The following is a 144,179-nucleotide window of genomic DNA, read 5'->3' as shown; positions in this document are numbered from 1 at the left end:
ATTGCGGTTTTGAGTAATGAACCAGGCTGGGAGTTTTTAAAAGCCTCAGGAATCTTTTGCAGGTGTTTAGAGTTAATTAGTTGATTCAGATGATTAGGTTAATAGCTCGTTTAGAGAACCTTTTCATGATATGCTAATTTTTTGAGATTTTGAAAATTTTGGGTTTTCATGAGCTGTATGCCAAAATCATCAATATTAAAACAATAAAAGGCTTGAACTACTTCAGTTGTGTTGTAATGAATCTAAAATATATGAAAGTCTAATGTTTATCAGTACATTACAGAAAATAATGAACTTTATCACAATATGCTAATTTTTTGAGAAGGACCTGTATTTTGCTATTGTATTGTGGAGTGACATTTTCATAAACTTTTCTATGCTCCTCTGATTATATAATGGTAAATATTATAATATCATAGCACAACAACAGCGATCAGCAATAATGATAAGCCTTATACTCACAATAAAAATAATAAGGTCATATAGATCATAACACAGTCTCGGAGGTAAGACGTGGATTATCCTTCACCTGAAATTTCTTTTCATCCTGAAATGCGAGGCAAATGTTGGATCACAATAATTAGGAACCACAGTTTCCACAAATCCCTTCACTCGATTGGGATGTTCTCTTTTATTCTGGACGGCAAGGGCAGTGACTGTAACATAGAGCGTATTTTGCAGTGTTAAAAATGTATTTATACCGATTTTATCAGGCTCTGAAAATTCTTCAAAAAGAACACAAAGAATGGCCTTCTCAGCTGCCATAGTTGCAACTCTTGCATCATCAGAACAGGGTGTTCACCGCATCACCGTTTACGTTTAATAAACGTTTTGCACCGTTTCTTCGGGCTGAACGCAGCCCTGATCTCGTGCAGAGAGAGTGCGCGCACTTAAAACACGTCTCTCCTCCTGCTCAAGTGTGCGTTTGCACGCTCAAACTTTGTCTTGTGCACTCACACATCTCTCCGTGCTCTTGCGCTAGATATTCATTTTTTTCACACCTGGATTAAACGTCAAAAGTTATCAACCAATCAGATTTTTCTATGACTGACCCGATGAAAATACTAGGCCCACGTGAAGAGGGAACTGATCCTGGAATTTCTCTACAATTTAATAATATTTAGTCATATCAAATGTATATTAGAAATGGCTAGGAATCGGGTGCTTGAATGGAAAAAAAAAACCTTGTTTGTCTAATTGTTTGGTCAAACCCATCTGAGTGATTTATCTAAACAAACAAAAAAGTATATGATTCTTAAAGTTCATGTGGCCATACATGTATTGTGTACTTGGGATGAAATATATATATATATATAAAGATTAATTCTTTTCGCACCTGAATTAAACGTTGTCAAAAGTTATCATTATGCACGTTTAAAAAATATCTCGAAACAGATTTCTTCATTAGGGCCTTTCCTTGACTTTTTTTATTGTTGCATGTTTGTTTTAACACACTGGTTATTGTAGGCTACTTTGTTTTACTTTATATCTTTTATGTTTGTATTTTGTTCTTTTCTGTGAAATATTTTGACAATCAAAGAAGGATCTTTAATTTCTTTCCAGTTTAATAATATTTAGCAATGTTAATCAAATGTATTTTTGAAATGGCTAGAAATGAGGTGCTTGGATGATTTGTACATATAAATAACCTCTGTCCAACTATGGTTGGTCAAACCCCTCGATTTATCTAAAAACAGCCCATGGCTCTAAAGGCTTCATATAAAAGGTCAATGTTATGTCGTATTATGTCAGATATCTCAACTGAATTTAAAATCATTGCAATAAATTCTCAGTTGTTGGCAATGAGCAACATTTCCTATCAAACAACATCAAATGCAAAAATAGTTGTAAACGATGATATCATAACACACTAAATGCTCTGATAGATTCGCTGTTTGGACATTTATTGGGAGTTTTTTTATTTATTTTTTTAAATCCAATTTTTGTTTTCAGTTCTGATTTTAGTTAGATTTTCTTTTCATGAAAACTCACTTCATATTAGCAACACATTCAATGGCACTGTCCTATAAAACAGTGAATATACAGTTATATGACAGTTATAGGTAATGACACTGTATGCAAATGCATCAAACCCATATAATATAGTGTAGTGATGTTATCAGAAAAATTATAAATTCATTATAGTGTTATATTTGGTCACCACATCTTAAGTAGGCTATTTAGGGAATAGTGCATCTGACCCTAGTTCTGTCTTAAATCAGAAGAGATATATATATATATATATATATATATATATATATATTTATTTATTAAAACCCAAGTACACAATACATGTATGGCCACATGAATTTTAAGAATCATATACTTTTTTGTTTGTTTAGATAAATCGCTCAGAAGGGTTTGACCAAACGATTAGACAAACTAGTATTTCTTTTTTTTTTATAAATCATCCAAGCACCCGATTCCTAGCTATTTCTAATATACATTTGATATGACTAAATATTCTTAAATTGTAGAGAAATTCCAGGATCAGTTCCCTCCTCAACGTAGGCCTAGTATTTTAAGTATTAAGTATTACTTTTAAGTATTATTAGTATTTATTTTAAAATTATGTCATCATTTATTCATACACGTAATTTTTTATCATGTGTTATAATTTCTTTCTATAAAACACAAAATGAGATGGCAAAATGTTTAAGTGGCTCTGTTTTTATACAACAAAACAGAAGAAAGAAAAACTTGTTCCTTTCATTTCTCAATCTGTAGGTCTTACTGGTGGGTTTATTGGGACACCAGCGGACATGGTTAATGTCAGGTGAGTGACACTGATTTACACAAGAGAGTCTCATAAAACAGCAGCAGAGTTGTGAGTGTTTTTATGGTTAAGCAACTGTAGATCTGTTTGGGTATCACCACTCTCAGAAATAGAGGTACAAAAGTTGTCAGTACCTTTCCACCAGGTACACTTTTGTACTTTTTAATATGTTACACACCAAGGTACCACACCAGTGACAGCATTTGTACCTTTATTTCTGAGAGTGCCTGTGTTTAGTGTCAGTTTAATTGGTTCATATGGTTATTGGTTTGTTAATTGATCAGTCCCACCTGTTCCTTGTTTTCTGTCTTATTTAGCCCATGCATAAATTACTGTTTGGTTCAGCTCTTGGCACTGTTCTCATCACTATAATGTTGGCTTTTCTCCTCAGTTTGTTTTGTGCTCCCAAGTTCCGGAGTGGTTATTGTTTTTGTTTGTTAAATTTCCTGCTTTGCAAATAGATATATGCTTCAAATGAACAAACCCTTAAAATGGATCTAATAGCAGTACGAATTCTCCTCCTCATCCAGGGGATTGGTCCCTCAAGAATTTTAGAGTTTTAGAGTTTTAAGACCTGGCTCACATGGTACATTACCCAGATGAATCCCAAATTTTTCCACGCCGGACTAAATACACAAGATCTCATCTTCCTGGGGATGGTCCTTAAGGGGCACTCTGTGAGGTGCTCCAGAACAATAAATCCCCCTTCACAGTGGGTGAGGTGGAGAAGGATCTCACCCTCTTTGTGTCCTCACGAGCCCTGGATTTCCTTCCTGAGCCATCCAAGCCCCTCATCACACCAGTCACGGGCCCCGAGCCAATGCACATGCCCACCATGAGCCCCAAGGTGGTGCTTTAGCCTGCAACAGACCCCCAATCCAAGGAGCTGTCTGTCCCACCACCCTGTTCAACCTTGAGCCAGCGCCAGCTGCCCAGTCCGTCCTAGAGCCAGCTCTTATTGACCTTAAGTGTCCTGGAAGTAATTCCCACTCTTAGGCCCAAAACTCATCCTCCTTCACTCCTCCCATCCAGTGCCCTAGCTCTGCCTCTAGATATTCTGCCAGAATCCTTCTCAGCCCTGCAGCTCTACTGGTGCAGCCACGGTCTCATGGAAACCCAGGTCCACCCAACTTGCAACGTTCAACCCTCTGGTTTCCCCTTAGCCCTCTGAGGCCATGATTCCGCTTCGGCCTTGGCTTCACAATGGTTTGTCATCCCTCTGAATCCACCAGACTTCTCATCTCTCAGTCTCCAACTTGGTCTGTTGCCTTCCCTTGCTTCACTGGGGTCCATCTCTTTGGCTCCACCTTGGTTCTCCAAGCCTGTGACGTTGCCCTGGTCCACCAATCACTGGCTCCACTTAGGTTTTTACCTCCTCTTGCACCTCCTCAGTCTTCCAATCCACTGGCTCCACCATGGTCCGTTGTCCAGCCAACTCCTCCATTGGGGTCTCCAGCCCCACTGTGGTCTTTTCCTCTGCCGTGGTCATTTCTTTCATTGGCTCGGCCAGGGTTTGCTTTGCTCCTCCGTTTATCCTGTGCTCCTGAGTTGCAGGGTGTTTTGATTTTGTTTTTCATTTAATACATTTACTTTGCAATTATATCCATGCTTTAACTCCCTCTTTACCTGAACAACACCCTGAAACTGGTTCAAGTAAATTTTGTGCCTTTTCCTCTACCCTGTGTTGTATAACAGAATGCAGAATGATGTGAAGTTGCCACCTGATTTAAGAAGAAAGTGAGTCTCAAAAAATATGAAGTACACACCAAACTTAAACAAAATAATCTGTCATAACAACATATGGTGTTTTGCAGCTATGCACATGCTCTTGATGGATTGTTACGCGTCTGGAAAGAAGGTGAGAATAAGAAAATCTGTTTACAAAAAAAATTAGACACATTTTGGCTTAGGACTATAAGAAATCAGATGAACTGTCTGAAAAGATGTCACAGAATATAGTATAGAATAAATTGCAGCATTGTTGCTGAGGAGGTATGCATGCCGATGTCTGCACTTAAAGTCACAGATTTAAAACTTCCTACAGCAATCTGGAAATGTGTAATGACAGAATATGGGCCTGTGCTACTTACTCATCCATCAGGAAAGAGAGAACAGACAAGGGTTGGGGTTATTTGAATTATTCATAGAGCTCTGTTTGTAAGATCTCCTGCCTTAAGACCTGCTATTTTTTTTCTCACAGAGGGAATAAGGAAGCTGTTCTCTGGAGCCTCAATGGCAGCTAGTAGAGGGGCCATGGTCACTGTGGGGCAGGTAAAGGAAAAACTGTTTAGTTTTTATAGCCACACTTTTAGACAGTCGTTGAATGGGCTGTCATTTTCCTACGACCAGGATAGGCTCAGTTCCTCAATAGTCTTTCTGTGGTTCTTCTAGCTGTCCTGTTATGACCAGGCCAAGCAGCTGGTTCTTGGAACTGGTTTGATGACTGATAACATTTTCACTCACTTTGTTGCTAGCTTCATTGCGGTGAGTTGCCCTCCTCCTCAGAAATGCATTATAAACTAACCTTTACTTCTTTTAAGGTTATGTTTTTATTTTATTTTTCCCTAAGGTCCACTTATAATATTGGTCAAGTAGTAATTTAGTAGTTTGATTTTAACTTACATGACCATTTACACCTTCTCTCTCCCTAAACAAGCTGTTTTTGCTACTGTGGATTTAAGGCCATTCCTTTTTTGGCATGTCTTTTTAAAAATTAAAAAAGTGTTGTTGATGATTCCACTTAGTAGTTCAGCTTAGCTCACTTAGTAACATATTAATGTTTTCTTCACAGGGAGGTTGTGCAACTGTTCTCTGTCAGCCTATGGATGTGGTGAAAACCAGACTGATGAATTCAAAGGGGGAATACAGGGTAAGATTCTGCTTGGATTCGTCCATTTTTAAATATTTTTTATTACATCTTACATTGCATCTTGAATTTTTTTAATTAGCCATACATTATTGTTCAAAAGTTAGATTTTTTTAAATATGCTTTGATTCTGCAAGAACATATTTTATCAAAAGTGACAGTAAAGACATTTATTAAGTTACAAAAGATTCATATAATTTAGAAAAGATTTTTTGCTGAAATTTATATTCATCAAAGAATCCTGAAAACAAATGCATATTTCGACAGTTATATTAAGCAGCACAACTCTTGTCTGCATTGGTTATAATAAGAAATGTATCTTGAGCAGCAAATCAGCATATTAGAATATTTCTGAAGGATCATGTGACACTGAAGACTGGAGTAATGATGCTGAAAATACAGCTTTGCATCATAGTAAAACATTACATTTCATAATATATTAAAATGGAAAACAGTAATTAAAAATTTTAACAATATTTTACAGTATAATTGTTTTTACTGTATTTTGATCAAATAAATAAAGACTTGGTGAGCATAAGAGACTTCTTTCAAAAACATAAAAAAAATCTAAATATCTCAAAAAATAAATAAAATATTTGAAGGATAGTGTATATTCAGTTGTGACACTAGATCATTTCTGTGGTAGGGGGTGATTCATTGCCTGTCTGATACTGGAAAACTTGGACCTAAAGCTTTCTACAAGGTGAAAACTATTTTTTATGCCAATAAAGAGTGTTATACATTCTGAGGGTGTGTTAAACTCTGGTAGTAAATATGTGTTTTGTCTCCGCAGGGCCTTGTCCCAGCTGGAATCCGTCTGATTCCTCACACTGTACTTACTTTCATCTTTCTGGAGCAGCTCCGATTGTACTTTGGCATTAGAGTCGTCACTTCTACATGAACTCTGACCTAAAAGCTCCTGGTATTAACATCAGTTTCAGGTGATCCCTTCACAAGTAGACAGTAATAAAATCAGGTGTAAATGGGGTCCAAAACATTCTGTGATCGAATCACTGAAACCACATAAGGTGGACAGAAACACAATTCAAACCACGAAGAACCACCTACTCACCTGTCAGTCATACTGAAATATGCAGTTTTGAAGTTCAGTTCATAAATGAATATGCGCCAAAATGTCACATATATGGTGAGATTAAAATTCGAAGCTTATTTGGAAGCAACAGTGTTCTCAACCTTTTCTTGTGGGTGACCACTTGTGACTAAATGAACCAAGATGAATGTTAATACCAGGTGTAAACAGCTCCAAAATGTATATTACTCCTGCAGTGTCTCAAAAGACAATACAGAGCTTGTTGCTCTACACAATAAGATGTAGAGCAATGGGCTGTAGTTCCAGGGAAGCACTGGCCAAGGAACCTGATTCAGGAGGAGAAAAGTACTGTTGACACCAGTAGAACCTTTCTTTAGCTGTCTCTTTTTTACTAATATTCATTTTGCAGTGCCATTAATATTAACATTAAAGTTGCCTGCATGTGATAATATTTGCCATATATAGGCCTACTCAATTTGTCATTTATGTTCTGTTGAATGTGTGATATAGACCTTGGCATGTTTTCTTTGTGATAATTTAAAAAAAAAAAGCGTCTTTTTTAATTTACCTGAAATGATCTCAAACTGGAATTGACAGAAAAGATAAGTTCACAACCACATTATTTATATTGTACGACCTTTTGTGTGTGTTCTATTGATTAATTGTTTATTTAATGAGAACCCATCTTAAACCATAAAAACCTACTGGTGTCATTACTGTCATTACACTGAATAATGTAATACATGTAATGTCCTACAGGTGACAGTGCTGCATCGTTACTAACTCAATGGTGTGAGCGTAAACTCACGCTTTCATGGGGTGGGAAAGTGTCAGCATATAAAATATCTATGCCACTGAGACATGAGGACATAATTACAGTAATCAGCATTCATATCTGTATTCATTCTTTACTTATGATATAAGGTTAATGTGAAGATGTTTGGAAGTGGGTGATTTAAAGGAGTCAAACTGTACTCTGAAATAAAATCTCATTTGGATATAAGGAAATAATAATTGGTTTCTGATAGATATTGCATATAAAATCAATATTTCCTCTCTTTTTTATCCTCCAAGCCATCACCCGACCCATCCAGAACCAGGTCACAGCAGCACACTTTCCTCAGAATCTAGATTAGCATTTTGGCACTTTTGGTTTCATCGTCTTGAAGCCAATGGTTTTTCTGAATGTGTTTTTAGTTAATCATCTGAAATAAGGTCTGTGGTTTACACAAGTTTAAGACATTTTCATGTTTCATTGTACAACATAAAAAAAACGTTAACAAAATCCTGTATGTTTCATAAAAGAGTATTTGGGCTTCAAATTTCATAAAAGTTGTATTCATTTGTGAAGATTTTCATGATGGACAAAACGTGCAAGAATCATAAACGTTTGTTGGCCACAGAGCTTATTTTCTGCAATAATTCAATTAAAACAATTGTGGCTTGTATAGCTTAACTGAAATAATTATTCTGAAAAGACCAAGACATCAGTGGTTTACACAATATTGTCTCACTGAAAAGAACAATAGAGAATTTTTTTGAAACTATGGGCCATACAAATACATTCACGACTGGCCTCTTTCCAAACAGCAGTCAAGATAAACCCTCACTACTTCACTGACTGTAAAGCATGTGCTCCTATCCTATGTGGTGACATGACCCAAGAGCCCTGCTAATGTTTGCATTTTCCAATCCCAGATCTTTGCCAAAGTATGGGAATTCTATCGCTTCCCTTTAGAGCGCCTTCTGGTGGATCTTTCTCTGTTTCGGCATTTGAGGCAACTGTGGAACGCCGAGATCATGTAATGAGAGAGATGCTGTGAGAGATGTATGAGATACCGTGAAAGACGGGCTAATCTCCATTCCAATCTGGTGGGGCCTCATTTTTGTTAAGCTAATTATATTTGCTGTATTTGCTACCTGTACCACTACCTAACCCTTACATACACATTTTACCTTATATTTAAACATTCGTTTACTCACACGATGTTCCAATCTCACTTTTTATTATATTTTCAATGGTCATATCAAAAGCAGCGTCAGAGAAATACCTCCTATCTCTAAAGGCAAATCATACCCTGCCTATAATTACCATTTTTAGGAGCTTGTATTAAAAATAGTTCTCTCCTAACCTCTTTAACCTCCTCGCAAGAGTGCAGTAGTGGTTTGTTCAAGTCATGTCTGACACATCGTATTTACGAGCTGAATGCACATGAACGCCACCACAAAGTCGTTATTACAAGTGGGAAATTCGAAATTTTCTTTATGCCTCGAGTTTCTGAATTGGGGGCGTCAGTGAAAAAACGTGTCGGATGTAATTGATCAAAAGCCGCCTTTCCACTAGGCTTGTTCGCAAAGATCGGCTGCCGCCTGACAAAAGCAATGCATTCTGGTTAGAACATTTGTCCGACTTTGATCGGCGCTGCAGCCACCTTACAATCACATGTGCCCTCAAAGGACCACGAGAGCAAAACGAGACCAGCCACCGAGGTCAGGCGCTGCAGCTGCTCTAAATCTTCTGCGAAAGCTTTGATGAAGGCACACTCATTGGTCAGATTCTGTGATGACAAGCACGAGGTGTGTTGTGTGTTTATTCTAACAATTCAATTCCAATAATGCTCACAAATCTGAGTTTTTATAACAGTAAAAGCTTTTTTTAGTGTAGTCACACTGTTATCTTGAATCATTTTTTAACAAAAACACTGATAAAAGCATATATACCCACAATTCATTGATATTTAAATAGTTAATAATAATAATAATAATTCATTACATTTATATAGCGCTTTTCTGCTTTTCTAAGCACTCAAAGCGCTCTACATTGTGAGGGGTGGTGTCTCCTCGTCCACCACCAGTGTGCAGCATCCACCTGGATGATGCAACGGCAGCCATAGTGCGCCAGAACGCCCACCACACACCAGCTTACTGGTGGAGAGGAGACAGAGTGATGAAGCCAATCAGTGTAAGGGGATGATTAGGAGGCCATGATGGTCAGAGACCAATGGGGAAATTTGGCCAGGATGCCGAGGTCACACCTCTACTCTTTTCGAAAGACATCCTGGGATTTTTAATGACCACAGAGAGTCAGGACCTCGGTTTAACGTCTCATCCGAAAGACGGTGCTTTTTGACAGTATAGTGTCCCTGTCACTATACTGGGGCGTTAGGACCCACACAGACCGCAGGGTGAACACCCCCTGCTGGCCTCACTAACACCTCTTCCAACAGCAACCTAGGTTTCCCAGGAGGTCTCCCATCCAGGTACTGACCAGGCTCAACCCTGCTTAGCTTCAGTGGGCAACCAGTCTTGGGCTACAGGGTGATATGGCTATTGGCCTATATGTTTATGTTGAAGTTTATTCATGAACAGATGGCGCTGTATTAAGCAGTGTATAAAGTGTTTCTGTTGCTCATAAAAACGTTTCTGTGTATTTGAAAAATATTGCATTTAATTCACTTTATAAGAGTATGGAAACACTGTGCGACTCACTACCGGGAGCAGAAAGTGTCCAACTTGACGTCTCCACTTTTAATTCCGCCACGACTGCAAGCGGCTACTCTCTCCAGCCGGTGGCAGGCTAGTGTAGTTCATCTCGAACGAGCTTACTATCTCCGACCATAGACTGTAAAAAAAGATGGACGACGCGTCTCTGCTTCATTCCATTATAGAAAAGTGAAGCGAATACATCTAAGTATGGCCGCTGCCATTGCCCGAGTCTGCGCAGTAGAGATGCGTTTGGAGCCAGAGGCGTGTCGAGTCGTGAGGCGGAGCCGTGGAACCAGACTCCCACCCAAACTCCCACAGACCCAATCAACCATAATGACACGCCCCGTTTTTATAGCATCAAATTACTAGCTAAAATCAAACTTACCACAAAAACGAACAATTGAACATATATCAGCGTGATAACTACCTTAAATTACCAAAATCATATTTTGGAAAATTGTATTGGAACTGTAATTAATTTTTTTGTTATGGCTCTAGTCCCATTCGTTTACATGGAGAGGGCGGGGTTTATGACCTGTACTGCAGCCAGCCACCAGGGGGCGATCAAAGAGGCCGCAGCTTCAGTTTCCAGTATGAGTGAGACACACCCGTCTCCGACGAACGACAAGCGACAGACCGGAAGTCGAGTAGTGTGGGAGCTGCGTGGCGTTCCGATCATATGCGTACGTGGAAAATTTGGATCCGATTTGAGCTGCGGATGCGTTAAAATATTTGAACTTCTGCAGCTAGACCTTATGCGACTGTCCGACTGGATATGATGTATTCTATTAAAAACTATGAGCGTAAGGTTAGAATTACCAATATTTTGTTCACTTTAAAATTTTTCTTTAAATACTATTTCTTTAATATGGTGCTTTAGAATAATTATGGCAGAAATAATTATATTATAATTATTAAATCATTATTTACGTTGATTAGCCCCATAAAACCTACTATGTTTTTATTTTGGGGGTCATTTGTGACGATACATTCATACATTAATTATTCAAATCATTCATTTTACCATGGTGAATATGCTGAGAGGACAGTTGCTGCACGACCAGTTTGAAAGTTCTGTGCGACTAAAACTAGGGGGAGAAATGCGACAGTCGTGTCCGAATGTCGTGTGCAGTGGAAAGGCGACTAAAGATATGTAGCGTCAGTAAAGTTGTTGAAATTAATAAAATTATTATTTTTTGTAATGTACAGTAAAACTATGTTACATATACAAAATATGTTATTGTATAATTATAATACAATACATAATTATTCCGTTTACATCACCTTCATAAATTAAATAAAAACGGAAAAAAGAAAAAACACAATGCACATTCTTCATTCAATACTTTGTAGATGTAGAGTAAAAAAAAAACAATCATTGAATTTTATGTAGAATAGTTAAATCGCCATCTTTTTCCGACCAAAGTGACTTGAACGCACCCGCCGTAATAACGACTTGTCAACTCGGGACTTGAACGCAGCATAAGATATAAAATAGCCGCAGTCAGATTGTTTAGCCAATCAGAACACTTTTGAAGCACTTTCTACCAGCCAGTAATTTGGCGCGTTCACAGAGGGAAGTCTGTATTTGGGAAGCTGGAAGCTGAGAGCGCGGTAGAATGGGAAAGAATGGTACCATGTTGCCTCCAGGCAACACAACATATTTATTTAATTTGTATTTTTTTTTATAAAATGAGATACTCATTTAATTGATCAATGCTGTCTCAGGGAAGTAGAAGTCAAATACTATAAATGAACATACAAAAAAGTGGTCACATGACCCACAGGGGTCCATTTTGTTTCCACTTTCAGGACATGTGCACGTCACATGACTCCGTATTTTGTTCAATGAAATGTACATTTTTCATCAATTTCCATACATATAATTGCCTACAAAAAAAATCCTAGTCACCTTCATTGGGAAGTAAAGAAGTATTTTCAAAAACTTTACGTAAATTTTCATCAAATGTATCATAGGAAATTACAAAAAACTGCATGTTGCCTCAAGGCAACATTGTACCGTAATGGAATTGCATAAGGCCGTCCTAGGTTAGAATATGATATTTGTAAGGAAAAGAGTTAGAATTATCTAAATGTATTAGAATTTTTGCTTGATTTTGTAATACATTTGCAAGAATAGTAATTTTCATATTATATCTCCACATATTATGATTTTTCTGTAGAGTTTAATTGTTTCCTCAGCTTTCACAAGCAATGAGGTGTCATTAGTGAAGTAAGAGATTTTGCATGCATGTGCTTGTGTGTGTATGTGCATGCTTGTAAGGATAACGTGCATATTAGTATAAGGTCATGATGATTTTTTATTTTTACTTTGAAACAACATGGATTATAATGTTTTGGTATGATAACAGATATGATAATTTAGTTACACTTGTGATCCACGATGGTACAATGTTGCCTGAGAGCAACAGCTGGATAAGAAATGTTACTTTTTATTAAATATGAGATGTGCAATACATTAAAAACTAGATACATTTGTTTGTTCAAGTGTTTGGTTAAAGAATTTGACGTTTTCAATTTTTTCTGCATGAAAATGTCAAATGTTTAAATTTTTCCGTTGTGGTACAATGTTGCCTTGAGGTGACAAACTTTTAAAAAATAAATAACATAAATGTTTATTGATATTGTTATAGTGTCCAATTTTAAGTCGGAAAATATTTTTTTCCTCATTGATATCATATTCCGTACCGTAGAGGGTTAAAAGAGGAATTCAAATCTGCTGGCATGAATTCTATGACATTACAGAATGTGTTAAACAGTTCTCATAAAGGTTACAAAGCTCTTACAAATTTCCTGAAAAGAAAAAAAAAATTATATAACAAAATATAGGTAGAAGTTTTTTTTTATCCTTTTTGAAGTTTGAAAGCTCATGTTCATTGTAATTGCACTGAAAAAAGAAAATGGATATTAATCAATTTATTCTGTTGTGTTCCATGGAACAGAATTTATACGCTGAATTTTTTTAGCTCCTTTAAGCTGATGTCCTTGTGTCATCTGTTGGCTGCTCCTCTCATTGTTGGGGATTTCAGGTTTTATCCTTATTGGGACATTTAGTCACCAGAATGATAGCAAAACCTGACCCGCACACACAACACAAACAAACACCCAGCTATTTTCTTTATCATAGCTCGTTTACTTTATCATTCTATTTATAATTATGAAGAAACATAATTAACTCCCATATTTAGAAATCTCTGTTACTCTCAAGACTTCTTTCAGTAAACAGTATTTATCTTATCTGTCTCTTTCTGTCTTGCTTGGAGCTTTAAGCAGAAATTCTTGCAAAACTACAAAAACAGTCCTCGTCACAGTCGTTAGTACAAAGTACTGACGGATCTGGTCACCAGCATATGATGTGTTCTGGATTTTGGTTTTTCTTACAGGATTCTTAAAGGGGTCATATGATGTTGCTAAAAAGAACATTATTAGTTGGGGTGGGGTGGTGATGGCGCAGTGGATAAGACACATGCCTTTGGTGTGAGAGACCCGGGTTCGAATCCACTGTGAGACACCAATGTGTCCCTGAGCAAGACACTTAACCCCTAGTTGCTCCAGAGGCGTGCGACCTCTGACATATATAGCAATTGTAAGTCGCTTTGGATAAAAGCGTCAGCTAAATGAATAAATATATAATATAAATATTAGTTGTGATTGGCTGAATACCTCAAGCGTGTGACAGAAATGTTACGCCCCTTACCGTATTGGGTCCCACTTTATAGTGTCCCTAATACCTGTGTACTTACATAGTAAGTAGATGTGTATGTAGTATGTAACCACGGTGTGAGTACACATTGGTACATAGTATCTACAGCTGTAATATCTCTGTAACTACACACATGTAGCAACCCTCAAAATGGTATGTGTAAGTGCAAATGTGTAATAGGACATTGGTAACAACACTTTTCTCACTTCACTTAGTACTTGTGTAACAGGAATTATATAACTACATTTTGTAACAATAGTATGTATAAGAGTAATTGGAACAATTTTATCCAGGGAGGGGAAACGGGTCGGTTTAGGGATATGTAAAGTGGGAGTTGGATCTCGAGTTGGAGTTGGTGCACCACTGTAATGCCAGTGTACTTACATGGTAACTCCTCAGGAACTGTCCACTTAATATAAAGTAACATTCTGGACATCAACCACAATTTATATGTAAAGCCTAACTTACTGGCTACTGCTGTGTAACATCAAAGTAATCACATAGTAAATCCATAGGAATTGTCTACTTAATATAAAGTGTAACACTTTCTTTACCAAAAAGTGCTGTTAGTCCTGTTACACATTTGTACTTTCATTACCAAAAAGTGTTGTTACCAATGTCCTGTTACACATTTGCACTTACATACGTTCAGTGGGTTGTTACATATGTGTAGTTACATAAACATTAGAGCTGTAGATACTGTGTACCAATGTGTACTTACACTGTGGTTACATACTACATACACATCTAGTTATTATGTAAGTACACAGGTATTAGGGACACTTAATATAAGTGTCACACGGTATTGTGATGCCGTGTCCCGGCACGACAAGACTAAAACAATAAAACCCATTATAAACGAGGCATTTGTTGCATTTAGTGAGGACATAATTACTGATTATAATAACTTATACTGTCTTTTTATGCGTTGCATTGCACTGCGCCGCCTAAACATTACCATGTCTGCATTTGAGATCGGAGAAAGGACAAACAAGCACTTCTCTACACAGCTCAAAACTGGCGTTTGAATAGTCAGTAGAAAATTCTTTAAATATTGAAACGTGCTTACAGGCTGTGAGTCAGAAGCACCGGACTGTCCTTACGACGTTGGAATTGCCCCACTTTATAGTGTTCACAGCCATTCATAGTGTTCACATTGTAGGCTACTCTCTCTTAGGTTCAGGAAACAGTCCTCTGTAAAATGCGCTCCACACACTTGGATATTTGCGTTGTACTGTTCTGGAACAGTGTTGTAAAAATAACTTAACCATTGATTTCTATTTGTGTCCTCTTTTGGAAGCCCAAACAAAGTAGTTTCGCTTTCACAACGAAACACACAGCGTCTCCACGACATGGCGCCACCGGCAACAACAATATTACAGCCAGAATAAAAGTTACACCTTCTCTCATTGCCTATACATTTGGGCGGTGTTATGCAAATCTTTCCACACCGTGACTTAGACGTGGGGGTGTGTTTAAATGAGTCGTTTTAGGAGGGCGTGGACGAGTCTTAACTTTTATAAAGAATATCTCTTTGGGTTTGAGACTTTATTCTTTGCAGCTTTACAGATCTTATATCTATACACACACAGCTTGTAACACTCCAAAGACAAAGGAAAACATGAAATCTCATCATATGACCCCTTTAACCAGCAAAATGTCCTGCCAGCTATCTAAACTAGATACATCTGGTCCAGCAGGGTCAGGAGACTTAATTTTCAACTTTGGATTTTTCCTCCTAATTCCCTTGGACAAATAAAATGTATATAAAATAATTGTTGACATATAGTAGGTGTGTTGAGCTGTAAAGTGAATATGGCAAGTATAGCGCTCAGGCGAAATAACACCCGTGGCAGTTCTCTGTGTCTCTGGCTTCTGTGTGTTTAAGAGGAACCCTGGCAACACTTCACAGCTGGTGAAAGATGACTCTATAGCAGACATGGAAAACTCTTTGAGTCAAAGGAGCGAATAGAGGCCTGGATGTTGCTCTGCACTCATTTCTGCTTTGTCCCTGTCTGTCACTGACCCATTTCAGCAGGCCAAATGACCCTTACACCCCATCTGGTAAACCTGCCAGAGGAAACATGAAGAGCCTGTTAACTGTTAGGTCACTGGTGATAAGCACTCCTGTGAATTACCTTTGATTGGCCCGTTTAATCTGAGAGACAGTGTACTGTGGGGTCCAAAAGTCAGAGACCACTTTGGAAAAACCATTGCTCTATTTATACCTAGAAATAAATAGAAAATTTTAGGATAGTGAGAAATGTCGAACAAGTGGAATAATTAAGTGGAAATATTTAGGATTCACCACTGTTCAAATTATTCTGAAGAACATAATTTTTGAAGAAATCTTCTGAAGACCATCATGTTCTGAAGAATGTAATTTTGTGGAGTTCATTCATGCTGCATGCAGCGTTGCTGTCATTAAAGCAAAAGAGAGACCAACAAAGGCATTCTGACATTAATGATTTTTAACGTCAAATATTATGCTTACAATATAATTTGTAATGGAAAAAAAAGTCCACCCAGCAATCACAGATCTCTCTCACACACACAGTCTGAAGTTTTGAAGTGAAAAAAAAAAACTTAAATTTGGTGCTTCTTGATGTTTATTCATCTTCTTAGAAGTCGAAACAAAGCATTTCTTATATGGAAAAAATGTTTACCGTTCTTTGAAAAATAGATGGAAACTTTATGGATGATCAAGCAGCAAAACTCTACACATCAGCTGAATTCAGTGACTTGCATGTCTCCAAAGAAATATGGCTTTGAATGCTGCTACATCAGTCTTTGTTTATTTTTTTTTTATTTAAACCTTTATTTTTACAGGCAAGTCATTAAGAACAAGTTCTTATTTACAATGGCGGCTTGACAAGTGGAATAACCACTTAGGGAAAGGGAAAGAGGGCTAAAATAAATACATTAAATACATACAAGATACAGTTTAAAACACAACACAGTAGACAACAGACACTTATAACCAGCTAAGTGTACAGGTACATAGAAGTGATAGTGGGTGATAAAAAATAATAACTATGTAGAGAAGCAACTGCATATATCCGTGAACAAGGATGATATAATAGTTTTGAAGGATGCAATTGAAATAAATGTCTCCAGTTTGAGAATATTTTGCAAAGCGTTCCAATCGCGAGCGGCAGCAGATTGAAAAGATGCAAGACCAAAGGCAGAGTTGGTTTTGGGAACGCTTAATTGAAGATGAAGTGAGGACCGAGTATTATATGTAACAGACTTTGGCTGCAGCAGGTGACATAAGTAAGGAGGTGAACGGCCGAGAAGAATCTTATAAATGAAGGTGAACCAATTAATTTTTCGACGATTGTGAAGGGAGGGCCAGTTAACAGAAGAATATAGTGCGCAGTGGTGTGTATTGAAAGGAGCATTTGTAGCAAACCTGATAGCGGAATGGTAAAGAGTGTCAAGTTTTGATAAAGTGGACTTGCAAGCAACCCTATATATAGTGTCTCCATAGTCTAACATGGGTAGAATGGTCATTTGAATAAGAGTAAGTTTGGCAGAAGTAGTGAAAGAAGAGCGGTTTCTGTAAAGGAAACCAAGCTTGGCCTTGACCTTAGATTGCAGCTTTAATATGTGGATGGAGAAAGAAAGTGAAGTTTCCAACCAGATGCCCAAGTACTTATATGCAGTGACTTGTTCTAGAATAGTCCCATTGCAGGTGGTGATATTAAGGGCAGGAGGTGGCGTAGTACCCTTACGGTAAAACCACATGACTTTTGTTTTGGAGGTATTGAGAGTGAGTTTGAGTTGTTTAAACGACTGCTGTAGTTGGAAAAACCTCTCTTGCAAGGTAGCTTGAACAACATCTGGGGAGGAACCTGTTGCATAAAGGACTGTATCATCAGCATATAAGTGAATGAGGGAATTACCAACTCCCTGGGGAATGTTATTAATATAAATTGAGAAAAGTGTAGGGCCAAGGATGGAACCTTGGGGGACACCCCTGGTAACCGGGAGGGAGTGGGAGAAAAGGTTTTCAAATTTAACACGTTGAACCAGGTGAGAGAGATAATTTGAAAACCAAACCAGTGAGTGATCAGTGACACCAATGCTGCTAAGTCTGTGGATGAGTGTGTTATGGCCCACGGAGTCAAAAGCCTTTGCGAGATCAATAAATATAGCAGCGCAGTGTTGTTTGGTATCTAACGCGGATGTAATGTCATTAAGCACTTTAGTGGTAGCTGTAACACAACCATACCCTGATCGGCAGCCAGACTGTGCCCCAGAGATGATACCGTTCACATTAAGATGACTGATTAGTTGTTTATTAACAAGTTTTTCCAGGATTTTAGACACACACGGCAAGATGGAGACTGGCCACACAGGCTCTTCATCAGACAAATGAATAAAGGTCACATGACCTGACACAATACTATCATAATAATAAGTGTCAGGTCATGTGACCTTTGATCACCTCTATGGATGTATAAAAAGTGGCATATCAGTGTTGTTCATTTGTCTGAAGAGCCTGCGTGCTCGAAACGTCACACACTATGTGATAATTTTTTAATAATAAACATCTTTTGTTATTTTTTGGAGCTTTGGTGTTGCCGACTTTGCATTCCTAGTATGGAAGACAGTAAAATGGATGACAAATTGTACACACATTCTAACTTTCAAAAGCTTGTCTAATGTTTTTGACAGTTGAGTCTTACTGTAAGTTCACCTAGGCTGCATTTATTTGATCAAAAATACAGTAAAACAGTAATATTGTGAAGTATTGTTACAATTTACAATAACTGTCACATTATTCTTAAGAAATCATTCTAATATGCTGATTTGCTGCTCAAGACACATTTCTTATTAATTTTGAAAACAGTTGTGCTGTGTAATATTTTTTTTTATTGGAAATCATGAAACATTTTCCTCAGGATTCCTTGATGAATAGAAAGTTCTGCATTTATTTAAAATGGAACATTATCAGATCTTTTTCATTCACATTAATTTTGTCCACAAAATGTAAAAATCTAGTTATTTAAACTGCAGTCCTGTTTAATGAAAAGAATCAATGGAATATAAAATGTGTGCAGTTAGTAAAATTATGAAAGTTCTAATTGACTATGTTTAAATGCTATGACAAGTGCTAATCACAAATGTGACATTTTAAATATTCAGAATGTGAACTCTTGACCTGCCGTCATCCAACGTCCAAATTGACATTTCTGTTAATCGGATTAATTCCACACTTATTTGATTCTGCCTGTGATGAAAGTGTGATAGATAAACCGATCACTGGATCTCAATTAGAATGATAAGTGACCCACACAATTTCAAACACTTTACTAATACCACTTTAGGTACTTAAAAATGACCTCAAAAGACTTGACAACCCATTAAAATGTCTGAATAAATAAACCAGCAAGGCAAGCAGATGAGTTAGTGGCACTCTGTACCATCTATGACCCTTCAAAACATAGATGAGCCATGAATATAACAGATACTCACTGATCAGATCACAGAGACAGAACAAAAGCACCCAGACTCTGTTTGAATCATTCTTGGTCAGTTTGAATGTCTCACATTGGGATTTAGTCACATGGTCAAGGAAGGGATAAAAGAAGATTGTAACTGTTGCTCTGTCTCTTTTCTTTGCTAAAAGTTACAAATCTATAAATACTAGATACCCACATATTTAAGAAAATAAAGAAATTAAATAAAATTGACACATGCATATAACAACATTTCAATAATAAACATATAAATGAAAAAATAAAATAAAAAGCGATACTTCTATCCCTGCCTGTCCCTTCAAAAGTTATTACCTTTTGTAACTTAATATACAATTATATAAAAATTAAGTATATTAACTTAATATATAACTTGTTTTTATATACTAGTTCACTTTCTTTTAGTTTCAGCTTATTCAGATTATTATTATTATTATTATTATTATTATTATTATTATTATTATTTTTCCCCCAGTAATTTAAATATATAAAAACACACTGCCATTCAAAAGTTTGGGAATTAAAAAAAAAAAAAAAAAACTTTTTTTACTCTCAACAACCCTTTGTTAATTTGATCAAAAATACAGCAAAAGCAGCAATATTTTGAAATATTATTACCATTTAAAATAACTGTTTTCTATTTGAATATTTTAAAATGCTAATTATTCCTGTGATGGCAAAGCTGAATTTTCACCAGACATGTTTCTGTGATGCATTTTTATCAGGAATCTTTGATAAATAGTAATAATAAAAAAGTTGCAATTAATATTTGTAACATTAGAAATGTCTATTAACTGTCACTTTGCTTGATAAAAGTATTAATTGCTTAAAGAGGTAACACTTTATAATAACGTCCAGTTATAAGTCATTTATAAGTGATTAGTTAATGATTAACTAATCATTTACAAAACATTCATAAGCGATTAATAAGTGATATGCTAACAATTTGTGTATGTTTTGTTAATTCATTTAAAAGTCATTTACAAGTAATTAGCTAATGATGAACTAATCATTTACAAAACATGACTATGCATTCATAGATGATTAAGTAATATGCTAACGATTTATAAATCTGTCATAAGTTATCTTTATAAATAGCATCATGAAATAATTAAACACATCCTTAATGGTTAATAGTTGCTAGTTAATATATTATTAATCACTTATAGATCATTGAAATGTCAACATTGTACTATTATCTCAATAAACATTATAAATCATTTACAAAGCTTTCTGCATCCCCTAATCTAAAGTGTAAACTACTCATCAGTTGTAAATCATCTATGAATGCATAGTCATGTTTTGTAAATGATTAGTTCATCATTAGCTAATTACTTGTAAATGACTTTTAAATGAATTAACAAAACATACACAAATTGTTAGCATATCACTTATTAATTGCTTATGAATGTTTTGTAAACGATTAGTTAATCATTAACTAATCACTTATAAATTACTTATAACTGGACGTTATTATAAAGTGTTACCAACTATGGTAGTCCTATGCAATATGTCACAGCCATATTACCCTGCAGCCCAAGACCGGTTGCCCACTGAAGCTAAGCAGGGTCGAGCCTGGTTAGTACCTGGATGGGAGACCTCTGGTGAAAACTAGGATGCTGTTGGAAGAGGTGTTAGTGAGGCCAGCAGGGGGTGCTCACCTGTGTGGGTCCTAACGCCCCGGTATAGTGACGGGAACATTATGCTGTCAAAAAGAGCACCGTCTTTCGGATGAGATGTTAAACTGAGGTCCTGACTCTCTGTGGTCATTAAAAATCCCATGGCACTTCTCGTAAAGAGAAGGGGTATAACCCCGGTGTCCTGGACAAAATCCCTGGCCCTTGTCTATCATGGCCTCTTAATAATCCCCATCCACTTGATTGGCTCTATCTCTCTCTCCTCTCCATCTGTAGCTGGTGTGTGGTGAGCGCACTGGTGCCCGTTGTACTGTGGCTGCCGTTGCATCATCCAAGTGGATGCTGCACATTGGTGGTGGTTGAGGAGTGACCCCCCCTCATGATTGTAAAGCGCTTTGGGTGTACAGCAATACACAAAGTGCTATATAAAGTGCTATATAATGAATGAAAAATCAATAAAGAACCACCAATGTAATGTCCGCTTAAACCAGCAAAGCTCTGAATGGGCAAGGTCATCTAGCCATCCATTTCTTTTAAAAATCTCATTGCTATCTTCAACATGATGTCCTTACTGTTGTTACAGCTGTGGCAGAGCCCTCTGTCACTCTGTTGTCTCTCCAGAGCGCTGAGGTACGTGCCTGTTGAGTGACCTGTGTTTATTAATACATTCAACGACTGTGTGATGTTTGTATTCGGGCGCATTAGGGGGTCATTTCTTTCATATAGTTGGTTTCCTTTTTGTGTTCAGGGGCCATTTCCTGGTGCCACCTGGGAGGGGGAAATTAATATGTCGTATGGGCAGGAGAACATTGCATTCATATATGAATGCATAGGTTGGTTGACTGTAATAGCTGTGGGGACCGAACCATCCCCAGTAAAGTTTGTTGTGCCAAAACGGCCCTACTGGTTGCATTTGATTAGGTGGGGACAGAACAGCTCTGACGTCTGAAACCCTGTCATTATTTTCACAATATGTTCTCCCACGTTAGATGGCGGAAGGCGGTTGTTGTGCCGAAATTGTTTTCCACGTACTCTAGCCTCCACAAATATGGGCAATCATGGCTGCAGTTAGCATTAGTCATTGCCCGAATAGCAGCATGGGGACAGCTTGCCTCCTCATTACTATAAAGAACAGGTCAGGAGGTTACTTCCCTCTCCGAACTGAAACAGGGATGCACACATAATCACTTCCTATTTCACTTAAGCACTTAATTCATCTGCTCCACTCGGGAAAAGCGTCAAGAAGTCAATTAGCAATATCTAGCACAATTAGAGGCGTGTGTCCTGGGTAGGTTTTAAAACAACATGCTGGAGAGAATCACACTATGCTCAGTGTAGTAAGCTTCATTGCCTCAAATGACTTTTATCACTACCTGGCTTAAAGTCGGCGTCTGGATTTAAATAAGCAAATACTTAAGATTTTAGGATTGAATCATTGCAGCGATTAATATAATTCTGGCAGTTCTTTTAACCCTAACTGATGTAGTGCATAACTTTTTTATTTCTCATACAATAATGATGGAAGACTTTCTCATGTACATATTCCAGGATGACAATGTCAAGATTCATCAGCTGCAAATTGTGAAAGACTGGCCACCACTAAGTCCTGACCTTAACCACATTGAAAGTCTGTAGGATGTGCTGGCACTGCCTGGCCAAAAAAGTTGCACGCTCTAATATTTCTTTGGACCGGCTTTAGCTTTGATTATATTGTGCCTTCATTGTGGCATTGTTTCGACAACATTATGCAACATCACAACATTCATTTGTGAGTTGCATCAAGTTTTGGCCAAGATGTGTTGACAATATGAAAGTCAAACCACTCTGTAAAGTCGACTCCAGCACATCCTCAAGACTTTCAACAGGGTTAAGCTCAGGACTCTGTGGTGGCCAATTCTTACAAGAAAATAATTCATTATGTTCACTGAACCACCATTTCAAAATTAGGGTCCAATGAATCTCAACATTGTCATCCTGGAATATGTAAAGTGTTCTTTTTGGTGAATCAAACACAGCGCAATCAGTGTAGACCAATTCATGAACAAATGGAGTGTTTTTCTGTTTGTTCGTGAATTGGACAATTACTACTTCTCTAATTACTAGGTCTTCTGAGAAATTCAGTTCATCCAGATGCCTGGGATTGCTGTATTATTTTCCACAACACTTCTCCTTGTTTACTTTGACTTTTGTTTAGTCACACTTTTTCGGGCATACATTATTTTAAGGTCCAATTCTCACTATTAACAAACCGTTAACTATGACTTTTGCCTCAAACTCCTTGTTTGCTGCTTATTAATAGTTAGTAAGGTACTCATTGTTTTAATCATACGCTAGATTTAATTATATCGCATGGAATTGATCTTACCGATATAGATATCGTACCTCAAAGTGATGATGTTACTGATCATTTCCTTGTATCGTGCATGCAGCGTACTAATATTATTTATTATATGGCTCCGCGTTATCGTCCGGGCAGAACTATTGTTCCAGCCACCAAAGACAGATTCACAAATAACCTGCCTGATTTATCTCAACTGCTCTGTGTACCCATAAATACACATGAACTAGACAAAATGACTAGCAACATGGGCACTATCTTCTCTAATACATTAGAAGCTGTTGCCCCCCTCAAATTGAAAAGTACTGGTACAACAATTGGTACGCCATGGTACAACAGTTATACCCATTCTCTCAAGAAAGAAACTCGTAATCTTGAGCGCAAATGGAGAAAAACTAACTTGGAAGTTTTTAGAATTGCGTGGAAAAACAGTATGTCCAGCTATAGACAGGCTCTAAAAGCTGCCAGGGCAGAGCATATCCGCAAAATCATAGATAATAACCAAAACAATCCAAGGTTTTTATTTAGCACAGTGGCTAGATTAACATATAAACAGACGCCACCCGATCTAAATATTCCCTCACAGTTAATAGTAATGACTTTATGAATTTCTTTACTGATAAAATAGATAACATCAGAAATACAATAACAAATGTAGATTCTACTGTGTCTAGTATTTCAGCTTCATTCGTTGTACCCAAAGAAAAACTGCAGTGCTTTACAACTATAGGACAGGAAGAGCTAAATAAACTTATCAGTGCATCTAAACCAACAACATGTTTATTAGATCCTGTATCCACTAAACTACTGAAAGAGTTGTTACCTGTAGCAGAAGACCCACTTCTCAATATTATTAACTCATCGTTATCTTTAGGTCACGTCCCGAAACCTTTCAAGCTGGCGGTTATTAAGCCTCTTATTAAGAAACCACAACTAGATTCTAATGAACTGGCAAATTACAGACCCATTTCAAATCTTCCGTTTATATCTAAAATTTTTGAAAAAGTTGTGTCTGCTCAATTGTGCTCCTTCTTGCAAAAAAATGATCTCTATGAAGAATTTCAGTCAGATTTCAGGCCTCACCATAGTACAGAAACTGCACTTGTTAAAATTACAAATGACTTGCTTCAGACCAAGGCTGCATCTCATTGCTAGTATTACTTGATCTTAGTGCTGCGTTCGACACTATAGACCATGACACACTCATAGATTGATTACAAAACTATACTGGTATTCAAGGGCAGGCTTTAAGATGGTTTAGATCCTACCTGTCCGATCGCTATCACTTTGTTCATTTAAATGGGGAGTCATCTCAATTATCACCAGTAAAGTATGGAGTACCACAAGGATCTGTCCTAGGTCCTCTGCTATTTTCAATATACATGTTGTGCCTCTTGGTAATATTATTAGAAAATATGGGATTAGTTTTCATTGCTATGCTGATGAACTAACTAATAAACTAAGATAATAGATTGTGTAAAAAATGTAAAAGATTGGATGACCAATAATTTCCTCCTATTAAATTCAGATAAGACAGAGATATTACTTATTGGACCAAAAAACATTACACAGAATCTCTTGGATTACAATTTACAACTAGACGGATACACTGTTACGTCCTCGTAAGTAAAAAATCTGGGTGTTATATTAGACAGCAACTTGTCCTTTGAAAATCATATTTCCCATGTTACAAAAACAGCATTCTTCCATCTTAGAAACATTGCCAAGCTTTGAAACATGCTACCTGTTTCTGATGCAGAAAAGCTAGTTCATGCATTCATGACCTCTAGACTGGACTATTGTAATGCACTGCTAGGTGGTTGTCCTGCATCTTCAATAAACAAGCTACAGATAGTCCAAAATGCAGCGGCTAGAGTTCTTACCAGTTCAAGAAATTATGATCATATTACCCCAATTTTACAGTCTCTGCACTGGCTACCTATTAAGTTCCGTATCATTTACCAAATATTATTACTTGCATATAAGGCCCTAAATGGTTTAGCTCCTGCATACCTAACTTGTCTTCTACCACGCTACAATCCAACCCGCTCCATAAGGTCGCAAAACTCTGGACTTTTGGTAGTACCTAGGATAGCAAAGTCCACTAAAGGAGGTAGAGCTTTTTCACATTTGGCTCCCAAACTCTGGAATAGCCTTCCTGATAATGTTTGGGGTTCAGACACACTCTGTTTAAATCTTGATTAAAGACATCTCTTTAGCAAAGCATTCACATAATGCACCTTATCTTGTACTGCAGTTATATCTGATCAAATGTACATTATTATTATTCTTTAGCTTGGGTTGAACAAATAATTTTTGCTTAGATGGAACAGCAGCTACACTGTAAAAAAAAATCCGTAAAATTTACGGTAAAAAACTGGCAGCTGTGGTTACCAGAATTCTACCGTAAAAAATACGGTAGCAATGTTTTAGGTTTTACGGTTTTAACTTAAATTTACAGTTAAATACCGTAATTTCTTTAACTGATATAATCTTAATATACCAACCTATTAAAGTACTGAAATCTGTTTTGTTCCTTTGAAATACACTGATAACCACCAAATGCAGGTGATGATGACAATATCACATGATGAGTCAAAGCCCATCACAAGCTACTTTTAAACAATAGAATTTACAGAAGGTGCACAGTGTCATTCACACAAGCACTAAACACCATCATGGTGAGACTCATTAAACTGAAATATGCTATAAACATTAATTTAACAACATTAGATGTAACATACAACCCTAATAAACATAACTGATAAGAAACAACTAAGAAGAAACATAGTTATTTCAAAGAAAAAACGTCATATTCAAACAGAATTTGAAATGGAACGCAGGGAATTCTGGGAACGTCAGTTTACGGTTTTTCCCTGTAAATTTTACAGGAACTTTCCGTTAACCATGTAACAGGTTTTTACCGTAGCATTTTCACAGTTTTTTACCGTTATCATTTTTTACAGTGTACGCTAATTATGTCTCTATTTGTTTCTCTGTTTCTGCCACGGGATTAACATCCCATGGTAACTAGGAATTACAGAAGCTTCAGTCTGGATCCAACCCTTAAATGATCTGAGATGACCGAACACCTGAGAAAAGATAAAGCCAACCCCTCAGAGGACCTCAGAGGATGCCAACGCTCAGACAACATACAGAATTACCAAATTTTGCCATAAGTTAAATATATTAGGGTATATATAAATATATTGTGGAAACTTAATTTCCTGTAGAGCTGCTTTGAAACGATTTGTATAGTAAAAAGCGCTATACAAATAAACTTGAACTTGAGCATTAATGGCAAAACACTACTTGCATTTCGAAGCATGCACCAGTACTTACTATACAAGAGCTGTAATTCAATACATCCTGAAGTTTCCATGTCTATAAAACAGTAATTACTCTAATGGAGAAGGTTCAGGTCAGTATTTTCTAAAACAGAATGGGGATCATGATACTTCAGGACTTAATAATATCTAAGTTAGATAGAAGATGACACTGCTGAAGCAAATCCATTAGTTTTCCTGTCACATGGCAACGCAGATCCTCCAGTCCACCAATTCCAATTTTTTTGTAAAAAGCTTATTTTCTTCCTTGCTTAAAGTAAGAACAGCCGCTCTGATGTGAAACAGCGGTGTGGGTTTCCACTCAGCAGAACTTCATCATTCACTTTATCCTGGACATCAGAAAGTAGCGCGCCCACATACATACCAAACCCACATATCACCACTGATATTCAGACACTGAAGTCAAAGGCTTTTATCCAGCGACGGGAAACTACTTGTCCCATGTTACTAGAGCTTGATGGATATGTTCTCAAGTATGCTTAGCTTCTTCAACATGTGGTAGTTTGAGAGATAACTTGTGAATTGTGAGTGATGCTGCCTGTACACTCTTAAAAATAAAAGGTTCTTTATTGGAATCTATGGTTCCATGGAGAACCTTTTACATCCATGGAACCTTTAGATTGGACAAAAAGATAAATTTTAGTGGGAAAAAAGGTTCTTTAGATTATTAAAATGTTCTTCAAACTAAGAATTCTTTAAGTACTGTTCACTGAAAGGTTCTTTGAGGAACCAAATATGGTTCTTCTGTTGCTTTGCTGTGAAAACCCTATTTTGAAACCTTAAAAAAAATCATAAAAAGTTGCAAGTGTGCATAGTTTGTATGTTATGTACTATTGCAGAACAAGAATGATGAGATACAATGATTCATTTACATCCATTAATTGCTCTTCAGTTTGCCTCTTTTTTGCCATCTAGTGAAAAAAAAACAAAAAACAAATCTAAAATGGATGGTTTAATTTGGACTCTGTACACTTGAATGCACAAGTCGTGGCCTAATGGTTAGAGAGTCGGACTCGTAATTCAAAGGTTGCGGGTTCGAGTCTTGGGCCGGCAGGGATTGTAGGTGGGGGGAATGAATGTCCAGCGCTCTCTCCACCCTCAATACCACGACTGAGGTGCCCTTGAGCAAGGCACCGAACCCCCAACTGCTCCCCGGGCGCTGCAGTATAAATGGCTGCCCACTGCTCCGGGTGTATGTTCACTGCTGTGTGTGCGCACGTTGGATGGGTTAAATGCAGAGCACAAATTCCAAGTATGGGTCACCATACTTGGCAGTATGTCACTTCACTTCACATCATGTCATAATTGTGACTGTCAAATTAGTAGCTTTCCAGGAATCAGAAAAATCAAAGTCCAGTGGTTTATCTTCACATTTTGTGTATTCTCAAACATCCCTTTTTTTCTACGTAACATTACTCAACATACATTAACATATGAATACAAATAAGCATGTTGGTTAAACATTTTCTTATAGGTTCTGATTAATATCTAAAATTAATCATCCCTGTGCAGTTCAATTTCACCTTTCTCTGGTGCTGGGTAATTGCTTTCATTTCCCTGCAGTCCTGTATCTGGGTGAATATGTGCATTATGCACATCATGCTAATATGACCTATAGTATAATGAAATTTAACAAGTCAAAGGCTGAGAGAGAGAGGTAAAATCTTAGAGAACAAATACTCTGAAAGCAGAACACATAAAACACACAAGAGATGCGTTACTGTGATATTACCATGGTAAAATGAGTAAAATAGCTACATAGTGCTTTTCGGAAGAATCTGGAATGCAATTGTGACCTCATACATTCAGGGTTCATGATGTAGTACTAAAAGTATAATGTTTTTGTTTTTTTCCCCACAATGTCCTTAAGCTAGGTAAACTTATAACACTAGGCAAAATGGGTGAGAACAGAAAATATGTGCTTTTGCTTCTGGCTAAATTGACTTCTGAGAAAGCAACATTTATTTATTTGTATATGGTAAAGAAGTTCAGTCAGCAAGAGAAGAAAAAAAATTAACTGCTCACAAGTTTAATAATACTGAAAATTCATTGCAATTATGAATGGAGCAGTTAATTCTGGAATGTATTGCCTAGTTTAATAATTACTTTCGAATAATGACAAACATCATTTGTATTCTTCAAAATATTACAGTTATGGAATAGATTGTTGAACCCCTGCCTCGCTTTGCTGCATATTTACAATATTGTTTGTGTTCATTGTTTTTATTGTTTGGCATTCATCAAGATCCTGTCAGGGTGTGGGGATAGAGCGAGGACTCAAAGGGCTTTTATTAATAATAAATATAAACAAAAACAAACAAAAACTACCCCGTAGGGGAAAACAGACTGGCAAGGCAGGACAGGACAAGTCAAGGCAGGGCAGGGCAGGACACCAGGCACACACAACATACGACAACGAACTCACCTGGGACTGCAAACACAAGGAGATTATAAAGGGAGCAAATGAGGAGGGTAACGAGACAACACAGGTGGGGCAAATTAACCAATAATCAGGAAACAAGATGGGTGGGGTCAAGACAATTGACATGAGCACGACACCCAGAAAACTGAAACAAAAGTCATTTGCTCACACAAAACAAAAACACAAACACATGGCCAGCAAAACAAATCACCAGCCATGTGCTAAACAGGACACGAACATGCAGCTAATGAGAATACTCACAAGCCACTTGTTCACACAAAACATGACAAACATGAAAGCACGCAGCCGAAGAACGAGCTGCGTACAACAAAACAAGACAACGAAAAAGCATGCGGCCGAACCCGAACCGTGTGCCGAACAAAACACACACGGACAGAGGAGCGCACGGCCCGAGCGAACTCGAGACCGCACGCTCCCACAGCAAGACCAAACCTGGAGCGTGTGTGTTCACACCCCCCGACACAAAACCAGAACTGAGCCTGAACAAGACAGGAGTGCCGGAATCCAAACACCACGCTCCAACATGAAACAGAGCATAAAGACAAGAGAGCGCGCTCACCAGAAAACAAGACAAGAGGGGAGTGTCCTGACACTACCCCCTCCCCAAAGGGACGCCACCTGGAGTTTGGGTGGAGCCAGCATCAGGGCAAGGAGCTTGCACGGCGCCAGCTGGGCAAGGACCTTGGGTGGAGCTGGCATCGAGGTAAGGAGCTTGGGCAGCGCCGGCAGGGCAAGGAGCTTGGGAGGCTCAGGGATGGCCTCCTGGCCAGCAGAGGGCTCTGGAACGGCCTCCAGGACTTGAAGGGTGGAAGAAGCCTTCTTCCTGTTCCTCCTCCGTCTCCGAGAGCGGGATGCTGCAACTTCGTCAGCCACCACTGGGGCGCTGCAGCTTCGTCGGCCACCACCCGATGCACACCAGCCTCCTTAGCTGGGGAACAGGCCAGGAACTTCACAAATCCCCCAAACGTCAGGTGGCCCAGCCCCCTCATTCTCCACCAGTTGAGGGGCTCATCAAGGGCACTATTGAAGAGGTCCTTGAGGGCTGCATCATTGAACCCCAACCCCTCTGCTGCACCACTGAACTTCAGGGCAAACCTACTCACATCTGTCCCCCACTGATGGAGAGAGCTCAGGGCCTTGAATTGGAGGATGCGTTGGTAGAGGGGGCTGGAGAGAGTGGAGGGTGGCGGAAGGCGCAAGCCCTTCCTCCGCTGAGTCCTCATAATGGCGAGTTCATTCTGTCAGGTGTGGGCGAGTTCGTCGTTAAACGTTGTGTGTGCCTGGTGTCCTGTCCTGCCCTGCTTTGTCTAGCCTTGTCCTGCCTTGCCAGTTTGTTTTCCTCTACGGGGTAGTTTTTGTTTATATTTATTAATTAATAAAGCTCTAATTATTAATAAAGCTCTTTTTCCTCCTGCACTTGAGTTCTCGCTCTCCTCCCTTCACCCACACCTGACAGATCCTGTAACCGGAGGAAATTTAGGTGACTTAATTCAGTCTTTCTGCTGGAGTGGAGGGGGTGTAGTGAGTTAAATTTGTTTGTTTGTTTATTTATTTGCTATTTGAAATGACATTGGTTGCCTGTAAGTGCATGCTGCACAGTGTTTTTTTTCCCCGCTTTTCATTGTTTGTTGGACATCTTTTATCAAAATCACCATTTATTGCATTAAGACAGTTACACTGTAAAAAGTGATAGGTTAACTTAACTTAAATAAATTGAGGAAACCCGTAGCCTTCAAATTATTAAGTAAATAATAATTTAAAAAAATAAGTTAAGTGAATTGTCAAGTGATGCCCATTTTCCACATGTTGATATTATTCTTTAGGGCCTTAATGAAAAGTCTGTTACATAGTTTGGTTAAAATTTTTCATTGGTAGTGCAAAAACACCTTTATTACCCTGTCAAAACAGCTCTTTTCAGAGCAAGCCGTATTGTGTCATTCTCCTTTAAATGTTAATGAGCTCTGCTGACCCCGCCCTTCTCTTCCGAGCCGCTCTCTGAGGGATTGTTTACTTTAGCCGCATTCATCTTGAAACTTGCTAATTAGCACATTATTAGGAAAGGCAATTTGCAAAGATTCAATTAAAAACCTTGTACTCACTTCTTTTGTAGGTGAAGCTGGATCACGAATGATTCACGCGAACATAGATGCATTTCGGTAGATCGAGGGCGCATTCCCTTAAAAACCAAAAGTAATCCTCTTCAGCCGCCCAGATGACGGTAGTAAATGACTACTGCTATGTTCATTATTACATCCAACAACTAAACACCTCAGTCACTTAGGAGTCATTCTTGTCTACATATGCTCCGGCGGTGAATCAACCGATGACAGCTCACTCAGGGCGGGTCTGAGGTAAGACACCAGTGCAGTCTGTGCTAAAATGCTACTGTCAATCAAACTATCGTGGGAGGGGCCTCTGTCCGTGTGACATCACACAGACTGGTATCTGAGATCGGCTCGATTAGAGAAAGGGGTAAAGATTTTAGTAAATTAAATAAAAAAAAACACTGGGTGGATTTTTATCATTATAGGGTGGTTGTGTACACACACTGCCAACACATTTCAGTTCAAACAACTTGTAAAAGTGCATATAGCATTATATGACCCCTTTAATGCAACAGGTTTCCTAACTTTTTTTTAAGTTAAGTCAACTTATCACATAAAATAGCTCAAAATAAAATATTTAATATTGACAATATTAAATAATAAACAATATAGAATTTCTATACATTGTTTTATTGCCAATAAAAATACATTTTAAAGATAATTTAGAATGGGATGTGGGTGTGTGTACCATAACTTTGGCTTGCTATTTACATTTTACTAAATATAAATCTGAACCCGAAGGTGATATTTATCTGTGAGTGCCTAGATGTAATTAAATATACAGATGACAAATGTAAAATGGGAGAGAAAATGACATATGTAGGTTAGGGGTAGGCTATTAATTAACTTTCTTTAATATAAAAATATATTAAAGTTAAATCCAATGATCAAAGACATCTTAATTAAACAATTCCTGGGATGTTAGATGAAAACAACACAGCATGTGAAAAAAATAAGCAAAAAATTGCACATGGACAAACCTTACATGCTCTGTATAACTTTTAAATCTAAACATAACAACATATAGAAATACCTATTAGAAGGATGTTATTCAAATAAAAATTGTAATCAAAGTAAACCATGGCATCAACATTTACAATGAATTGCTTTTTGTGAGAAAAGCTTTCAAATGAAGATATTATAGCTTAAGATTACATTTTGGCAGAATAGTACTGAAAAGATGAAACATGTCTTCAAGTCAGTATATTGTTTGTTGTTTATCATCCTACAGTCCAGGGTGATTCATTTTAGAAATCAAGTTTTTAGTTGATCAGAGGCAGTATACTACAATACATTTCGTGAGTGCTGTTTTTAAGACTGTTTCTAAATGAAAGTCTTGAGACCCTTGCACGATATCTCATTGAGCTGCACTCCATGTAACTGTTTTTGAATGCAAGACCTTGTCCAGTGTGAATGACTCACTCATTCAGCGTGGTCTGCTCATGCGGTTTGGTGAAGCATGATGCCTGCAGAAGCAGCTGAACTGTACTGATTGTGCTCTTGAAGAGACATGAAGGTGCACCATGCTACTTCAAGCTTGAATTACTCTTGAAAATCTCTTATTGTATATACTGGTCAGAAAGCATGATTGATGTGTTTGTTCTTCATTTATCATCCCAAAAAGTCTAGATTATTATTTTAGTATCATTAATATACTTAATATAGTTTTTAGTAGTATGATTAGATTTTGTTTATATTTTGATTTCACTTTAATTTAAAAGTTTTGTAATTTTGTTGCGTTTTTGTCTTTTTTAGTTTTTATAATATCTATAGTATTTACTGCATCTTATTTAATAGATTTTTTTTTTCCTGAGATGACTGAAACTATTAAATAGCAATAACAAAATAATATAAATTTTCAAAATACATTGGCTAGAGACTTACAGAACATGAGTTTATTTTTACAGGAATGAAGTGCATTACCGTAGAGCTGTAAAAACAAGTGAAGTACGGCAGCTGGGAATTAGTTGTGTGATAATGGAAAAGGCAGGGAATGTGGGCATACGAGTATGTGTGAGAGAGGGCTCTTGTCAGTCTATTGTGTTGTGACAGATGACAGGAGACGTGCACTGGAGCCGTGGGTTATTTTTACTTCCAGGCATGTGGGCCAGGACCAAGACCTCAACCACTGGCCAAGATGGGATAGCATTGTCTCTCAGCTGTCTCTTAACATAAACACCTGCCCAGGCTCTCAAAATGATTATACACTACGCTGTTTGAGAGCTTCCTGTCAGAGAGAACACAAGTTCTTTTCCTCTATTACCACTGCAGATTTCAAAATGAAACTGGCCCTTTATCTGTACTGTAATCTTAAACATTAATAACGCTGTGTTGTTGGACAAACACTTTAACATTCCTGTGACCTTCAGCTCATGGAGGGTTTTGTTTGGTGCATGTTTATTTTAACTCCAATGTTACCATTGGCAGCATTCTGCAGGATAAGAATTGGGTAGTTTTAGCCTTCTCTCACCTGAATGCATTTGTTGAACGTTAAAAATGTTGTTTTCATGTTGGTGAGAATCACTGGGTCTCATTCAGTAATAATTGATTGAAAGATTTATACACACGTGAAATTCTTTTTTAAAAATGTATGTCTCATTCAGAAACATGCATACACATTTGAATATCTAATGTTAATGAATTAGGAATTTTCTGAATAAGCTTAGTAACTTGCATAAACATGCCAAAGCCATATAGTTATTTTTTTCTTTTTACTTTATTTTACAGCCTTTTGTCACTTTCAAATGATGCATATAATGCAAGTATAATGCAAGTGTGCTAAATTGCATTATATATATGGAGTGTCTATTTACACTAACTCTGCCCACCAACATGTGATTGCGATAGTCAACACTGAAAAAAGACGTTCATTTAACATCATTTTCAGTGGCGTAGATGGAAAGCCACATGCTTTTTGATGCGATCGACCCGAGTTAGGGTAGGTGTAGACTCAGCCTCAGACATCACGCCAATGGACTGTTGGCTAAACGTCTGATGCATATAGCACACTTAGCTGGAAACACTTCAGGAGTTTTGAAGTCGTCCTCTGATTTGTTGAATTTTACAGAATTTCCGGGAGACGTGTGTGTCGTGTTCTTTAACGCTCTGCCTGGAAACAAAAATGCCAAAAATCCCCTCACGAAAGAAGAAAGCCGTCATGTTTACAACTGTGACGACAAACCCTTATCAGGATCAACTAAACACTGGATTTTCAAAAGTGTGTGAAATAAAGTTTGCGGCATAGAATCTTTAAAATACGTCCAAGAGTTTTACACACCAGTCTGTTATTGTGGCCTTTATCAAACTCTGATAAATCAGCAGTTTTCCCATTCTGTCAGGTATCTGAACATTGTTGTGGACAAAGTGCACCCATTCATTGCAACTGTGTTCCTTGACGGTGATGGCCTTTACCAACAGGATAATGTGTCATGCTACACTGCCAGAATAATCAAGGAATGGTTTGAGGAAAATGATGGTTCACCCAAATTCACCCAGTTGAACATTTGTGGTTTGACTTAAATTGAAAAGCAGGTTTGTGCAACATCACCACCACCCCAGTGTACAAGAACTGGAGGACCTGCTGATGATATTATGGTACCAGATACCACAGAAGACCTGTCGCCACCTCATCGAATCAATGCCTCAGCGTATGTCCTCTGTTTTGTGGGCTAGATGTTAGAATTAACATTTTCCATGGCACAGTTTCATTGTGATATCTTCTATTTTATATAAACCCAACAAGCTGGTTGGTTTCTTTTTGTTTTAGTCTGACAAACTTTTTTTTTTTCGTCTGAGTGGCCGTTTCTTGATAAGATTAAGTATATATTAATATATATTTAATTTAAAAGTCATAATGAGGAGGGAGAAGAAAGCATGAAGAAACAGTAGAAGATAAAACGGGTCAGAAGACACATTTCCTAATTTCTATGTGTTTCCCTAAGCGTGATGAAAGACTGAAATAAATGTGGGTGTGAGTGACACACTGCATTGTACCCTATTGCATTATGATGCCATGGCGCGTGTGATGGATTTGTCTAGTTTGGTAAAAGAATGGTAGCTGTCTAGACTGAGTTCAGGAGCACAGAAGTGTGAATAACATGAGCGTTGAATCATTCATAGGAACTCTGGTGGTCTTATGCCATTACACAGGTTCTGATGGGCATGAAATTCATCAGCGGCTCACACTTTTTAAAAATAGATTACACAATAGGGCCTGAAACTCTTAAAATTAATATTTTTTTTAACAAAGGGTCAGTTCATGGAGGTGCTTATTATGAGTTTTAATTTTTCTTTTTCATTTTTCTATGTATTTTATGTGAGTTTTGAATGAAATAAAGGGAACAATGTAGTCAGCATGGGTACAAAGGTTGCAAGTAAGCCTAAATTAAGTTAAGGCTCATTAGATGCCCGTTTTACGCAAGTTGATATGATTCTTTAGGGTCTTAATAAAAAGTCTGTAACATAGTTTAGTTAAAATTTCTCAATTGTAGCGTAAAAAACACCTTTTTTACCCTGTCACAAACAAATCATTTTAGAGCAAGCCGTTTTGTAGCATTTTCCTTTAAATGCAAATGAGCTCTGCTGACCCCATCCCTCTCTTCCGAGCCGCTCTCTGAGGGATTGTTTACTTTAGCCGCATTCATAGTGAAACTTGCTAATTAGCATATTATAACAAAAGGCGATTTGCAAAGATTAATTTAATTAAAAACGTATACTCGCTTCTTCTGTTGGTGAAGCTGGATCATGAAGGATTTGTGCGAAGATAGACGCATTTAGGTAGATCGAGGGCGCATTCCCTTCAGAAACAAATGTAATCCACTGTGTCTTCAGTGGGTCAGATGTCGGGAGTAAATGATGACTGCTATGTTCATTATTACAGCCAACAACAAAACACCTCAATGGCTCAATGACATTCTTGTCTACATCTGCTCCAGTGGTGAAACAATGGCGGACTGATGACAGTCACAGATCACTCAGGGCGGGTCTAAGGTAAGACACCAGTCCAGTCTGTGCTGAAACGCTACTGTCAATCAAACAATCGTGGGAGGGGCCTGTCTGTGTGACATCACACAGACAGGCATCTGAGATCGGCTCGATTTGAGAAAGGGGAAATGATTTAACAAAAAAAAAAAAAAAAAAAAACTGAGTGTATCTTTATCATTATAGGGTGGTTGTGTACAGAGGCGGAATGGCCATCGGGAGCACCGGGAGAATTCCTGGTGGCCTGGCACCCAATTTGGCCCGCTACCCTACATATTTTTGTTGTTGTTGCCTGCCGAATGTACTGAAGTGATTATTTCCAAATTCGCCATTCAATAATAATAATAAAAAAACAATTAAAATAATAAATCATGAATCGGTTAGTCCTGACTGGCATCGCGCTTCACCTCGCGCACGCTCCGCACATCCGCACGTCCGCCAGAAGGAAAAACTGTGCTGTTCAGAACTTCAAGTGCTAACACTTTTTATTTACATATGTAAATAGACTATTGTCATTTTGTTGTATTGTAATTTTGTATTTGTTTACTTAGTTAAACATTAGCCTGCTAGCAAATGTTAGCAATAGCAGTCAATTAATTACTGCAAAATTGCCAAAAAGACATAATTACTATTGTAAAGACTAGGAATTCAGCAGACAAATATTCACATCGTTTTATAACAGGTTTAGAGGGAGCTAAGGCAGACAACAACACAATGAAAATTAACATGGTTACTATAGTTAAACCATAACTATAACCACAAACAATGGTTTTACACTACATAGTTCACCGTGGTATTTGTAGTAAAACTCTGGTTATACAATTGGTAATCAGTCTGCCAAAAAAAAAAAAAAAAAGAAAATATGGTTACTTTTACCATAGGCCTAATAATACCATGGTTAATTTCCTTATAGGACAAAACATGACCCATGATAATGCAAAAACATGTTCAGTGTTAAGATTTTTTTCTATAAAGATATATTCAGGATGTAGTTATTATTATACCAATTTTGACATTTATGTAAGATAAAACAATAACATATGGTCCTAATGTAATACTTTTTTTTTTTTCTAAAATAAAAGTATACTATGCACAAACAAATTATAATAAGGTGGTTGTTTTGCAACAAGGTGGAGATGTGTTGATGAAACAAAATAGTGAAAAAAGTAAACATACACATAAGGGACAGAGAGATGTCAGGGAAAATGAAGAGACTAAAAAGGAAAATGGAAGTTGAAGTGATAACCTTGAATTATTTTTGCATGGCCTCAGCCTAGGGATTTAAACTTTTTTCAAATTTTTTTGTGGGTTTATGGGATGGCCTGGATGAGTGTGAGATTTCCCGGCCTGAAATTTTGTCCCAGTCTGTCCCTGGTTGTGTACACACATTGCCAACACACATTTCAGTTCAAACAACTTGTAAAAGTGCATGTAGCATCCGATGACCCCTTTAAGTAACAAATATTGATATGTAGACTCATACAAATCTATATTTCTCATGAATTATAGAAAGAGATTAGCTGATATTTTAAGTAAGTGGGTAAAATGAATGAATGAGTTAGCTTGATGAATGTACAGCTGAATATTAGTTTATTTTTCACTTAAAATTAGTTTCTTAGTTTTTGCTATAATAAATTAGATATGAATTTACAGGTTTTTGTCAAAATTATGATAATGCATCACAAGGTGGGATAGGCTAAAATCATGATTTATACTGACATTTAGGAATACTGACATTTGATGTATTAGCTTTAATAATTGATAGTTATTATAATATAAATCTACCCTATCATGTTCTTATACTGCTGTAGTAAGAAGGCAGTGACACCACAGGGTGAATTATGATGAACTTAAACGTTTTAAGGGTATGAGGATTAAGTGCAACTGATTATTGCTCAATAGCACAACATTAATGGTGCCCTGATGAATCAATCTGGCATCGATCCGTTTAAAGTAGTCTGTGGATCTTTTTCAATAGTGACCTGCCTAGCTGTCTACTGCCTTCTTAAGGCACTTAACACCGGCAGTGATTTACAGTGACAAACATTGCGTTGTTCTTTTTCAACGAGAGTTGGTAATTTCTGTTGACTTTTGAGTTTTTAAGTTAATCAAGCAATAAGCATAAAAATACACAGCATACACAAACTTTGTGTGTGCTCATTCTTAAATCTCATAGATGGCAACAAATGGAAATTTTCTGTCTTCATAAACAACTAAATATCTTGGTTATGATTCTCCTCCCCATCATCCTCCCAAAAGATATGTGCCAAAAACCCACTGATCTAATAAATGAAACCATCCATCTAAAAACAGCTCTTTATGCTTCCTTGTACTGACTAATATTGCAGACCGCAAGGGGTCTGCATTATGAATATCAACATAATTAAACTCTTTAGTTTAATTAATTGTTCCCTTTAGATTGTGCAGCAGGTTGCATTGAGGCTTGCAGAGTATGCTGGAACTTAGAGGCAGAGAAATCACTTAGATTTTCAGTGCTGTGAAAACATGATAATTAGAGCAAAAAGCCCTGATGCCCCTCTACTAACCAAGCCATCCAGAACACTCAGTGTTTATCCCTCAAATTTAGAAATCATGTTGATACACGCTCATTTGCACCAACCGAGCCCATTTATGAATGCACATTATTCTGACATGACCTTAGTTCAGGATTCGTTTGGCCTGAGAAAAAAATAAAATAATAATAAAAATAAAAAAACCTTGCATTAATGTGTTTAATGTGCATTAATGTTTAAGTTTGTCAATTTAATAGCTGTGATTAGAGTTTTTAATGTAATTATGTAATTAATTACATCAGTATAGGTAAATTAGAAAACAAAAACATTTGACGTGCATTTGGAAAAATAAATAAATGGCAACAAAAACAATTTCATTGCATGTTTGGCTTCATTAAAAACCATCAAATATTCATAGATGTGCTCACTGTGCAAAGCTTTGGATTATTTTTTTTAATAATTCAGTAATCAAAATACTTCTGTTTTCATGGGACCTCTGCACTTTAAAGTACAGTCATGGTCAGAATTATTGGCACCCTTGGTAAATATGATCAAAGAAGACTGAAAATTAATCTGCATTGTTAATCCTTTTTATCTTTTATTTATAAAATTCACAAAAATCTAACCTTTAATTGGAGAATAAGAATTTAAAATGGGAGGAAATATCATTATGAAATAAATGTTTTTCTCTAATACACATTGGCCACAATTAACGGCACCCTTTTATTCAATACTTTTTGAAACCTCCATTTGCCAGTTTAACAGCTCTAAATGTTCTCCTATAATGCCTGATGAGGTTAGAGAACACATGACAAGAGATCAGAGACCATTCCTTCATCGAGAATCACTCCAGACCCTTTAGATTCCCAGCTCCATGACGGTGCTTCTTCTCTTCAGTTCACTTCTCTCATTTTCTACAGAGTTCAGGTCGGAGGACTGGAATGGGCATAGCAGAAGCTTGGTTTTGTGCTCAGTGACCCATTTTTGTGTTGTTTCTGAGGTTTGTGTTTGGATTATTGTCCGGTTGGAAGATCTAAACATGGCCCATTTTACGATCTGTTGGTATTTGATAGAATCCATGATGCCATGTGTCTAAACAAGATGTCCAGGGCCTCTAGCAGAAATATAGGCACAACATCAAAAATACAGCATTATATTTCATTGTACACATGGGGTACTTTTTGTCCCTGTGTTCACCAAACCCATCTTGAGTGTTGCTGCTGAAAAGCAATTTTTTTAGTTTCATCTGACCATAGAAGCTAGTCCCATTTGAAGTTCCATTCGTGTCTGATAACTGAATATGCTGGAGATTGTTTTTGGATGAGTGAGGATAATTTTTCTTGAAACCCTCCCGAAAAACATGTGGTGATGTTGGGGCTGTTTGACATTTATTTATTTTTTATTTATAGGTTTATAGGTTTTCTGACCCCGAAACCCAACCTTTCTCTACAATTCTCCAGCTGTGGTCCTTGGAGAGTCACTCAAATTCTCCTCCTCACCGTGCATTAGGACGATATAGACACACGTCCTCTTCCAGGCAGATTCATAACATTTTATGTTGATTGGAAATTCTTAATTATTGCCCTGATGGTGGAAAAGGGAATTTTCACTGCTCTAACTTTTTTTAAAGCCACTTCACTAATTTGTGAAGCTCAATTATCTTTTGCTGCACTTCAGAAATATATTCTTTGCTTTTTCTCATTGTGATGGATGATTTAGGGAATTTGGACTTTGTTTTCCTTCCTAATTATATTTCTGTGAAACAGGAAGCCATGGCTGGATAATTTCACATTCATAATCCCCCTAGAGTGCTCAAAATTGTAAATATGAATGAGAATATACTTCAGAGATATTTTACTCATAAGAATTTCTAGGGGTACCAATAATTGTGTTCAACATGTCTTTGAGAAAAACAATTATTTCATAATGAGATTTTCCCCCATTTTCAATTGTTTTAGTTCAATGAAAGGTTAGATTTTTTATTTTTTTAAAATAAAAGATCAAAAGGATTAATAATGCAGGTTTATTTTCAGAGCCTTCTTTGATCATATTTACCAAGGGTGCCAATAATTCTGACCACGACTGTATATAAGAAAGAGGACCCTCTCTCTTTCTTCTCTCTAATACAGTGTGTTAAGTTGAGCTCTGTTGTTGGCCTGCTCATCTGCCAATGCTTTAAATAAAAGACACATTCTTTGGCCAGGCTACAGAGTGGAGAATAATTATTTCCAGAGAACGTGCTGTGAGACAAATGTATTTGTAAATAATGTGTTACAATGTGGTAAAGTTTGTTTAGTAAATGCATTATTTGTCCTTTGATACAGATTCATTTTAATACTATCCTATTCTGTCAGTGCTCCTTTTTTATTAACTTTCAGTTGGCATTGATAAAACTATTCAGGCTTCCTTGAGGTATTAAAAACTGATGTCTAGCCAACACTTGGCTTTTGTGCTTTTCTCTTTATTGGCATTCTCAAGGCAACAAGACAAGAAAATGAATGCCTCCAGAGGCATATTTTTACTGCCTCCAAGTGTCAGCAGATAGAAACAGGACACAGAGCTAAGTGCAATACAATCAACAGGTTTATTGAGTAGCAGCATAGGGGCATGAGATGAGCAGAATGTCCAGGTAAGCAGGCGGGGAATGGGAATGTCTCTAGGGGCTTATCTGAGTGTGAATGTCCTTTTTCCTTTTCCAGGGGATCCGGAGGTAACAGTGGAGTGTGGAGACGGTGGAGAACAGGAGCAGTGGAGAACAGGGATAGGAACACTGGAGCAACTGGTAAGTAGACAAAAGGTAAGTGGATCAGGTTAGTTAACATGGAAAGTTTGAGACCAGACAGTGAGTGAACGGGAGGAGTGCAAGGATATAGTGCTGCTGATTAGTGCTGACAGTTGGCGGTGATCAGAAATCAGGGGATTGGGATCTGGGGAGTGTCGTTGGTGGAGACTGCAGTGACTGTGATGACTCTCTGACACCAAGGTGCTTTAAATTATTTATTTTTCCTAATGTAATCCCAACTACCAGACAGATCATTGAAATGCGTGTCCTAAAAACTTTATCCTGGACAGAAAAGGACAGTTTTCTGCCTGTCAGATTGGATGACATGTCATTGCAGTGAAGGGTTTTGAAGAGTGCGTTAAGAAAATGTCTGAAATCACTTTCAGCTTGCCTTCATTTTGTAACTCTTTGACCCAATGCACAAAAAAATGTGTCGTTTCCAAACAAAGAATAAATATTTTGTGTTTTTAGTGACTAGCTGTTCAAGACCTGCTTGGATGGCATTTGCATTGGCTGTGTACAGTAGCTCCCCCTGGCAGCACCTTTCAAAATTGCAGTTGAAGAACATAATGAAGAACAGTATATCTTGTAATCTTTTTCGCCACAGGAGGTGAATTTCTCAGGGGAACTTGGTGTATGTATTTATAAATACAACTCTAGAGTCATTGAGTTTCAGCACTTAGTCACTTTACAGAATTCACTTATTTTTTTATTCCTCTAGCGATCTCTTTTCTGTGTATTACCATCTGTTTGGACAATCTGAGCCACTAACACTTCCATTACAGTGCCAGAACTAAAAAGATAATTGTGACCATGCATCTTTCCAATTGAAATTTCCATACAGTTTTGAAATTCTGAAGGCTCTGTTGATTTGATGTTTCCAAACTAACTCCACGTGACACATGTGGTGTAACTTAAGAATAATGGGATGTGCTTCACCATCACAGGTAGTTTGTGATTTCTTTGCTGTGGAGGCAAATGAGGACAATGTTCTGTGGATTTTAGAAACTAAATAAAAAAAAAAAACAACAACAAAAAAAATCTGCCTATGGATGAGACTGCAGAATGTCAGAAAAACTGCAAATGACAGGAATCAAAGAGTAAATGTATGTATGGCAAATTCAATTTACTGCTTTGAACCTGCATTTAAACAGATTCAAATGAGCTTATCTCACACACCTCGGTCCTCTAATGCCTTTTACAGATGCTATTCATGCATTTGACATGATAACACTTTGTTTTTGACATGCAAACATTCTGGTATATCAAAAGCAAAATGGAAAAAGTTTACATCCACCCCATAACATTTGAAAAATATAAGTTATTTTTTGGCATTATTGAATAAATGAAGAACTTTTATCATCCATGGAATCTTTCCCTTCCACAAAAGTTTCTTTATAATGAAATGGTTCTATAAAATGTTCTTTACATTATGAAAGAATGGTTCTTTTAAGAACTGTTCGCTGTCCCTTGCGCAGTATTATCTCCAGATGCGATGAAAGCTTTCGACCAGCTAGAATGGAATTATTTATGGGCGGTTCTACAGCATCTGGGTCTAGGATCGAGTTTCATATATATGATAAAAGTTCTGTATGCCAATCCAGCAGCCACTGTTCTCACAGGTGCTGTTCGCTCTAACCCATTACATAGAGGTCTTTCTTTCCCTAATTTTAGACTATATGCTCAAGCCTTTTCCCTCCGCCCTTTAGCAGTTTGGTTTGATCCTGATGCTTCTGTGTCTTGGAGAGTAATTGAGGAATCTATTGTTTATCCGTATAAATTGATGCATCTTGTTTTTTCGGGAGTTCCGCTTAGGCAGTGTAAATTTCGGTTTGGTCCCATTGTAACCCACCTCCTCTCCACATGGAGGGATGTTGAAAGACGTTCACAACTAGGTACAAAATGGCATAGGCATTCGCCTATTTTCCACAATAATAACCTTTTGTCAGGCAGTCCTCCATTTCATTGTGCACAATGGACTCATATTTAAAGTAAACACTCTGGGAGATATTTATGATGATAGTGGTTTAAAATCCTTCCAGAATCTTAAAACTCAATATAATCAGCAAGGCACGTCCTTTTTTATGTATTTGCGCATTAGATCGGCCCAATGGGCATATTTGCGCAACCTAATCCTTCCTTCTGAGGAATCTCCCTCCTCTGCTTCAGTCATCTATCTCTCTCTTCTTGAGCATTCATACAAACCTTTATTTATTACAACTGTTTGGGCTAAGGATCTTAATGAGGATGTGCATTTTTTATTTTCCGATCAGGTATGGGGTATGTTTAAATTGCCTTCTAAAAACCCTAATCACCAAAAGATTCATTGGAAATTGCTGCATAGGGTTTACTTGACTCCAATGAAACATTTTTATATGAATCTGTTGTCTTCTCCTAAGTTTAATCTCTGTTCCCAAGGAGTTTTTGGCACGTTTTTGCATTTTTTGGGGGGAGTGCCCCTCTCTCTCACCTTTTTGAACTCAGCTTTCACAGGACCTATCATATTTGTTGGGTACTGAGATATGTTTGACTCCACGCCATTTTTTCTTGAATGACTTTTAGGACTTCATGTTGTCCGTCCAACAAATATCTTTTACTGTTTACTAACTTTATTTTTAGCTGCTCTAACAGCAGCAAAAAAAATGCTAGTCAACCGTTGGAATCCTCCTCACACAATGGACAGACGAACCTGGACTGTGTATTTGTTGGACATTATCTCGATGGAACTCTCTACTTCTCGTATACATGGATCCAACGTGAAAACTGTTAATTCATGGCACTCAGCTTTTAGTCTTGTGTCTTCTTTTCTAAAATCTTTGTAAAAAATATTTTATTGTTATTTGTTTATCTATTAATATTAATTAATGTGTTTATTATTATTATTATTATTATTATTATTTTTTTTTTTTTTATTTTAAGTCTACCAAGGGGTGGGTTTTAAATTTGTACAGCTGCTTTTTGTTTTGTGCTACTGTTCCACCACAAAATAAAACTCAATAAACAGTTGTTAACAAAAAAAAGAACTGTTCGCTGAAAGGTTCTATGGGGAACCCAAAATGGTTCTTCTAAAGAGTCATTGCGAAACCTCACATTTTTTTTAAGCTTTGTTTTTAATAGTGCAGCTTCATTTTTCATGTGGTACTTGAGCCTTGTACTACTGTACATGTCTTATGTGTACAACAAAGTTGGACACAAGAGCAGTGATAATGTCTTCATTAACAATGTCTCTGAAAATTGCATTTATATAATTAACCTGGCTGCTATTGCAACACACTTTCCTTAGAAACGAGAGAGCCCTTTTCAAAGAACATTGTAGATTAATCTGCCTATTCTAGGGAATGACTGAAAAGCCCTGAACAATTTGATACATCTCTGGAAGACTTTGGAAGGAGCGTTATCCAATTCAAAAAGCTTTTCTTTCAAAACTGAGCATAACATCCTTAATGGCTCAGACCTGATGATGGATTTTCAGAGAAAACTGGCATAGTTCTGGACTTTTAGCTCAGACTCTGGAACTACTCAGCGCCATTTATGAGGAATCTCATACTTTAACACCCGCTGTCAGTTTGAAGAACTCTGTAATCCTTTAAAAAAAACAGAAGACATTGATTTACTGACACCTCGATCCAAGAGTGGCTTGCCATTTGTAGTCAGTCAATGTCACGTTCAGTTTTACGGCTCCAGTAGCTTTTTATCAGGCCTGAGTGTAGTCACATTTTTTCACAGTTCACTGCTGGCTTTGGTGTGCATGGGAGTCTGGACAGTTGGACCTGCCAGAAAATACACCTCAGGGAATAGCCAGTTCCCACTCAACTACTGTTCACGTTGGCTGAAGTTCAGAGTTGATCCAAAATATTGGACGAGAGAGAAATATTGTTGACTTTTCTTAGAGAGTAATAGGTTCATTTGCCAGTAATAGTTTGCCTGCTTGATTAGCATAAGTGCCTTGTTAAAATTATCCTGTTCAATTTATGGTAAATAAAATCAGCAGCTGTGGTAGACAGAAATTCCGGTATTACAGGATGGCACATTGATGCCTGTATATATTTTCAACTTCTAACTCTATATTTAGGTATTTTATAATTCTAATCTACTTAAACTACCAAAATCTTTTTATTTTATATTATTATTATTTTTTTTTACCTTGAAATTTAATAACCACATGTGGTACAACAGAAAGCTACATGATGGATGTTCATACACACAAAGACAAAACACCACAAATGGCATGGTATCTTTGACATAAATACTTTCAGAAAATAAGGTACAAAGGCTGCCACTGGGGTGGTACCCTTCCGAACAATACTAATATGTACCATACTGTAGGTACATTTGAGATAATATTCACCCTTTAGGTACAAAGGTGTAACTAAAGAGTGCCTTATGTACATTAGGTAACACTCTAATGTGCATTACTGATAACAGAAATAAGAAGAAACAAAGCTATTTACAGTATATAAAATATAATCAAATGTGATGTCAGACGGAGACTTATGGGAATGTACTTTTACTCTTTTTCACTGTAAATTATATGTACATTCATAGTTTTTACTTGCTAAAACTATACATTTAAAAGTATTATACAGTCCAATTATGTGTAACGTGACGTTGGCAGCACTTTTTACAGTTCTCATGGGCATAATATGTATGTACTTATAGTAATTCAATGAGTGGGTAATAAGTACAGTAGCTACTTACCCTGAATCTAACCTAAACCCATGTTGTTGCCTTATATTACCCAGTACTTTCTTAGATAAGTAGTACACAGTGCACATACTATAAAAAAGTGCAAACACAATATTAAACCATTTACAGTTTTCACTATATATGGTACGGTTACTTTAGTGTTAACCAATTAGCAATTAGCATTCGTATATTGTTTACTGAGAAAAAAAGAAAAGAAAAAGAAAAGCTTTTACAGTCTGCCTAGTGCCAGTGTAATGTTTTTATTTGTGTTTGCATAAATTCAGCAATTTGTAGCATTGCATTATACTGGATTACTAGCCAAAATTATGAGATTGACACTAACTGTCATACTGTTTCTTGGGGTATGTATATTTTTGAAAACTTGACCACACCTGAATATAAAAAACTGCTGAACATTTCATTAAACACTTTGAACTCTTGTGACAACATACCCCTTCTGGGTATGAAACCAAATCCACAGCAAGTGAAAAACAAACATTTGTGTTATTGGACTTTTGAATCCAAAATTTTTAGCAGCCGAAATGTTGACAGCTTCCTAATATATAATATAACTGTGAGGGGAAATGAATTATAGATGGACAATTGACATTTTCTGGGTGGTCTAAACATTCTTGCTCTTTAAAGTTTGAACAAAACTGTCTTCATAGTTTCTTCTTAGGTTGAAACACTGAATGGATAAACAGTGACCTGTGTTGTTCAGAAAGAGTATTTTCCTCACTAATGCTTATCTTCAAAGTGGGGCAGTGAACTTTGTATTAGGACAGAGTTCACAGTGAACAGGAGCATGTAGTCATCCTGGGGAAGAAAAAATATGCCTTTTGAAGTTTTGCCGATCTTGTTTTTTTCAGTCTTTAGTGCATTCGAGTCACTGTGGTTTGAGAAGCCAGCCAATGTCACAGCAACGCAAAAGCATTAGCTCATGAATATTAATTAGGCTAAGTTGCATGGTAACTTTCCATTGTGAAGCAATATCAGAAAATTCATGCTCAAATATGACATAATTGAACAAGTTTGGATAAGCAGTCATGTGATGTTTTTGTTTTTTGTTATTGTTCTGAAGGTCAAGCTTTAGCAGAACATCAATGTCAACAAACAAAATGAAGCAAATTAATTGTAACACTAATTTCAATGACATCCAGAATTGCTGTTTATCGGCATAAAATATGCTTAAACAGTGAATTTTAAGCTGTTTAAGCATATTTTATGCTTTCTGTTTGATCAATTCAAGAGCTCAAACGTGTTTAATTTGATAACATCATACTTACATCTGTCTTAGTACTTTGTGGGTCAGTGGATAAATGCTTGGATCAAATGATCGAAAGAAAAATGGATGTGTGTGTCTGCGAGAGAACATTGCTGCTTTATAAAATCCGCTGCTGATGACAACAACAGCGAACACTCAGAAAAACAATTAAAAAACACAAATTTCAATACAAAAAAACCTGATGACTCTATTATCTACTGCATTTTCCCCTTTTAAGCAGAAAAAAACCTTCATAAAGTGCCACCATATGCTTCAACATAATCTCTGAACATATTAAAGAATATGAATATTTCAGCCTCTAAAGCTGCAGTCTTCCCCAAAAACCAAGACGTTAAATCATCTGTTTGAATTGAATCACTTGAACTGATACAGCCTCTCCTCTCAAATAAACATGCTTGCTTGCTAATTATTAATACTTCCCTAGTAGGCTAGTCACTCATCAGGGGGTCAATAACCCATGACAGCGGTATTTATTTATGCTTGGCATTTCAGTGGCACTCACTAACATGCATCCGTGGGCCTGATGACTCCCACGCAGAGACAATTACCACGGTGTCACTGTAAGCAGAGGATCATGATTCTACACGTGAGTGGATTGAAGCTGAAGGATGGCGTTAAGGTTGAGTGGAGTCTGGGGAGCGTTATGAAGAGGCTGTTAGTCAGGACAGTGGGGTTAAAGGAAGAACTGTTGGAGGGAAGTGTCCGGTCGAGTTCTTCCTCTACAATCATTCATACTTTAAAGTGATACGCCACCCAGAAATAAAACTTATGTCCTTATTTACTCATCCTTCTGTTGTTCCAGACCTGTGTGCTGATAGTTATCCATGGAAAGCAAAAGGAGAGCAGTTGAAGAATAATAAAGGGATAGTTCACCCAAAAATTATTTCATTAATTACTCACCCTCATGTTGTTCCAAACCCGTAAGACCTTTGTTCATTTTCGGAACACAAATTAAGATATTTTTGATTAAATGATTTTGATAAAATAACATTATTTAAAAATTATTCTCCTCCGCGTCACCATTGGGAGCCATTTTGAAGAGTACCACAATGCATGGCTGCACTTTCTTCTGAATGTAAACAAGGCGCAGCGCAGCGCATGCGTGTTCTACGTCAGCAGCATCACGTGCATTCATTGTTTACATGCAGGAAAAGGACTCGCATGTGTTGTGATGCTCTCCAAAATGGCACCCTAGGCTGAGGCGGAGGAGAAGAATTGTTGAATAGTTATTTTAGTTTTCTTTGCACGCAAAGTATTTTCGTAGCTTTATAAAATTACAGTTGAACCACTGATGTCACATGGACCATTTTAACGATGTTCTTACTACCTTTCTGAGCCTTAATTGTGGTAGTACCCCTGCTGTCTATGGAGGATCAGAGAGCTCTCGTATTTCATCAAAAATATAAGATGAACGAAGTTCTTACAGGTTTGGAACAACACGAGGGTAATTAATGACAGAATTTCCATTTTTGGGGGGGAACTAACCTTTTAACGAAGCTCTTTTTTCCATGTTGTGTAGTTTCTATGTAACTAGCACCGCCATATTTTTTTCTTTAATCTTTTTCCATCTGCCATTGGTCAAACAAACAGATAGCCCCACCCCTACCCCATGTCATTGGTTAAAATTGGTGCTGAGTCTCTACTTTTCTTTGTTTTTCTAGGGGGAAAATGTGAAATATGACTAAAAATTTATAAATATTGTGAACATTTAAAGTAAGTTTTTATTATTATTATATTTCCTATTATTTAAATATGTTTTAAATATAATTTATCCCTCTGATGCAAAGCTGAATTTTCTGCATCATTACTCCAGTCTTCCGTGTCACATGATCCTTCTGATCTGATATGTTGATTTGCTGCTCAAGAAACATTTCTTATCATTATCAATTCTGAAAACAGTTGTGCTGCTTAACAGTTTTGTGGAAACTGTGATACTTTTTTCAGGATGAAAAATATTTTAATATCATTGTTTTAATTAATAGTTTGAATTAGTTTTTTATTGTTATTTTCTGTTTTCATTTTGAGTTTAGTTCATTTGCTATGACTTTTTAATATGTCTATGTAGTTTTAATTATATTTATATTTTTTTGTTTTAGTTATATTACTAGGATACATCAAGTTAAACTTAAAGAAAATCCTTGCTGAATAGCATTTTGATATAGAAACCTTTTTATGAATGTCTTTGCTGTCAAATTTTCGTCTATGCTAAATAAAGGTATTCATTTCTTAACTTTTTTTTTTTTTTAAATACAGACCCCAAATTAATGTGTATACACACACACTCACACGTTTGTTTTTGTGAAAAGTGGGGACATCCCATAGGCGTAAAGGTTTTTATACTGTACAAACTGTATGTGCTATTGCCCTACACCTAAACTTAGCCCTCACAGGAAACTGTGCATTTCTACTTTCCCCCCAAAAAACTCACTCTGTATAATTTATAAGTGTTTTGTAAAGTGGGGACATCGGACAATGTCCTCATAAGTTACCTTCACCTTGTAATACCTATGTCATACACATGTCCTTAAACAAATTTATGTTCTCATTTGTCACAAAAACGTGCGCACACACACTTCTTTTGTGCAAAACAAAAATTGTCCTGTTGTGCTACTTGAACAGCCTTTGAAGAAACAATACTGCTAATGGTATTCAACATTTCATTGTGATTAAGCGTATATACATTGCAATTGCTCTGTGTGGGATGGACCTCCCAGAAATCCTTCACACACAAAAATAAATCACACAGCAGAGGGGAGCAGATTTCCACAGACGCAGCACAGCAGTGGATCTCATTCATGCCGTGTTTGTAGCATGATGACTTTGTGATGGTGCACATTTCCATATCCTAATCTTTTGGTTGAAGAACATGATGTTTACGTGCAGAAGTAGTTATAGGATTATGAAATGTTTCATCACACTGTATTTAGGTTACATCACTGCCTGCGTTTTCTTTAGGTTTTCTTCTTTAACAAAAAAGGTCTAGTATCTTTGTACTGATAACGCTGTTGGATAAACCCACACTGACATTTAAATAAGTCAGCTATACAATTTACAAACATTGAGTTGGTTGAACATTGAGAAAATGGTTTGATATTTTTGTTGGCTTTTACATTCATCCTCAACTGTAGGCTATTGTTTCAGAATTGTTTAATGTTGCTGAAAACCCCCGCTGTTTAATGGCAGGTTCCACTGTGACACTTATCCCATGTAATGTGACAACATGCACCATCACAAAACGTTCAGTGAACTGTATCTTTTCCTTGGGCAATAATGATGCAAATATTCAATATATTTTATGTTGCCAATTCGTGTGTTCCTGTATGTGAATTAACTTTAAAATTAACTTTAAAGTCTATCTTAAGAAATACTGACTGGAGTATTTTTTTTTAACATTAGCAACGTTGGTGAACTAGAGAAATCAGAGTAAAATAATCATGAGTAAAATACGTGACTCATTCTTCTCTATACAGCTTAAAATAAGCAGATGTTACAATGGACAGGATACTGGCCGAAGTAGGCTCATATAAATAAAAGTAAAGTCATTTTCAGTAAGTTTTTGCAGAGGTTTGGACGTTACTTTTACATAAAACTTGCATTAGTCTTAGGTTAGTCTCACTCTATTGACTGTAATTAACGCGGTCATTTAGTTAATTATAAAATGCGGTTAGCAGTGGTCACTGGGCTGAGTGTTGACGTCAGGCTGATGATGCAGAGCTCTTCATTGTGCTCGTGTCCCTCAGCACAGACCAGTCACGGCAAATCTGAAGCGCAGATTGATAGTCGCAGAAGGATTCATCTCGCATCAATCCATCTAGGATTGGATTACGTGTTAAATCCTCTGCACTGGGACTCAGTTTAGTTCCTCTGAAGATGCCCGCTTGTGGATCGCTGATTGGGGACTTTCGCGGAATAAAACGAGCAAAAGGTAAAACACTTTTGATTGATTTCTTTAGTGTAATCTTTGCGACAATTTAAGACACCCCCCCCCCCCCCCCCCCCCCTTGAGTAGTGAAACTAAACAATGTTGCATATTTTTTTCGTGTTTAAGTGCAAAAGGGAAGTTAACTGTAAAAGCGACATTTATTCTGAGGATCATCATAAAAGGTTATCCATACGGATTTTGACGTATTAACCACTATTTTGGTGGAGAAAATAAGTAAAGTAAATATTTCGGTTTATACAGGTTACTCTTGCGAAAGACAAACAAGTTGTTCGATTGCTTAACCTCAATCTTATCAATGCAGGAGTTTGTGAGGACAAAAAAGCACACAGTGTAAACATATAGGCTACTACAGAGAAAGCTATAAAATAATATTCCCTGAAACCTTTTTTTTTTTTTGTATGCGTCATGTGTATGCTTACAAAGGCTAATAGTAGCAAGTCTATTTTGTATCCTGCATTTAAATTTACGCCAAATGAAAGTAGTGACAATTTATTTTATAATTGTTAATAGAAAGAGCATAGTTTAAACACTACAATTATCTTGTAGTGATTTCCAGAGTTTAAACTGAGCCCTGTCAGTTCTGTTTTCTCTCCTCGCGCGTGTGGCATGAGAGCTGACAGGACTTATGACAGCCAGTTGTTGATATTTTTTGTATCCATAAATTGAGTCAGATAATAACATATATGCGTATTGTAACATTTAGGTAATAGTGTAATGTTTCTTTCATTGCCTTTTAACGCTGGGCAGTATTTTTTATGTATTATGTATTTATTTATATGAACTGTCTAAAACGTGTTTATCTTTCCTTCTGTCTGATTGCAACAAATTAGCCTCAATGATGCACCACTAGACTAAAATAGAGCCTATGGTTCTGAAGCAGGAAATCACATCTGAAGTGGTTACTTTTAGAAGACAATGAATCATTTACATTTAAGACGGTTTTGCCTGACATATAATTTTTTCTCGGTGAATGTAAAAAGTTCTAAAATAAGTCAAAGCCTCAAGCTTTGCGTGTTACCCATCAAATCACAAGACTCCACAAGCCTTCAGATTTTTAATTAGCTTTTTGGAGCATTATGAACTGTGTGAAATGGACTGAAGGACAGTTCAAATCTGACAATTCAAAACCTTTGTTTCCTGTTTACACACTGCCGCTCAGTGTCTGTTAGCAGTGTGCAACTACAGCTTTGGAAGCCTCCTCAAAAATTGTCTGGACCACAGTGCACCACTTTCATAATTTAAAATTTTTGCATTTGGGCTGTTGCAACATTTATTTTTTTGTTCTTGATTTTATTTGTTATTTAGCCTATTACACATCCATATAGAATGATGTGTTTTGTGTGCAACACCTGCACATTGCCCTACAAGTAATGCAGTCACTTTGGTCCAAAACAACTCTGAACCCACTTTCATTGTGCTTTTCATTGTACTCTATGAAGTCATACAAAGAAAAGATGGTAGCATCCAGTCTGAGTATGCGCCAACCAAGCAACTGCCATTGAGATGATTGGGAATGCTAATGGATAGCTCTCTCCAGGTATTATAGACTTTTTTTGATCGAAATCAGCTTAATTGAGCGGATAACCAGCCAAGCTGGCAACTCTCATTGCTACTACGTCAGAGATGTGTATCTGGACTCAACATCTGCTTTGTCCTTGTACCTGGTAAAAAAAAAAAAAAACACCAAAAAAAAAAAACTCTGAATTATCTATGAAGAGTGAACACATTTACTATGTTTGCAGTGCAAACATAAACCCATCCAGACTGTTTTAATGCTTGAGGAGACCTGAAGTGGCTGTCAACCATCTGACGCATTCAGACATTTACTTCTGTTGGCTACAGCATCACATAGAAGCTGTTACAAGACAAGATAGTATTTCATAACAAGCAATTAAGTACTAGAGAAACGGTCTTTCGGTTCAAAGGGTATAAACCTGAAGGCATACTATACTAGAATAATTTTAAGTAATTTACATCTTATTTAAATTCACATGCTGGGATAGTGATAGTCTGTGACACAATGATTTTGTGTTGTTTCACTTATTTTCCCATCTCATTGAAATCCAGACCTCAATATAGCCCTGAGGCGCACATGCCTCGTCTGTCATGGATTTTGCTTATTATAGACCTTCAAGACAAGTTATATCTTGCATTTGCATCACTTTTTGTCAGCTGAACATGAAGGCTGAGTCTCCTACGTGGTCTAATGATTGTAAATGTAACTGGGGCCATTCGGTTGTCCTTTATATGGTCATAAACTTCTCCACATGCCCTTATAGCACCTTCCTTTTACATGGGCATAGAAGCCATTTTTATTTTCTTGACTTTGCCTAATTTAGAGAACATTCATGTTTGGAGAGAACACGCACACAAAAATTAACAAATGTGTTTTATCGTATCACATCCAAACAAGTTCCAAAAGCCAAATGTAAACCAGGGCTTCAGATTAACACATGTGAGTGATGGCACTGGTGCAACCAAGTCCTACAGACAGTAGCAGGAGACAAAACACCAGTAAACAATCCCGCCATGCACATAATTTGTTCGGTGCTGTACTGTTATTGGTGTCCAACTTGAGAGTGTTTGACATAAGGCAACGCTAATCGTTGGGCACACAAATTTAGTTGCACCAACATGAAAATTGGTTACATTTTGTGCACTCAAATATTTAGGCCTAAATTTAAGAGTCATGTATTTGGATTGCATATTACATTTCCATCCATTTGGATTACACAGTTGTAACATAAATTAATAAACGTGTAGTGCATATTCTCAGTAGCCTAATACTTAAATTAAATGGGTAAGAAACAGATAAGATTTCTGCATTCAAAAAGGCCATGGCATTATTAACTATTTAAGATGAACTGTTTGATTTAAATGATCATCATTTCAAAATGCATTTATGCTGATTGCTTAGAATCAGCATTTTCATACAGTTGTTCAAACAGTTAAATTTATTCTCAGCTAAAACGTATGAACATAGTTAAATTATGGCTAGCTGTAGAACAAGCAATATAGTTAGTTAAAATATATGAGACTAAAAGAAATTATGATAATTATTTAAACCTGGTTATTGTGTATTGAAAATGTATTCAGCTTATTAATGCTATTACAGAAATCTTACCTATTTCGTTTATGTATGACTGACAAACTTGCATCATATTAAGTTTATAAGTTTGTTAAAAGTGTTTCATCTATTTGGATTACAATCAAATACTTTCAAATGTATAAATCTTAAATTTAGGCCTAAACATATTTATTTGTAATTATTTTAATATATTTTTAAATTATTGAATGATTTGAATGAATTAACTTTGTGTGTAATGGTCGTTTAGTAGCAGTTCAAGGTAATTGTGGCGTGAAGCTGCACTGTGGGGTTAAAAAAAAACAAAAAACTATTTTAGGTGTACAAAATCTCAACAGACTTTGCTTTGCTGTATTCAACCTTTATTCAGACTCTTAAATAGGGACTTAACAGTCTGCATGGATGTGAACAAAAATCATTTATTTATAAGATTTGTTCACAGTCTGAAGGAATGGATGCAAAGTGTGGAAAACGCACTGCTTGGGGGAACTATAAGAATAGTACATGCTTTAATCAATATCCGTGCCTCTCTTCCTGGAGTTTAGATGCCATGGGCTGATATATCACATTGTGAGGTGGGAAGCATCACATTAAGTCTGTAATGTGTGTGTTTTTAGCACAGTGATGTTTATTGTTGTTTTTCACCCTTGTGAAAGTAGTTTTCTCGTTGTTTCAGTCTTTGCCTTATATCAAGGATATATATAGCACAAGAGTTTACTCTGCTTCATGTGCTACTGTATGAAAAATGGAATAAGTTCTCACATTTAAGGCAGCAAAGAGGATGTTTTAAAAGGATCTTTCCCTGTCTGCTGAATCATTGGACCAAATCAGGTGACAGAGCAAAGGGTATGTGTAGAGGGGAAGATTGCATCCTCTGTACCATGCTTTTTGTCCAGACTCTGCACATTTTTCAATTACAGTATGTCAAACAGAAAGAGCATTTGAGGTAAAAAAAAAAAAAAAAGTCAGTTGTATTCACTGTGCTTTGTTCATGATACACCCAGTTCCGATTAGTTTTTTGAATCTGATCTTTTGGGATGACTGTCCAAAATAAAATCATATCTGTTTGTTCAGACTGTGCAGTCAGTATTTGTTTTATGCTGACTTGTACATCAGTACAACACCAAGAGACATGAGAGAGTAGCTGTCTGTGTGGAAAGAGAACAGAAAAGTCCATCACGAGATCTTGCTGTGGTGCTAAAGTGTATAAAATCATAAAATCATTTACTTTTCTGATCTGACATTTAGAATGAAATTCATTCTACACTCCAATTTGAATAAGATTTCAATCCACATACTAGTTTGGATTTGTTTATATATATATATATATATATATATATATATATATATACATATATACTGTATACAGTAAATGGATGTGAATATGAGTCAGATATGACACACTAATTAATTGTAACAAAAATGTAATTTTTTCTAAATAAAGACTAAATATAGAGACTGTACACATTTATACATGACTCAGTACTTAGTCTTGCATTGAAAACGTACATGTGTCAAGATTTCTGAAAATTGACATGTTGCTACTTGCACATTTCATAACACTTTAAAATAGAAAGCTGAAATGTGATTAAACTTCTGTTTGTACTTTTGTACAGTGCTGTTGACTTCACAAGCATAGAAAACACAAAAGAAACATCTGTTTGTGCATATCTTGTTAACCTGCTACCTAGTGCCTCGAAGAAAACTTTGATTAACTTTGACAATTCCATTGATTAGTTTAAGCACTCATTACAGTAACCATGACTCACGGAAGTTGCGTAAAGCCAGCCAATTAGATTACAGCTTGCCACATCGAAAAAAAAGTGCTTACCATTTTTACTTGCAGTATGTTTGTGGACTTGAGACAGCGTTACTAGCCAGGGTCGACCTCGCTGTTGTTAGACCTATTCAGTCACTCAGTTGGAATTGGGTGTAATGTGGCTTTGTGTGAGGTTGTTAGCACCAGCTGTCCTATGGGGTCTATGACGTGGGGTTATGCAGGGGTCCACGAGTTCACCGAGAGTTTCATTACACGTTGAGTTATCACACGTGCTGCGGTACACATACCCTGAGATAATTAGAGCCTCATGTATCCCAGCGTTCATGTGTGCTGTATGTGCACTTACAGGTGTTCAACAAGTACAAACAGTGCCTGAGAGCTGTAGGAAACAATAAGCCTTCACTTACTGAATTAGCATTGACTTCTCTGTTTTTAACCAGCTCAAATTTTATTGACGATAATTCCCGCTTTTCTTCTCGTGGTGTTTTAAATGGATCAGCTCCGAGTTTATTAAATCTGTCCAAGTACATGAAACACTGCGCATGAAGCTGGATGCTGGTCAGGGCTCATTGAATGAAACGTTCTCAAACACACATGCTCTTTATCTCCCTGTGAAATCACATTACTGCTGTCATTTGTCCTGTGGAGAGACAGACACTCATGACGTTAACACAATCTGCCTTTGTCATCTGTAGCTTAATCAGTCTCAACCAGGCGTGACGTGACAAGTGTCCAGCAACAAGTGATTTGTCTGTCCAAACCGAAAGTGAATATGCAGTGCGATGACACACAATCATAGCTAAAAAGAATATGTTATACGGTTATGAGGAGCTGGATTTTAAATGTAATGATAATGATATGCACATGCAGTACTTCTCCACTTGTCTGTTTCTATGTAGTTTTATACAGATATTCTATCTCTATGGATGTGCAGATTAAAAATGTATGCATGTATGGAAAAATCTAGAATAAATATAAGAAACAAAATCACTGTCTTAAAATTTTTACTCTTATTCACTCTTATTTCCTATAAATTACATTAAAAAAGCCCTTCCAAAAAAATAAAATGTAGAAATTTAAAATGAAAAAATAAATAAATAAATAATAATAAATAGAAATAGATAAATAAATACAATTTATTTAAATAAAAAATGATTTAGTTAATGAAAACACATAGCATTGGTGGATACTGGCAGTATAGACAGTCGCCTAAGGTGGCAGCACAGCTCCAGATGCGGACTCAAATATAGCTAATCATCATTTGCATCAATTTCAATAGATTATCCTGTTCTCTTTCATGCGGCAGCCTCTTATCTCTGTGAAAATTAATGCATGTTAATTAAGTCCTTAAGGTAAGTTAACTGTGTAATAGTAATCCAAAAAAAGGCCTGCTCCCAAAATATATCACAGGTATCATTCACAGTTGTTATTTACTTTTATTAGTGGGCTTGCTGTACATTGCAGGAAAATCCCTAAACAACGTGCAAACAAATTTGGTCCACTCTCATTTGATTCATGAGACTGTATCTTTAGAACCCAATTGACAATTCAAATGCTGTGTACTTTTTCCTTTTAGTTAAATGTAATATGACTGACATTGAAATTGATACAAGTTAATACCTCTGGCTTAATCACTGACATTAACTGTGATTATTGTAAAGCTAAACTAGTATAAGCATCCTTTTCATGCTAACATAAATAGGCATGATGAGACAAATTCTCGGGATCTAATGGCTTATATTCTCCGTTTTACAGAAAGCTCAAAGAAAGAATGACACAGTCGTACAGCATCAGATTTAGTAGACTCTTCGGGAGGACAGAAGTGGTGTGCTGGAGAATGTTACTCTCTCATCTGTCCTCAGGACACATATCATCTGTCATCATTACCGCTAACATTTTCCAACACATTTGTTGGTGCATCAGTAAATTAATGCCTCACGTTATATTCAAAGAGAGCTGCTTATGTAATCAAAGAGAGAAACTTTCCAGTCATTATTACAAAACAAACCCTGACCGTGCATCAGAGTAGTTTTTTTTTTTTTTTTCAAGCAATATCACAATATCACAGTCTTGTAATGAATCTCAGGATGACTGTGATTCGGCCACAGGTAATCACACTGGCATCCAGCACAACATCACCATTGCAAGTGTGATATTACTTTTATACATAGTAATCCTTTTATACATATTTTACTAACGCATATTTCAAAACTCGCCTTTTTATATTCATTTGTTTTTGTTTTTTTTCGCTAAAATTAATGTTCAATGGATGCGCAAGTGATACAATCCCACCATGGCTTGCAGGCTCATATACCAACGTCTGCTTTTCGGAAAATCTATGTAAACATCACATAACGTATATTCATGACCCAAGCTTTCCCTGAAAGGGTCTGTGAGGCACGGCACAGAAGACCCTTTTCTGGAAAGTCAGCACACTCTGTGACCATATTTTACAATGCTTCTGGGCAGCTAGCTCTTGTAGTGAGTGCATGTACTCTGATAGACATGGCAAAAAATGGCACTTTTTTTCCCGAAATGCCAAAATACTTGATAAATTGTATGCCATTGTTATTTTTTTATGGAATAATTGAAACCGTTATTCACAAACAGCTTGATGGATAACAGTCATCTTGTCTTTGGCTCAAATTAATTACTTCTGCATTCAATTGAGAGAACCTGTCAATGCACCGGAGCTCTTGCACAGACTGAAGTGCTTCTGTCACTGCGCGTGGCATTTATTCAGATGAATTGGACTTCCATGAGTGGCACTCTGCGAGAGGCTGAAAAATAAAATAGTGGCTTGCGTCATCAGAGTGGGCTCCTGATGTCCGTGTGTTTAGCGTGGCCTGTTTTTGTGTAAACAAACAGGAAGAGCTGACCTTGATCTGTGGCCTACGTGCTGACGGCTGAACCTTGATCTTCTGGGCACAAACACATTCTTTATGTGAAAAGACTTCTTCTGGCCTTTGATGGTTTATGTTAAGACATTTAAATGTGCCAAAGAACTGCAGTCCGACTGTAAAGGTGTTTTAAAAGGTGACAAGTTAGAGGAACTAGACCCTTTAATTATTCTCATTGTCATGTCAAGTGCTGTAAGTAGTCATGTGGAGATCCAGACGATGTTTTGCACTTGATTAGCAGTTTGCTTTTATCTTTATCTCTTTCTCGTTTTTAACCTCTTATGATTTGGTGATTACATTAGCAAGCCAGTCGCCTATATCAGCTCAAACATGTTTACATACAGTACTGACAATTAAGCAGAGGAGGAAAGAGTACGAAAATATTCTACTCAAGTAAAAGTACCATTACATTAATGAAATTTTACTTAAGTACAAGTAAAAGTACCAGTCTAAAAATATACTCAAGTAAAAGTAAAAAGTAGCTCATTTAAAATTTACTCAGAGTAAAAATTACTTAGTTACATTTTAACAGTGAGAGGGACGCAAAAATGTGATGTAAGAAACTCAGTTCCTGGAGGGCCACAGCCCTGCACAGTATCACGGCACAGTAAGGGATCACACCATGTAAACAGGGATCTGGGTTCAAACGCAGGTCTTTATTAACTTAAAAGCAATCAAAACGGAAACAAACACAGATATCAGAATCTGAAAACAGACTAAAAAAAGAAACAGTGATATGACACAAATACGGCAACTTGCTTGCATCAGTCCACATATAAACAACTAATAATTCAGCCCAGAGAGGAGTATATAGCCATCAGGATGGGCAACAGCTGTGTGTGTGTGTGTGTGAATAGGTGCACAGGTGTGTGGAGTTAAGGTAAAGGAGTCCGGGAGGATGGACGTTGGCGACCTCTGGTGGTGAGTACAGCTTTACAGAAACTCGCTGATATGATCACAAACACAGAACAACAACACCCAGACTCCGTTTTAATCATTCTCGGGGACTTTAATAAAGCAAATCTCTCCCGTGAACTGCCAAAATACAGACAGCACATCACATGTCCCACCAGAGACTGTAATATATTGGATCACTGTTACACAACAATAAAGGACGCAAATCACTCGGTTCCACGAGCAGCTTTAGGACTCTCTGATCACTGTTTGGCTCATCTTATTCCGACCTACAGGCAGAAACTTAAATCTGCAAAGCCTGTATTAAGATCTGTTAAAAGATGGACTAATGAAACAGAGCGGGATCTACAAGCCTGTTTCTTTCTCACTGATTGGATTGTTTTTGAAGCTGCTGGACGAGCTCACAGAGACTGTAACATCATATATCAGTTTCTGTGAGGATATGTGCATTCCTAACAGGACTCATCTATTCTACAACAACGACAAACCATGGTTCACTGCAAAACTCAGACAGCTCCGTCTGGCCAAAGAAGATGCTTGCAGAAAAGGGGATAAAGTCTTGTACAAACAGGCCAAATACACACTGGAAAAGGAGATCAGAGTGGCAGAGAGGAATTATTCTGACAAGCTCAGGAACAAATTCTCTTCCAGTGATCCTGCTTCAGTGTGGAAAGGAATGAAGGATATCACCAGTTACAAGTCACCATCCCCCAGCACTGTGGAGAATCAACACCTGGCAGACGACTTGAACGAGTTTTATTGTCATTTTGAAAAATCACCCCACACCCGCCCTGAACACCTCTCCACACAACCATTAACACCTCCAGCAACCCCCCTCTCCTCCACACCTACAATTCAAATCAGCGAAGAAGATGTGTGCCAGGTCTTCAGGAAGAACAAAAGAAGGAACGCACCAGGCCCAGACGGTGTGTCACCAGCCTGTCTGAAAATCTGTGCTGATCAGCTGGCCCCCATCTTCACACAGATCTTCAACAGATCACTGGAGCTGTGTGAAGTCCCCTCATGCTTCAAACGCTCCACCATCATCCCTGTCCCAAAGAAACCCAAAATTACTGGACTTAATGACTACAGACCTGTGGCCCTAACGTCTGTAGCCATGAAATCATTTGAAAGACTGGTTTTGGCTTATCTGAAGGACATCACTGGTCCCTTACTGGACCCCCTGCAGTTTGCCTACAGAGCAAACAGGTCTGTGGATGATGCAGTCAACATGGGACTGCACTTCATCCTGAAGCATCTGGACAGACCAGGGACTTATGTGAGGATCCTGTTTGTGGACTTCAGCTCCGCTTTTAACACCATCATCACGGAAACCCTTCAGAATAAACTGACTCAGCTCTCGGTCCCCACCTCTGTCTGTCAGTAGATCAACAGCTTCCTGACAGACAGACAGACAGCAGTTAGTAAAGCTTGGTAAATTCACATCCAGCACTCGTACCATCAGCACTGGAGCTCCTCAGGGCTGTGTATTCTCCCCACAGCTCTTCTCCCTCTACACCAACGACTGCACATCTAAAGACCCCTCTGCCAAGCTCCTGAAGTTTGCAGACGACACCACACTGATTGGCCTCATTCAGGATGGTGACGAGTCTGCTTACAGACAGGAGGTTAAGGAGCTGGCTGTCTGGTGCAGTCTTAACAACCTGGAGCTTAACATGCTCAAAACTGTGGAGATGATTGTGGACTTCAGGAGAAACCCCCCTGCTCTCCTCCCACTCACCATCATGAACAGCAATGTGACTGCAGTGGAGTCATTCAGATTCCTGGGCACCACCATCTCCCATGACCTGAAGTGGGATATTCACATAGACTCCATTGTCAGAAAGGCCCAGCAGAGGTTGTACTTTCTTCGCCAGCTGAGGAAGTTCAACCTGCCACAGGACTTACTGAAACAGTTCTACTCTGCCATCATTGAATCCATCCTCTGCACTTCAATAACTGTCTGGTTCAGCTCAGCTACCAAATCTGACCTCAGAAGACTACAGAGGGTAGTCCGGACTGCTGAGTGAATCATTGGTACAACCCTCCCCACTCTCCAAGAACTGTACTCATCCAGAGTGAGCAAAAGGGCTGGTAAAATCACTCTGGACCCCTCACATCCAGCACAATCCCTCCTTGAACTGTTACCGTCTGGTCGACGCTCTCAAGTACAGAGCCTGATTGATATATTCCTCCAGTGACTCCTCAGGGTGCCAATAAGGCATAAGAGACTTGATGGGCTCTGCTAAGCCTCCCCAGAAAAAGATCATGAGGCAGGTCTTTTCCGTAGCCGACTGGCGAGCCACTCCCACGAAGTCCCTGGCGTAATCCTCGATGTTCCGGTCTCCCTGTTGGATGTTGAGGAACTTCCCTGCTGGACCCATTTTTGGCTGGATTATTCTGTCATGGCACGGTAAGGGAACACACCGTGTAAACAGGGATCTGAGTTCAAACGCAGGTCTTTTTTAACTTAAAGGCAGACAAAGTAGAAACTACAACGGAAGCAAACACAGATATCAGAATCTGAAAACAGGCTCAAAACCGAAACAGGGATATGACACAAATACGGCAACTTGCTTGCATCAGTCCACATATAAACAACTAATAATCCAGCCCAGAGAGGCGTGGGGAAGGAGTATAAATAGCCATCAGGATGGGCAACAGCTGTGTGTGTGTGTGAGTAGGTGCACAGGTGTGTGGAGTTAAGGTAAAGGAGTCCGAGAGGATGGGCGATGGCGACCTCTGGTGGTGAGAGGGAGAAATACAGGGCCCGGACCCCTGACACACAGTTTAGATATAACCCTAATTAAACACATCGGATCCAGCTAATCTAATAATTTCGGTTTATTTGAAAACTACATGGTATATGTGTTGGAGCTAAAACCCTGTCTAAATCTAATCTACTAGACTTCACTGCACTCTGTTGGAGAGTTTTGTTTGGTTTTTGACAAAACACTGATAATGTCAAATCGCACATCTTTAAAACAACAATTACGATATTATCGCAGACAATATATATCGCATACCCTGCACTACTGTCGTTTTGGCTAATTTGTGCAAAACCTTTTGCTAAACTGTCAAGCTTCATTTTAACCACCAATGCAATGATGTAAGCATTTACCTTACCTCTACATGCTTGCGAAGGGGTGATGTCGAGATTTTATATGTTGTTAGTTTGGTCTCCCTAGGCAAACACAGCTTACACTGCATAATAGAACATAAATATGGCCAGGGGTTCACTTCATTTCCTTCGAGTTCAACTTCAGCCGAATACGACAGGGTTTCGTTTTCAGCTGGGTAGGCACCAAAAGGCCTGTCATGTCGGTCTCCATCTTTCTTGTGATTTTTAGCGCCAGTTTGTTCTCCTGCCCATTATTTACTGCAGTAGTTTCCAGGGAGTGATTTTTAATTTTTTTTTACTCAGTAATTAATGTTTTAAAATGTAGCGAAGTACAATACTTCAAACAAAATATACTCAAGTAAAATGACAGATTTTAGTACACAAAAAAAGCTACTCAATTATAGTAACGCGAGTAAATGTAATTTGTTACTTTCCACCTCTGCAATTAAGATGTTGATGGTTAATTAGGTTAAGATAATCACGTAGCAACAGCAATCAGTCAACAATGAAAGAATGTTACTACATGTGAAAAGCCATATGGAGCTGGTTATGAGATGCAAATGTAAAAATGTGTTAGTTTACAAAATAATGCACTGTGGTGAAAGTGTTTTGAGGTCATAAACTTTTTCACAAGGATATTTAAAAATAAATAAAAATAAAAATACAGCTTTTTACAGTTTTGAAAATTGTGTATCATTTTTGGGAAGCTTTGTGCCTCTTTTAAATTATACTTTTTTAGTAATGATGTTTAAAAGGTGTCAAATGTAAAATAAATCTCATTAGAACAAAGGTTTATTTAAGCATATTGAAATACAGCAACAACAATGAAAATAGTTTATTAATTATAATATCTTATAATTAAATAATAATTCTTACTATTAATATTTGAGAGTTAATCAATCAAATGGTATATTCCCTCCACTTTTCGAGTTCTTCATTCACATGCATTTTACAGTGTTGTGAGAAAGAGACAGGTTGGCACAGTTTTCTTGGTTGAATATGATTAAATAAACATTAGAATAATCCAACTAGGTGCAAATTTATCTTCTATTGAATTCGCTCCTGAATGTAAGCTTAAATCCTGTCAAAAAAAATATTTCATTCAGGAGCGAGTTTAATAAAGAGCTGCAGCACTTTAGTGTGTGATATTTCTTAGACATGCACTAAAGCTTTTTAACAATTTGTCAAACAACAAGCACAGTACAACAGCACAAAATATATTTAAGGCCAACTCACACCATAGACAATAACTATAATGATAGCTATTCTAATTGTTTGATAAATAGATAACTATAATAATAATGACACAGGAGATCAATATTGTTGGAATCACTTTCAAAACAATTTTTCCAGCTGATGAACGACTGAAAACCAATTTGAATGAACATGCAGCATTTCAGAAATCTTAGCATTGCATTAACATTTCATGACATAAAGTAAAATATTCAGTGAGTGCCACTAAAGGTTAATGCTTTATTGCATTTGAAAATAACACCAGCTATAATAAACCTAATCAGTAGTGTCCAAAAGCAAATGTGAGATAAAAAATGCATTTTTGATGCAACCATGACAATTTAGCTTGCTTCTACAAGTCTTTGAGCTGTTTATCATGACTAGTGTTACACAGGACTCGTGTAAATGCAGTGCTGTACCAGGTGAGCTACTGAGCAATGTCCTATGTACTATGTATTCCTTTACAAATTGTGCACTACAAATACTGTATATTAATATTAATGTATATATTAAGTGGTTCAGGTGATGACATGGTATTGTGCAGGGAGTCGTGCAAAGATATATATATTTTTATATTCATAATTAGTTTGAAAAGGATTAGAAGTTGGCGTTTTATTGACACTAATGTTCATTTCAACTGGAAACTGCAGTGAATTGTATGAATAGACACATTTTGCTAAAGTGTAGGTATGGAACTTTTTCCCCTATATGAGCCTGGGTGGAAAAGAATAATTTCAAACAGCTTTGTTTACTTAAAATAATGGGCTACATTTCCCATCTTTTCTCAGTTTACCACACATTTCTGAGATTCCTGCTTAAATTAGTGAATAATTTTGTTATGGTCCATTTAATTCACCTGTTCTTTCTGCCTTTTTGTTCTTAGCCTGTGTGTCTCCATCTGTCACATTCTTCCAGATATGCTCTGAAATATATCCCAGCTAATTAACATTAATGAACGCAGACGCCTTTCACTGTCACTCACACTAGTTTGCGCCCTTCACATTTCATGTCAGATGGGCATCATTGGTCTGTCACCCCTAGCGGGAAGCATGCTCATTCGTCCATGTGAAGGATGCAGCTCACCTTATCATGAGTTATGCCACCAGCAATCTTTCTTGTTGCAGTGAAATGCAATCACAGTTGTCTTTGAGAGAGCAACATCATCACAAGCAACATTTTTACATCTCTAAAGACAATAATCAAGTATTTGGCAAGTATGTTTATAAGTGTGAAACACGATGCATTAAGAGCCGGGGGTGAAAACTTTTTGAATTTGAAGATCAAGGTAAATTGTACTTCATTTGTCTTCCAGGAAACATGCAAGTATCTTCTGTCGCGTCAGAAGGGCAGTACTAAATGGAAAAATATGATATTTCAACAAAATAAGAAAAATTTGGACATCTTCATCCTGTTCAAAAGTTTTCACCCCCCGGCTCTTAATGCATCGTGTTTCCTTCAGGAACATCAGTGAATGTTTGAACCTTTTTTAATTCTTGTGTTTGAGTCCCTCAATCATCCTCAGTGTGAAAAGGTGGATCTCAAAATCATACAGTTACTGCTGGAAAGGGTTAAAATATGCAAAAGATGCAGCAAAACTGAAGAATCTGCAGGACCTGGAGGATTTTTCTGAAGAACAGTGCTCAGTTTAACTGTTCAGAACAAACAAGGGACTCATGAACAACCATCACAAAACAAAAAAACAGTCGTAGATCATCCAAGTAACCACACACAGTATTAAGAACCAAGGGTTCCCAAACTTTTGAATGTGGTTATTTTAATAATTTCAGCTATTTTTTTGTCTTGTGGACTATATGTAAACATCTTTTATGGAAAATATCTTACTCAGGACAGTACTAAATAAAAAATAACATGCATTTTGTATGATCTCTCTTATTTTAGTAAAATTATCCACATTTTCACAGATTCTGCAAGGGGTTCCCAAACTTTCGCATGCCACTGTAACCCTCAGTGTAAATAATCAAGCGAGACATTTACAATTAATAAACAATTAAAGGAAGATAAGCTGACCTGAAATCAGCTGATATAACCTTTTGTCCACTGTTTTATCAGATCCAAACTTCAAGCTTGAAGATATAGGTGCAGTGACTAAGAAATACTTGTGGGCTGTTGTGGTGGAGTGATGCCGCATAGTCCCAGTAAAGTACACCAGATTGCAATAGTCTGTCAAATCTTGCAAAAAATAGATGTGTCCCATAAATAATTGTACTTATAGATGCATCTTATTATTTGAATTTAGCATTGTTTTTCCTCGCTCTTCATAGCCCTATCAGAAAAAAACTTCCACACACACAGCCCCTTCAGAACCACTAGGTTAAAGGAGGATAAAAGTTGCTCTGCCTTAGTCTTTTACCTTTATTAAAGGAAAATTCCATTATGAATTGCTTTTAGCATTAGTTTGTGCTTAGGGGAAATAAATTATATGGTCGCTGGCAAGATAACGTTGCTTAGTATGTACAGCTGCATGGCTGCTTAACTTGATAAATCCATTATTTATATTCTGAGGCGCTTGCATGCCAGCTTCTGAAAACTTCATTGGAGAGACACGGCACAGTGTCACCCTAAACTATGCTTCTCTCCAAAACATTTGGGAACAAATGAGACCTTCTTCACTGCCCAAAATAAGAATGGAAGTTCAAGAGCCCTCAGGCAATTTGATGTGGTTTACATAAGTGTGTGAGAGCATCTGGCAGGGCATATGGGAGCATATCTCTAAAAAAGTGGAAGTGTGATTCAGGGAAACAAGAACAAGAAAGACACTGGGAGAGTAGAAAACCACTTGAAAAGGAAGACAAAATGAAATAAAAAGCAGAGAGATTGCACAGATGTGGAAGTGAGCGATTAACACAGGCAAAACATATGAAACTGGAATAATATAGTTATTCCAGCTGATGCTGCAGTAGCAAGGAGATTGTCAGTTAACTGCATGTTAAATTGCACTTAAATGAGTTCCACCAATGGCAAGTCAAGGTGATTTATTTTTTGGGGGAGAACTTTCTTGTCCCTTATACTCGCTGTCAACTTGATGTATTTCATCTTTGATTTTGGTCTGGCTTTGTTCCATAAATAATGTAGACTTATATGCAGTAATAGTAAAAGCTATTTCTTGTTCTCAACACACAGTATATTGCATAGTATAAATATAAAAGATGAAGATTTATTAATCGATCATTCCAACACTTTTGTTATAACACTGCATGTTTTTAATTACTGAAGTTAATGTATTAATAATATATGGATGGATCCCCTGGAAACATGCCTCTATGTGTGTGTATGTGTGTGTGTGTGTGTATATATATATATATATATATAATATACTTTTTTGGGTCATTCCACATTCAAGTACAAAAAAGCTGTACTATACCTGTCTACTGCCTTGATAGAAAATAGCTGCACAGGGAACTGACTTTCCTTAAAGGGACTTTGTTCATTCTCAACTCACAGTCTGGGCAGGTTGCTCGGTGTTTGATGAAGACCAGTATCATCAGGCTCTGGAACATGGGATTACTATGGTATTTTGTTTAAAACAAGCACTGCTTAAAAAATTATGTGTCATCTGACACAAACACAGGCTGCTGGCAACTCAGGAGCTTCGCTGTTAAATAACAGTGCGATTAGTGATGTTTTACTCTCTATGCAGACAGAGGAAATAAGCAAGAGCACGACACTATCAACACTAAGAGTTTGTTAAATACACTGTCGCTGCATCTGAATCTACCTACGAATCTGCCTACTTCCATACTACAACCCGAATTCTGGAAATGTTGGGACATTTTTTAAATTTGAATAAAATGAAAACTAAAAGACTTTCAGATCACATGAACCAAATATTTTATTCACAATAGAACATAGAGAACATAAATGTTTAAACTGAGAAATTTTACACTTGTATCCACTAAATGAGCTCATTTCAAATTTGATGCCTGCTACAGCTCTCAAAAAAGTTGGCACGGGGGCAACAAAGGACTGAAAATGCAAGAAATTTTGAAAAGATTAACATGATTAGCTATAAAAGAGATGTCTTAGAGAGGCAGAGTCTCTCAGAAGTAAAGATGGGCAGAGGCTCTCCAATCTGTGAAAGAGTGCATAAAAAGTTTAAAACAACTTTAAAACAACATTTCTCAACATCAAATTGCAAAGGCTTTGCAAATCTCATCATCTACAGTGCATAAAATCATCAAAAGATTCAGAGGAACTGGAGAAATCTCTGTGCGTAAGGGACAAGGCTGAGACCTTTGTTGGATGCCTGTGTTTTTCGGGCCCTCAGACGACACTGCATCACTCATCGGCATGATTCTGTCATTAACATTACTAAATGGGCCCAGGAATACTTCCAGAAACCACTGTCGGTAAACATAATCTGCCGTGCCATCTGCAGGTGCCAACTAAAGCTCTATCATGCAAAAAGGAAGCCATATATGAACATGGTCCAAAAGCGCCTTCATGTCCTGCGGGCCAAGGCTCATTTAAAATGGACTGTTTCAAAGTGTTCTGTGGTCAGACGGGTCCAAATTTGACATTCTTGTGTCCTCCGGGATTTAAAACCTTGACCTGAAACCATGAAAGTTTGTGAAAGCAGTACAGCAATTATACAGTGATTATGTATTATTGTAGACCTGTGGCTTTTGGATTATTGCAGAAAATAAGCTCTGTGTCTAACAAATGTTTATGATTCTTGCACGATTTGTTCATGATAATCTTTACAAATGAAAACAACTTTGGTGAAATTTGAGGCCTAAATACAATCGACAGATCTAATAGCTATACGCACATAGGCTATAAATGTCAATAATAATAATAAATAAATGTCACCAACATTAAACATCTGACAATTCTTACTCATTAAAAAGAAAAAAAAAATCCTATAATCAAATTACATGCTTGAATAAAAAAGACACTTCATCAGAACATCCTGCAAATTTCTGTCTTTATTTTAATATTCTTAAAACATTCAGGTCAGGATTCATTCTAAACAGCTCTCATATTAAACTTCTGCAGTTAATTCAACCACAATATTTTCTGGAATAAGCCAGCAAAGGAATAAAAAAAAAAAAAACCAAAATTTGAAAGTTTGAATTAGTGCATGGAAATGAACAAGAATGATTTGTTCAAAAACACTGATTCATTCACAATTAAAACGCCAACACAAAGTGGCTCTGATACAGCATAACATTTACACAGAACCAGTCCAAAACCAAAACTTACCTAGAGTACAACATTAACACTATGCATGCACTGGTACAGTATTTCCCTCATGTAATGCAAATCTAGTTTATCCTGCTGTTATTAGGAAAGAGCAAATGAGGCTAGATTAATTCAGAGTTACACTTTATCCTCACAAGCCCCAGACCTTTGAAATATACACATAATCTCAGCGGCTCCATGGTTCACCTTTAACACTGCAGCCAATCTGCTCTTTTAAGACCGTAAACTTGTGCAATATGTTTTGGTAGCTTCTCCTCTTGGTAACCCCACAGGGCATCTGAGTTCACCTTTATAATCCTCAACCTCGCAGATTTCTCTGCTGGATACAGAACAATCTAAAGCCGGCATGCTGTGTGCTTGATAATCTGTTATTTTTTGTCTCCACCGTGGTTCACTAAAAGGAAACACCCTTTATTGTCTTATTTCCTGTCAATATTGGCATAGCAAATGTCACAACATGCATTGAATGACAGAGTGACCTTACAGAAGAGATGCAGGTGTAAACAGGTGCATTCTGGATCAGTACGTTTCTTCTGTATATTAAACATTCTCAGAGCCAGCAGTCATTTGATGTTTTTGTGATGAGTAATTAGCAGGTGAAGAATAACTCCTCCTGTTTAGTGAAGAAACGAGAGCGCATGGGAGTCTGAGCTGAGCTCAAAAGGTCACGAGAGACAGCTGGGCTGCGGGTCGTTTTCCTTATGTTTTCATTACTAGATTAACTGCTGGAGGCCTTTCTGGCACTCTGTCCAGGGCACGACTGAATTAAAGTCACTAAGTCCAAAGCAGACCAGAGGTGAATGTATTTTGTGGACTTTACATAGTAAGGAGGTTATCTCCTCATCCACCACCAGTGTGCAGCATCCACCTGGATGATGCGACGGCAGCCATAGTGCGGCAGAACACCCACCACACACCTGCTTATTGGTGGAGAGGAGACAGAGTGATGAAGCCAATGAGTAGATATGGGGATTGTTAGGAGGCCATGATGATCACAGATCGTCAGGACCACGGTTTAACATCTCATCCGAAGGATGGTGCTTTTTACAGTATAGTCAAGCCAAGTCAAGTCTGCTTTATTGTCAATTCTTCCACATGTATGGCGCATACATACAGAGAATTGAAATTGCGTTACTCTCAGACCCTTGGTGCATACAGTTAACATTAAACACGTTCAAATACAGATAATACAGTGTAAACATATGTACATACAACTATACAGCTATACAAATGAGGACATTGTAGAAAAAAAAAAAAAGAGATAAAGTGGCATAAGGCACATGGCAGAATAGATAGAGTGCAAACCAGTTAAATAAAACAAAACTGTGCAGATATATGTGTAGTGCAAGAAGAGCTTGTCAGTAGGGAGAACAGTCCTTATATCATACTATCCGAAGAGGTAGTTTGCAGTCATTGCTGGATGAGGTAGTGATCAGTCCAATGTTGCACAAGTGACAGGTGCTGGTCACAGTTTTTAAGTTGGTGAGGGAGGGAGGGGGGGGCTCATAGTGTCAGAGTTCAGCGTTGCATGGGGTAAAAGTGTGGGAGTGTCCCCATGGGAGTGTCCCCATCACTATACTGGGGCAATAGGACCAGTGGTGGAAAGAGTACTGAAAATATATACTCAAGTAAACGTACCATTAACTTCCAAAAAATGTAGTGTGAGTAGAGTAAAAGTACTTGTCCAAAAAACTACTTGAGTAAGAGTAAAAGAGTAGCCTATTTAAAAGTACTCATGAGTATTGAGTACTGAGTACTGAGCTGTGGATTCTACCCCGTCATAATAAATGCTGTACACTGCAATTTATACATTTAAAAAACGTTGTACATTCTGTAATTCACATTATCTTGTTTGTCATAAAGAATGAAGAATATCTATCATCCAGCAAACTATTTATGTCTCTTAAACAAGACTTTAAGACAAGCCAGCATATTATTAGAGGTATTCTTTCAAATACACAGATGACTTTCCTGCCCAGTGAACACTCATGAGATCAATAACACTTAACAAAAAACTATTTTTAGGATTCAGGAATTATTTTTGCAGCTCAATGTCTATTACAGTATACAAAATAAATTAAATTACAGATAATAATAATAATTCAGCAATTAACTTTTGGGAACAGATCTACTGTAAAGTAATCCTGCAGTAGATTAAAAACACTAGAAAAGTTCAAATACCAAAGAATTGTATCTGAACTTGGTATGCACCACAATACAGTACAGTAAAAAATAAAATAAAAAAAGTAAATTCAGCATCCTCTGCACATTTGGTCAAATTTCATTACAGTATGTACTATAGCAGTTTCCTGGTCTCCTGACACAAGACTAGCTATATCTCTAGGCAGTTGTGCCACAATATATTGTAATACTAAAATGCAAATGTATAGTGGATAACGACAATATTGTGTACCAAAAATGAAAGCGTTTGGAATTTTAGTTTTACGTTAGGTCAAGTAAGATTTATTGTCATTCTGCTATATATGTTGAGACACAGTCTACAGTGGAGAGAAATGTTGTAGGCTACCTCTGCAGTAAAAGTTTAAACAAGTATAAAACTACACATGGACAACCTACTGAAAGGAGTAGGCTAAATACAAATAGGCTACTATAATCAAACTAGTTTAAGTTCAGGTGAGCTTTATTGTGATTCAGCTAAATAAATGTACCAAAATATAATCTAAACATTAAATGGTTAAACATGGTTTTTGTTAACCATGGTTAACAAAAAAATTAACCATGGTTTTACTAAATAAATCCCATGGTATTTGTAGTAAAGCTGCCTATATAGAAATGGTAACCTGCAAAAAAACATGGTTACCACAATTTTACTATAGTAAAACCAACTTTAATTTTCATAAGGGATATCATAGTTCCTTATCATATTTATGTTTATACTATATATAGCATAGTAATATACATGCCTTGTACAACATTTAAATCTAAAAGTGGCCTGTAAGGAGATATTCATATTTCATCTAGTGATCGACCGATATTGATTTTTTTTTTTTTATAACCGATACCGATACAAATTATTTTCATGTTTATGTGCCCGATAACCGATATGCAGAACCAAGATTTATTTACTGTTATAAAGTAAATAAATGACTGCGTGAAGTAAGTCCATACTTCACTTTGGTTTTTCCTCCTTTCAGTCATCTTAACAAAAAATTTTTTGAGAATTAGCAGTCTTTCATACAGGGCTCTAGACTCATTCTTCCTACTGATCTCACTTTTGCAACTAACTTTCTCAGTTGGTCGCACGAGCACATAATTTGGTTGCAATTTGTTTTTTGTTTTTGCACATTTGATTAATCAATGCATGCTGATGAACTTTTATCATAGTTTATAGTTATATGGTAACGAAAGTGTTCAACATTCAACTCGTTCTTATTCATCTGTATTATTTGTGATTTAAATTTTGTGAACAGGAATTCCTTTTTTCGTGCACTTTCACTTTCAAATTCGCGATCTTGGTGTCACATTTTACAAGAAAAGATCATTGTGTTTTGTTTATATCTATACACATTAAATTTTTTAAGACTAAAACAAAAGATGTATTCATTGTTATTCTTAATTAAAAAGCACAACAACAATAAAACAGTACGTTGACAATGACAAACTAGCTTACATAACATTTATTAACAAAAACGAATAAGACGAGGCATGGCACAGGACACATCACATGCTGCCTTATATACCGAGTATATTACAGAATGTTTAGCAAACTCTGAGGAAGCAAATAAATATGTATATATATTTTTTTTTAATTAAGGAAAGCCTCCATAGCATAACGTGAGGTAAACAGCAAAGATAACAAGCTTCTCAAAACAAAAACAAAAAGAAAAGTAAAACTAAACTGGCTGTCGCTGACAGGACTTGCATGTTTTTTCTACAAGAATACCACCATGTTCACCTTCTCTGGTTTAAGAAGCGGTCTTTTACTTTAGTTTGAAAACAAAATCCTCCGTTGCACTCCATCCGCGACGCGTACCTTCGTGCTCGTGCTTACGCGGCGAGTTAAACCAGGCTCTACCCATGAAGCGCTCGCGCTGAAAGCACCTCTCTTCACGTGATCAGTGAAATCTGACTCCTGCTATAATGTGCTGCGGCTGGCAGCGCGCGCTGTATGAAGCAGACGCAGCGCAGACCAGGCACTCGTACAAATGCGACCACATCAAATTTTAACTCGCAAAAAATTGCCATTTTGGTTGCAGTCTAGAGCCCTGTCATGTTAAATTTAATCTTCGTATTACAACAATAAAAAACATTTTATTTATAAAAAGCTTTAGCAGCAACACTAATATTAGCAGTAAGCAAAATAAATGTAGAATGTCTAATATTTTCAAATGGAGAAAGTAAATAAAGGACAGGAGTCATATCAACTTCATTTTTAACTACAGTTTTAGTAGGTTTATAAGCTGTTTGAAGAATAATTCACTGGATAATGTTAATTCACAGAATAATATTCTCTGGAATATTGGAATATAACAAGCATTGTATTTTATTGCATTTCTCAACTGGCATGCTCTAAATTATGTTGCTGACAGCGCGGTTTATCTATGCATTTACACAGAACTATAGGCTACTCAAACTACGATCGATTTCAGAGAGTTTCCATAGAGTTGTATTAATTTAGATGTTTATAAACGAAATAATGGTTATATAGTAAGTGTTAATACAATTTAGGGTGCTTCAAAAAAGTGAATCTTGTTAAAAGTTACATGCAGTGGCCGTACTGAGCATTTCTTGAGCATCAACCGCTGAGTGAACTGCAATATGAAAGCGGCTTCACGAGCCTAATGATGAGCATATAGACAACAGAGAGAGAATTAAATTCAATGCTTTTATTTCCAACATGCAGTCATTCATGGCTGTATTATTTAATTCATGCAAAGTTACGTCTTTATTGGGAGAGGACTTGACGGATTATCTACGTGACTCCGACTTCACGAGACGCTGCAATTGCGATCCTGCGCGCAATTCTCAAAACGTGTTTATCAATATTACAAAAACCGATATCCGATTATGGAAAAATGCTTAAATATCAGGAAAATATCGCTAAATCGATATATCGGTCAATCTCTAATTTCAACCATATACTGGCAGATTTTAGTCTGACAATAGCTTGTTTGGAAAATTCCAACTAAAATTATGTAGCTTTTTATATATGGCTGAGCAACATTTTAACTCATGAAGTTAAGAATAAAAGGCTACCGTCAGGAATTATATTAGTGGCTCTTTAAAATGCAAACGTTCGCCATCTGAGTCACTCCTAGAAGAGTCCTCGCTGTCCAGAATGTGTCTTCACCTGTGTAGCACGCTGTTTATTAAATCACTGTTTATTAAAATGCTGAATTTAGTATTATATCAGCGTGAACTGGATCCTTCTCCCCAATTCACTGGACAAGAGTGACACCATAAGAGAAATATTCATCATTTTGCTTAGCTAAAAAATACGTAATTATTTTAGACAAATGATACATCATTTAAAAAAAGTTTTAAATATTGTACTAAATAATGTGATTTGTTTTCATTTTTTTATTAATAATTAATGACCTCTTGGGTGATATTACTATATTTGATACTAAATTAAATTGTCTAAGCTTTCATTTTTGGTACACAATATTGTTGATATACATTATACATTTGCATTTTAGTATTACAATATATTATGACATGATATATTGGTATACTCCTGCATTGTTTTGTATGTTGAACAATTGTATCAATATATATGTATATTCTATATCCCACGATCCAACAGAGGATAAGAGGTACGGAGAATGGATCAGATTTTATAGGGAAAGACTAGGCAAAATAGTGTCGTAAAAAAGTAGGGTCGCTTTGTGAAAACATCTAAATGGTTAATTATAGAGATAGTAAGACAGAAATTCACCTGTTCCCCACTCATATTGGTCTGAAAAGGTAAAGAGGTGCTTCAGGTCTCGGGAGACTAGAGTAAATTGACCGACATCTGCTGTTTTGGAAAAGAAAGTTGCTCAGTTGCACGTGTGAGAAAATCTGCTCGCAGACTTTATGAGTTTCCTCATAAAAAGGCAAATGAGTCTCACAGTTGTAGCACAATACATATATTTGTCCATACCGCTGCATTTTCTCTCAAATAGAGTTTTGTATTTGCAAATCACTTTGCGTTTTTTTTGAATGTTGAGTTTTTCTTTGCAAAGCAGATTGTGTTTATTTGCAAAACACTGGATTTGTTTGATGAATATTGGCACAAAATTCGCTCCATAAGATCTGCCCCTGATGATAAAATACTCTCTATTTAACAAATGAATTACCATTAATACAATATACTTTCACTCTCTCACTCTTCCTATCTGTTCTCCTTGCTCTTCTTTAATGCACATTTTATGCATCCATGTTTTACTTGATTGTGCGCATAAATCACCAGAGTCTGTTAAATGAGGCTAATGGCAGCTATGTTAAATATTGATGGCTTGGGCTAAATAGAGCCATAAGCAAAGCCTCTGTGCGTTCGCCTGTAGGTAATGCAGTTGCATTGTTAAAAATATAGAAATATTGAATAATCAATGTTCTCTTTATCATATAGCATTCATTCAAGGCATTAGTAAACACATCAGCACTATTACCACACAGAACTATGACAGAACTACTTGTGTTTCTTAACAAGATGCTTTGATGGCTCAATAACTGTACCTGTGTATCCTCTGAAACAACAGTGAGTCACATTGATTTGTCATAATATTTAATAACATTCTGGCTGATTTTAAACTTAATGTCTATCCCTATTTTAAATGAAAAGATGAATCCATATTAACGCTTTAGAAAAACACAAGCCTAAAAAGCTCCAGATGTTCAGCTTATGGGCAGACAGAAATCCCAGAAAATCACTGCAAATGACTGTTAATGGATTCTTGCAGACGAATGACAGAGCTCCAAATCTTAAGAACCTACCTTCATTTTAAACCATTTAAAATGGTCGACTGCTACGCTGTCTGTCGTCAAGCCTTTTTTACTTTTCTTGACAAGTACAAACGTGGGGAAGTCGTGGCCTAATGGTTAGAGAGTCAGACTTGTAATCCAAAGGTTGCGGGTTCGAGTCTCGGGCCGGCAGGGATTGTAGGTGGGGGGCGTGAATGTCCAGCGCTCTCTCCACCCTCAATACCACGACTGAGGTGCCCTTGAGCAAGGCACCGAACCCCCAACTGCTCCCCGGGCGCCGCAGCATAAAATGGCTGCCCACTGCTCCGGGTGTGTGTGTGTTCACTGCTGTGTGTGTGTGCGCACGTTGGATGGGTTAAATGCAGAGCACGAATTCCGAGTATGGGTCACCATACTTGGCTGAATGCCACTTCACTTCACTTCACATCTTTGGTAGTTTGTATTGAAGCATTTTTCATGTTATAATTTATGAACATAAAGGAAGTTTTGTAAAAAGTTTTACCTGTTCCATACAATGAAAGTCAATGGGGTCCAAAACATCACATGGACAAAAACACTTGGAACAGTATCTGTGTGTGTGTGTGTGTGTGTGTGTGTGTGTGTTTGTGTGTGTGTTCCTCAGAAGAAAGTCAAGGCTAGTCAACTATATTAAGACAGTTCATATGCTTAGTTTTGATTTTCATGTTGTCTTTAATGAATGTGCTAACTGTTAATACTTAATACGTCTTACTTAATGCAGTCACATTTACTCTCAAGTGCTCAAGTATGAGGCATGAATAATTAGCATGGATCTGTGAATATGTGCTAGACTTTTTTTCTTTTTTCCTTTTATTTAAGACACAACCATAACTGCAGTCACTTATAATTATGGCAGTGTTCTAACTGTCGTTAATGATAAATGAGACACTGTTGTTGCGTAGTTGTTGAAGGGTGGCACATTGCAGAGGTGAATATCAGCCATTCAGCTGTCCTGGACGCCATCCAGCCACTCTTAATCACTAGAGTAAGGGTGTCTAAAAATGTGTCAGCTGTATCTGTGCTCTGGTTGGTTTGGGGGATCTGCTCTTGTTAATTAAAGGAATAGTTCACCCAAAAAATTTTAATTATTTAAAATGTACTCACCCTCAGGCCATCCAAGATGTAGATGAGTTTGTTTCATTGGAACATATTGGAGTTTTTTTTCCCACATTTTTTTTGGTTTGTTTCATTGGATCCAGTGGATCCTCTGCAGTGAATGGGTGCCGTCAGAATGAGAGTCCAAAAAACATCACAATAATACTCAAGTATCCACACAACTCAGTCCAGTCTAAAGACTAAGAAACAAATCCTGGATTTGTTTCTTAGTCTTTAGACTGGACTAATTTGCTATAAAATATAAATTTAACTTCAAATAACAGTATATATATACAGTCAAGGCGTATGTTAGTCAGCACATCAAAGTATACTTGACAAACAAGCATGACAAACAATTATTTAAAATGTACTTCAAAGTAAAACTTTAATATGACATTAAAGTGCACTTTAAAAAAAAAAACACTTTTTGTATTTAAGTCTGTTAAAAAAGTTGTGAAAGTGTACTCTGGTTGATTGCACTTTCACTTTTTTAAAGTTAGTTAGTGTGTAGTGGTGCAGTGTGAGCATAAACAATATCTGCAAAGTTGTAGAGCTGAAAGTTCAATGCAAACGGAGATATCCTGGCAGTTTAATGCCTGAAAAAACGGCTCGTATGGTCTACAATGAGTTACTTCCCGGGTTCGTTACGCCACGAACCCAGATAAAAAAAACACCATTTAACCATTTAACTTCAAACCATTGCTCCTGGATCCATAATATTTACACACTTTCAGTGTGTTTGTCTCCAGTGACAGCACTGCAGTGGAAAAAGACACTGTAACTAATTGGTTTCACAACGAGAACCATTTAACATAATGGTGGAAAAGCAGCTTCAGTTTGCATTATGTGTGTACACAGTATGTAAACTACAGAAATACTGATGAATCATGTCAGCACAGGAAAGCAGTTTCATGGGGTTTTTAATGGTGTTTCCTCTGCCCTCCAAAACCCATATTCATGTCATGCCTTCAGACTGTATTCAGACAATGTATGTTGTCAGTGAGTTGACAGTGCTGTCGATGTGGATTACAGTGTTGACAGAGCTATTTTAGGATATGCAAGAATTATGCCTTATAGGTCGGTGTTCTGAGGTTCAGGCCAACCAACCAGTCACAATAATCCTCCAGTCTGCTCATATCACTGCATCAAATACACACGTTTGTTTTTCTGTCATGGTGAGAACTTTACATTGACTTCTATTGTTTTATCCCATACTCCTAAAAGTAACCTTCAAAGTGGCTTTTTGCATTGTACATTTTCATTAAGATATTATTTGTATGTTAACTGTTGGCTGCTCTCAACCATATAGGTTATTTCATGTTTTACTAAGCCATTTTAGTCCTTCCAGTGTTGGCAAAACACAAGCCACATAAACACACACACAGAGATTGCTTGTATCTATAAGCAAGTTCACTCACCCGGTAAATTGGTTGTTGTTCAGGTGCAGTGATTGAAAACCTTAGGAAGATTTCTAAGTCTAAATCGCTGTTAATAGCTTTATAAAGTACCTGGGTCTGATCTTTGGTGAAAATTATGTTCTCTACAAAGTTCAGAGGCTTATAGTTCATCCCTCTAAACTTTTTGAATCAGCGCTGAAAAACATTTATTTTGAGATGCTAGTAAATGAAGCATTAACCAATACAAGGTTTATGAGAACTCACTTAAAAGGGTGGTTGACTGATTTTATTTTTTTTCTAGGCTTGATTGTGTTTATGGGGTGCAGTCTAACATGTGTTAATGCTTTGTTTTTTAAAAAAAAAAACACACTTAATTCCACACCGCTGTGTCCCTTCTCCTCTAAACGCGCTGATCATTTCCTGCTTTTATGAAGTCCATCTCTCAGAAATACGCGATTGGTTAGGTGCCCCAGTGTGTTGTGATTGGCTAAGCCGTCTCTAGTGCATGTCTAAGCATCCCGCCCCTCAGCTCAGCGGCATGTGCACCGCTTGTATTGTAAACAATGGCGTTGTCTATATTTCTTATCAATTTAAGCCCGATTGAGGCCCAGATAATATTAGTGAAGAGGATCGTGCAGAACCTGTGCAGGCACGACTCTCAATGGTATGTTTGTTTGTTGTTGTCTCATACTTTTAGATATGCTGTTATTTGTAAAATGCTACTGCATCTGTTAGCTTTTAATATACGGATACACTGAGCTGATGATCTGAATGAGAGAGAGAGAGAGAGAGAGAGAGATATGCACAGCAGAGCATGTGCAGAGCAGGGGATGCGAGGAACAGGATTGCGAACAAATGCTTTAGAACATTGATTTTGAAAGTTGTGTCTCCATTAGAATTGTTAGAAGACAGAATCGTGATTCAAATATAAATAGATTTTTACGTGCACCCCTAGTTTTCTTCCTCTTCTCTAAAGCAGTTCAGCATGGCCTCGCCCCCTTCGTTGGATGTTCCTGGGTGTGGGGTTTATCTCGATTTGTGACATAACGAACCCGGAAAGTAACTCGTTGTAGACCATACAAGACGTTTTTTCAGGCATTAAACTGCCAGGATATCTCCGTTTGCATTGAACTTTCAGCGCTACAACTTTGCAGATATTGTTTATGCTCACACTGCACCACTACACACTAACTAACTTTAAAAAAGTGAAAGTGCAATCAACCAGAGTACACTTTCACAACTTTTTTAACAGACTGAAATACAAAAAGTGTTTTTTTTTAAAGTGCACTTTAATGTCATATTAAAGTTTTACTTTGAAGTACATTTTAAATAATTGTTTGTCATGCTTGTTTGTCAAGTATACTTACTTTGATGTGCTGACTAACATACGCCTTGACTGTATATATATACTGTTATTTGAAGTTAAATTTATATTTTATAGCAAATTAGTCCAGTCTAAAGACTAAGAAACAAATCCAGGATTTGTTTCTTAGTCTTTAGACTGGACTGAGTTGTGTGGATTACTTGAGTATTATTGTGATGTTTTTTGGACTCTCATTCTGACGGCACCCATTCACTGCAGAGGATCCATTGGATCCAATGAAACAAACCAAAAAAAATGTGAGAAAAAAAACTCCAATATGTTCCAATGAAACAAACTCATCTACATCTTGGATGGCCTGAGGGTGAGTACATTTTAAATAATTGTTTGTCATGCTTGTTTGTCAAGTATACTTACTTTGATGTGCTGACTAACATGCGCCTTGACTGTATATATATACTGTTATTTGAAGTTAAATTTATATTTTATAGCAAAGTACAATATATTTATGGCAGCGGCTATTTACACTAAGTGCAAATAGCATATTTTCTTAGCGATAGATACTATTTACACCAAGTGCAAATAACTATAGATTCTATTTACACTATGTTAAAATAGCAATATTTTCTGCTATTTATACTACTTATTGCAAATTGTGGCAATTATCTGCACCTCAGTATTGTAGTACATTATAAAACAGTACACAAAAATATCGTATTGAGTGTAAATTATCATTTTACTTCAAATTATTAAATGGATGCCATCTTATAGAGACAATGAAGCCCTCCCTACGCCTACCCTTACCCCACCCGATACTTTTATTTTCAACTTTTTGATTATTTCCTTAATTTTTATTGTAATTAAATGCCTTTCCAATGCGATATGAGATTTGAAAAGGAAGAAAAAAAATCGGCAAAAGGCAGGCCTGAACTTAGGTCGATCATGTCAAAGAGTACATGCCTTACCATCTCTGCCACTGAAACTGATACAAAAATAAGTTTCTTTTTTTAGGTTTGACTAACCCAATCACGCGTTGGTGGGTGGAGTTATTGTAAATAGCCTTTGCCAACAAGGCGAGCTATTTGCACTTAGTGTAAATAAACACTCTGTATATTTATTTGCATGTCAGAAACATTACATTCAGTTCACAATTTTATTTCCATATGTTCTATTTTTAAACATATGCTAAAGTGTATCATTCAATCATTCCTGACTAATTATTTTCCTTTAGAGACCTGAGAGTACAAACTTTTTTTTTTTTTGAGGTTAATCATAGAGGAATAACTAGATTTTAATATTTTCTGCATGAGTAACATGAATGGTGTTTGCTTGTGGAAAAACTTGCTGCTCTAGTGCCAGGGTGAAGGATTTAGCATGTTGCTACAGTTTTCTTGGGCTTATTGACTAAGAAGTTCATCAAATCTCTATGATATTCATAGATTTTCAAAAATCATAAGTCAAGCCATTTATAAAAGTAACATCACCTCTTCTCAACAACCTGCATGATTTGAGGCATCATTCTTGGCACTAGTGGTTTTGAAAACCCCTTTATTTTTACAACAGAAATCGACATTGTAATCCGCCTCCACAACTGCTTTAGCCTGAGCTTTGTTTTCAAGTTAAAGCAGTTGTGTAGGCGTCTTACAGTGCTGACTTCTATTGTAAATATTTTTGCAAATGATGCTCAAGCTAACAAAAGCAATGAATCATATGACTATTCATTTCCATTTTTTGTGTTTTCTGGGCAAGGCATGCTTTTCATAGCTGAAGTTGTTTCAGCGTGAAGCAATCATGCGCCTGCTTGTCCACTACATAATCAGAGATCTGTAAAGACGCAGCATGACATACATTAGTAGAAGAAAGTGGATGAATGAAGATTATAAATCAATCTCTTTTCCAAAACCTATTGTGTTGCCTACATAAGAAGCATTTTAAGCACCATAACCGCACTCATGTAGCAAAAGGTTTTTCCAAAAGTCAAATACCTTCTTTTGTTCTTTTAGCTAAAACTTTGCATATAATGCCCTGTGAACAATCAGTTATGTTTTTGAAAAATTTAACTGAGGGCTAGTATAAATAAAGTAAATAAAAGTGGTTCCAGTATAGATCCTTGTGGGATGCCACTTTTAATATTTGCAGAGGATTATGTAAAACAGACTATTCTCAATGATAACGTTCTTTCATGTAAAACTGGGATAAACCATCTTAAAAATACACCATGAATACCACATTGATCAGTAAGAATGGCATGATCAGTTTTCTTGAAAGCTGCACTAAGATCCAATAAAATCAGACCTATGCAGCTACTAGAATCAACGTTAAACAAAATAGTCTTTGAAACATATTTATATTTATCATAAACTGTATCATATCAATTTATCCAATATTAGGGTTACCATACGTCCTCTTTTTCCTAGAAAAGGAGAGGGTGTATGGTCACCCCATCCAATATGGTGGATGAAGTAAAACTCATCCAATAACATCAATACAAATTGTTCAGTCCAATAAAAAATGTACTATTTTACCCAATATTTATGTGAAAGCAAGGGATACTTTTGTGACAAACAGAATTGCTAAAGAGCTTTCCAAATCAGTTACTTTATGTAGGATGTTGCCTTTGTAGACAGCAGACAGTAAGTCAGCTCAGTTGGTTTTGGAACAAAGCCATTCAGTCTCATCTATGGCATATCAGACTTGGCGTTGATAGAAATGGCATGGTAGAGTAAATTGAGTCAGAGTTAGTCCATGAATATCGTTGCTGACACAGGCAAAGATGCAGTGACATTAATCTGAACCTCGATGAAGTGACAGCATGTGGGGTGTGATGTGACAGCGGTGTGCGGCACTGGCACTCTCAGACATTTTGTACCATGTTCCTCACTGGCATACAGATGCTCCAACGTGCTGGTTCATGACATTGTATCTCTGAGCCCTCTGTGAGCTTCTAATCAGATCATAGGCCTCCAACTGTTACGTCTCAGTGGGAAAGAGGCACTCTAGGAACTGCACTTGTTCTCAACCCCCAGTTAAATTGGTAATAAGGGCGTAGTGGTACAGCTTTTTGGGGTCACACTGTCTGGCTGGCTGTTATTGTCTGCATGCTAATATCCTTATGGAACTACAATATTTTTTTATACATTTACAATGTTTTTTCAAAATGTTAAAGGCATTGCATCTGGATTTGTGTTGAAAAGTTCATACTTTTCTCCCCAAAAGTTACATCTAAAAAACTGACATCACAAATACCTCTTGCCTTTCTGGTAAAGTATGCATTACTTTTTTTTTACAATCTTAAGTAATTCCTGATAGATGTCCTGTCATTTTACTTAGAAATATATTACATTAACAATGTTCATGGCTTAAAAAAGTTTGTGTACAGGTTACTGTATGTAATATTTGGAAGCCCATTTCCATTAAAGAATTAAAAAAAAGTAAACAGCAGTTGCAATTTTTTATGTAATATTTTTATAGTTTACATCTCGCAATTTTTTTCCCCACTTAAAATAATTGCGACTTTTTACTTGTAATTATGAGTTTATAACTCACAATTCAGACATTTCTTCTACGTTGATATCTACCATTGCAATTCTGGGTTAAAAAAAAAAAGTAAGACTGTGATGAAAATGAAAAACATCAGTGTAGCAAATTTTAGCTCAAAATGGAATTGTATATAAATAATTACAATTAATTATGATTCATTACAATTATTTATATCGGCTGACAGTAATAACTGTATTAAAGTGCCATCAACTGATCTGTCCATCCAGCGAACATTCAGTGCAAGTTTATATCAACTCTAAGAAGGATATTTCCTTGGCCACAGAAAATACGTTCCTATTAATGCATTAGAACATGTAGCGAGGGTCAAAATCGTAAAGAGACATTTAATTTGCAAGGCAGAACCAGAAACTCATGTAATTTGTGCACACAACGTTTATTAACTAAACACTAACGCAAACTAGTCTAACAAACAAACAAACATACAATCACTCATACATGGGGAAAGGGCAAATGACAGTTGATGGATGAAACCATCAGGAAACCAGAGAATGAAGCTATGAAAAGAGTCAGTTAACCACCTAAATAAAACCATCAGCGCCATTTATAACGGGGTCTATAGCTTATACTAAACCTCTGTTTTGTTATATTAAATGTACGATACTTGCAATGCCTTTGGTCGTTGAACGAATGTCCGGATGCAGTCTCGGATGAAAGTTCTGATGGTTTGAAGGTTTGGTGGTGTTGTAGTTCTTCAAGTTCTTCCGGGTTTGAAGGGTGATGAACTCCAAAATATGTTATTCTGGCTCGGGAGTTTCTTCCCAGGTAGAAAGGGAAAAAGAGCTAAGAAAGAGATCTGCTGAGATCCGAGGATCCTTTGTTGAATGGAAAGTCAAAAACTTAAGGGTCCAGAAGAATTCTAGCTCACATCCTCCTCATCCTCATAGGATCTACAGAACCGCAGACTGTGAGGACGTCACTGATGTGAGAGCTTTATCTGCTGTAGAGGTCACACCTCTGGGGTGTCAAAGAGCCAATGGAGTCCTGAACTTTTGGAGGGAAGGTTTTACGACACTTTGTCTCTGAACATGGTAATTTGCATAGGTAATTCCCCTTGGTTAATGCACAAACTATTAGGACACTAATATGTTGCATAGGTATCAAATGTAATGTTCAAACTCAATTAGTTAATCCGAAGACAAATTTATAGAGACTAAACATGGTACAGTTAAAGTGATATTAACTAGTGATCTATCATAAGCATGCATAAAACAGTATACAATACACAAAAACATATACAAGAACAGTAATAATATACACAATGACCTGAAGATATGTGTGTTCATTCAAATAAAGGTTTTTCTATTAATTAATTAGAGAAGAGTCCATTTTTATGGCATAATGTCTCTTTCCTAAGGGGAAATGAAGTGAGTTTCTCTGCCCGCATTCCTTTGAGCAATAAAACAAGTGCTATCAGATGGGTTGCCATGGAACCAGAGGCCTGTTCTGCCTTTCTTAGGTGTTAGATGCATTTCGGGGGAAGGGTCCACAGACCCTCATAGTTGGCCCTTTGATTAGGTGAGGGGGCATAAGAGATTATTTGTTAAATATAACAAATAGTTGTGTGTCTGACTGGTCCAAATGTTACTTCAGCTAGAGAGATTCACAGGTTCACTGGCTGAGTGCCAGCCTCATTTCAATGGGAAAGAGGTATCAGTGCACATGTAAAACTTATTGCATATTTGTCCATGTATAAATGTCAGATCTCAGGCCGTTTGACTGCTGCTGTAGTATTAAATATTCCACTAATGAATTTGCTCAGGTTTGGGTCACTAAGCCCAGATCTCACCAAAATGGCATGGCTGTAATTAATACACGTGTGTCCATCCAATCTCACTGGGCTCTTCAGAGATGCATGAGAGCAGCCCGGTATTGTGTGCTTTAGTCAGAGAGGTTTGTTTTCTTTTTCATGACAGTCAGTGTTCCCATTTTGCAAAATGCCAGAATAAAAGCGAGCCTTTAAATACAAATAGTCAGTGGTTGGTTTGTGGCACTTATAAATTATGAGTGTATGCTCGATTCGTTGCCGGTTTTTCGCTTAAGAGACAATCACAGTCAACTCTGTAATTACATTCTCTATTTAAATTGTATTGAACAATGAAAACTGCTGGGAATAAAAATTGTCACTAACATGGCAATATTTAATGATTATTGGAGAACAGTTACTGCGACCACTTCATATTATTGTGTTCATGTTATACATGTTACTCACATCATTATTGCTACTACTTAAACATTAGCGACTATTATTATACTATTATACACTAACAGATGGTTTGAGTCAGTAATTGTTTTAAGGAATTAATACTTTTATTCAGAAAGGACACATTCAATTTATCATAATTGACAATAAAGACTTTTATTAAACTTGTAAAATGCTTGTTACTAAATTGTATTAATATTTCTTAACTAGCGTTACATTTCCTTGAATAGCTACTATTACAAAACAAATTAGCTTTTGTCATTCATGTTAACCAGTAAACTATAAATTAAATAAATTTAAATTAAAATGCTAACAACTTCAGAGCTTACAGAGACATGCATGCTGACAGATGTTATGTGAATCAACAGCTGAAGTGGAAATAAAGTCCTGTGGGCTGCTAGCATAAAGCTAACTGCGTGTTTTTTCTTTGTACAGTATCTCATTACATACAGCCTCTGAGCCACTAGTCATTATTTTGCAATTTTCACACCAAATTTTATGTGTGGCCTTTGGGTTAGTTTATAAAGCTAAAACTGCATCTGTGCCAGTTACTTCTTTTAGCCTTTGTTGGCAGAGATTGGTTTAAAGATGTGATTTGAGAGTTGGCTAAAGTTGCAGCTTTAGGTAGGCTCGAAGATATCCCTTTGTCAGTTTTTTCTTGTTAAACGTGGTTAGCCTAATAGGACTCAAGTGCTATTCCTGGGCAATATTCCCCAACTTCCTTCTAACAGCATTTCAGCATGTGCTTGAGGCGAGGTCTCAGGTGTTGAAACTGTCACACAGTGTTAGCGCTGTCTGAGGCAACAGTGGGGGGTGGGTGAAATTTTAAAGTGTCTCTGGTGCACATAAACTTTCCTGACCCACTGGCTGAATTTTAATTTGCTTAAAGATTTTTAAGAGTTCTTTAAGAGTTATTTTTTCCTCATGCACCAGTGCTTGAAGTGGGCAGTGCCGGCACTTCTATATTTTAGCCTTTAGAGGACCTGCACTTTTTTCTGCTTACTGGCACTTCTGACATGTTGCCGGTACTCAGAGTAAAATCGTCAGGGTCTGGGTGATTAGGCTATATGATCCCATATATGATTAGAAATTATATGGAAACTATGCAAATCACACTACCCAGCGGGATCACCTCTCATCTCGACCAATCTCATGAATGAACACAAGCAGAGTCGGTCTACTTCATTGTGTTGTTGCGCGAGAGCATGTCAGGGGAGGAGTAGTAGAATAATAATTAATTAATGATTACTAATTTGAATCAGTACCTTATAACGAAAATCATATCTTAAAATGAAAAGAAGCAGGCTTTTGCAATCACATCATTTTAAACCGTAAACTCCTGGAAAGTCCAAGGATCCAGTGAACAAATTCAAACAGTAAGCTCAAAACAGCACTAATGCAGAGAAAACACGGCCAATTTCATCAGCGATTACGGAGAGAATATAGTGACTTGCATCCAGATGTCAGTAAAATTATTCTTTTCAGTGTACTTGGCTTAAAAGCAAGAGTGTTTTTAAATGAACGCTGATTATGCGATGGTCAGAGATTTAGCGATTCTGAATGGATCCGTGTATTAAAGGCTGGCAATTTAGTGGTCTTTGGCGTCTCTCCCTGTGGTCCTGTTTGGTATTGCAGCTTGACTTGTGCTAATTTGTATTGAAAAAATGTATTTGATTATTGATTGATTGATTGATTGTGGCACTATACATACATTGTGAATTATAAAAAGTACTTATTTATTTAATATAAATAAGGGGGGGGGGGGCACTTCTTTTTTTCCACTTCAAGCCCTGTCCTGCACTACACCTCACTTAGTTAGGATTCAAGACCAGAAACCAGTTTCATTCTGACCCAGGCCTTTGCTCTTTGTTTCTGTAGTCATCATTAAAATAATAGCAATCAGATAAGAATTGTAATGGCAGAGGTCTGTCTAATTTTTTCTGACCTGTGCCATGTTGTGTAAACTCATTTCACTGATTGACCTTCCTGAGTGTCCAGCAGTGCATGGGGTAGTGGGTGAACTGCTTTTAGGCATCTCACCCTAATTCTTCTGTATCAGGGTATAAACTGTCGAAACTGATGTTACTTATAAACAGAGCATTTTGGTAACACTTTATTTCGATAGTCCACTTTAGACATTCCACTGAACTTTGCAACTGTCAACTAGCAGTCATTGGAGTATTAGTAGAATGTTTGCTTAATATCTGCTAACACTTTATGTTGATGGACCTCCAGCAGACACTCTACTGACTATACATAACTTTGCAAGGATCAGCTTAACCCTACCAAACTGTCTACTAATGAGAGACATGTATTTGCAAATTAATGAAAGTTAATTGACATGTAGTTGCAAAGTTAATGAATGTCTAAAGTGGACTACCAAAATAAAGTGTTTCCTCATTCTCTGCTTGCCTTGAAGTTAAACAATGATTGTGAATCTGGAGGCATGCAATGAGGGGGCGGGGGGTTTCAAAAGATTGTTCAAAAAAATTATTATTGGAGTATGAATTACAAAAAAATCAGTCTTTCTACTTTAAAATTTCATGTTCAATGTGTTACTTGCAATTACTTTGAATTATTTGTGAAATTTACTAGCCATTTCTAAGTGAGAATAGTTTCAAATCCATTTTTTTCTGTGAAATTGCTATGTAAAACATAAAATAGGTATTGTTTTATTTTAAACAATCATGAATGCACAACATTCTGAAACCTCTTATAAAGTCTGAAACCTCTGCAACAGTGTCAGTCATTAGATCACCATCCTGTAGGCCTACTCATCTGGCTTCAAGTCAAAATGAAACAGCATTTTACTTCCATAATGTTTAGAGATGAATTAAAAGAAATCTAAATAAAGGAAATTGTTGCAAAACATTCTGTGAGCAAAGGTTGTTTAAATTGTGTATTTCTATAGCAACTGCCACTGACATGAATGTGCATGTTAATGGTTACATTGTGATGAAAGATCACAAATTATTATTTTTAAAAACTGTCAAATTGTTCTAATTTTTTTAATTTAATTTGTTTCTGGAGCAACTGGATTGTTAGTCTTTTGTATTCACCACAACAAGCTGAATGAATTTGAAAGGTCGTTTAACTTGCCTGTCCCAGCCTGCCCAGAGACTGGAACAGAATGGAATTTGAAACGTTTTAGCCAAAAATGTTTCCATGGTAAAGGTGTTTTTTGCAGAAACGTTTCAAATTTCGTTCTGTTCTCCGACTACGGCTGAAGTAGGGGTGGGATGTGGATCGATATCCAGGTGAGTAACTGTTACTACACTTTGGGATGCCAACACATGGATGCCTGCTGAGCTTCCTTGCTGCTTACCTCAGACAGAAACCTACTAGAAACAGAATCATGTATGCAACGTATGCAACAACTTGGATCATGTGTTACCTTATAACCAATAACATTACAGCTTTGACTTAATTGAATTTGTGTTAAAGTTGTGCGATAATTATTTGCTAGTTGTGGTAGAAATGCCATAGAAATTAATGAGAAGTGTCATAAACTGAATCCCATCTGTCACAAAGTTGTCTGAGTTTTCTTATAAAACATCATGTTTTTCCTTTTCATTCAATCCAGAATGAATGTTTAATGGCAAACAGTTGTATGGTAGAATATTATTCTTGCTGCAATGCATTCTAGGATTACATCCTACAAGTTATTTGCATTAGAGGGTTAAAAAGGGAATTCTGTCATCATTTACTCACCCTCATGTCATTCCAAACCTGTATGACTTTCATTTTCTGTGGAACATAAAAGATATTTTGAGAACTGTCTGAGTGTTTTTTTTGTTTTTGTTTTTTATATCCATGGAAGTCAATGGTCATCAAAACTGTTTGGTTACCACCATTCTTCAGAATATCTTCTTTAATGTTCTGCAGAAGCAAAAATGTCATACAGGTTTTAAACAACATGAGGGTGAGTAAATGATGACAATAAGTTCATTTTTGGGAGGATTTAGGCTGTCCAAACTCAGTCCCGGAGGGCCAGTGTCCTGCAGAGTTTAGCTCCAACTTGCCTCAATACACCTGCATGGAAGCTTCTAGTTTGCCTAGGAAGAGCTTGATTAGCTGCTTCAGGTGTGTTTAATTAGAGTTGGAGCTAAATCTGCAGGACACGGCCCTCCAGGACTGAGTTTGGACACCCCTGATTTAGTCTGTATCTGTACTGTGATCGTATCTGTTACCGTCATATTCTGTTCTAACACCTCTCTCTAAACCATGTGAGTAATTGAGCTGGATGTGCTGTAAGGGTTAGTGTATCCTGTCCGCTGCTATCTGCTTCATCACACAAGCAAGAGCTCGGAGCAAAGACAGCAACATGGTCAACAGTCTGTGGCCTTCCTTTACCCAGAGGCTTCTGCAGAAAAGTGGGATAATGAGCGTGTTGTTTTTATACTGTAGATCAGTAGTCCAGGTCTTAATTGCACTGCAAACATTCTTTATTCTTGTATGCTATCCTGATTGCTCACATTCAGCAAACAGTGAAATGAGTTTAGGGAGCCAATGAGGCTCACACTGCTTGCATTATTACTCAACGTGATGTTTGTAGCTTTAATCAGTGGAAAAAAAACAACATCGGGGTGTTCCAGTTCTCGGTCTTGTTTAGGGAATGGGAAATGTGACCAAAATACAGTCATGTTACGAGGTATTTTAGATTGTTAACTGTATATATCCACTGCCTAAAATTCAGCCAAATATATAATGTAATGCCTGTTTTTAATAGTTCATCTTTGATTTTTCATATATATTTACTTTTTATATTTGTAACTTAAAGCAAATGTATGTAGTTTTGTGAATTTTGGGACTTTTGAGCCCCTACAGTAAAGTGAGTAGAACTGACTGTCGTAAATGTACCACTGTTGTGATTACAGAACAAAGACTTTAAAATAGCTTTTTATTTTCTTAAAGCTCAAAGTTGTGACATTACTTGGCAACCATAAACAACTGTATAAACCAATGTAGTAACAATACGTCAATATTAAATCGCTTTTATGAAGCTGTCTGCTGTTTTTTTTGAAAGAAGTTAATAGGAACATTTTAATTAATCTAGGACCAGTTAAAGGTGACGGTAAAAAATCAATAGTCTTCTTCTTCTTCTTTTTTCAAATAAATAGTGCTTGAAATTTCTTTCATCAAAGAAGAGGGGGTGGGGAAGAATGAAGCAGCAGCACATTTATTTTTTTTTTTTTACATTTTTAAGTTTTAAATTTTTATCATTAATAATAATAACAACAACAATAACATTAAATGTTTCTTGAGCAGCAACTTAGTACTGTACAATATGACTGTTTTTACTGTATTTATGTTCAAATAAATGCAGCTTCAGTGAGCATGAGAAACAAAAACATCAAACATCAAAAAAAATCTTAGGTAATGTGTCCTTGTTACAGTGTAATCATAAATTTAAGTACTCAGTAATATTAAGTAACTACATGTACTTTCTTTTCGGTTAGGATAGGATTAGGTTTTGATTAAAGGTTGCTTCCATGTAATTATACATAATTTATTGTTATTATAATAGTAAGTACATGTAATGTGTAAAAAGGACACAAAATAAAGTGTTACCAATCTTACTATGCCCAAACTTTTTTAATGGTAGTGTATGATTTAGTTTTCTGCTTTGTGAGATATTTTTAAAATAGCAACTGGAATATACAATGATATAAAATGACATTTCTACCATGTATATCACTGATTACATGATACATATTATCATAATGTTAAGCTTTATTTGAGGGTACACTGTGAATTTGCTGTTTGATAACTCGTTGAAATCTTTGTCTCTTTCCATCTTGCTTTAGGCTGTGTGGTGATAGCTGAAGCCTTCCTATGAGGTGAGCATATCAGTGTGGACCCCCGGCTCCCCTCCCAGCGCCAGCAGCAGCAGCAATAGGACTAAGGGATGTCACAAGTATTCCTCCTTCTGACCCTGCTCAGTTTCTCCTCCTGCATCCAGGTCTGAGTTTTTTTCCCCTTCCTCTCTTTTCTGTCACTCTCTCTTAAGGTGACCAGATGGCTGTGAAAAATCCGCACAGTTGCACATGTGCTCATTTTTGTTACTTACCTCTCAATATTCTGAAGAGGAAGCAGCGGTTGTACTTCTTTATTTGATACTTACTGTTACCAATATCAGTTTCAATCATTTATTTATAGCAATCAGACCAAAGCCAAAAATGAATTATCTGGACAAATGGCACTCTGTAACTCCATCAAGACGTGGGCCATGGCTCGTATAATCGGGACTGCCCTGATTTTATCCGGACATCTGCTCACCCTACTGTTTCCCTAACAGGGGCTTGATAGGCCCTGCTTTATGTACCTTACACTTTAGCATACTTTTAAGAAGATAAATTTTTACTTTTTACTTTTTATATACTTAAGTGTGAGTTAAATGTTATTTGCAATTAAATGAAAATGCATCATAGTTTATATTTATTTTAAATGTAATTTGTACTTTAGAGTGCTTTATTGGCTCACTTAAGCAAGACTGAAGTACATCTTAAAATTAATTTCATAATTACTTCTGTTGTCTTTAGAACATGGTTAAAGTGTGCTGACGAATGTACTCACTAGCATTTATGGTAAACATTGTCATTTATATTGGAACTTTTTTATCATCTATTTAAATATTTTGTTTGTATATCATCTATTTAAAGGTATAATAAAATTAGTACAAGCACTTTAAATGTTTAGTCAAATTAACATCAACACAAATAAACATCAACAAAATAAGTGTACTGCCTACTGGCATACTGATATACATATATGGTTATTATTATTTTATTTTTATTTTTTTATTCGTGCACTGCATACATTTCCTTTTAGATAAATAAGTTTGTGTTAACATCAAGCCAGATAAATATATAAATAAAGCTGAGATCAAATATAAATGCCACACACGCACCGCTCAGCTCCTTTTCGAGTTGGCTTAGAGTCGGAGCATTATGCAACTCACTGAAGATTAGATTAGCCATTAATTCAGCATATTTACGTGAGAAAAAAAAAGAAAGAAAAACAAGAACATCACAGAGGTTCATTAATAAAGCCCAGCTTGCAAAAGTTCTTCAATTGTTGTATTTTATGGTTAGATTTCAATACTCTTATCTACACCCAAGGTACGCAACACACCAGCTTTGTTGTTTGTAATGGGATGTTCACTAGAGTCCAGAACCCTATCTGAACTGTGTTTTCATACAGTCACTAACTGATGTCGTCCAGAGCTGTTTACTTTTTAATTTGAATGCTGCTTGCTCGGTGGTCTGCTGTTATGTGCTTATATAATATCTTTTAATCACTTTACTTTGGAAAGACCAGCCTTAACATTCTTCTAGCTAACTTATTTTGTATTTTACAGAAAAAATTGGAATTATAATACTTAATTCATGTAAACTTTTCATGCAGTCTTACTAATTGGCTTTTGCAGGTGTCATCTGCTGCATCCCTCAAAACTTTGATGGCAAGATGGATGATGTACCGAGATGAATGTTTTCGAAATATTAGCAGAGAATCACCGATGACAGGTGAGTTGATCAGCATCCTTCCACAAGTAATGGCTGGAGTCGCAGTCACAATCGTGTGTAAGTTCAGCAGGGGTCTTTCACAGACCCTGTCGACAGCCATGATGAAAGTGCACAGTGCTGTTAAGGGATGTATGTTGGAAATCACTGCTGAGACCTCTGATTAGGGGTCATGTCACATACGGATCCTGTCCAGCACTGCAAACAGAGCAGTGGAGACTTTAACATTAACGGTTGTTTTCCAGGTCTTGTGTGCAACAGAACATTTGATAAGTATGCCTGCTGGCCGGATGCACTGCCCAATACTACAGTGAGTGTGGCCTGTCCCTGGTACCTGCCCTGGCACAAGGAAGGTAAGACTGCTTGGAAATGCAAAATTCACATTGATAACATTTCTTGAAAGAAACATATTTTGGACTGTTAAGATTTTTTATTTTCAATTATTTTAATTGCGTTTTAAAGGTATAGTTCACCCAAAAATGAAAATTTGCTGAAAATACAAATAATATAGATGTCGATTTCATCACTTACTTACCAATGGCTGCTCTGCAGTGAATGGGTGCCCTCAAAATGAGAGTCAAAACAGCTGATTAAAAACATCACAATAATCCACACAACTGCAGTCTATCAGTGTCTTCTGAAGTGAAAAGCTGCATGTTTGTAAGAAGAAAAAAAAACTACATATGTGCATATTTCTCTCCTGATTCAGATAAGATGACTTTTTCACTGGAGAAAGTAATATTATGGATAGAGGTTAATATGTCTTGATGGATTTGTTTATTACAAACACACAGCTTTTCACTTTACAAGTTGTTAATTGATGATCTAGAGATGTGTGGATTATTGTGATGGTTTTAAAATGGTTGATGGTTGAGCTTTCCTGTAGCTCAAATAGTAGAGCATGGCGCTAGCAACGCCAAGGTCATGGGTTCGATTCCCAGGGAAAGCAAGAGCTGATCAAATGTAAAAAACTGTAACTTGAATGCAATGTAAGTCGCTTTGGATAAAAGCATCTGCTAAATGCATAAATGTAAATGTTAAAAGCAGTTTGAACTCTCATTGTGATGGCACCCATTCACTGCAGAGGATTCATTGGTAAGCAACTGATGTAATGCTCAATTTCACCAAATCTGTTCTAAAGAAGAAACAAACTCATCTACGTCTTGGATAACCTGAGGGTTATTCACATTTACAAGCCAGTCTGGGTCATTTTCCATTAAAAGTTTACTTTTTGTTTGTCAGGTTACAAAAACAAAAACAAAAATTAAACTTAAAATTTATTTACACTTGATTAAGCTTTAAATATGTTTGTAGCAGTTTCAACAGTCAAAAGACTCCAAACCCCTTCCTTTTTCTAATTCAGAAAATTATCAATTATTTGTGTTATTTAACAGCTATTTATGACTCTAACATTTAATGAATCATAGTTGTACACATTGCGACCATTATTCACATTGCATAAAGTAGGTTTCATTTTTTTAATGCAAAATAAAATTTAATATTCTTTTAATTTTATGATGAAATATTAGCCGGGCATGTATTGACAGATGGCACAATATTTATGAGAATGAGTAAATTCAGGTCCATAATTGTGTGAAAAAAAAAAAAAAAAGTATTATATGTGGTTGCACTTTAAATAATGCACTTCTTTTAGCTTAGCTAATTTAACACCAAAGTATTCTCTAATGCACATACATGACACTCTCTTATGCATCCTGTGTGACCACACAATCTGTGTATGTGTTCATGTGACAGTCCGACATGGGTTCGTGTATCTGGAGTGTGATGCAGACGGACAATATAGCAAACAGAAGAATGCCAGCGAATGTCTATTTCGTGATCCCACACAAATCAACATGGTATGTAAGAAACACCAAAGCCCTTTTGAAGCTAGATGAATAGGTGATTGTTATATTAGATATATGTTAACTCTTAAACGTGTTAAAGATGAATTATGTTCATTTCTGCTCCACTAAGAGTTAGAATACACTAAACGACTTTTAAAATCTGAAAAGAGATTCTCTTGAAAGTCAAAATATCAAACATGTTTGTTTTCTGTGAAATCTGCAGACTGGCTCTGATTTGTTGCAACTAGTGTCGATCTGCTAAAACTGCAAAAAGAGCTAAACCATCATGTAGTGTATTCCAGCCTTAATGCAGTTAATTTTTTTACACATTTTTTTTTCTTTTAAAATAATTTATTTTTAAATATAGTCCCCGTTTCATGGTGTGATATTTATTCGGATGTAATTTGACCAGCAAAAAAATAACACAGTAACAGACCATACTTTAACAAAATTTTCAAAAATATTTGAAAAAAGTTTTAATATTTGTTTAAATATTTATCAAACATACTGTAGAAAACATTTATCCATATACATTTTAACCTGTAAGATCCTAATATAATAGTATGCAATAAGTATGCTGAAATATTAATAGAATTACAGTGTGTTCAATGGATAGTACTATTGTTTAACGTCATACCGATTGTTCAGCTGACAAAACATCTTTCCGAAGACTTTCAGTGGACTGAATAAAACATTTTGAAAAGTAGTGAGTTTTAAAAAAAAGCCTTTATACAGTTCATGTCAATGTAAAGACTGAAAGTCTATCCCTCACAGTTTTATTTCCATCCACCCTAAATTCAGTATGGTGTTCACCTGTGCATTTGTGTCATTGTCTAAGCAGATATATATGTCTGTGTGCAGCAACAATACGGACGGATCCTCAGTCAGTTCCGGACCATGTACACTATTGGATATTCCCTGTCTCTTGCGGCGCTGGTGCTGGCGTTGGGCATCCTGGTGGCCTTTAGGTAACATTCAAGCCAACTGGGAATTTATTCCTTCTGCTTACATTTTAAATTGAAAACGTGTTTAACATCAGTTTTTGGATCTTTGGTTGTGTCTGTGGTTAAGGAGTTGGGCTTCCATGTATGAATGGTGTAGTGCTTTTTGACTTTTATTCATTGCACTCTGATCCCCGCAGGAAGCTGCACTGCATGAGAAACAACATCCACATGAACTTGTTTGCCTCCTTCATCCTGCGAGCCTCTTCCATTCTCATCAAAGATGCCATGTTGGAAAGGCCTGATGACTTCCATGTTGGTCAGGACATCACCACTGAACTGGAGGTGGAGTGGTTGGTTAAAAACGAGGTCCAATAACATGCTGTTTTTCTTTGTTATTAAAAGATAATATACTGTACAACCATTCAAAGGTTTGGGGGCAGTAAGATTAACTTGTTTTTGAAAGAAGTCTCTAATGCTCAACAAGACTGCATTTATTTTAAATAGAAAAAAACTGTAATACTTTGAAGTATTATTACAAAGTAATATAGCTGTTTTCTATTTGAATGTTAAAATGTATTCCATTTAATCTATGTCTGTGATGGTATAGCTGAATTTAAGTATCATTACTCCAGTCTTCAGGGTCACATGATTAATTTTTTATTGTCAGTGTTAAAAATTGTCAGTGTTACGTCCTGCAGATTTCAGTTCCAATCCTGCCGCAACACACCAGTCTTTAATTATCAAGTAGCCCTGAACACCTTGATTTGCTGGTTCAGGTGTGTTTGATTGGGGTTGGAGCTGAAATCTTCAGGATGGTAGCTCTCCAGGAGCAGGGTTGGAGACCCCTGCTTTAAATACTAAACACAATCATGGAGAAACAGAAACAGGTGTGGAGCTAATTAACTAATCAGGACAACTAAGGAAAACTAGGTCAAAGGAAGACTAAGGCAGGAGAACTAGAACACAAACAAAAGTCCATAACTGTAACATATCACCCCCTCCCGGAACAGAAGAGGGAGTGTGGGGGTTCAGGAGGTGGGCGTGGAGCAGATGAGGTGCAGGCAACATGGAAGGGGCAGAAACAAAAAGAGTCCAAAAAATAAGTCCAAAGTAGAGTGGAGGGTGGGAGAAACCAGGGAGGAACCCGAAGCAGGAGGAGCCAGGTGAAAAACCAGAGGCCTAAAAACCTTGCTCTAAAAACACACGCAGAAGGCTACGTAACCCTGCTAACCTGCGCCCTATCTCTACATCTTCCACTGTACCTCTTTCTTTCTCTGTGGGTCTTTGGAATTGTCAGTCAGCTGTCAACAAAGCCGACTTAATTTCTGCTTTTTCCTTACAATCCACACTCAGCATCCTGGGCTTGACTGGGACCTGGATTCGTCCAGAAGACTCAGCAACCCCAGCTGCTCTCTCTCACAATTTCTCTTTCTCTCACACCCCTAGGCAAGTTGGCCGGGGTGGAGGCACTGGTCTGCTCATTTCAAACAATTGGAAATACTCAACCCACTCTCCCCTAGGCAATCTCAACTCTTTTGAATCTCATGCCATTACGGTAACAGCTCCTATAAAACTCCAGATTGTGGTAATCTACCGTCCCCCTGGCCAAATTCTAGCAACCTTCCTAGATGAGCTGGACGGACTGCTGTCCTCTTTCATGGAGGATGGCACTCCATTCTTAGTCTTCGGCGATTCCAACATTCACCTAGACAGGCCTTATGGTACAGACTTCCATTCACTCCTAGCTTCATTTGATCTCAAACGCCTCACCACTACTAGCACGCACAAATCAGGCAACCAACTTGACTTAATTTACACACGCAATTGTACTACAGATAACATTCTGGTACAACCACTACATATCTCTGACCATTTCTTCATTATATTTACTTTACATTTTGCTACCCAGGTGCCACCAGCTCCCTTACCGGTTACTTTCCGACGCAACCTATGCTCCCTTTCCCCCTCCCTTCTTTCCTCTGTAGTATCCTCCTCTCTTCCCTCGCCTACCCATTTCTCATCTCTGGATGTGAATGCAGCTACTGACACTTTATTCTCTACGTTAACCTCTTGTCTAGACGACATCTGTCCTCTCTCCTCCAGGCCAGCATGGGCTGCCCCTTCTAACCCCTGGTTATCCGATGTTCTTCGTGAGAATCAGACCAAACTCAGAGTGGCAGAGAGAAAATGGTGCAAATCAAACGATCTGTCGGACCTGAGTAGGTATCAGTCTTTGCTTTCATCTTTCTCTACTGAAGTCCACACTGCCAAATCTTCACATTTCCACAACAAGATCAACAGCGCTCCAGACATGCGTAATCTCTTCAGAACATTTAATTCTCTCCTCTGTCCCCCTCCTCCACCTCCCACCACTTCGATAACCGCTGACGACTTTGCCTCTTTTTTCACTCTAGAACAATCAGTAACCAGTTCTCAACTCCACAGGACCTCCAATAAACCACATCCACTGCTCTAACTCTCATCTTCTCCTTCTGTCCCCTCACCGAGGCAGAAGTATCCAAACTTCTCCTCTCCAGCCATCCTACAACATGTCCTCTCGACCCAATCCCCTCACACCTTCTCCAAACAATCTCTCCCACACTCTTACCGGCACTCACACACATTATCAACACATCTCTCCTCACAGGCATCTTCCCCACAGCATTCAAGCAGGCTCGGGTAACGCCACTGCTCAAAAAACCTACATTAAACACTTCTCTTTTAGAAAACTCCAGACCTGTCTCTCTCCTTCCATTCGTAGGGAAAACACTTGAACGAGTTGTCTTCAACCAGCTCTCACGGTTTCTTTCACAGTACAACAAACTGGATGCTAAACAGTCAGGTTTCAGAAGTGGCCATTCCGATTCCAAATCATTAGTCCTCATTCTGCTGGATCTTTCTGCTGCTTTTGACATTGTCAATCATCAGATTCTCCTGTCTACCCTCTCATCATTGGGCATCACTGGGATTCCACTTCGCTGGTTTGAATCCTATCTCACCGGTAGATCACCGGTAAACCACATCAACTGGTCACTGGAGTTCCTCAGGGATCGGTTCTTGGACCCCTCCTCTTCTCCACATACACTACATCACTGGGTCCCATCATACATGCACATGGCTTCTCCTATCACTGCTACGCCGATGACACACAGCTCTATCTCTCTTTTCAACCAGATGACCCAACGGTAGCTGCACGGATCTCAGGCTGCCTGGCGGACATCTCGGCATGAATGAAAGAACATCACCTACAGCTCAACCTGGCAAAGACGGAGCTTCTTGTCTTCCCTGCCACTCCGACTCTACAGCATGACTTCATGATTCAGTTAGGCTCATCAATGATTACCCCATCAACTTCGGTCAGAAATCTTGGTGTAATCTTTGATGACCAGCTGACCTTCAAAGAGCACATTGCAAAGACTGCTCGATCATGCAGGTTTGCACTACACAACATCAGAAAGATCAGGCCCTTTCTGACAAAACATGCTGCACAACTTCTTGTCCAGGCCCTTGTCGTTTCTAGACTGGACTACTGCAATGCTCTTCTGGCTGGTCTGCCATCAAACACAATCAAACCTCTACAAATGATTCAGAATGCAGCAGCACAACTGATCTTCAACGAGCCCAAAAGAGCGCATGTTGCACCTCTCTTCATCTCCTTGCACTGGTTACCAGTGGCAGCTCGGATCAAGTTCAAGACACTGATGCTTGCATACAGAACGACCACAGGCTCAGCACCCTCCTACTTCCACTCACTTTTACGAACCTACATCCCCTCCAGAAGTCCGAGATCTGCTAGTGAGCGACGCCTTGTGGTACCATCACAGAGAGGCTCAAAATCACTCTCCAGAACATTCTCGTTCACCATTCCTGGCTGGTGGAATAATCTTCCCACCCCTATCCGAAATGCTGGATCCCTGTCAATCTTCAAGCAACAACTGAAAACTCATCTCTTTCGGCAGTACTTGACTTCATCCTAAAAAAAAAAACCTACTCTTTCCCTCTATCTTTCTCTCCCTCCCTTACTAGCTTGTACTTATTTGAACAATGACTGAGACTTGGTGTTACAAGCACTTCCTCTGTCTGATTGCCTCTTCAAGATGAATCGCTTTTTGTATTCCACAATTCTAAGTCGCTTTGGATAAAAGCGTCTGCCAAATGACTAAATGTAAATGTAAATGTAAGAGGCCACCCAGGATGGCGATCCATGGTGGAGTCGACGGCGGGAGGTGGAGACACCGGTGGAGTAGGAGCCCAGGTTGGAGCAGAGCAGCCGCAGAGCCTAGGTGACACCGAGGATCAGGAGGGCCTAGGCGGAGCCAGGGATCCGGAATGTCGCGGTGGAGCCGGAGTGACAGAGGATGAAGATGGAGCCGGAGGGAGGGAGGAGCCCGACGGAGCCAGAGGGACGAGGCGGAGTCCCGTGGAGTAGGCAGGGGGATGACTGACTAAGGCGGAGCTGGAGGGACGAGGGAGCCCGGTGGAATGACGGACCACGGTGGAGACGAGGGAGCCAGGAGCCAAGATGGAACTGATGGGTCGGAGGGCCGAGGTGGAGTCCAGATCTCGAAGGCTGGAGGCGGAGACTGGCAATCCTCCAACCCCGAGGTAGGAAGATAGGAAAGGAAGTCCAGTAGTCCGAGTCCAGTAACAGCTCACCCTCAGTGGTGGGAGTGTGGGCGGGGTTATACTCCATTACCTCAATCTCCACAATTATTCCCACGACTCACGGTGTTGCTGGCTCACACCTGGTCAGTCACGTTCTTGAGTCCTGGCTCCGGGGCGATGAGAGGCTCTGTCACTTTAAATTGTGTTAGCTCTTTAATCGTGGCCGGCTCGGGCTCTGCGGTGGGCTCTGGCGAACACTCCGTGCAGCGAGATGGTGAGGGCTGGCTGGGCTCTGGACTGGGAGTGGGGCAGGAGTTGTCCTCGACAGGGCCGATGGAGAAAAACAGTCCATTATTCTCCAGCACCCACTCCACACAAGCGGCGAAATTCTCATTGGGACCGTTCGCTGGTAGGCGTGCCTGGTACACCAGAAATATTGGAAATACTCAACCCACTCGCTCTGTATTTTCTACATCACCAGCCTGAGCGAGCGGTTCGGGAAGTGGGTAAGGCAAGCCAGATTGAGAAAGTCCCTGGTATGTTCCTCCAGCAAACAGTCCATCTGCTCCAGGCAAAGCAGCTAGACTGCGAGCAGATCCATTCCGGGAGAGGGAAAAAAAAGAAAAAAAAGAAAAGAAAAACGCAGCTAAACTTACTCACTTTGAGGGGCCGCTATTCTGTTACAGGTGCTATGCAGTAAAGGCACGCAACACAGGAGTTTTACAAATAATAGTCTTTTAATAATAATCCACAGAAGAAACAGATGAAATCCAGGAGCACGGGGTAGCATAACACATAACTCAAACAATGCATGTTGTTATTTTTGTTTTTCAATTAGGGGAATTTTTCAGTACCTTTTAAGGAAAAAAAAGTACAAAAAGCATCATTCTACTTTTAAAAGGTAGATTTAATGCCATTCGTAAGAATAAATGTCCTCCATATAATTGAAGATAATATATTAACTGCTTTTCGTGTGTACAACTTTTATTCATGTTAAAAATGAATTAGTATATATAAAAACAGATATTAACTAAGATCAATGTTGAAAAATTGTTAGTTTGTGAAAGCTGTTTTGGTAACCAATGTCAATGTAGTTTGTTTATTTGTGTAGTATATGATTTATTTAAATTTTCTCCCAATCATTTTTGCGCCTCCTATAAATGCATAAGCAACAAAGTTAGCCACAAAAATAACTGACCTTTTCATTGCTAATTTTTCTCTATGTGTCTGTAATAAACCCTGACAGTAGTTTAATGCCAAAAGAGGATTTGCACTGGTGAGAGCTGTTAGTAAATCAGGCCTTTAATACTACAAACATTTTTATGGAAGTTTTCATTAAAAGTTATTTAATAACAAAAATAATAACTTTTTTATGCTAATATGCTGCTCATAAACCTTACCGTATGTTGTAACTGACCAGGAATATTCCTTAAAATGCATGTTAGAATAGATGTGGGTTAAATATCTATTTACTGTGCAAATAAATCTGAATGGAGGTGTCAGGTTAAAATTTAGCGAAAGTTTTCAGTGACCCAAAAACGTGTGCATTTCAGACGGCGGTCGGCTGTAGGGTTGCAATGGTGATGATGCAGTACAGCATACTGGCCAACAACTACTGGCTGCTGGTGGAGGGCATCTACCTGCACAGCCTTCTGGTCGTCACAGTCTTGACAGAGAGGAATTACTTTGGCATCTACCAGTGTATCGGTTGGGGTGAGACGTTCAGAGCTTTTATGCCGTGAACTCATTAACAGGGTTTAAGAGCTTCCTCATACATAGCATGTCCAAACAGAGCGTGGCAGATGGTTTATACCTCGTATCACAAGGTCGCTCTCTTTCTCTTTCTCCCTCAGGTGCCCCTCTGATATTCGTGTTGCCGTGGGTGATTGTGAAGTACTTGTACGAGAATGAAGAGTAAGTTCTGGAGCCACGTGGGATGAGTGTTAGCGATGAAAGCCAGCGCTCGTCAAACAGTCAGTGTGTTTTTTGCGGGTGGAGAGTTGGCCGACATCAGTACTCTGTCACTGTAGCTTTTGTTTTATAATAAATAAAATACATAAATTGTGGACACAAGCTACCCAGATACTATGTCAAATGCTGTGATGCTAGGCAGGTTCTCAGTCTCTCTATGATAAATTAGTATTTAGCATTTTCATATATCTTCAACATCCACTCCAGTCTTTCGGCTTTGCTTGTAGCAGCCAAAATTTTGCATTGTGCGCGTAAAATCTCATAAATCTTTCATTCAGTTACTGTTATTGTTGGAAGGGCTTTCAAGATGTAAATTTATTGAGTGCTGAGGTTACATATTTAATAATATCTATTTCATCCATATTTCAAAACCTGACTGCTGCACACAATTCCCATAAGTTAGTCTTTTATACATCAGATGTATTGTAACTAGCACATTCGTAATAAATTGTGTGAAGAGAGAAAACTCACACTTGCACATTTCTTATGTGATGAAGCTAAATGATTGTTGAATCTGAATTTTGAATCATTTCAATGAAACAATGAATCAAACATGCTTATCAAAAAATTACAGTTGTAATGCTCTCAAACTTAGGTCACAAAACTAACAAAAAAAAAAAAACACTAATATAATATACACTCTATAGTTGGCTTGTTGAATTAAATATAACTTAAAACTATAATACATTTTCACTTAATTGCAATTGATATGCAATTGAGTGTCCTGAAAACATTACATTCAATTCACACTTTAAAGGGATAGTTTACCTAAAAATTACAAACCTGTATGAGTTTCTTTCTTCTGTTGAACACAATTTTTTATTATTTTGTTGGTAACCAAACGTTGGTATATGTTGGTAACCAAACAGCTAACGATATCCATTGACTTCCTTTTTTTTCATACTATGAAAGTCAGGGGCTACTGTTTGGTCACCAACAGTCTTCAATATATCGTTTTTTGTGTTCAAAAGAAGAAAGAAACACATACAGGGTTGGAACAACTTAAAGATTAGTAAATAATGACAATATTTAAATTTTGGGGTGAACCATCACATTAAGCTTAGCAGCAGGCGCAGACACTGACATAAATCATGTAGTTTGTATATCTGTGGCCACACTTTAATGTGTCATGGCCTACTAGGGGTTCATACTGTCCCACACTCATCATCCCGTCCATCCAGCTGAACTTACCTGTCTTGAGCAGATAAAAGAATCACTCCTTCCTGTTGATAAGCTGTGCATTATCCCCATTCAGATGTCATCTTTCATGTGTCTGTGAGGTTATTTGTTGCAGTGTCGCTTTTTTTCCACACTATCACTCCAGATACTGAGATAATGCAGCATGTTCAGTGTGCAGGTTCTCTGTACACTCTTAAAAGTAAAGGTGCTTCAAAAGGTTCTTCACAGCGATGCCATAGAAGAACCATTTTCGGTTCCACAAAGAACAATTCGTTTGAATCAAACGTTTTGAATGAATGAGTCAATGGATCACTCATTAAAACGGGGACTTGCTGCCACCTACTGGCTGCTTTAGTGTCATATTTATTTATTAGGGGTGTAACGATATCACAAACCGAACCAAAAGATCGCGATACACCACCCATGATACGAATCGCGGAACTCTCGTGGCGTACCGCGGTACTCTCACGCCCCCCTGCTGCCCATTGTTGAGGTTAATGGCACTTATCTCTAACTAACTATTAATTTAAACTAATTTTTCTTTGCTTACATTTGATTAAATTGTATTAGTAACGACTAATAAGAGCTTTTTAACTTTTGTTCTAAATATTATAAAGTTACTGTTTTCCAAGTGCATGTCATTTCATGTGACTTGGGAGTGAGCGTCACACTCGGTTGCTAGTATATGCAGGATGGCTGCTTCGCATAGTACTGAAATTGCAGATCCCCCGGACACATTTAAGTCTCCTGTGTGGGAACATTTTGGTTTTCCAGTGGAGTACAGGAATGGAATTTGTGTCATAGACAAAGCGCACACAATCTGTCGTAACCGAACCGGACCAAACCGTGGCTCCAAAACCGTGAACCGAACCGAACCGTGCCACTGGTGTATCGTTACACCCCTATTATTTATTCATGACAGCCTTAAACCAACCATCTCAAAAACACACTCGCAAAATATGGTAATTGTTAATAATATATATATATATTACATTGTGTCAATATTGCACACCCCTAAAATAACAGCATCATCTTTGAAAAAAGTTTTCCTAGATTTTTTTGTAAATTATATTGGAGTATGTATTTGTAATTGTGAGCAAACTAGGATTTAACAAAAGATAATTCGGCCCGCACAAGGGGACATTTTCTTCGATCCGGCCCTCAACCTAAAATGAGTTTGACACCCCTGATTTAGACAAAAAGGTTCTTCTATGGCATCGTGAAGTACCTTTATTTTTAGGAGTGCATGCATTGAAATACTACTATAGTTGTCAAAATGCTAAATGTGCAGTATGCAACAAAATGGCACACTGCAATGCACTTGATTTGACCTTCCATTTCTAGTGTGATGAATGCAATTTTATGATTGTGTTAAGTAACAGCTAGATAATCAATAACTAATGTATTCTGCCATACCTACTGAAGAACTAATTAATTATTGAATTAATTATCTACTAGTTAAGTTTAAGAAAAATAACTATGAAATAACTACTACTGAACAGTTATACGCAAATAGTCACTATAATAATCAGGTTGTGGCCCACAAATCAAGTACTTGAGTAAAAGTACAGATACCCCAATAAAATATTACTCCAGTAAAATTATAAGGCCTATCCATTTTCAAAATTACTTGAGTAAAATGAAGAGTACAGTCCACTACTACTATTTTTAGCCTATAATGGTAATGAAATATGCATTTTGTTTACTGCACACCAAAATATATCAAATTAAAGCTCTTGATGAGCTCTTTCTACTGGCAAAAGTATACTGTTATCCATGAGTGTACAAATTTCTATTATGAATGATTGAAATCAATGCACAAAGTCAGATCAACCTATGGTAAATTTTTGTTTTGGCCCTCCTGTAAAGTTGGTGAAATGTCACTTACGCCTTTTTGGTCCTCACCCTTTATGTTTTTGTCTGTATGGTAAATAATTGCTTTGTGCACATGTTCTGTAGGAAATCTACTTCGGAAAGGAACCCCAACTCCACTGTCTTGCCATAAGTATCCAACTTACGACAGATACAGTACACTCAGTAAAATGGTGGTTTGTTAAGTAATTAATTAATTTATTTATTTATTTACCGAAAAACTGGGATGAAGCTGTTGGGTCATATTTGTTGTTTTGTTTTTTTAGTCTTGGGTAGTTTTTGTGTTGTGTTAACGCCTAAGTTAACACAGGGTTAACTGCAGAATAACTGAGCCCATCTCCCGCACGAGTAATTCATTCTTTATTAATTACTAAAGGTTTCACTATATTTTCACTTTAGAATAGGCCTACTGTTTCAGGTTCGAAATAAGTCCTGCATAATTATTTGATAATTATTTATTAATTACTAATGGGTTGCCTATATTTTCACCTTAGAATACTGTTTCAGGTTCTAAGTAATTCCTGTGGAATTATCTGATAATTCTTTATTAATTGCTAAATGTTTCACTATATTTTCACTTTAGAATAGGCCTACTGTTTCAGATTCAAAATAAGTCCTGGAGAATTATTTGATAATTTTTTATTAATTTGTAACGTAACGTCACTCTGAGGGAACACAGGATTCAGGAATTCGACGAATAGAAGTTTTACTGAAGAGCAGAGAATAAATGTTTCCAATAACGTACATAACTTTTAGACTCGACGAAGGCTAGAACAAAACTGCTTATAAAGGAACATGAACAAAGGAGTAAACTAGATAATTAACATAAGACAGGTGAACAGAATGAATCATTAACTAAACAAGGACAGGAACTACCAAATAAGGGCAAATCAGAACTAAAAGGAAACCGACACGTGACAGATATCGCCCCCCCTCCCGGAAGGTGCGTCCCGCAACTTAACATGCACATAGGAGAGGGAGGGCGGGCGGATCAGGGGATTCCGGAAGCCATGGCGGGACAGGAGACTCGGGGAGTCATGGCGGGATTGGAGACTCGGGAGACCATGGTGGCACTGGAGACTCGTGAGACCATGAAGGAACTGGGAGCTTGGACGGCCATGGCGGATCTGGGAGCTTGGACGGCCATAGCGGATCTGGGGACTCGGGGAGCCATGGCCTTATTTTTTCGGGCGGCCAAGGGGTTCCGTGGCCTTGGCTCTAGGCCCGGCCACACAGGCAGATGGTATATGGCCCACCCTCCAAAATTTTCTTGGGGAAGTTCCCCTCTGGGAGCCATTGAGGAGGAGCGGGCTCTGTGGGGCGGTCTGGAGGAGCGGGCTCTGTAGGGCGCTCTGGAGGCGCGGAGCTGGACGGAACCAGCGGGGACACAGAAGAGCTGGACAGGACCAGCGGAGATACAGGAGAGCTGGACAGGACCAGCAGAGACGCAGGAGAGCTGGATGGGACCAGCGGAGACGCAGGAGGGCTGGACGGGACCAGCAGAGACGAAGGAGGGCACTTGCAAGGAGCAGGCACTGAAGGGCCCTTGCGAGGAGCAGGCACTGGAGGGCACTTGCGAGGAGTGAAGCTGGCCGACTTGGGGAACTCAGGAGACGAAGGGCTGGACGGGACCAGCTGAGGCGAAGGAGGGCTGGACGGGACCAATGGAGACGAAGGAGATTCTGGGGTTAGAGTGGGTGCAGCAAACTCTAAAGGTAGTGCCATGTCCAAGAGCGAAAGAACAAGTGTCGATGGGCCTGCCATACTCTTTGCCGGCAGGCTTGCCATACTCTTGGGCAGCGGGCTTGCCATACTCTTTGGTGGCGGGCTTGGTTTCTCCGAGGACGGCGGCGGCACAAACCTCACCGCGGACGGGATTCCAGCTCGGAATTGGAGACTCTCCAAACACCGGATGACTGTCTCCTGCCAGTTAAGGTTGGAGGTGTCTGGGAACTCTGTCCGCTGGTGGTATGTGATGCAGAGCCGGAACAGTATTTTAAGGGCATCTCCGTTGAGGGAGCTGGCGAGGACGAGCGACAAAAAAGCCCGGACAAAATCCAGAGGCTCCTTGGTGGCGTAAGCCATCAAAATGAACTGGGTATGTTCATCCATTTGTTCTGTGTTGGTCGAGTCTTCTGTAACGTAACGTCACTCTGAGGGAACACAGGACTCGGGAATTCAACGAATAGAAGTTTTACTGAAGAGCAGAGAATAAATGTTTCCAACAACGTACATAACTTTAAGACTCGACGAAGGCTAGAACAAAACTGCTTATAAAGGAACATGAACAAAGGAGTAAACGAGATAATTAACACAAGACAGGTGAACAGGATGTATCATTAACTAAACAAGGACAGGAACTACCAAATAAGAGCAAAACAGAACTAAAAGGTAACCGACACGTGACATAATTAATAATGGGTTCCCTATATTTTCACTTTAGAATGCTGTTTCAGGTCCTAAGTAATTCTTGCGGAATTATATAACTATTCTTTTTTTTAATTACTATTGGGTTTCAAATATTTTCACTTTAGAATAGGCCTACTGTTTCAGGTTCAAAATAAGTCCTGGAGAATTATTTGATAATTCTTTATTAATTACTAATTGGTTACCTGTATTTTCACTTTCCCTCAGTCCTTGCCTTACATACAGGAATTTAATTAATGATAATCTGGTATTTGCTGAGGAGACACACATACAGTACTCTATAAAATATAAAAACTAAGGTAAGTTATCGCATGGCACTGGAGTGGTGGTGGGGTTCCTATCGGAAGCTGATTTTTTACAAAACAATTCACTACATAGGCAAAACCTCTATAAAATATATTGCATTTATTAACATTGCATTTTCATACTGCTACTACTACTACTGCTAATGACATTTATATGAAAGGGTCACAACTCAAGGTAATTGTGTATGACTGTTCATTAGTAGTTACTTCATAGTTATTTTTCTTGAAAATTAACTAGTAGATAATTAATAGTAATTCTTCAGTAGGTATGACAGAATACATTAGTTATTGATTAGCTAGCTGTTACTTAACACAATCATAAAATTGTATTACATACTGATTAGTTAACACATCTTCCTTAGTAGTTAACAGTAGTGAGTAAAGTGTTAATGAATAATTACCTGTTAGTTCTTCAATAATTTATTAGTTATGCAGTAAGTAAGAAACAGTATTCTAAAGTGTTACCGACATTTTATACACAAAATTGGAGTTAAAAAATGTGTAACTGTTCTTAGATTAAGATGATGACTGGGTGTTCTTAATGATGTACTGAATTAAAACAAATATGCATTATGAAGTCATGTGACAACAAATTAGCTTAGCACTATACACAGTGTATGTAGAGTATTCAGTAAAAATGTAAGCTAGTATCCCTTTCTGAACATTATTCTGAGCAGTATTACGCTATTCTCCTAATTAATAATTTTCTTCAGTGGTGTTGAATGTGGTGTTATTCTGGCTATATACATGGTGTTTTACAAGTGTCCTTGTTACATGTTGCATGTACTTACTTTAGTGATAATAGTAAATTATGCCTAATTGCAAGCAACTAACCTTAAACCAAAATCTACTGATTAACCCTATAGTAATTACATGTTGTTATTTGATATTACTTAGAAATAAATTATTTAAAATTTTAAATGCATCTTAAATTTAAAGCATATTGGGACTATATTAACCCTGTAATAGTCAGAAAAATGTTACTTTTAGACAAAATATTGCAAAAATCTCAAATACAATTTGTATATGTGATTTGTTTTAAGTAACACATTTGATGCATCAGCAGGTTTTTATGGCCCATGTAGTATTATATAGATAGAATATGGAGCTAAAAACCTGAGGAGGAAGAAACACCTCAGTTTTATTCAGAGGCCCAAACTGAGAAAAAATAATTTACTGCAGTTGCTGATATTTATATGGTCAGAGAGTTAGATGAAATTCTGATTCTGATAATGAGATCTTTATAAGAGACTACTTGCAAAAAATAGTTTGTCACACTATATTTCACCTAGATTAATATGTCTAGTAAGATTAAATTTAAATGCTTTGTTTTATTATCAAAGCTCTGTATTTTATTATTGTTGGGGACAAAAAAATAAATCTATAAATAAAAAGTATAATGCAATGCAATTCAGTGATGAATGAGAGACATACAATTAAATGTTCCTCAAAAGACTGTTCTGTCATATTTGATACTCACATTTAACATTATTATTTTTTTCTATTAAAAAAAAAAACAAAAGTCAATATTATTTGTATAGCGCTTTTAACAATGCAAATTGTGTCAACGCAGTTTTACATCGGCTTGATATAAAGCTGGGTGTCTTTATATCAGCTTTACAGTATTTAGACGGGGAAATAGTTTGTCTAAATAGTGTCATTCTGCTCTGGCCAGGCAAAATCAGCAGTTTAAATCTAGGCTAAAGCAGAATCAGATAATGCAAAGGACTCACCTGGTTCCTGTGGTCTTGTCCCGATGGCCGTCTTGGAGATAATCAAGTAAACCTATGTTGCTTCAGTAAACTTAATTGTTTAACTACATTTTGTCTGTATTGAGTATTTTTAATGAACATATAGGCCATATATTTGCTCATTTACAGTGATGTATTTGATCTCTTGTTGTTGACCAGATGCTGGGTGCAGAATATTAACATGGAGTACTGGTGGATTATTCGTTCGCCAATCCTTCTGGCCGTGTTGGTGAGTGAGAGTCTCGATCCTCGATCCCTCATCAGCCACTCTCAGCTGTACTTATCTGCCCTAGTGCCCCATATTCAGAGCACTTCTAATGCCACTTATTATTCAACATGAATTCAAAATTGCTTTTTAGACTTGATTATCTAGGATACTGGTGATTGGACAGGAAAGCAGAAGGAAAGAGGGTGAATGGGTTCAGGAACCATAAACAGTATATCATATGCTGATATCACAATTTCCAATCAATCAATCAATCAATTCCCCATCAAACAAGGCCATCATATATATTGTTTTGTCATTGAATATTCTTTTTTACCTAGAAATGAATTGTATTATTGTAAACTCTAATGCTCTCATCCTTCATATGTCTCCACGGCTTCAGCGACCCAGTGTTTAAAAAGGAAAGGGCCGGGAGGTTGAGGTTCAGAAATAATGCAATTAAAAGAGTGTAGCACTAAAGTTTTATAGGTGTAATTAGCTGTAATTGCAGAGTGATTAACACACAATTAGAACACTATTAATTATGAAGAATGAATGTGGTACAACACAAAACACGATTCAGATTGTTTGTTGTTTGTTGTTTAGTGAGACTTGCTGACCAAACAGCACTGATTGAGAATTGAGGATCAAATATTTACTCAGTGTCCCTCCCTCATTAAAACCTCATAGGAAGAATTTTTGTATCAGTCAGTGAATTAATCTATATGATTTAAAAGATTGAGTCACTGGAATAACTGGAATAAGTGCTCAACATTAGTTGAATGGTTGCACATCATTCAGAACTGAATTAATATTCCATAAACCAGTAATGGTACACAATATTATCAGAAATAATATAGAAATTCGGACTACCCTTTATTTTAAAGTCCTCATGTTACAGTGTAAATATACAGTTAAGTACTAGATAATATTAAATAACAATTTACTAGATTTTTAATATTTAATATCAGAGGTTACACTTTATTTTAAGGTGTCCATGTTACAGTGTACTTATACATTTAAATACTGAGTAATATTATTGAAGTACATGTACTTATGGTTAGGGTCAGGATTAGGGTTTGTCTTAGGGTTACTTGCATGTAATTATGCATCATTTATTTTTATTATAATAATAAGTACATGTAACAAATGTAACAAGGACACCTTAAAGGTGGGTTAAGCAATTTCTGGAAACCAATGTTGATATTTGAAATCACCAAAACAAACACCCCCCTACCCCAAAAGGGTCTCGCCCCTATTTTGATAGCTCCGCCCCACACATACTACGCAACCCAGGCAACGATTAGTTCTGTGAAAGAAAGCAAAACCAATGTTACACCGTGTCTACACCAGATGCAAGCAGCACGCTAAAATACTCTAAAATCATTATAATCAGTGCTGCTGTCTACACTGGATGATGCATTCTATTTATGAGGTGCTGACACAAATTTCATATGATTTTCAACGGTCTCTTTATCCCGTCCAGTGTAGACAGACTTTAGCTGTTGCGGCGCACCGCGTCCGGTGTAGACACGGTGTGTTACTCACCTATCGAGAAGAACCAAAGCAACCTCGGCATCCGATCGCAGGCCTCCTTGAGTTCTCTCCAGCGCGGGAAAGCTGATCCGACATTTACACGGGTCCTACTTCTCTATCTTTCTGTCGCTCGACTCGGCTGTTCACTGAACGCTCTCTCTTCCACACCATGAGTAGACACGCCCCTTACTGCTGATTGGCTACAAATTTGTTTTGGTACTCAGCCCCAACTCAGTTTTCTAAAGCGTTTTTGGAAAATTACATACCCCACCTTTATAAATAAAGTGTTGCCATATCAGGTTATGGCTAGAATTAGGGTGTCACGAATCTGGTCCATGCTCTTCCGGACAATCACCACCAGATGTCACTCACTCACCACATTGACTCTCACACCACACTTCTCTGGACTGCAATACCCACAATCCATTGCACTGACGACACGCAGCTGATTACACTGATCACACAGCTGAATTCACTGATCACCCAATCACACACACTATTTAACCTGGGACTTGCTCTAGCTCAGGGCCGAGTATTGTTAGCGTATATCACTCCCCAAGCGATAGCAACTCTACAGAGCCATCATCCTAGTCTTGCCTTGTTTTCCTGCCGTGTCTGACCCTGCCCGTGTTTCCTGGATTAACCCTTCGCCTTGCCGTTTGGACTCTGTTTGCTCCCCGTTTGGATTATTGCTTCGACTCTGGATTATCTCTCTGCCTTGCCCCTTTGGATACTGTTCGCTCATCGTTGACCCACGCTTGCTCCACGGATTGCTCTGTCTTGCCCTTGCCATACCTGTTTGCTGATGTCTGACCCTGCCTGTTTCTGACCATGTTTTTTAATAAAGCCTTGCATATGGATCCGCATGTCTCACGTCTCGTCAGCCCCGTAACAGAATACTCGGCCACACAAGGATCCAGCGGCTTTTCAAAAGGACATTGGCCAGGTATGGATTGTGCACGACTATTATTAACCCTCGAGCAGGGCTCGCGACCGCTCGAGAATTATATTCAGGAGTACTTAGACCTCGCCTATTTTTCTGATCTGCCGGACTATGCACTTATTGACTTTTTTTGTGAGGGCATTAATCAGCCGCTCCGGTCAAGGTTAATCCGCGAGGGTCCCCGTTCATCTCTCAGTCAATTTATGGACTATGCTTTACTGTGTGTGGGCTCTCCGTTCACTGTGGGTGTCGCGGAGGAACACGGCACCGCACTCACTCACAAAATGGCGGCAGCAACAGCACCCCTTCACGTCATGGCTGTCAAGCCAGAGTCTGCTCACGTCGTCGCTGTCAAGCCAGAGTCTGCTCACGTCGTCGCTGTCAAGCCAGAGTCTGCTCACGTCGTCGCTGTCAAGCCAGAGTCTGCTCACGTCGTCGCTGTCAAGCCAGAGTCTGCTCACGTCGTCGCTGTCAAGCCAGAGTCTGCTCACGTCGTCGCTGTCAAGCCAGCGTCACACCACGTCTCCGCTGTCAAGCCAGCGTCACACCACGTCACAGTGCTCCAGCCAGAGTCTGTCACACCCAAGGATTTAAGGTCAGTCCTTCAAGTTCCCTGTCTGATATCCAGTGTGATGGACCCACCACTGATGTCAGTGCGAGTAGCTGGCATTCCCAGGGCCTCAACCCTGTCTGTTACAGAGACTGTTCCCCTGACCTCAGTACTTCCCGTTATGGCGGTTGCCATTTTGAGTGTGTGGGCTGCACACTGTGCTCCTGAGGCCTCTCCTGTCCACGAGTCTGCTCCTGAGGCCTCTTCAGTCCACGAGTCTGCCCCAGAACTTCCAGAGGAGGCGGCGTCCACTGCAGAACCACCAGAGGTGGCAGCTTCCGCTGCAGAACCTCCCGAGGTGGTGGCGCCCACTCATGAACTCACTGTTTGCCCTGTCACGGCCACGGAGGCCGTCCCTGAACTCGCTGTTTGCCCTGTCACGGCCACGGAGGCCGTTCCTGTACTCACTGTCTGCCTTGTCACGGCCACGGAGGCCGTTCCTGACCTCGTGGTCTGCCCTGTCATGGCCACGGAGGCCGTTCCTGACGTCACTGTCTACCCTGTCACGGCCACGGAGGCTGTTCCTGAACTCACGGTCTGCCTTGTCACGGCCACGGAGGCCGTTCCTGACCTCATGGTCTGCCCTGTCACGGCCATGGAGGCCGTTCCTGAACTCACTGTCTGCCCTGTCACGGCCATGGAGACCGTTTCTGAACTCACTGTCTGCCCTGTCACGGTCATGAAGGCCGCCCCTGAACTCACTGTCTGTCCTGTCACGGCCAAAGAGGCCGTCTGTGAGCTCACGCCCTGTTCTGTCACGGCCAAAGAGGCCGTCTGTGAGCTCTCGCCCTGTCCTGTCACGGCCAAAGAGGCCGTCTGTGAGCTCTCGCCCTGTCCTGTCAGGGCTAAAGAGGCCGTCTGTGAGCTCTCGCCCTGTCCTGTCACGGCTAAAGAGGCCGTCTGTGAGCTCTCGCCCTGTCCTGTCACGGCTAAAGATGCCGTCTGTGAGCTCACGCCTTGTCCTGTCACGGCTAAAAACGCAGTCTATGAATCCTCGTCCTGCCCTGCCACGCCCCCTGAGATCATGAATGCTCTCCCTGTATTATCTGTCTCTGCTCTCCCGGTGTTGTCTGTCTCCGTTTCCCCCAGATCTCAGACTCTGCCATGGTTTCCTGCCCAGTCTGCTTCCTGGCGAGGGTCTTCTGCTCAGGTCTGGTGGTCCTCTGCCCCGCCATGGTGGTCTTCTGCTCGGGTCTGGTGGTCGTCTGCTCCGCCGTGGTGGTCTTCTACTCCGGTCTGGTGGGCTCCTGGTCCATCTACTCCGCCCTGGTGGGCTCTTGCTCGGGTCTGGTGGTCGTCTGCCCCGCCATGGTGGTCTTCTGCTCGGGTCTGGTGGTCGTCTGCTCCGCCGTGGGGGTCTTCTGCTCGGGTCTGGTGGTCGTCTGCTCCGCCGTGGTGGTCTTCTACTCCGGTCTGGTGGTCATCTACTCCGCCCTGGTGGGCTCCTGGTCCGTCTGCTCCGCCCTGGTGGGCTCTTGCTCTGTCCTGGTCTCCGGTTCCGCCGGGGTGTCCTGCTCTGCCGGTTCTGCCTCAGTCCCCGGTCTTCCCACTTCCTCACGGACCTGGCCCTCCGTCCCTCCCCCTGTTCCGCCTCCGCTCCACCGCCCTCCTGGATTATTTGGAAGCGTCTGGAAGCCGCTCCTTGGGGGGGGGGCTATGTCACGAATCTGGTCCATGCTCTTCCGGACAATCACCACCAGATGTCACTCACTCACCACATTGACTCTCACACCACACTTCTCTGGACTGCAATACCCACAATCCATTGCACTGACGACACGCAGCTGATTACACTGATCACACAGCTGAATTCACTGATCACCCAATCACACACACTATTTAACCTGGGACTTGCTCTAGCTCAGGGCCGAGTATTGTTAGCGTATATCACTCCCCAAGCGATAGCAACTCTACAGAGCCATCATCCTAGTCTTGCCTTGTTTTCCTGCCGTGTCTGACCCTGCCCGTGTTTCCTGGATTAACCCTTCGCCTTGCCGTTTGGACTCTGTTTGCTCCCCGTTTGGATTATTGCTTCGACTCTGGATTATCTCTCTGCCTTGCCCCTTTGGATACTGTTCGCTCATCGTTGACCCACGCTTGCTCCACGGATTGCTCTGTCTTGCCCTTGCCATACCTGTTTGCTGATGTCTGACCCTGCCTGTTTCTGACCATGTTTTTTAATAAAGCCTTGCATATGGATCCGCATGTCTCACGTCTCGTCAGCCCCGTAACAGAGGGTTTGGTTTTGGGTTATTTGCTTGTACATTAATTATGCATAATGTTATTACTAGGGGAGAGCGGGGCACAAAGTAACACTTTTTGACTTTCTCAAATTGTGTAAATATATATTATAATTTTTTATCCACAGTAATTTCACACTTGTCTAGTACGTCGCTTTGTTTCATAATTACAGTGTATATGTTTTTCTTTATTTACCCTCAAAAATTGGAAGTGAAATGTGACAACATGCCCCGTAGGTGGGGTACATTGTAACATCTGAGGGGCACATTGTAACATGACCATATGACAGCCTAAAACGTTACCTGATCTTATGAAAAAAATATACAAGACAAACTAAAATATTTAGTTAATAAAATAAAGTAATTATTTATTTTAAATAATATAATGGCGTTTTTTAAGAATTAAAAATAATCTGATTTTTGAGTTTGACAACCATGCAACCATGCCTGGGACGGCCCATATAAACAAGCCAAAATGCTTTACATGTCTTGAAATAATAATTTCTGAACATTAAACATTGATTGTTAGTCTTTATTCATCTGTTTCTCGTCGTTTCTCATTAAAATGTATTAAAGTAAATACAGTCGTGGTCAGTAAGTACAGTCGTGGTCAGAATTATTGGCACCCTTGGTAAATATGAAGGATGTGAAAATTAACGTGCATTGTTAATCCTTTTGAACTTTTATTTAAAAATTTCACAAAAATCTAACCTTTCTTTGGAGAATAAGAATTTAAAATGGGAGGAAATATCATTATGAAATAAATGTTTTTTCTCTAATACACATTGGCCACAATTAACGGCACCCATTTATTCAATACTTTTTGAAACCTCCATTTGCCAGTTTAACAGCTCCAAATGTCACTGCTCTAGCTCTTTTCTTAAAGCCACTTCACTAATTTGTGAAGCTCAGTTATCTTTTGCTGCACATCAGAAATATATTCTTTGATTTTTCTCATTGTTATGGATGATTAAATGGGTCATTGGATGCCCATTTTACACAAGTTGATATGATTCTTTGGGTCTTAATGAAACGTATATAACATACTATGGTTAATATTTCTCAATGGTAGTGTAAAAAACACCTTCTTTACCTTGTCAAAATCAGCTCTGTTTTCAGCACGCTGATCTAGTCCATATGTCTTTAAATGCTAGTGAGCTCTGTTGACTCCACCCCTCTCTTCCGTGGAGTGATGAGCAGACCATAGATATGTGTAGATTCTCTATTCGACTGCTCCAGATACGTTGACGCGTCACCCATCTCACATTCACCATAATAATCAATGAATATTCAAAGATATAGAAGCGTATAACTTGCTGTTGTAGACGCACACAGTCAATGCTCTCAAAGATTCGCAGACCGTTGCAAAAATGGCGGATGGCTTATGTATCGCGGCCCATAGAAACAGTCGATAATGAGGAATCTAGGTTTATATATCTATGGAGCATACTACTAAACTTCAGCCGCGAAACTGGCTATCTAGCACATTATTAGGATTTGCAGATTCATAAGGTGATTTGCAGATTCATTAAAACCTGTACAGAACTAAGTCATTCTGACAGGAGTCTCAAAACAGCCTGATTTGAGAAAGGGGATTTTAGAAAAAAAACACTGGATGCATTTTTATCATTATAGGATGGATTTGTACACACACTTCCAACACACATTTTTGTTCAAACAACTTGTAAAGTGAATTATGCATCCGATGACCCCTTTAAGGGAATGCATATAAAATGAATATAATTACAAAACTAATGAAATTCAGTAATGAAATTTCCTGTTCTGCCATTCCAATTCAACAACCTGTGGCCATTTCAATTAAAATTCACATTCATGAAATGAAAAAAAAAATAGTCCAATTCTGCCTATTTTGCCCAATCTTTACACCCACACCACACACATTGTAAGAATTTTGATGATACTGATATTACTGTGACCCAGGCTATTTTCTGACATAATTGAAAGAATGTGAAGAACACAGTAAGGTTCCATGTTTTATGCTGTTTTATGCCCTGCAGTTTCCATCTATGCTCACACCATCAGACCCAATTGTATTGCATTTGGCTTAGCATTAAGCACAACATTCAAAATTGAAGTCATTTCCATTATGCACGAAGCACAGCGCCATATGATGTCGACTCTCAGTACATCAGGAAGCTACTACACAGAATATGTTTTAGGGTCTACTGCTATGATTTCAAAGAGTAACTTTCCCCTTCCTCCAGTGCCTTATTTCCACATGATTGCATTGAAAGGCACAATACTGAAAAAATTGACATGCATTCATAATGCTCACATTGGATACGAGGTGCAGTTGACCATTAAGCAATGCGCAGTGATGTTTCTGCGTATCTGTCAGCATCTCAAGTGTTCCCGTAGTGGGCAGGAATTCCTATGTTTGAATTCTCCCAGGGCTGGACGGTACGAATGCCATTCCCAGACTCCGCCAAGCATCGCTGACTTCCTTCCCCCTTCACTCCTAACTGCCCCAGTCCCTCATCTTGAGTCATTTGTTGTGCTGTGAGGAAACTGTTGTGTCAGTTTTGCGACATAATGGTCTTAACCAGGGCATTATAATGTTTTTTTCCTTCTCTGTCCAGATTAACTTTTTCATCTTCATACACATCATCAAGATCCTCGTGTCCAAACTGAGGGCGCACCAAATGAGATATTCTGACTACAAGTTCCGGTGGGTGTCCTACACACTGTAAAAAAAAAAAAAAGAAGTTGAGCAAACTTAAAAGTTTAAGGCAACCAGCTTAAGCAGATTTTGGAGTTTTCTCAATTTATTTTTTAGGAGATTTTGGAGTTTTCTCAACTTTTTGTGGTTGCCTTAAACTTTTTAAGTTTGCTCAATTTTTATTATTATTATTTATTTTACAGTGCTGTAAGAAATCATAAGTTGAGAGAACTTAAACGTTTAAGGCAACCAGCCTGTAAGTATAGAATTATATCATACCTAAACTACTCTAGAAAGAATGAAAATCATGCAAGTTTGACATAATTTTTCTGTAACACTTTACTTTGAGGTCCAGTTCCCACTATTAACTAGTTGCTTATTAGCATGCATATTACAAGCATATTGACTGCATATTAGTACTGATAAAGCCCGGTACACACCAAGCCGATGTGGCAGCGTTTGGGTCCAAATTTGCCCTGACACACCAAGCTGACGCTCGACACCCGACAGCCAAGTAGCACATCTGTTCTGCGCCTTTCTCGCGCACTGGTTCGCCAGCTGAACAGCCAATCAGAATGATCAGATGGCCCGACTGACCGACGAGCTCCAACGCCCGAGCTCCAACGGCTGAAAAAAAGCCGACGAGGACCAACTTCAGCTGACAGTGCGGAACACACTGAGAAAACTTAGTCAGCCGACAAACAAAAACTGCCCGTCGGCTTGGCTTAAATCACATATTATTGCCTTACTCTGTGTGACCATGTTTTAGATCCCTTAATTCTACCCCATACCTAAATGCAACAACTACCTTACTAACTATTAATAAGCAGCTAATTAGTAAAAGTAGTAGTTAATAGTGAGAATTGGTCTTGAACTTTGAGCATTTGCACAATGTTGTGCATTTGTTTCCAGATTAACTGTCTATCTTTGTGTTTTTCTCCCAATTTCAGGCTTGCTAAGTCAACCCTCACCCTGATTCCGTTACTGGGGATCCATTCAGTCCTTTTTTCATTTGTTACTGATGAGTCTACCTCACATGGTGCTCTATCCCTGCGCCTCACAAAGCTATTCATCGACCTCTTCTTCAACTCCTTCCAGGTCAGGAAATCTTAATAACCCATCGCTCTAACCAGGGTTGAGCAAAACTCTGAATTTTAGATTTGTTTTACTTTCAACTAGTGAAGTTTTAGTGGAATGATGGGACAAGGAAAGTACTGAATTTCAGTTCATTAGTCTAAAACATTTTCAGAAATTGCATTGGAATCTAAAAGGCATTCTCAAGTGAGTTCAATTTTGAATGCCGCACAACTCTGACCCTCGCTGACAGATGCATAACAAGCTCAAAATTGCTCAGAACAAGCTCAGGTATAATAACAAATTGAAAAATGTTATGTTCTTGATATGCCACTCAGTCATGGCTAAACTGAGAAATCATCTCACCCTGCTAAAATCTCCCTAAAAGCCCCATATGCTGCAAATTAACAATTAATTTTAAATGTCCCTTGATTGGGCAGCAGCTTTGAAAAAAATAAATTGACATTATGTAGCTTATTTTACAGTGTCAGGACTAATTGCTTTAAGAGAGCAGATGCTACAAATTGACTGACTCACCCTTTGACAAACTGGTAATGACACTTGAGTGGAGCGCAGCTGCAATGTGGCGAATTTGTATCATCTGCCTGGAGGAATTGCCCTGATGAGACTTTTCACATGCGTAAAGATTCAGAGTAAGGGAGAGAACAAGTGAGGCCATAAGGTTTGAATGTTATGTTTCCATCTGCCGACACTTCATCCTTATTGGCTTTTGAATATCTCACTGCAGATTGCACTAAATGAACTCATTCAAATTTGTCAAGTTTAGGTTATTCGCAAAATAGACTGATTATTACTTTTATTAGATTTTTATTTTTTGTTTTTATTTATGACTATGAACAACCTGAAAAAATACATATAGTTTAGCTGGGCTTTTAGCAGTAAAATCAACTTTTATGCAAAGGAACTTACAGGACAGTCATAATATAAATGTGTGCTCCCTGGGAATCAAACCCATGAACTAGACGAGCTACAGAAATTGTATGGTATTTCCTACTGAAAAGATCAGCTTGAATAGCAGATCCAGGCCAGAATATGATGGTTAGTGCTGGTTGAAGTTAAAAGTAGGGTCAGAGTTAGAACTTTTTGTTATTACTTTGTGATCAACAAAAGATTTTAACCAATGAACAAGACCTACTTGGGTAAATCACATTGTATAGTCTGACCTTCTGGTGAAGTTGATTGACCAAGAAAGTCTTGCCAGCAAAGCCAGTTAAAAAGTCTGGTTGAAAAACAAACATCCTATTGGGACCAGCATCCAAAACACAACATAAGCCAGTGATCATCTATACTGTGGTGTTTTTCTCAAAAGCATTGTTAGCCAGATATGATCAGTTTGATCACAAGTTCCACTGTTCCCAAAACTGTAGTTTTAATGAGCATTCACAAACAGCATTGCAAAGTTGTGTGGTTAGTTTGTTGTTAGCATGACATGGAAATAGATCATGCTCTTGAGCAAAATAAGTAGGATAACATGCATCTGTATTTGTTATTCCATATATGCCGTTCTACGTCTTTTTTTGTCAAGAGAATGAAGGCAGCATTTTGAAGAGTGTGCATATGCGTATGTAGTAAGTCAATGGTGTAAGAGGGAACCTGTCATTGAATCAATGCAAAACAATGGAGAACAAATATAGTAAAGTTATCCTCAGATGCTGTGTTCCTTATTTATGTCAATAATCTGACAGTAATTCCATCACAAACCAATTCATTAGCAGAAGTTATTACTCCATGACCTGTGTAATATTAATAATGACAGTCCTCTATTGTTGAACCAATGTGGTTCAAATTACTGATGTGCAACAAAATCAATACAGCTTTGGGAAACAGTCATGACTAGCTACATAATTTCTTCAACAATGTATCGTATCATGGTAGTTAAGCAACAAGTTGTATGTCATTGTAGGGGAAATGCATTCCTGGTCATTTCAGCAGCAACTTTTTTAATTGCTTATTCATGCTCTGACATGTTCACAGGGGCTGCTGGTAGCCATCTTATATTGCTTCGTCAACAAGGAGGTAAGTTTGATTCTCTTTTTTATTGTACACAATCTCACACAGATGGCTCTATCCTCACACGTCTGTATCCTAACCATTCTGTGCATCTTCATGATTGGTCAGGTTCAGTCTGAGATTCTGAAGAAATGGAGACGTTGGAAGCTTGGGAGGGACATAGAGGAGGAGTACCGTCACACCTACAGCCAGTCCCTTCAGATGAAGAGTGGCAGCATCATGGTCTCTCCTTCAAACCTCTCTCGGCTGCCTGATATCGCTACCACTACCTCCCGGCTCGGCAGTCCAGAAGAAAAGCAAATGCTTGTATCCAACAGCCAGAATGGTATGGGCACTGGATTGCAGTTCACCTCCACACCACAAGATAGTTCCACCTGCAGCTCGATAACAGAGGACATAGTGATGGTGGACAGAGGAAAGTGCTGTAGCGTTCAACAGGACAATGCCAAGAGCAACCTGTGAGCTCCAGATGTCTCACAGAAGAAGACCCTTATCCCAACCACCCTCGCTTCTTCTGGCTGAGGGTCCTGAAGCAAGGAGCAAGAGGCGTGTGAATGTGTGTGTGTTTGTGTGTGAGTTTGTGAGAGCACTGTCCTCTCTGATGGACGCATGATGGGCACATGGTTACATGGTGCTCAGTTGACACTGTCCCAGTCAGACAGGATCAGCGGTGAGCAGAAGGTGGGCATATGTTAAAGATTTGTACAAATGTACATGCTAACAAACTCAATGATGAAGAACAGAGTCTTACCTCTAGTCTTATATAGCTGAATGTGATGTTGAAGATTTAGTAGAGAAAACCCATTGGGACTGCAGGGTCCAAGAGGAACCATCACAAGCAAACATACAACCAGCACCTCTGGATGAATGGAAGATTAAGAAAGAGATACACTTAACTGAACTTGTCAAATAGTTAACTAAACCGGGTAATGCATTCCAGAGTCCATGAGCTCCATTTGAACTGAAGGAACCCCACATGCCCCTGTAGAAAAGACCAACTTGGACCTGAATTTCCATACAGGTTTATGCTAATATGGTGCCGATAGACCAGCAAAGCCAAAAATTGGTGAAGCTGATTGGTCAAGGACATTATGCTGGTTAAGTAAGTGAAGAAGCCTTGTGGTGAAACCAGCACACCAGCATTTTTGTTTGCATATATTTTGGAATCAATTGACACTTTTGGGTACATGTTACACATAAAGCTGTTTTTGTGTAGTTTAATTAAAACCATCTATGTCTTTGTTAGAAATTAATTGCCAAGCTAAGGTATAGATATAGACTGATCAAGTATTGACAGGTATTACCCGTGTGCCTTTTTCTGTAGGTCATAGACCCCAATATTAAAACAAAAACACAAAGATTCACCTTGCAGAGTAAGTGAAGTACAAATCAGTCACCCAATCTTCAGAGGTGAAAGTTGCTTAAAGCAGATTCTGTATAGTGAACATGACTTCAAGCACACATTAGATGAATGTGCCATTATTAATCACGATGATTTTTCAAGAAAATACGCTTGGTATACTCAAGCATGCAAAATACAGCCATATGTGAAATGCTTCAAAGGGTCAATGCCTTAATGGAGTAGCATGACAGATCCGATTCCCCTGTGTCAGTGGTCAGAGGAGAAGACTGTCCACCAGACATGTTGATATGTTCACGAGTCAGTATTAGTTAGCAAATGCTTCTTCTCTCGCATACTTCTCATCTCCCAATAGGCATTCAAATCCTTTGCCATAGAGCTTTGAAAGATGTTCAGGAAGTGTAGGAGGAACTGTGAGGATGAGAGCCAGAAAGCGAAGAGAAAATTTAGAACAAATTACAACCTCATCGATCAAAATGGTTCCTCACTCAAAGGATGTTTGTCATGCTCAGTTCAAGATATGATATGCTATAAAAAAATAAAATAAATACGCAACCACAAGACACTGATATGAGATTGCGACGAAGTGTAGAGGTGAAGTGTGTAATTTCTACGACATTAGCGCCACCAAATCTGTTTGTTTGAGTGGCCCAGCTGAGCCATAACAATAACAAAGAGTTTGGGGTGGGACTTTTTGTTTGAACCGTATAGGGTTAAGGTTTGTCTGGTTAATATTAGCAATTAATCCATGCTGGTAGATGCTGTGACTACACCATTATAGAGGCAAAAGTCATCTTTCCTCACTGATGACTAAACATGTAGATGTCAAGCAGCTACATTTAAGTTGAATGAGAATGCTAACAGAAGGGATTTCTCAGTTATTGATATGAACTTGGTCTGAACGATTGGAACATAGAGAGTCTGTTATGAAAATTCATTTTTCCAAGTAGTAGTGTAGTGTCAATAATAACGTATAAATGACACACTTCACCTTTAATGACAATGAGCAGCTGATGCCCCATATTGTGGCATTTGTGTGCATAATGATGCGCCTTTATATTTTCTTTAGATCATCAAACACATGATGATAATGCCGATGATTTTCGCTGATAACTATGTGGGGCAATTTGCACAATTTTAATTTATAATTGTTAAATATGTAGATATCGGTAAATGTCTGTTGAGATTTGTAATGACTTTGTTTTGTGGTGTCTGTTATTTGTGCACATGGTGTGTATTTTGTGCTTGTGTGTGCTTCGTGGAGAGTGAAAGAAACATTTAGGTCCTGGTTTAGTGTTCAGTTAACTAAAAAGAGAAATTACTGACATTTTTTTGACCAATTTTGCCTTTTGAGTGAAAGATAATTCAGTCTTTTTGTGGTAAAGGTGAGATAATAGTGGCTAATTTATAATAACTGCAGATGAAAGACTCTTTAGTGCTTATAAAGTGCTACATTTTGCTATATCCAGTTGGACTTTTTTCAAAAAGGGAAATACTTCATCACCACAAGGGATCAAAGACCATGAACTTATTTGTTTGAGGTTGTCGGCCAAAACAAAACATCCTGTTGAATATTCCAAAATTGGCATCATGTAATATTATCCAAGCATGACAGTAATCGTGGAAGTCGATAAATCATGCATACATGGGTCTGCCTTCTATTTCCATGTGAGTGTAAGGCCTCTGTTTCTTGCAGCCAAACTGAAGTGATGCCAAATTCTTCAGTGAGGGAGGCAAAGCGTCTGTTATGCTCATCTCTCTGCATTCAAACTTCAGAACCTCTTGGAATTTATTTAGGAATGAACTTGCCAAGAGTATCCCAGGAGAACCCGAGCCATGCTTTGGAAGTGCAACAGAACATGCATTTGATGAACTGAACCCATTATTTTTAAGTATATGAATTGTAATGATGTTGCAACAAAGAATACTATTTTGAAACAGTCAAAACTAATATTGATGTACGCTGGTGTGAAAAAGTGTTGGCCCCCTTCCTGATTTTTTATTTTATTGCATGTTTGTCACACTTTAATGTTTCAGATCATCAAACAAATTTAAATATGAATCAAAGATAACACAAGTAAACACAACATGCATTTTTTAAATGAAGTTTTTATTTTATAAAGGGAAAACAAAATCCAAACCGCATGGGCCTGTGTGAATGCCCCCCCCCCCCCCCCCCCATTAAACCATAACTGTGGTTTATCACACCTGAGTTCAGTTTCTCTAGCCACACCCAGGCCTGATTACTGCCACACCTGTTCGCAATCAAGAAATCATTAAAATAGGACCTGCCTGACAAAGTGAAGTAGACCAAAAGATCCTCAAAAGCTACACATCCTGTTGAGATCCAGAGAAATTCAGGAGCAAATGAGAAAGAAAGTAATTGAGATCTATCAGTCTGGAAAAGGTTACAAAGCCATTTCTAAAGCTTTGGGACTCCAGCGAACCACAGTGAGAGCCATTATCCACAAATGGCGAAAACATGGAACAGTGGTGAACCTTCCCACTGCTGCTGAGCAAAAAGAACATAAAGGCTCGTCTCAGTTTTGCCAGAAAACATCTTGATGATCCCCAAGACTTTTGGGAAAATACTCTGTGGACTGACAAGACAAAAGTTGAACTTTTTGGAAGGTGTGTGTCCCATTACATCTGGCGTAAAAGTAACACAGCATTTCAGAAAAAGAACATCATACCAGCAGCAAAATATGGTGGTGGTAGTGTGATGGCCTGGGGCTGTTTTGCTGCTTCAGGACCTGGAAGACTTGCTGTGATCAATGGAAGCATGAATTCAGCTGTCTACCAAAAAATCCGGAAGGACAATGTCCGGCCATCTGTTCGTGACCTCAAGCTGAAGCGAACTTGGGTTCTGCAGCAGGACAATGATCCAAAACACACCAGCAAATCCACCTCTGAATGGCTGAAGAAAAACAAAATGAAGACTTTGGAGTGGCCTAGTCAAAGTCCTGACCTGAATCCTATTGAGATGCTGTGGCATGACCTTAAAAAGGCGGTTCATGCTCGAAAACCCTCCAATGTGGCTGAATTACAACAATTTTGCCAAAAATTCCTCCACAGCGCTGTAACAGACTCATTGCAAGTTATCGCAAACACTTGATTGCAGTTGTTGATGCTAAGGGTGGGCCAACCAGTTATTAGGTTTAGGGGGCAAGAACTTTTTCACACAGTGCCATGTGGGTTTGGATTTTGTATTTCCTTCATAATAAAAAACTTCATTCAAAAACCGCATGTTGTGTTTACTTGTGTTATCTTTGATTAATATTTAAATTTGTTTGATGATCTGAAACATTAAAGTGTGACAAACATGCAAAAAAAAAAAAAATCAGGAAGGGGGCCAACACTTTTTCACACCACTGTATATATAGGAATAGATTACTCAAAAATTCTAAATTTGTCATTCATTTATAATGTTGTTTCATCCTTGTATTATTTCTCTATCAGCACAAAAGGACAAACAAAAAATGTAAGTTGTCGTGACAATCTTTCCTTTTGCTGTCGCTTTTAAATAAAAAAATTTCCATTTCCAAACAGGTTGTGTTGCATTTGGTCACATGACGCATGAAAATCAATGGTGTCAGATTCTCATAAAAATTAGTTTGAACTTTGGTTTGTTTCTCACCTAAAGCCATTTTTATGACTGCAGAAAACTTTTTTAAGTTTACAGTAGTTCAAACATCATATTGGCACATTTTTGGTACTTGGCAGTACAGATCATCCCATTTTCTTGTATAGATGTCTAATATCTCATTTGAAATTTCATAAAATTATTTGACAGAATTGACAGAATTTTCAATTTTGAGTGAACTGTTCCTTTAAAATCCATTTGTTGGCGAGAACTCAAAAACATGCTACTATTTCAAAAAATTTTCTTTGCAAAAATGTCATAAAAGATCCTGTTTGCCCCTAAAATATTTTTTTTTCTTTGACTGCAGTGTCTTTGGTTGAATGTATTGAATATTTCTTGGTAAGAATTCCCCACATTTTTATTATTATTATTATTATTATTTATTTTATTTTTTATCACAGTGTTGGTGTTTTATAGTAAACCTCAGCTACATTGCAAATGACTGATGCAAAATAATAAATCTAGAACACTCCCGTTATAATCAAAAACAATATCTACACTATAAATAAATGGTGTGGAAACTTGTAATGGGTGTGTTCTAATTTTTGTGTTGTGTAGTGCGCTTGCTGCTGCTGGTATGGTTGGCCAGACATGGAGCCAGATATGACAGAGAAGGCCTGCCATGCTGTAGATTAAAATATGTGCTTGTGTAATGTTTTTTTTTTTATTAATTATGATATCAAGATGGTGACTAAATAAATTCAAGTAAAAATCAATAAATACAGTGTGTGTGTATATATATATATATATATATATATATATATATATATATATATATATATATATATATATATATATATATAATGTGGTTTGTCTTTAACTATTGGTACTGTATGAATTTTATACAATGCCATTCATACAATTTCATACGATCTGTTTACACTTCAGTGATGGTTAAGTTTAGGGGTGGAACTGAGCGGACATGCATTGAGCGGACATGAATCCCTTCGGTGCATTAGCGCTTGAATTTCTAATCAGTTTTATTTAACTCAATCCTCTTTAAGGCTGTAGGCCAAGCTTCTGTCCTGCCTTTAACAAAACAAACCAGAGACTTCTCACCTCTGTGGCTTTAATACATTGTCCCCTCTGTTAAAGATTGTTTTGCAGGAGAAAGAAGCACAGTGTGGAAAAACAGATGTGTAGAGGTGTTGATGCTCTGGGAAACTGCTGTTGTGCTTGTGTGAGACTGATGCTGGAATAAGACCTGATAAGGGCATTGTTATCACATGCTGCTTTAAATGCTAGCATTAATCATTTTTCAAACCACACTGTTTGTTTGCTTCTATCCTGGCAACTGCACTGCTATTGCCAGGATAGAAGCACTGTAATCCAAATGAGGTGGTCCATTATCAACCCTACATCATTTCCACACCATTCATCATGCTCTACTAGAGTTTGTAGGCAGATGGCACTTGGAACAGAATTGCAGTCGCTTATGTGAACTGTATGCTTAGATGAATGCTTTGGTACGTCGCTTCACAAATGTGTTCAAATGTCATTACATTCATAACAGACTAATCACACCACTGTAAAAAAAAAAAAAAAAAAGAGAGGAAAGCATTGTGTATGGTATGGAAGAACATGAATAGGGGTCATGACATGGATTTTTTTAGCATGCATATTACTATCATACTATATCTGCTTTTTATTAGTATTTATAAAGACACAAAAACATGTAGGCTCGCTGGAAAAATGTGCCTCTCTCCACATTTCTGCAAAACTCAAAAAATAAATAAATAACCTATATATACAATTCACTGTAGTTTTCAAATGAAATTAATACTAGACAGTAAAACACCAACTACTTTTATTCCTTTTTACGCAAATAATGATTACGGGTGTAGATTATCAATTAACAAAGACTTATTTTATCATGGTTGCTTGCACAATACTATGACTGCAAAACACCTTTACTATATTGCATGATTTGTAAATTAAAACATTTAGACTTTTGCATCACATAACCAGCTCCGTATGTATTGCTTTTCTAGCATAGTAAACTTGCTCACCTGGTACAGCATTGCACTGGGTATGAATTGTGAAACAAGGTTCAAGATAGAAGAGCTCAAATCTTACAAGTTTGTTAGTTATCTTATAATCCATTACAGTGTACAAAACAATCGTTAAAACAAGAGAGAGCAAGTCGGCAATACCAGGATGACACAATTACATTTTTGTACACATAATATTGATCCAATTTTTAATATTTTTTTAGCTGACCAAAAACGCAAAACTTGTTCCTAGCAAGCATATAACACTGACTTCAGTTGCCTGGATGAGCCTGTGTTATCAGCTTTTACCAGTTGTTATCGAGGAATAGCATATTTTAGAATGTTGCGACTGACCAGTCGGAATCAAGAATTCCACCAGGCAGTGTAATAATTAGATTTAATTCACAACCTCGGTTGTGCATTGCTTTCTAATATTTCAACGGCCTGTCGTCAATTATTCTTTCCTTAGGTAATTCTTACATGAATAAGTATTACAAAATTTCAAGGGAATTTTAAAACTGGATAAATGAACTTGGAATTTGTGATGTTCGCACATTATGCACTTAAGTAATTTGTGCTGATTAAACTCAGTGATCAGTGCCTTGATGAACTAGGCTTTGAATGAACACTTAGAGCTTTTGTTTACATCTGTACCTGCTGGTAAAAACAACACACATACGACCAGCCGTGCCCTCCATCAAATAATACTGGAAATGGCAGTGTGAAGTGCAATTTCCGTCCCTTTATTTCTTTATGCTCATGACGTACAGACATAATTGTCAAAAGTCATAACGACAATGATAGAGGGGCAATTTTGTATCTGCTATAAATATTGCTCATAATGGGACCATTGCTTCCTCTCAGGTTGTTATCAGTTCCATTAGAGCTTAATGGACTCATTCATGATGTGATTAAGGGGCACTTCTTACACATGAAGCTCTTAAACCTCTTTCTCTGAGTTAAACTGGCTTACCTTGACTCATGTTGACAAAGTAAGTGGGCTGAGTTTGTTCTGTTGTGTTGGTTTATCATTAATTGTAAATTGGTGTGATATTCGGTCTCTGGAGAAATGTCAGTGCTGTCAGTGTAAGGTAAAACCCATGTTTTACCTTACACTGTTTAAGAAATTGTTGTGTTTAAGAAATTGTTGTGCTGAACCTTATAATTCCTTGCACAGAAACAGATGAAGTCTTGAATGTTTGGAAAGTTTCTAGAATCTTATAAGTTTGTAATGTGTTAGAAATGGTTCAATTTATTCCTATAATTATTAGTGTTTCTGTGTTGTAGGATGGTGCACTCCTTAAACTCATTTGTAAATATTTATTTATCGCTCTGAACTTAGTGTTCTTCAGATTTTTAAAGAGTATTTTTAAAACTGTACTTGCAGATATAATATTAATTAAATAAAAGGCCACTTAAGAAAGCTTTTAATTTTGTAATCATTTAAAGTGAAGCTTTCAAGTGACCTTCTGTCATGCTTTAAACAAGTACACTTTTTTGATGCTATGATCACTTATTTTTAATGTTTGATGTTAAACACTCCTAATTTATTGACGATATAAAGGATATAAGTGGTAAAATGAGTAAATGATGACAACATTTCTATAAATATCAGTAGAGGCTCACCGGACAGTGATTTTTATCTGAAGTCTCACCCATTTGTCTGGTGCACATTTCAGTGACAGAACATGAAACACAGGAGACAAGCATAATGTTACAAGACTATTAGACTCGCTGCTCAGCTGCATAGATGCTATGCAACTGTCATACTAACACTGTTTTCCATCATAAATCCACTGGGCCTGCATTCTTACATGCAAGTCTGTCTTAAAAAACCTTCTCTACCTTAGAATTGGTTCTCTCAACCCGGGAGCATTGATTAATGGGTAGTTATGTCATTGTGCTGTGGGGTGTTACCTCTGCTTGACCCAGAACAGCTACTTCCCATTCAGCGGTTTTAAAAGCTTGGAAAGGGGTGAGGTTTGCTTGAGGGAATTTTGTGCATACTCGGCCCACGGGAGGAAGTGGTTCCAGCTGTGCTGGTTGTCATAACAGTAAGCCCGGAAACATCTCCCAATCTCCTGAATCTTCCGCTCAGTCTGGCCGTTAGTCTGGGGGTGATACCCTGAAGAGAGACTGACGGTGACATCGAGGAGTTTGAAGAATGCCTTCCAGACACAGGAGACAAACTGTGGCCCATGGTCGGAGACGACATCTTCCGGGATGCCGAAGGTGCGGAGGAGATTATGGAAGAGGACCTCTACTGTTTTGAGGGCTGTGGGTAAACCCCGGAGAGGAATTAACTTGCAGGCTTTGGAGAATCGGTCAACTGCAACGAGTATGCAAGTATAACCTTCTGACCTGGGGAGATTTGTGACGAAGTCGACTCCGACGTGGGATCAGGTGTGGAGGGTTCGTCGGGGGCATGCATACGTGAGAGGGAATCTGCCTTGACATTCTTATCTCCGGGTCGATACATGATGGAAAACTGGAACCGGGTGAAGAAAAGGGCCCAGCGAGCCTGCCGGGGGTTCAACCTCTTAGCACTTCGGAGATATTCCAGGTTTTTGTGATCAGTAATGACCGTAAAGGGGTGTTGAGCTCCCTCCAGCCAATGTCTCCATTCCTCCAGTGCCAGTTTAATGGCGAGCAGCTCCCGATTTCCAATATCATAGTTCCGCTCCACTGGAGAAAGCTTCCTGGAGAATAAGCGCAAGGGTGGAGTCAGGGAGGCTCTCCATAGTATTGAGACAGCACTGCTCCCACGCCGGTGGTGGAGGCATCCACTTCCACTATGAATGGTTCGGGATGTGAGAGGACGGGAGCAGTGCAGAAGGCCTCCTGGAACTTCTTGTAGGCGGCTGAAGATTTGGAGTTCCAGGACAGAGACTTGGGTTTCTGACGGAGCGTGGAAGTAACCCCCTGAGAGGAGACTGAAGTTCAGAATGAACTTCTGGTAGAAATTTGCGAAGCTGAGGAATCGTTGAAGTTCCTTTACTGATTGAGCCTGGGGCCAGTCCCGGATGGCTTGGACCTTCCCCTGGTCCATCTGGATCCCATCCGCACCGAGGATGTAGCCGAGGAACTGGACCGTGGGGCGGTGGAACTCACACTTCTCGAGCTTCAGGTAGAGGTGGTGTTTCCTGAGTTGGCGTAGGACCTGCGTCACATGATGGCAATGTTCAGACAGGTTCCGGGAGTAGATCAGGATATCGTCTATGTACACGATGACAAACCGGTGGAGGAACTCCCTGAACACCTCGTTCATAAACCCCTGGAAGATGGACGGAGAGCTGGGAAGGCAATACAGCATGACTCAATATTCATAGTGGCCTGAGGGGGTAATGAACGCCGTCTTCCACTCATCGCCTTCCCAGATACAAACGAGGTTATAGGCGCTCCGCAGGTCCAGCTTCGAGAAGATGTGGGCCACACGGAGGGGAAGAGGATAAGGGAACTTGACAGTATGATCATTGAGGGTCCGGTAGTCGATGCAGGGCCGCAAGCCTCCGTTCTTCTTGCCCACGAAGAAGAAGCTCGAGTCCGCCGGAGAGGTGGAAGGGCGAATGAACTGTTGTTGGAGAGCCTCCTTGATGTAATCCTCCATCGCCTTGCGCTCCGGGATGGACAGGGGGTATACGCGACCCTTGGGGAGTATAGATCCAGGCAGCAGGTCGATGGCACAATCCCATGGCCGGTGCGGTGGTAACTTCGTGGCTGCTTGTTTGTCAAACACATCCTGGAATGCCAGGTAGTCAGATGGGATCTTCGGAACCTCACGAGGTTCGGGGCTCTCCACTAGGGTGGAATGAACTTGGAGCTTCAGGTTACTAACCAGGGGTACAGGGACGTTGAAGAGACAGTTTTGGATGCAGGTTTTACTCCATCGGAGGATCTCGCTGGTATCCCATCTGACTTCGGGGGAATGTTGAGATAGCCAGGGACATCCCAGGATGATATCGATGGTGGGTCCCTCCAGTACCAGAAAGGAAATCCTCTCCTGATGAAGACAGCCTACTTGCAGAGTGATCGGCGGAGACCGAAACTTAATGTGCCCATGCCCGAGCAGTTTTCTCTGTATGATCTTGATCTTCAGCTCGGCCTGTCTGGCGGGGTAAATCAAGTTGTTTTAGGAGGGCTTGTGAGATGAAATTGCCTGAGGATCCCGAGTCCACGAGGGCGGGTACTGAAATGAAATGACGTGGGGTGAGCAGTTGTAACGTTAGCAGTGGTAGGGTAGAGATAGCAGGTTCCAATTGGAGGGTACTCACCGCTGGGCGTGGGGGGCGAGAGGGGCACACCCGAATGAAGTGCCCCGGAACTCCGCAGTAGAGGCACAGCCCTGTGGCGAGACATCGAGCACGCTCTGTGCGTGAGAGGCAATTATTATCCCTTTGCATAGGTTCTGGTAACGGAGAACAGGCAGCTGGTGAGGACGGAGAATGAGCGGTTATGTCTGGCTGACAAGCCGTGAGACGTTGGGAGATCTTCTGGCCTTCTGCATAAAGCTCTCCAGACTGACGGTGTCATCATAGATTGCCATCTGGGCTCTGATCTGTGGATCCAAGCCCTGACGGTAACCCTGATTAGCGCTGCCTCGTTCCACCATACAAGGCCGCCAGAGTCCAGAACAGCAGAGTATAGTCACTGGCCGAAGAATCTCCCTGACGGAGGCGTATGAGTTGGTCGGCAATGGAGAGTGAGCCGGTGGATAGGCCGAAGAACTCCTTGAAGTGGGAAGAGAAGGCATCGAACGAGTTAATTATAGTGGTCTGTGAGTTCCAGATGGCTCGTGCCCAGAGCAATGTCCATCCGTTTAGCTGGGAAATCAGGAAGGCAACTTTAGCCCATTCGCTGGAAAATTTATGGGATTGCATCTCTTTGTAGAGTGAAACTTGGAGTAAAAAAACGCTACATTCAACCGCCTCACCCGAATAGTTTGCAGGGATGGCCATAGGACTGACAGGGGCAGACTGAGGGTGTATGACCGGAGAGATAGCTGTTCGAAGAACGCTAACCAGCTCTCAACAGGTTTATTGAGTAGTAGCAGAGGGGAATGAGATGAGCAGAATGTCTAGGTAAGCAGGCGGGGAATGGGAATATCTCTAGGGGCTTATCTGAGTGTGAATGTCCTTTTTACTTTTCCAGGGGATCCGGAGGTAACAGTGGAGTGTGGAGACAGTGGAGAACTGGAGCGGTGGAGCAACTGGTAAGTAGACAAAAGGTAAGTGGGTCAGATAAGTCAACATGGAAAGTTTGAGACCAGACAGTGAGTGAACGGGAAGAGTGCAGGGACATAGTGCTGCTGATTAGAGCTGACAGTTGGCGGTGAGTGTCGTTGGTGGAGACTGTGGTGACTCTCTGACAATAGTTACCTTAGCCTATCCATGTATGATATTTTCCCAAAAAACTCTATGAAAATACTTTTTTTCTGTATATACTGCATAAGAAGAAGTAGAAGGGTTGTAAAAACCAACTCCTATTATGGCCTGTGTAAATGTATAATACTTTTCAAACATGGATAAAAGCTCACTTAAAATTAAATGTCATTATACTGTGTAGCCAATAACATTTGAATTATTTTACATTTGTTTTTACATTGTAATTATATTTTAAATACTTACATGCAATTAATTTCTTGAGGCTACGACTATCCCCTTAAACCTAACCTGTCCCATCTCAAAAGCAACAAACGTGTTTTGCAACATAAACACATTAAGTACACTGTACCAAACAATAACTTTTTTGACATACATATAAATACACCTAATATGAAGTGGGATCAAATTTGCATATACTAACAAGTCTGCCCTTAAACAAATCAGGTAATGTATGTTAATTAAAACATCCTCTTCAATACCATCTGTTATAAAATATACTGGACCCCACATGCAGCCTTTGTTGTGAACTTCTTGCATTCTGTTTCATTATTCAGACCGGCTGTGGGAGCAATGACAAAGTTATCTACTTTGACAAAATGCATGAATATGTTTTTCCTATGCAAACAATTTGTTTATTTAATGGCACACTCAGAGGCAAATACACTAAACAGCTGTGCCACATTGGCATGAGGTATTTCAGTGCAAAAACCTCCAGGAGCTGAATGTGCCAAAACAGCGTTGTGCTGTGAATTTATAAATTAAGTCATTGTTGTCCTTTAAAACACTCCTCCTTTCTATACAAAATGGGCCTTTCACAAAACAAAGTGCTATTTGCCAGATGAATTTAACACTGCACTATTACTGGCTACAAGAAAGCAGGGCATAAACGGAGAATTATTTTAAATTGTGCGTGTAAGTAAAGTATGTCAGTTCACAGAAGTTCAACCAATGCAGGCAACATGTGCAAGCTCATACTGGTTAATGTCAAGGTATGTTGTGGTACTACTCACTGTTGACAAACATTATCTGTGAGCTGGTTTTGAAGAAGGATAAGTTAAATGGAAAGCACACCAGGGTCCACACATCAGCTTTTGAAATAACTTTCCCTGAAAATGCGTTTATTATCTCTCTTTGTACTCCATCTGTCACTGAAGACAAGTCTACATAGTTGCATTGTGATGCATTTTGTCATCTGGACAGCGCAGCTCCTTCAGCTGGGTGCATGCATTGAGCCTGAGGGGAGAAAAACAGAGGCTCAAGAGTTACTCAACAGCTGGAGAAAAAGAGTGTGACAGACAAATAGATACAAAACACAACACAGAGTGAGAATAAGAGACAGCAGGGACAGCAGTGTGCCTCGCATCTACCTGACATGCTCAAAGGGATAGTTCAGACTAAAATGAAAATTCTGTCATCATTTGTTCACCTTCATGTTGTCCAAACGTAATTTCTTTTGTGGAACACAAAAGGAGTTGTTTTAGCAGAATGTCCCATCTGCTCCTTTTCACTTCCTTCGGACGTCAAGATCTTCAAGATAACATTCGGTCTGTTCTTCACAAAGCAGTTACATAACTTCAGATGACTTGAAATATAATGCATGAGTAGTCATTTGGACCCCTTTTATTATTTTTTGGAGATTTTTGTTCTTACATATCACATTTGGTGTTTTTTGAGCCTCACACCTCTTACTTACCGTCTACTTTCATGTAAGAGAGCAGCATGAATATTCTTCAAAACACTTTTTCTGTTTCACTCTGACCATGTCAATTCAAAATGGCATGCAGCCACTTTAAAGGAAGTAAAAAAAAAAACTGTAAACAAATCTTTCTGAAAAATGTTCAAGCCGTCTTTATCTGTAAGCCTTTATAATTTTAAATATTATCAAAAGTACTACACTGAAAAAACGAAATAAAAGTTGAATCAGAAACTATTTGTCTCTCAGAAATTGCTAGTAAATTTCACAATTACAAAGAAACAGCAAGACATTGAATTAAATGTGACATTTTTAAGTAGAAAAACTGACATAGTATTTTCTTGTAAAAAATATTCCAGTAATCATAATTTTATTTACACCTTTAAAAAAAAAATGAAAAAAGACATTTACAGTGTGCCTTTTCAAGTTAATTTGGTGCATCTTTAAATTGGAAAATAAATTATCAGTGACATCCTGCATTATTGTGCCCTGCACCATATCTTAAATTGCACTTTATGTGTTCCTTCAGTCTTGCAGTCTTCACTCAGAATCATGTAAATCCATGAGACTGTAGAGTTTCCTATTTGTCATTTTATGATTCAGAAGAATACTGTACCTATGATGAGCCACTGCTTCAGTAATACACCCTCCATGTGCCTTTTTGCTGAACCTGCACTGGTTCAGACTACACTGCAGATGAATACCCATCTATGCAGTATTACGTCACCAAAGTGTGTACTTGAAGAGGCTTGAAGCGGCTGTTGGGCAGATCTTAGGGTGAATAAAAGTTCAGACATTTCTCTCTGGTTGTTAACACTAACACTCTCCTATTTGGTTATTAGTGCACTGCATTACAACTGTCCGGTTTTGGTTTTCAAGAACTGCTATGATGTGATCATTGAACCAGTGATTTCAGCAGATCTGTTTGATCATGAACGAAACAGTCTTGTGAACCCAATCAACTGATTAATTAATCTGACCAGTTTGTTCATAAATCAGACACCACTACTTCTCATGAACACACAAGGAGAACTGGATGTAAAGATTTTTGGTGAATAGTGACTAAAGTTTTTTGTCTGTTTATTCCAAAAAGCCAATGTATGGCTTTAAAAGACTAAGAATATAGTATATAGAATATAGTAGTTATAGAATATAGTAGTTCCCAAGAATATAGAATATAGTAGTTCCCAAGTGTGTGTGTGGTTTTACAACCAAGCATGAAAGCCCTAGTCAGTTATTATAATTATATGAACAAAAGTGACCAGTTGCATTAACTGTTGAGACTTACACATTAGTCATTGATTTTTTTTTTTCCTGGTCACTTTTTCAAGTTAATTGCATAAAAAGGTATATCAGTTTAATTTGAACCCGATTCCCCCTCCCCCACTTAGTTTGTATGAAGATGTTCATGCATTTGGCTCCAAGACATTATTCAAAATTTCTTCTTTTGACTTCCACAGTAGAAAAAAAAAAGCCATACAGATTTGAAACAACATTGGGGTGAGGAAATGAGAATTTTCAATTTTGGGTGTTCCTTTAATATGGGCGAGTCTTACGACTGCAATGAGAAACAGGCTTTACAATGGTCCACTATAAAAAAAGATGACAAATGGATTCATGAACAAAGCTAGAATGCAGATAGGATTCCCAGGCATTCATTTGTGCTCTCAGCACTTCCTTCCTTCCTCACCGTTTTGCTTGTTTCAGCCCAGGGCCTGTTGCCCTTTCACAGCCCTCAGGGTGGGGAGGACTTGCAAACCCCATCATGCCCTCCAATGGCATCTCTCCAACACTCCACTACATATCAATAGCTGCCATAGATACAAATATAACAGCGTAAACACAATCCATCTGTTCCACTACACTTATCGCTTCCGCTCGTTTCTCACATACACAGCATAAACCCTAGTTTCCAATTTTATGGCACAGTGAGTTTAGCAGTGCTGTATAATCCTTAAAGACATGATATGACATGCTCTTACCCCCTAAAATTGCTTCCTATTCAGTTTGACAGCTGAATCAATTCAAAATGGATTACCTGACCACCATCATAAACTATATGATGTGTTTGTGAAAAATTGGCTCACTGGGTGATGTAACACAAAAATATGTTTTAATAGTTAAGACACCTTGCAATTTGCATCTTGCTTACAACAATTGTAATAATAAGATGCTACTTTTGAATTTTTTTTTCTGCCAGATGCTGTAGTTATGACACTGACAAAGAGGGGCTATGCTAATCAGCCAAACCATGATGCTGTTTTGGGATAGGATATATCCTAAAAGTACCTAGTGTAGGTCCATAGTAGGGATGTAACGATTCACTCAATTCACGATTCGATTCGATTCACGATTTTGATTTCACGATTTGATTTACAAAATGAGATTTAAGACAAATTAAATGTGTCCTTTTATTATTGCTTGGACAAAATGCTGCACGTTTCTTTGTGAAATTGAAATATAACACTATAATATATTATTACTCTTTTGTTGGTTTTGATTGCTTCTATTGTCGTCATTTGTAAGTCGCTTTGGATAAAAGTGTCTGCTAAATAACAAAATGTAAATGTAAATAACAAAACTAAATTGAAATTTTAAAACAAACCCCAAATCAAATAAATAAGTAACAAATAAAATAAATCTCTTCATATAAACAAAATAAGGCTTTGTCTGCATGTGCTCTTTCCATTTCAAATTAGAGGCAACCACTACATTTTAATCATGATCCAAACAAAGATGCTGCATGCAAGCAACATGAGCAGTTTTTAATCTAAATTAGATTTGTATAATTTCGAAATCTGAAGCAAAAACAGAATGGTCTGACTTCGGTTTTGTGAAACTATACATAAAAAAATATCTGCATAAAGTAGAAACAGCAAACGAATGAGACGCATATTCACTTTCTGCCAGCAGGTGGCGCTTTAAGCGTTTGCAATCCTTAGTTTCCGCTGTAAACAAAGCAGCGCTGCACTTATGAACTTTATTATGCTTTATACAGAGGCAAGATGAAAACAAAAAATACCATCTAAACTTTTCTAAAGACAGTAAATTCCCCTCAGACATACAGGTACATCTAAAAAAAATTGAAAAACTTCCTTTTTTTGTAGCATTTCAAAAAGTGAAACTTTCATATATATTTTACATTCATAACATGTAAAGTAAGACATTTCAAAAGTTTTTTTGCTTTAATTTTGATGATTAGAGCTTACAGCTCATGAAAGTCAAAATCCAGTATCTCAATATATTGATATAGAATATTTATATTTGAGTTTCATTAAACGGCCATCTCTACAGTATAATTTCAGGGTATCTCTTGTTATTTGAAACCACAATAATGGGGAAGACTGCTGACTTGGCAATGGTCCAGAAGACAATCATTGACACCCTCCACAAAGAGGGTAAGTCACAGAGGGTCATTACTGAAAGGTGTGGCTGTTCACAGAGTGCTGTATCAAAGCATATTAAATGCAAAGTTGACTGGAAGGAAGAATTTGGGTAGGAAAAGGTGCACAAGCAACAGGGATGACCACAAGCTTGAGAATACTGCCAAGCAAAGCTGATTCGAACACTTGGGAGAGCTTCTCAAGGAGTGGATTGAAGCTGGAGTCAGTGTATCAAGAGTCACCACGCTCAGACGTCTTCAGGAAAAGGGCTACCAAGCCACTGCTGAACCAGAAACATCGTCAGAAGCATCTTACCTGGGCTAAAGAGAAAAAGAACTGGACTGTTGCTCAGTGGTCCAAAGTCCTCTTTTCAGATAAATTTACATTTTGCATTTCATTTGGAAATCAATATCTGGAGTCTGGAGGAAGAGTGGAGAGGCACAGAATCCAAGCTGCTTGAAGTCCAGTGTAAAGTTTCCGAGGTCAGTGATGATTTGGGGTGCTGTGACGTCTGCTGGTGTTGGTACATTGTGTTTTATCAAGTCCAGAATCAATGCAGCCGTCTACCAGGAGATTTTGGAGCACTTTATGCTTCCATCTGCTGACAAGCTTTATGGAGATGCTGATTTGCTTTTCCAGCAGGACTTTAGCACCTGCCCACAGTGCCAAAACCACTTCCAAGTGGTTTGCTGACCATGGTATTACTGTGATTGATTGGCCAGCCAACATGCCTGACCTGAACCCCATATGGAATCTATGGGATATTTTCAAGAGAAAGATGACAAACAGTCGATCCAACAATACAGACGAGCTGAAGGCTCAATAGTGCCTCAGCAGAGCTACAGGCTGATCGCTTCCATGCCATTCCTCACTGATGCTGGAGTTTGTGCTAAACGAGCCCCGACCAAGTATTGAGTGCATAAATGAACATACTTTAAAGAACTTGAACTTTTCTACTTTGCAAATCCTTTTTTTGATTGATCTTAGGAAATATTCTAATATTTTGAGATACTGGATTTTGACTTTCATGAGCTGTAAGCTCTAATCATCAAAATTAAAACTAAAAAACATTTGAAATGTCTTACTTTACATGTAATGAAAGTTTCACTTTTTGAAATAAGTTACAAAAAAAGCAGTTTTTCACGATATTCAATTTTTTTTAGATGTACCTGTACATTCATATAAACTCCTAATGCTAACTGAATCGTGATTTGTTTAGCATCTCAACCGATTTGAATAGTCACATATTTGAATCGATTTTCAACCGGCTCACGGTTAATCGTTACACCCCTAGTCCATAGCAAAATTTCTTTATTTTTACTCATTAGAATCAGAATGCTTAACCAGACCAGTAGCTATAGTATCACAGATCAGTGATTCTCAGGACTCATATTTTACCAATAAACGACGTGACGACCTAATAAAGTATCATCAATGTTTATTGTACAAAAGTAGCAAAAATGTTCTTAAAATCATTCAAATTCACTATTAAAACAGGTTTCAAACACGATGGTGAGTCACAAATCTGTCCAACTTGATAGATCAATTTGATGAGTTTGACTGGTCACACAATCACAACAAAAGACATGGGAATCATTTTGTCCTCCATTTATTTTATTGTCCTATGCTTTATTCTATGGTTGCAAGACTTGCTGTCCACAACTCTGAACAAACCTGCAACCCATTGTCATAAAACCACAGTAACTGACATTATCACAGAAAAGTTCTAAACCAAAGTGTCCTAATTGTAAGATCTGTTGTTTGCGTTTTGTTAATGAACATCATAATGAGTGACAGCTCTGTCTCTGACTGAGCAGCAAATCTGAACAGCTGGAAAGTGAGACTGAAGGCGATGACTTATTCATCTGTGCTTGCTGAGCGCTCATAACATTCCAGATCAGAATTAGAGCCTGACTGTGACAGCCTTGTGAGGGGGTAATGAATCAGAATTTCAGGCAAGAGCACTCCGAGCCTGAGGGAAAGATCTAATATTCACGCTCTATGACTCCATCTCTATTTTTTTTTCCAAACCCATTCAAAAGGCATTATGGTCCAGAGATGAGCACTGGCAAAAATATATGCACATACACAAGCAAACAATCACACTCATACAACCACAAGCTCAGTATGAAAATGTACAGGCCTACCAATCAAACTGTCTTCACACAATCCGGTGTGTGTGTGTGTGCGCGCATGTATTTAATCATAATTAATGTTGCAAGTTTTATATCAGACCAGTTTTTTGTTTGTTTCATTGTTGAGTTGATACAATTGACCTATCGTTAAGCCCCTGCCCTCGAACGCAGACTAGCCAATGGCAGACGAGCATCAGTTGCACGGGGAGCAGAACTCGGACATCTGTAGGTTTCAGTGCCATACAGAAACATTGGAAGATCCGAAGCTCGCATCGGTTTAATGGGGTTCAAAAATGGAAAAACGATGTGCCTAGGGTACTTGTAACACTGATTCCAGGTATCCTGAGACAATGGTTAATATAATTTATTTTATTACATTTCCTGAATCCAAAGAAAACAGAGCAAAATGTCCCTAAGTATTCAACCCCAATACAAATGAAGACAAAAACGTTCATTTTCTGGTTGTCAAACACTCATTTTCATCTGCTCAAGCAGAACTTTAATGTTATCTTGTGCTTCAGCAAGGTATCTCTGGCTAAAACTAAGTTAATGTTAAAGTTAGTGAGTCCATGTTAAAGTACAAACGTAAATAGCGGACCGTTCTGGCGTCTTGTAGTGTAGGTCAAAAACACATAAATGAAGGTCTACATTTCAGTGCCTCTCCATATTAAAATAGTTAAATGTACATTAGTTTAATCGTACCCTGCGATACATGAACAGTGTTGATCCTGCATGTTGTCATATTTACACTAAGTGCAAATAGCATATTTTCTTAACGATATATATATTTACACTAAGTGCAAATAGCAATGGATTCTATTTACACTAAGTCAAAATAGCAGTATTTTTTTAACGATATATGCATAGGCTTGCTGCAATAGACGGTGTTGGCGGTGATACCAGTTACGTCACTTGCCCACCGCCGCACCGTCCCTCACCGTCATTTAGATTTTTTTAATAGTAATAAAAATAATTTAGTTCAGTTAGAGAACAGACATTACAATTAAAACTGAACGCGGCTGCTCAATGCAGCACATCGAAGGAACAAGTCGCGCATCACAAATCAGATTTCATTTATCACTGTGATGAGCTGGCTGACAAGAAGAGTGAGGTGAGACAGACAATACGATGGCAGGAGAGTTTCAAAACGAAATGTAAAAGTGCCTTTTAAAAATATTTTGGATTTTGAAAAGCCTGTTGACCTGCCATTTATTATTAAGGGGATATTGGAAGGTCTTTTTTTTTTACATTAGTTTCTCATTTATTTGGTTCCACAGTATTTGAGGATTTTTATTTTATTTAAACTGTGATTTTTTTTTCCCCATTATTTTACATCAAGGTGTATGCAGTCCGTGCCTCCAAACTTTTTTAATCGTTTTGCTAATAAACGTTCTACGTTTTATAATCATTTGTTCCTCAGTCTTTTTTGTATACAGCTCCTCAATAGGCTACCTTTTTAAAATTTGTAAGTTATTTGTTATTTTACATTTGGCATATAGCATGGTGTATTTTTATTCGTTTTGCTAATAAAAGTTATATGTTGTATTTTGTTGTTGCTTGAATTGAATTCAAGCATTTGATGCCGAATTGCCGCTAATGTGAAAGTGAAAGTAAAATGCTCACTGAGCTTAATCTATTTAAAACCGAAGCAAAGTGAGGAAAAGAGGGAAAACGCCCCCCCCCCCCCCCCCCCCCCCCAAACACCACGGTGATACCAGTATTACCGGTGTTGTCACAAGTCACAACCCTATGATATGCTATTTACACTAAGTGCAAATAGCTATAGTTTATATTTACGCTGTTAAAATAGCTAGATGTTCTGCTATTTATACTACTTATTGCAAATAGTGGCAATTATCTGCACCTCAGTATTGTAGTACATTATAAAACAGTATGCAATAATAACGTATTGAGTGTAAATTATAGTTTTAATTCGAATTAGGCTATTAAATGGATGCCTTATTGGGACAATAAAGCCCTCCCTACACCTACCTTAACCCTATTCCTTATTTTTTATTGAAAATAAATGCCTTTCTGATGCGATATGAGATCTGAAAAGGGAGAAAAAAAGTTCGGCAGAAGGCAGGTTCAAAAAGCATGCGCCTTACCATCTACCCACTGCACTGTAAAAAAAAAAAAAAAGTTGAGCCAACTTAAAATTTTAAGGCAAACAGCTTCAGCAGATTTTTTAGTTTTCTCAACTTGTTGTTTTAAGTTTATACAACAAAAAGTTGAGAATCTCCTACAAAAATAAGTTGAGAGAACTCAAAAATCTGCTGAAGCTGGTTGCCTTAATTTGAAGTTGGCCCAACTTTTTTTACAGTGTGAAACCGATGTTGATTTAGCGTCTTTTTGCAGTGTTGACTAATGGAATCACACATAAGCGGGCGGAGTTGGTGCAAATAGCCTTTGCCAACAAGGTGGGCAATTTGCACAGTGTAAATAGACACTCCTTTTAAGTTTTCCCTGTGAGTGATGTCACTCCTAATCTGTTTTCTCAGCTCGCCCTGAGACTGGAAAGAGGAAGGTATGTTAAGCAATGCTGATTCAGGAAGGCAGGAAGACGAGGGATTCAGAATAATCAGGTTCTTTAATGGTGTAAAATATTCAACCACAGGCTAAACAGCAG

At 38.2% G+C, this 144,179-nt stretch overlaps 2 protein-coding genes across 4 annotated transcripts in view; both read left to right on the top strand.

The window, feature by feature from the left end:
* Positions 1–8,019, top strand: part of LOC306860395 (mitochondrial dicarboxylate carrier-like) — a 13,360-nt gene extending 5,341 nt beyond the window's left edge. The window contains exons 4-11 of the mRNA XM_079402069.1: positions 2,728–2,776; positions 4,472–4,513; positions 4,591–4,634; positions 4,977–5,047; positions 5,168–5,260; positions 5,568–5,645; positions 6,289–6,345; positions 6,436–8,019. Coding sequence (XP_079258195.1) covers positions 2,728–2,776; positions 4,472–4,513; positions 4,591–4,634; positions 4,977–5,047; positions 5,168–5,260; positions 5,568–5,645; positions 6,289–6,345; positions 6,436–6,543 — 542 coding nt within the window. The 3' untranslated portion in view covers positions 6,544–8,019. The remainder of the gene's footprint in view (positions 1–2,727; positions 2,777–4,471; positions 4,514–4,590; positions 4,635–4,976; positions 5,048–5,167; positions 5,261–5,567; positions 5,646–6,288; positions 6,346–6,435) is intronic.
* A 43,224-nt stretch (positions 8,020–51,243) lies between these two features.
* On the top strand, positions 51,244–125,587 carry LOC306868877 (glucagon receptor-like). 3 transcript variants are annotated; one of them, XM_079415324.1, is made up of 14 exons: positions 51,244–51,427; positions 92,029–92,183; positions 93,651–93,747; positions 93,990–94,097; positions 95,500–95,603; positions 96,453–96,559; positions 96,733–96,877; positions 102,694–102,853; positions 102,994–103,054; positions 110,805–110,874; positions 118,780–118,868; positions 119,810–119,957; positions 121,929–121,970; positions 122,073–125,587. In XM_079415324.1, the coding sequence occupies exons 2-14, from the start codon at positions 92,130–92,132 to the stop codon at positions 122,424–122,426; spliced, it is 1,539 nt and encodes a 512-aa protein (XP_079271450.1). In that variant the 5' UTR covers positions 51,244–51,427; positions 92,029–92,129; the 3' UTR covers positions 122,427–125,587. The 3 variants fall into 3 exon arrangements, with proteins under 3 accessions (XP_079271450.1, XP_079271448.1, XP_079271449.1); XM_079415322.1 differs by having other exon boundaries at positions 96,733–96,901; positions 122,073–123,306; XM_079415323.1 differs by lacking the exon at positions 51,244–51,427 and adding an exon at positions 80,768–80,824 and having other exon boundaries at positions 96,733–96,901; positions 122,073–123,177.
* The last annotated feature ends 18,592 nt before the right edge of the window (positions 125,588–144,179 follow it).

Source organism: Barbus barbus (genome assembly GCF_936440315.1).
Source record: "Barbus barbus genome assembly, chromosome: 4".
NCBI classification, from domain to species: domain Eukaryota; kingdom Metazoa; phylum Chordata; class Actinopteri; order Cypriniformes; family Cyprinidae; genus Barbus; species Barbus barbus.
Note: the sequence above shows the minus strand (reverse complement) of the source record. Positions and strands in the feature narration are given on the sequence as shown.

Bases quoted from the DNA above. Each gene is read 5' to 3' on its own strand.
- LOC306868877 (XM_079415322.1), top strand. From the start codon at position 92,130: ATGTCACAAGTATTCCTCCTTCTGACCCTGCTCAGTTTCTCCTCCTGC. The intron at 95,604-96,452 runs GTATGTAAGAAA...GTCTGTGTGCAG, and splicing joins ATCCCACACAAATCAACATG to CAACAATACGGACGGATCCT. The intron at 96,560-96,732 runs GTAACATTCAAG...TGATCCCCGCAG, and splicing joins GGCATCCTGGTGGCCTTTAG to GAAGCTGCACTGCATGAGAA.